General features: G+C 46.8%; 2 protein-coding genes and 1 non-coding gene across 5 annotated transcripts; 1 reads left to right on the forward strand and 2 right to left on the reverse strand.

Moving 5' to 3' along the window:
* Positions 1 to 3,346: 3,346 nt before the first annotated feature.
* On the reverse strand, positions 3,347 to 78,372 carry JPH2 (junctophilin 2). Its single transcript, XM_025001265.2, has 6 exons — positions 77,547 to 78,372; positions 52,101 to 52,881; positions 10,599 to 10,717; positions 7,961 to 8,688; positions 7,128 to 7,221; positions 3,347 to 5,132 (listed from the first exon to the last, which is right to left on the reverse strand). The coding sequence occupies exons 1-5, from the start codon at positions 77,923 to 77,925 to the stop codon at positions 7,141 to 7,143; spliced, it is 2,088 nt and encodes a 695-aa protein (XP_024857033.1). The 5' UTR covers positions 77,926 to 78,372; the 3' UTR covers positions 3,347 to 5,132; positions 7,128 to 7,140.
* TRNAG-CCC (transfer RNA glycine (anticodon CCC)) lies at positions 66,688 to 66,760 on the forward strand. The gene has a single exon. It is a non-coding gene; the product is annotated as a tRNA-Gly (tRNA).
* Positions 78,373 to 88,309: 9,937 nt separating the features above from the next.
* Positions 88,310 to 98,368, reverse strand: OSER1 (oxidative stress responsive serine rich 1). 3 transcript variants are annotated; one of them, XM_059892514.1, is made up of 5 exons: positions 97,050 to 98,357; positions 96,308 to 96,416; positions 94,474 to 94,590; positions 91,508 to 91,621; positions 88,703 to 89,529 (listed from the first exon to the last, which is right to left on the reverse strand). In XM_059892514.1, the coding sequence occupies exons 3-5, from the start codon at positions 94,548 to 94,550 to the stop codon at positions 88,845 to 88,847; spliced, it is 876 nt and encodes a 291-aa protein (XP_059748497.1). In that variant the 5' UTR covers positions 94,551 to 94,590; positions 96,308 to 96,416; positions 97,050 to 98,357; the 3' UTR covers positions 88,703 to 88,844.
* Positions 98,369 to 132,685: the final 34,317 nt, after the last annotated feature.

Below are 132,685 nucleotides of genomic sequence, written 5' to 3' on the forward strand. Positions count from 1 at the left end.
AGAAAAGATACCCTGTGGATACCTGAAATTTTTCTAGAGTAAAATATTCCTTTGGATAATGCATTGCTCCCTCCAGACTTCTCTTTTCAGGTGAAAACTCCCCTGGAAGGATAACTAATATCCTGTGTCAAATGCCCAGGTGAGGATGAATGAACCAGCTTCTTGCCTCCCAGACCAGAGGGGCCTGGGAGACACTTTGTGTGTCATTACCCCCTCCCGCTCGCTCCACACACACCCTCCACCCCACTTGCTCTTCTGCCTGGAGGGGGGACTTTCTTCCTTTTCAGAGTCCAGAGGCAAGGAGTGAAGCAGGAGGTAGATGCCCCTGCACACAGGGGAAGCAATTGGAGATTCATACCATGTGGACCGATACTTCAAGATGAGAATGGCAGGACAATTGAGCGAGGAGGCTGGGCCCTGCCCAGACAGAAGATAACAGATCACATATTTCTCATTCTCAATGTCAAGAGACCTCCCTGACTACACATGCACAGAAAGGGTTCTTAGAGGTCAAAAGGGGAGTAATGCTGATGCCAAGCTACCCACAGGGGCTTCTTCAGCAGAATCCATCTTGGCTAAGAGATGCATGTGCGCACATGAGAGGACCCTGAGATATACCAAATAGGAACCAGGCAAATCAAAATGATTAGCCAAAGGAAAACTGGAAGAAATGCTCCACGTAAGTGATTTAAACTGCCATGAGGGTGCAACTCTGCAACCGAGTCTGCCTGTGTGTCTATCCACACATACAGTGCTCTTTTTTTCCTTCTAATAAATACTTCACTTGTTTCACTATCTACCCCCCTCCACTCTCCACACCGCGCCCCCCGCCCTGCAGAGCCCGAGGCAAGGCCGGGGCTCAGACCACAGGGTCTCCCTGCTTCAGCCCCCTCTGAAACAGTTCCTCCCATGTCAGCCTTGCTTCTCTTCCCATATCCTGCTCATACCTATTACAAGGTCCTGGGCTCTTCTTCTGGCAAACAGAAGCCCTTTCCAACTGGAAAATGAGGAAGAGGAGCCTCCACTTGCTCCCTGGGCATGCTGCCCCACTGCCAAGTGGAGAACTAAGAATAGGGTAACAGCTCATATTGATGAAGCGACCTTGAAGGAAGTAATCTGCTCGCTTTCAGAGGAGGGGCCGTACGGCCAAGAAGCACTCATGAGGGAGAAGTTTCACCTCTAGAGACAGTCTTTTGGACAAAAGAAAAATGAGCTACCTGAATTTCAGCATACATGCAAGTTTTGTGTTTTAGTTTGGTATTGTGTTTATTTTGAGCTACACATTTGAGGGTGCACCACAGAACTTTTTCAGGCTTGAGGCCGCCAAAAGTCATCATCTGGGCCTTCATCTCTCCCAGCACAGTCAGATCCTTTGTTGGTTCATCAGAAATTATGAAAATTTTCATCTTGCCACAAATCCCTCATCTGGATCCCACAGCTCCCAGGTCCCCCATCTTTTTTTCTGCCTTGGAAGAGTCCTGCCAAGACTCCAAGGCAGTGGTAGTGATCACAGGCCCTGGTTAACATCCACGAGGTGGTTTTAAATTCCTCTATGGCACAAGACACCTTCAAAGGACCTTGGACCTGGCAGCGGAGGACAAACTTCCAGAGGTGTCAGTGGCCAAGGCTGAAAAGGGGACCAGCCAGGCTGTGTGCTGCGCTTCAGCCCCCAGGGGGCGCCGGACTCCAACCAACCTTACCTGACTCCTCGTTCCAGCCGGCTCTGGAATGAGCTTTCCCCCACCACCCCAAACCATTCAAGGGGATTAGAAGGCTGTCATCTGCCTGCCCCCTCACCTCACACTCCCACTTTACACACACACACATACACACAGGGCCAGTCTGCAAATCCCCCCAACTGGGCTGGCTGCCCACTCCCCCCTTCTCTTGGTGCACTTTATTCAAACCTCTGTAGAGTACAACTCCTCCCTCCTCACCCCCACCCCCTCCATCGCCCCTGCGGTCCTTCCAAACCCATCTTTTTTCTTTGGGACCCCTGGATTATTCCAGGGTTTTGACAACCTCTTTACCACTCATGAGCTACCTCATCGGATGCTCACAACCATGATACCTGTAAAGAAGGCAATGGGGCAGGGATGACGGTCTCCTTGGCAAAGAGGAAACTAAGGCCTACAAAGAGGGGGTCTCTGGCATGCAGTAAGTCAGGGATGACACTGGGCAGACAGCCAGGACTCCTGAGCACCAAAGAACTCTGGAACCTGCCTGAACTCAAGCCTACTGGTGAGGGACCCTCCCCTCCAATGCTCATGGGGGCTGTTGGCTTGACTTAGCCACTAAAATAAGTCAAGATAATTGCTTTCCCACCCCTGGCTTGTTGTGTGAACTTGGGCAAGTCTCTCCTCCCATCTAAGCCTCTGGAAGCTATGATGATGGCCTATAGGTCCTTCCTTTGACTGAGACGCTCTGTGACTTTCTGACAGGAGCCCGAATCACCTCCACCCACTCGAGGTTTCTGGGGTTTCAATTAAAATGCAAGAAGCTTGTGAGAGGGCTAATGACTGTACTTCAGGTCAACAGCAATAATGACCCCAAAATGGGAAGTCTGCACTTACTGCTCTCAATTACTGGGCTTTATATGAGCTTTAATGTTTAAAGTTATCCTCACTACAACCCCAGGAGGTAGTAGTATTTTCTCTGTTTTATAGATGAGAAATTGAGGCTCGGAGAAGTGAAGTAAGTATCCTAAGCAGGACTAGAGCCCAGGGAAGCCAATCTCAAAAGGCTGGCTCTTTTGGGACTTCCCTGGAGGTCCAGTGGTTAAGACTTTCAAAGCAGGGGGCACAGGTTCCATCCCTGACTGGGGAACTAAGATCCTGCGGGGTGGGTGGCCAAAGATTTTTTTCCAAAAGGCAGGCTCTTTCTTTTGCTATATGCTGCTCAGGGAATCTTTTAGAAGTTGGCTTTACAAACCCAAGGTCTTCCCTAGAAGGTCTGTGGCCCTGTCAGGACTGAAGCCTTTCAGCCACCCCTCAGGAGGTATTCCCAGGTGGTGCAATGGTAAAGAATCTGCCTGCTAATGCAGGAGCTGCAGGAGACATGGGTTCGATCCCTGGGTTGCGAAGATCCCCTGGAGGAGGAAATGGCAAACCACTCCAGTATTCCTGCCGAGCTGACCCCATGGACAGAGGAGGTTGGTGGGCTACAGTCCATGGGGTTGCAGAGAGTCAGACACGACTGAGCAAGTGCACACACAGGAGGTATTATGGAAACTGTAAGAGAGGCAGGGCCTGACCCAGCATGACCCAGGGTCCTCAGCTTCCCTCCTCCTCCTCAGACCAGTCCCCCATCCTGAGGCCACAAGCAGACCCCACAGCCCAGGCAGAGCCTGTGAGCAGATGCAAGTTTATTATTGCATAGACGGCAGCTTCCTGAACCTTCACCCCAAATACCAACCCCCAAACAAGACCCCACCCAGGAGCCCTGGTAGCCAGAGGCTTATCCCCAACCCTAAGCCAGACCAAAAACCCCAGACAGCGACCTCAGAGCCCAGGCCTGGAGCCTGTCTCCCCTGAGAAGCACCCCCGGCCCACCCTCCTCTTGCCCTACTTGTCCAGAAAAGCCCACACACGATGGCGGAGGCCCTGGAGGACAGCAGAACCCACAGGCTCCTCTCGGCAGAAATGCAATCCAACAAGCTCAAGGCCCCAGCAGTGCTTGAAACAGTAAGTGTGGAGTTGGAAGGAAGGTTCCCAAGTATTGAGGGAGGAAGGGAAAGCTGACCCCATCAGAAACAAACTTTAGGTCAAAGAGCAAGCCCGGGGGGAGGCCAGACTACCCCTGCCCCAGCCCCCAAGGAGCAGAGAAACAAAGACAGAAAAGCAGCTGCTCCCCTCCAACTCAGTTTAAATGTCCTGGTCACGTCCTTCCCCCCGCTCAAAGGGGCCTGGACCACTGGCCCTCCATCCTTCCCCAGCGCCGAGGCCACAGCCCCCACCCACTCCCAGCCAGCACCAGGGACAGGAGAAACCAGAATGGTACACAGCACATTGGAAAGGGGCTACATGCAAAGACCGGCTCCTGCCAAGCAAGCCGAGGAGCTTATCACAGATGGCAGGAACCCCACACCTGCTCCCCTCTCCCTGGGACACGCTGGCTGACAAGCAGCCTTCTTCAGCATCGGCCTGAGAGTCTGCCCCAGCGAAAGCTGCCTGGGCTTCCATGCTCAGCACCCCCCACCAATCAAGCCTGCGGTGGCCCCTGGGAGCGGAAGCGGACAAACCAGTTCACGGGCATCCCTGAGGCTTTATCTCACCGGCCCCACGGCTCCTGCAGGGTGACCTCTCCTCACCCTCAGCATCCTCGAAGCCCCCATGTGTAATGCCAGCCCCAGGCTCAGGCGCCCTCAGAAACAGGGCCATCCTAACTGCCCCTCAGCCCTTCTCCCCACACACCCCGCCCCCTGGCCACCTGGTCAGCGGCTTCCCAGCCAAAGGTCCCAAACCCTCACGTCTCCCCCTCGCCTGCTGGTCCAGAGGGAAGCTAACTGGACCGGTGGGAGGAGACAGAAGCACTGTATTCTGGGATATTCAAACAGAAGATGTCCATTTCCTCTGTTGTCATCCTGAGCATCTGGAAGCAAGGGACAGAGTATGGGAGGGGTCGGGACTGAGACAAGAAGGGCCGGTGGGCTGAGAGCATCACCCGCCATGACCCACCACAGGGATCTCGTCACTTCCTCCGCTTGCCTGGGAGGCCTCAGAAGTTTAAAATAAAGCCAGGGAGGGTAGGAAGGAGGGGGCTGGGATTTAACATCCTGGTTTGGTGACTTCTCCCAAAACACAAAAAGCCTGGGGAGGGGGTGACCTAGGGTAGTGGTGGAGGCGAGGGAGTGGATGGGGATGGGGGATGGAGCAGATTGGGAAGTTCAAGACCAGGGCTCTTCTTTCAGGGCTTTCCCTGCCACTGGGCAGAGAGCTCCCGGACGTTGCCCAGCACTTTTCTCTTCCTCTGGGCATTGCCTGTGTCTGGGCACAGATGCCACGGGAAGCCTCCTTCAATGTTTGTGGTGTGGATGCGAGTGGACCCCCAGCAACCGGGTCCAGTCCTCCTCAGCCGCCCTGCCTGGCACTGCAAAAGATGGGTCCATGCATCCTCAGCAGGAACTCCTGGCTCTGCAGAGAAGAAAAGAGGTCCAGGTGAGGGAAGGATGGAGGAGGGATGAAGGCAGGGGCCGGGGGTGGAGGTGAGGCTGAGCCAGGCTCCGGGCAGGGTTCAAGGAGCAGGCCTGATCCTCTCTGGGGCAAGATCTCTATCACCAGCACCATCCCTGCCTCTGCAAGCCCGCAAGCCTCAGCCTTGGGCTCTGACTCAGTGGGACCAGAGACAAGCCCCAGAGGCCCCTCCTTGGCCCATGCAAGGCCCTGCTGGAGGCTGCCTCTGCCTGTTCCCTTTGCCTGGTACATGCTGCCCTCCTCTCCTCCCCTCCCTCACTGCCATCTGGCTCGCCCCTCACCATCCTTCAGGTCAGGAAGTTGGCAGTCCCCGCTGCAACCATTCCCAGATCCCCTAGGAAACACGGACCCCGCTGGGGCCAGCATCTGCTCCCAGGGCAGCACCTACCAGGCTAATATTGTCACTGGCTATTTACCCTTCTCCTTCTCCTCTGGGACTGAGTAGGAACCCCCGGCCCATACTAAGCTAGAGTCAAGGGAGGCGATCTTTGAGGGGAGCAAGGCAAGAGGCAGCAAGTCTTGTTAGCAGCACCAAACACAGGATTCACAGTGTAAAGGCTGGTCCTAGTATGAGGAAGATTTGATTTGCCTTGTGGCTACTTTGGGTTCCCAGGTGGTGATGGTGGTAAAGAACCCGCCTGCCAGTGCAGGAGACCTAAGAGACTATGGGTTGGATCCCTGGGTCGGGAAGATCCCCTGGAGGAGGGCATGGTAACCCACTCCAGTATTCTTGCCTGGAGAATCCCATGGACAGAGGAGGCTGGCAGGCTTCGGTCCACAGGATCACAAAGAGTCGGACACAACTGAAGTGACTTAGCACGCATGCACGTGGCTACTTCACCCTGAGACCAGCGAGGGCCATTTTCCTTCACCCCAGCCCTGCCCACTTCCTTTTCACCGGACCTTACCCAGCTCCTGAGCTCCATCACGGGGAGAAAACCAACTGATGGAACCGACTGACTGACAGCAGGGTTCAGGAAGAGGACTGAGGGAGGCGGGTGGAGAGTGCGAGCAAGAGAGAACCAGAGGACAGGGAAAGAGGATCCGGCCATCCGGGCGACCTCAGTCTAGACTTCCGGGGCTCTGTGGGGAGGAGGTCAGGAACTATTCTGCTTAACGTTTAAACTGCAAGACTCTTACACAATGAGCCATAAGTTAAAGGTTTACTTTCACGTTCGCCTCATTTCTTGGGGCAGGAATGTGTCCCTGCTGTGTCCCTATTCCCAGCAGAGCAGGCGCTCAGTAAAGGGTGGTTAAATGGGCTTCCCTGGTGGTTCAGGGGTAAAGAATCCACCTGCCAGTGCAGGAGACACGGGTTCGATCCCTGGGTCAGGAAGATCCCCTGGAGAAGGAAATGGCAACCCACTTCAGTATTCTTGCCTGGAAAATCCCATGGACAGAGGAGCCTAGAGGGCTACAGTCTGTGGTGTCGCAAAAGAGTTGGACACGACTTAGGGACTAATCAACAACCACAACAAATGAATGGTGAGTTCGTGAATGAATGAAGCCCCCAGCGTTCACCTGACAGCCAGCCAGTGTTCTGTGCACGTTGGGCCAACGAGGGTGCGTGCATGTGTGTGTGCGCACTGGGGAGAGATGATCTCTCAAATCCACACTCTAGGTCCCTGCCCCTGCTGGGGGGTGGGCCTCAATTAACCACAAGAGACTAATCAACAACCACAACAAATGAATGGTGAGTTCGTGAATGAATGAAGCCCCCAGCGTTCACCTGACAGCCAGCCAGTGTTCTGTGCACGTTGGGCCAACGAGGGTGCGTGCATGTGTGTGTGCGCACTGGGGAGAGATGATCTCTCAAATCCACACTCTAGGTCCCTGCCCCTGCTGGGGGGTGGGCCTCAATTAACCACAAGACAGTGGCCCAGCAGGCCCTTACTCTCCTCCCCAGAGACTGCCGTGCTCTCCTCCCGGCCTCACCTGGGGGACGAGGTCAGGTCAGCAGGTGAACGAACAGGATGGCCAGGCCAATGTTCAGCAGGATCACCATGCAGATGAGGACGGTGTTGGGGACCTGGGAACAGCCGAGACAGGCTGCCTGAGTCCCCAGGAGAGCACACTCCCCCACCCCAACCCTCCGCAGTGTCCAGCACCTGGACAGACCATCCGAGCTGGAAGGATTCCTGGAGGAAATAATCAACCAAACTGCTCAGGGTCTAGAGAGGATCGAGAACGTATCCCAGGGCACACAGCGGGCAGAGCTGGGACTGGAATCCAAGTACATGGCCGTACCCACTGCTAATTCCTCTGGGGCTGCATCTCTCAGGCCCTCTGAGCCCAGCTTCAGTCTTTGGCACTGTAGCTTCCTGCTCCCCTAACAAGGCCAGAGGGCCAGGACTCACCCCCTTAATGAACCATTCCTCTATCCCCCCAAAGCCCTCCCTGCTACACCATGTAGTAGAGGCTATTGGAGCCCAGCCTAGATCCTTCATAAACAGGAGCAGCCCACAGCCTAGCTGCTTGGGACTCCTAGTCGCCTCCTCCAAAGGAGCGCCCAGACAACTGTACAGAGGCCAGCCCCTGCCCAAGGTGGGGGCACTCTGCCTGTAACCCTGGGTCAGGCTGCACCTAACTAAGCCCACATCCCGGCAGGGGTTCCCCCCTGCCCTGTCCTGTGCCATCACCCTGGTCCCCCGGTCATCTGCCCCCCGAATCCCACTTCCAGCTCCCCGCCCCCCCGCCCCCTCCCCCCCCTCCCGCCCCCTCCCCCCCCGCCCCCCCCCCTCCCCCGCCACTTCCACCAGCAGCCTCACCTCCTCCACCTCGACCTCTGTCGCCGCCGCGGCCTCCTTCCGAGCCTTCTTCTTGGCCCCAGCCTTGGTCAGCCCTCGGGCCTCCGTCTTGCGGGCCTTGACCTTGGGTTCGGCTTTGGGCACGATGGGCTTGGGTTCCAGCTTGGCGGGGCTCTCGGGCGCCGACGCGGGGCTTCGGGGCGGGGGCGCCGTCCCGGGCGCGGCGGCTGCGGCCGGGGAGGGGGGCACGGAGTCGGCGGCGGGGGGCTCGGGCTCGTCCTCGAAGGGCGGCGGCGCGGGCGGCGCGGTGCGCACGGCGTAGCTGTGGTAGCCCTGGTACAGCGCCACCTCCGGCTCCTCGGGCCGCGCGGGCGGCGCCTGCAGCGCCTCGATGGCCATGCGTTCGCTGGCCGGCCGGGCGGGGCTGCGGCGACCCGCGCCGTCGGACGGCGTGACCGGCCGGCTGCCCTCGCCGCCGCCGCCGCCGGGTTCACCGTTCCAGGCGCCTGGGCTCAGCAGGCCGTCTTTGGACGCCGCGGCCGGACGGGGCCGCTTGGGCTGCGGGGGCGTCCCGGCCGGCGACGGGGGGCCACCCTCGGGCGCCGGGGTCTCCCGCTCGTGCAGCTCCGGGCTCTCGCGGAGCCGCTCCGGGAGGCCCGCGGCGCCGGGGCCCCGGTCGGGGGAATCCAGCAGGCTCTCCGAGTTCTCCAGGATCTCCTGGAGCAGCCGGCGCTTTTGATACTCCGGACCTGCGGGGAGACCACAAGGGGAGGTGGGATTCGAAGCTGGGTCCCCGCACCGGCTGACCTTGGGCAAGCCGCTCCAACCCCGCTGAGTCTCGTCAACTTACTCAGCCAGCACTGACCTGCAGCCACCAGGTGCCAAGAACACTGTTTTTAAGCCATTCCCCAATACTAACTCATTTACTCCTTTGAATAACCCTATGCTGCTGCGTTGCTTCAGTCGTGTCCGACTCTGTGCAACCCCATAGACGGCAGCTCACCAGGCTCCCCAGTCCCTGGGATTCTCCAGGCAAGAACACTGGAGTGGGTTGCCATTTCCTTCTCCAATGCATGAAACTGAAAAGTGAAAGTGAAGTCGCTCAGTCATGTCCGACTCTTTGCTACCCCATGGACTGCAGCCTACCAGGCTCCTCCATCCATGGGATTTTCCAGGCAAGATTACTGGAGTGGGGTGCCATTGCCTTCTCCGGAATAACCCTATGAGGTGGATGCTATTATTTAGCCTCCACTGCACATAAGAACTCGGAGAAGGCAATGGCACCCCACTCCAATGTTCTAGCCTGGAGAATCCCAGGGACGGTGGAGCCTGGTGGGCTGCCGTCTATGGGGTCGCACAGAGTCGGACACGACTGAAGCAACTTAGCAGCACATAAGAATAAAAGGAGGCTCAGAGAGGTAAAATGCCTTGCCCAAAGTCACCCAGCTGACCAAGAGCGGAGCCGGGGCTGGCACACAGGCTGTCTGGCTCCAGAGTTTATGCTCTTTATGGTCACACCGGCCTCTTTCCATTCTCTTATCTGAAAAACAGGCCTAATGATATCTATTTCATAAATACTAACTGTAAGATTAATCGAGTGGGAAAAAAAAAATGCCTGTGAAATGCTGAGCGCAGAACCTAGCACGTGGTGACAGCTGTTGCTATGACTACCCAAGGCGGAGGCTGCCAGCCAGCGTCGCTCTTCCTGGGACCAGCAGGGGGCGCACTGTGATGGGACGCGCGACTCCTCTTGCCGGGCTGAGATCTGCACTCTGAGGTCTTGTATCTAGCCTCCTTTGCTGCTGCTGCTGCTGCTGCTGCTGCTGCTGCTGCTGCTGCTAAGTCGCTTCAGTCGTGTCCGACTCTGTGCGACCCCATAGACGGCAACCCACCAGGCTCCCTCATCCCTGGGATTCTCCAGGCAAGAATACTGGAGAGGGTTGCCATTTCCTTCTCCAATGCACGAAAGTGAAAAGTGAAAGGGAAGTCGCTCAGTCGTCTCCGACTCTTCGCGACCCCATGGACTGCAGCCTACCAGGCTCCTCCGTCCATGGGATTTTCCAGGCAAGAATACTGGAGTGGATTGCCATTTCCTTCTGCCTTGCTGCTGCTGCTGCTAAGTCGCTTCAGTCGTGTCAGACTCTGTGCAACCCCATAGACGGCAGCCCACTAGGCTCCTCTGTCCCTGGGATTTTCCAGGCAAGAATACTGGAGTGGGTTGCCATTTCCTTCTCCAATGCATGAAAGTGAAAAGTAAAAGTGAAGTCACTCAGTCGTGCCGGACTCTTAGCGACTCCAAAACCCTTCAACATGGAGAGCACCAGTCGCCCACTCTGATGGACTCCCACCACTGTATTCAAGGGCAAAGTCTGGATCAGAGCCAGGAGGTCCTCCTCACTCTGCAGCCTCATTCCCCAGGGAGAGGAGACAGGCTCCAGTTGGGGAAACCTCTTATTACCACCCCAATCTCAGCCTGAGTCCCCTTGACTCATCCCACCCCATGCCTGCACCACGCCCACAGATGCTCACAGGCATGTGTGGACCCAGTGGAGCATCTCAGCTTTCCACCAAGCAAAGAAAAAGGTGTCCACCTCCCCATCCCCACCCCACGGACTTTCCCCACCCCATCCTGGCCAGTCCCCTCCCTGGCTGGCCCTACCTGGCTGGTAGAAGTCTGGAGCCAGCTCCCTGGCCAAAGTGCGGGCAATGTTGGACTCTTGGTTAGCAGCCAGGGCAGCCTGTTCTGCTGCCTCAGCTTTGGCCTTGGCGTGGCTTGTCCTAAGGAGACGACACGGTGGAGTCTCAGGATCCCTCCAGAGAACCAACCCTCTCTGCCCTTCCTCCCCCACCCACAATGAGACACCGTGGACAACACTTTTGTTCACTTGGGCTGTCAATGAATATTTATTAAGCCCTGTGGTCCAGGCTGTTGTGCGTTCCCCCGACCATTTCCTCTTCTCTCAGGGCACACAGATGGACTCCATTTTCCAGCCTCCCTGGGGTTAGGTGTGGTCAGGTGACTGGCTAAAGCATTGTGGGAAGACAGGATGATGCCATTTCCAGGCATGGTCCACAAAAACCTGTCCTGTAATCCACAGTGTCCTCTCTCTTCTCCGCTGTTGCTGGTAAAATGCAGAAGCCAAGCCCCCAGAACAAGGGACTTAACCTCATTTGTGTCACAGCTCTTTTCAACCTGGTGACACCTCTGGACCCTTTCTCGGTATACTGTTTTAAAATGCATAAATTACACAGGATTACAAAGACATGCAATTACACTGACACACTGTTACCAGAATATTTAAAGGAACAAATCTGTAATACAAGAATGTATATTCTTCTTTATAAACACATGAAACAAAATATTCAGCAGGCCTATTGACCACCATAACTTAAAAGTATAGATTAGCATAAAGGATATTTCAAGGATACATGCAACAACAGGAATGTGGCATGAAAATATATGTGATTTCTATGAGTGACAAAGTCAGAGATACTGCTAATACTACTGTGATTTATTGCCGACTTCTGTAATTGAAGAAAATACTAAATTTCAGTTACACGTCAGTAAAAATAGAGATGTGGTTTTCCCTGTCCGGATCCCTTCACTGGGCAAATGCACCCACCCTTGGCTGCTGAATTGACTGCTGATGGCTCACTGCTGTCTCAGAGAATTGCAACCAATAAGAAGCTACCTTGTTCCAAAGGTCCATACCCCTCCCCAACCCAAGGAGCCTATAACCAATGACTACTGACACCAGCCAGCCCCTTTTTGCCCCAAGAGGAACCAACTCTTGAGGTACCGCTCAGGCTCCAGAGCCCCACCGTGGGATGAGGTTGAAGGACTCCAGAACACATCCCTGCTTAGCTACTTCTATGTCCCAGCCTGCCTCTCTCACTCTCCCTTGCTTCTGAGAGCACTTGCTCCATAAATCGGCAGTGCAAGAATCCTCATCTCAGACTCAGCTTCTAGGGAATCTAACCTAAGGCAGCATCCAGATTCACAGACTCGCTGAATTCTATCCACAGAACCCCCGTGGCCCCCAGGGTCAAGAAACATGGTGGAAGGAACTCGGGTCCACAGATGATTATTGCATGGAGCAAAGCCCACCTCCCCAACAGTTTCATATTAAACATGCAACATTTGAGCATTAAATTTAAACATTAAACTCAGCAAGCCTTAAATGTCTACTGCATTAAGCGCCTAAGATTTGGGGGATGTTTATTTCAGCTGTTAATCTAACCTAACTAGGAAAAGCACCTACAAAAATATTAACAGCCCCACTAACCAATGGACTTCAAGGTAAAGAAATTAAAGATTATCTCATGTAATCATCATGATGCCTTAGGAAGCTGGTGCTCTTATTATTGTCCCTATTTTACAGAAAAGGAAACTGAGGCACAGGCAGGGTAAGTAACTTGCCCAAGGTCACAGAGTCCCTAAGTGCAGCAACTGGGATTTTGAACCCAGGCAAGATGATTCCAGACCCTGTGCTGCTCTGAAGAGTGTGCCGTGGTTGGTCAGGAGCCAAGATTCCAGGGGCAAGACAAGCGCCTTTCAAAAGGAGGAGATGGGCTGGACGCAAGCAACCAAAATTATTTAATATAATGTAACCAAATAAAAGGGATTCCCTGGTAGTTCAGCTGGTAAAGAAACTGCATGCAATGCAAGAGATCCCTGTTCACTTCCTGGGTCATGAAGTTCCCCTGGAGAAAGGATGGGCCACCCACTGCAGTATTCTTGGGCTTCCGTAGTGGCTCAGACGGTAAAGAATCTGCCTGCAATGCTAGAGACCTAGGTTTGATCCCTGGGTTGAGAAGATGCCCTGAAGGAGGGCATGGCAACCCACTCCAATATTCTTGCCTAGAGAATCCCACCGACAGAGGAGCCTGCGGGGCTACAGTCCGTGGGGTCGCAAAGTCGGACATGACTGAGCGATTAAGCACAGCACAATTAAGTGCCATTGTGAGAAGTGCCATAAAGGAAGAGTATAGAATGTGATGAAAATGTCCAACAGGAAGGCTTGATGTAGATCAGTGGTGGAGGGGGGGATCAGGCAAGGTTTCCTCGAGGATGTGACAGTTGAGACCTGAAACTGATACATCCATTGATTGGCTCATCAGCACTGAGGCAGGAACAGTGAGCCAGGCAGAGGGAAGGGCATGTGCAAAGGTCCTGAGAGGGGGTACAAGCGTCATGTCTTTGGGGAACTGAAAGGTCCAATCAGTGTCCCCATGAGCAGATGAGTCACTTCCTTGGGGATTTGATCTGCGTGTATCTCCAGCACAAATTGAGCCCCATCTAGAGATGAAGTTTACTAAGCTCCCTCCAGGTGCCAAGCCTTTTGCCTACGTTACGCCTTACAATCCTCAAAACTGCCTGGGAGGTAGCTTTTATTGAATCTACTCCACAGGTGGGGAAACTGAGTCTCAGAGCAATACCTTGCTCAAGGATGCCAAGTAACAACTGACATTTACAAAGCATTTACAACATGCCAAGAGCTTTATAGAAATTAATCCATTTCATTTTCCCAAGTACTCTTTGTGGCCCATCATCCCTCTTTACAGAGGAGAAATCCAAGGCACAAGAAGGTTTAAGGAGCCCACCTACAACTCATCCAACCAGCAAGTGAAAGCAAGGTTTCAAACAAAGGCTTTCTTGGGCCTAGAGTCTGTGCCTTTTGTCACAGGTTTGTCCGTCCACTCAATAGTAAGTAGTGGGGGATTTCCCTGGTGGTCCAGTGATTAAGAATCTGCCTTCCAATGCAGGGGACATGGGTTCTATCCCTGGTCGGGGAACTAAGATTCCAATGCTGCTGGGCAACTCCACCCACACACAGGAACTACTGAGCCCTGCAGGCTCCAGATCTCTGGTCTACAAGAGAAGCCCCACTCACCTCAAGGCGAAGCCCGGGCACCACAACTAGAGGCCCAGCACAGCCAAAGTAATAATAAGTAGTGGAGCTCAAACCCAGAACTGTCTGGTTTCTAAGCCCCTCCACTGCCACAGAAATGTTTACTGAAGAAAATAAGATTATACTGAACGAAAGAATCCATAAAAGAATGCACGCATACATACATGTACACCTGCATGGGCAAGGGGCAGCATAGAGAATAAAGAGCAGGCTTTTGGAATCAGCAGCCCTGGATTCTAACTTTGGCTCGGCCATGGCTGGGGCTAGGGTGCAAATGATGCATTCACCTCGGGCTCAAAATTTAGGGGGCTGACCAAAAAAAATTAAAAACCTCAGTAATCCAGATAAACAATACTTGAATGCAATATTTTTTAAAGTCAAAATTAATGCAGCAATAATCCTTGATGAACAAGTTATGAAAAAAATGTCAATAAAGTCCAAATCCAGACCGTGCACTTCTACGACTCACCTCACTCGCCTCCCCCTAGTCCCAACCCTACAAGGACTCTAGGACCTTGGGTGAATGGCTTTGCCTCTCTGTGCCTCAGTTTCTGCGTCTGTAGGATGATAATTCTCCTCTCTTGGAGTTGATGTGAATGGCTGAGAAGCAACATAGGAAGGTGTTTAGCCCGGGATGGGGCTGAGGGATGGTGATGGTGGTGGTGGTGATGGTGGTGATGGTGATGGTGATGATGATGGTGTTGATGAGGGTGTTGGCAGCGGTAGAGAAGAAAGAGGAGGAGAAAAAGGAGGAGAAAGATAACACTTGTTACACCGAAACCAACTGTGGAACCAACAAGGGCCCACTGTATAGCACAGGAAACTACAGAAAGAATCTGAAAGAGTATACACACACACATATGTATAATCAAATCGCTGGGCTGCACGTCTGAAACTTGCATGATATTGCAAATCAACTATACAATTAAAAACTAAAAAAAGAGAAAAAATGTAGTGCATGCACAACCCCAGACACACGTTTGCCTGTACATGGGTATGTGTGATTCAAAGATCTAAATTTTCAGAGACACTTCCCTGGAAACCTGAAACCCCAGGTTGGGTGGGGGAGGAGGGGAAAGACTGGGCAAACCTTCAAACTGAGAAAATGTCCTTTTTTGGTGGTGTGAGCTGGATGAGGCTTGTTTCCTGGGAAGCTGTGTTGCAGGACGGACTCTTCAGGCCAGAATGGCAGTCTTCACACTGAGCCCTGGAAGGTTCTAGAGGATCAACAATGGACCCTCCAGGGCAACCAGAACAGGGGTCAGAGGGGGATGGCCACACAGCCCCCTCTGTAATAAAGGTAATAAAGGCTGCTGGGCTTGAAGGAGGCACCCTTGACTGATTGAATACCTTACCAGCCCCGCTCCAATGCCTCTGATCTCAGGAATGGCCCCTCAGCTCCCTAGCCCTCAAGCCAGGCATCCCAGTGTCTCCCACACCCTCCTTCCTCATCTTTCAATATTCACAAACAAGCACCACCAACTCCTGTCTCTCCTGCTCCCCCCGAGGCTCTTGATCTGCCTATTCTCCATCTTTCCATGGCTCCTCCTGCCAGGTTCCCCTCTGCCCTCTGTAACCTCCCTGCTTCCAGACTCACTCCCTACAACCGATCACACACAGCTTGCTTGCCTCACCTCTTGCTGACAGTCTCTGCAAGGCTTCCTATCTTGCAGAAAGTAAAGTCCAAAGTGCTTAGCACGGCCTTCAAGGCTACCCAGCCTTGAAGCGGCCCTGAAGCGCTGAAGCGGCCCTGATGGGGTGTATCTGGCAGCTTACCAGGTAAACGGCAGGCTGAAGTGCTGCGGTCCAGAGGCTATCTTCTAGTCCAGTGGCACTCACAGTGTGATCCATGCAGACCCCAACCCCTCATCACCTGGGCACTTGTTGCGAATGCAGATTGGGGGGGCTCCACCCCAGATCCACTGAATCAGAATTTCTCAGGAGGAGCCCAGGAATCTGTGTTTTATAAGCCTTCCAGCTGCTTCCACTGCTCATTAAAATTTGAGAAGCCTGTGCTGGACAGATAGAAACATCCAGCTCTCTCTTGGGCAGTTCCCAGCCTGCTCAACCATCCAGGAGCCTTGAGGGTCTCCCTTCAAGCACCAGGCTCCCTCCCTGAATCCAGGGCCTGCGAGGGAAATGCAGGCACCATTTCTTTTCCTATGACCACTTGGGGAGGGGCTTTTGGGGAGGGTCTCCCAGGAGGGCTCTGCCCCTTCTGTAGAGAAGGGAAGGAGCAGTAACTGGGGCAGGGGGTGGGGCAAGGATCAGTCACCCTTCTTGATTTCATCAGATTTTCTTTCGTCAGCAGGTTAAAAATAAGGCTGGTGGTGGCCCAGGGACAGGGCAGGGCCATAACCCAGTGGGAGCACTCCCGACAGTGTCGACCCTCACTCTTGTCTCCCTTCCCCACCCTGGACCCCTCACCACCCCGGAATAGCTGGCCTCGTTGCCCAGGCGTCTCCATCAAGCTCTGATGGCTTTACTGGGCCAAAGCAGGGGCACCCACAGGAGGCACCCCTGACTCCTCTGCTCTGGTTGTTCCCCCATCTGGAATGTTCCTTTCCCTCCTTCCACCTCCCAGCCTTAAAGGGCCAGCTTCAGACCCACTTTGACTTCCAGATTTATTCAGTTAATGCAACTTTATGGAATGCCTGCTATATGTTAGGAATTTTCTGGGTGCTGTGGCTATGATAGCAAGCCAAGTATCTAAAAATCCCTTGTAGGGGGACTTCCCTGGTGGTCCAGGGACTAAAACTCCATGCTCCCAATACAGGGGGCCCGGGTTTGATCCCTGGTCCGGGAACTAAGATGCTGCCTGCCACAACTAAGACCCGGCATAGCCAAAGTACATAAGTAATTAAGTGAAAGTCACTCAGTCGTGTCTGACCCTTTTCGACCCCATGGACTATACAGTCCATGGAATTCTTCAGGCCAGAATACTGGAATGGGTAGCCTTTCCCTTCTCCAGGGGATCTTCCCAACCCAGGGATTGAACCCAGGTCTCCCGCATTGCAGGCAGATTCTTTACCAACTGAGCCACCAGGGAAGTCCAAAGAACATAAATAAAGATTTTTTTAAAATCCCTTGTAGAACTCACATTCTGTTGTAGGGGTCAGCAAATTAGGGCAACAGGCCATATCCAGCCTGTTTCTCTATCACCTGTGAGCTAAGAATGTTTATTATACTTTTTAAAGCTGTGAAAAAAAACCCAAATAGTAATTTTATGACACATGAAAACTATACAGAATTTAAATGTGTGTCCATATAAATAAAGTTTTATTAGAACAGAGTCACATGTATTTGTTTACTATTGTCTAGAGCTAAGCGGTTGCCACAGGACTGGAAAAGGTCAGTTTTCATTCCAATCCAAAAGAAAGGCAATGTCAAAGAATGTTCAAACTACCGCACAATTGCACTCATCTCACACGCTAGTAAAGTAATGCTCAAAATTCTCCAAGCCAGGCTTCAGCAATACGTGAACCGTGAACTTCCAGATGTTCAAGCTGGTTTTAGAAAAGGCAGAGGAACCAGAGATCAAATTGCCAACATCCACTGAATCATCGAAAAAGCAAGAGAGTTCCAGAAAAACATCTATTTCTGCTTTATTGACTATGCCAAAGCCTTTAACTGTGTGGATCACAATAAACTGTGGAAAATTCTTCAAGAGATGGGAATACCAGACCACCTGACCTGCCTCTTGAGAAATCTATATGCAGGTCAGGAAGCAACAGTTAGAACTGGACATGGAACAACAGACTGGTTCCAAATAGGAAAAGGAGTACATCAAGGCTGTATATTGTCACCCTGCTTATTTAACTTATATGCAGAGTAGATCATGAGAAACGCTGGGCCGGAAGAAGCACAAGCTGGAATCAAAATTGCCGGGAGAAATCTCAATAACCTCAGATATTCAGATGACACCACCGTTATGGCAGAAAGTGAAGAGGAACTAAAAAGCCTCTTGATGAAAGTGAAAGAGAGTAAAAAGGTTGGCTTAAAGCTCCACATTCAGAAAACAAAGATCATGACATCTGGTCCCATCACTTCATGGCAAATAGATGGGGAAACAGTGGAAACTGTCAGACTTTATTTTTGGGGGCTCCAAAATCACTGCAGATGGGGATTGCAGCCATGAAATTAAAAGACGCTTACTCCTTGGAAGGAAAGTTATGACCAACCTAGATAGCATATTTAAAAGCAGAGACATTACTTTGCCAACAAAGGTCCGTCTAGTCAAGGCTGTGGTTTTTCCAGTGGTCATGTATGGATGTGAGAGCTGGACTGTGAAGAAAGCTGAGCGCCGAAGAATTGATGCTTTTGAACTGTGGTGTTGGAGAAGACTCTTGAGAGTCCCTTGGACTGTAAGGAGATCCAACCAGTCCATTCTGAAAGAGATCGGGCCTGGGTGTTCTTTGGAAGGAATGATGCTAAAGCTGAAACTCCAGTACTTTGGCCACCTCATGCAAAGAGTTGACTCATTGGAAAAGACTCTAATGCTGGGAGGGATTGGGGGCAGGAGGAGAAGGGGACGACAGAGGATGAGATGGCTGGATGGCATCACTGACTCGATGGACATGAGTTTGAGTGAACTCCGGGAGTTGGTGTTGGACAGGGAGGCCTGGCGTGCTTCGATTCATGGGGTTGCAAAGAGTCGGACATGACTGAGCGACTGAACTGAACTGAACTGAACTGAAACGGTTGCCACAGCAGTCCATGACCTGCAAGGCCAAAAACATTTACCATCTGGTGCTTTACAGGAAAAGTCTGCCCACCTCTGTTCTAATGCATCCACTCAACAATGGTCTCTCCTAATATTCTAATTAATAATATTAGTCTACTATTGGTTGAGCTCTTTGTGCCCAGTTCTGTGCTGTGATCACCTTTACACAAGTGACTTCAGAGAGGTGAAGTCACTTTCTCAAGGTCAAACAGCTAGAAAGTATACCTGCCCAAGCTCTTCCCCATTACACTGAGCTGGCACTTTCTTGGTACTAACTGGACCAGGTCCTCCACATGCTGGTACTAGGGATGGGGATAAATTAGATCCAGCAGGCATCTGAAGAGCTCCCAACCTAATGCAGCCCCTCCAAATCAACTGTGCAGCATCTCTGAAAATCAGCGGATGGCAGGGGCAGAGCAAAGTCGCTAAGCCACAGGGCAGGGCAGCTAAAAAGGGACAGCTCTGGTAGCCTTGGCTCTGCTCCTTATACTCTCAGGCAAGCCTGAGGCCCCTGAGCCCCAGTCTCCTCATCTGTACAATGGGGATAATAACAGCACCTATCCTGGAGAAATGGTATAAGGAGTATAAATGAATAAACATTCATCAGAAGGGTGAAGGGTACAAGCTCCAGTCCATCACATTCTGACTTTTGCTCCCTGGTCTCAGTTTCCTCAACTGTGAAATGGGGTTAATAACATTTACCTCAGAAAATTACTGGGAGTCTGAAATGAGATTGCACAAGAGTACTTAGCATAAACTGAGCACTTAACAAATATTAGCTATTATTATTGTTACAGTTTTGGTTATTATTATAACAATGTTTGGGGATCCCCAGGTGGCTCAGTGGTAAATAATTTGCCTGCCAATGCAGGATACACAGGAGACTCAGGTTTGATCCCTGGATTGGGAACATCTTCTGAAGGGAGGGCATGGCAACCCACTCCAATATTCTTGCCTGGAGAATCCCCATGGACAGAGGAGCCTGGTGGGCTACAGTCCACAAAGAATTGGAGACGACTGAAGTGACTGGGCACATAAGATAGTTTACCAGCAACTCCCTTCCAAAAGTCTAAGGACTGCCAACAAATTGGTATTTAAATAGATATTCTTGTAGCAGGATATGTCATGTAAACTTTATTTCAAAGTTCACCCAGTTTGTAGCATAGTATAGTACTTCATCCCTTTCCATTGCCAATAACGGTCCACTGTGTGTGTGGATAAACCAGATTTAGTTTATCTGTTCCTCAGCTGAAGGACATCTGGAATGTTTCCATCCTCTGGTTACTACGTATAATGCTACTATGGATATTCCTGTGCAAGTCTGGGGATGGATGTAGGTTTTCATTTCTCCTGGGTGTACACCTTAAGGCGTGGAATTGCTGGGTCATGTTGTAGCTCTTTTTAAACTTTTGAGGAACTTTCAGACTGGTTCTGAGTTGAGTGCACCATTGTACTTTCTTCTAGTAACATAAGGGTTCCGATATCTCTACACCCTTGTCTACACTTATTATTACCCACTTTTAAATTTTAGTCACATAATGGTTTGTGAGGCTCATTTCATTGTACTTTTGATCTGCACTTCCCTGGAGGCTAATGATGTTGAGTGTGTTTTTAAATGTTTAATGACCATTTATGTTATCTTCTTAGGAAAAAAAATGTTTATTTAGATTCTTTGCCTGTTTTCAATTTTTTTAAGTTGTAAAAGTTCTCAATATATTCTAGATACAAGTACCTTATCAAATATAGGATTTGCAAATATTTTTCCCATTCTATTGTCTTTTCAATTCCTTGATGGTGTTCTTTGAAGCACAGAAGTTCTTAAGCTTAATGATTTCCAATTTATCTATTTTTCCTTTTGTTACCTATACTGATGCTATCACATCTAAGAAGCTTTTGCTTAACTCAAGGTCACAAAAACTTACTACCATATTTTCTTCTCAGAGCTTTATAGTTCAGTTTTTACATTTACATCTAGGAAGACTACTTCTAATAAGGAAAAATGAGAAATAAACTAAGCGTTCATACTGCCCTAGGAGACAGGCACTACAACCATTTTACAGATGAAGAGACTGAGGCACAGTGGGGTTAAGTCACTTGGCCATTATTTTTATTGTGAACATTACGCCAGAAATGGCCCCTGCTCTGGAAGGATCTAGAGTTTGGTAGGAAAGATAAGACAAGGTGAAAAGTTTTGAGAACAAACATACACAAAAGGCTACAGGGCAGGAGGAAGCCCATGTGGTGAGCTACATGTTCATAATCTGCATTTTCTTATTTTCATATCATATATTATAAATATATAAAAGATGTACTAGAGGACTTCCCTGGTGGTCCAGTAGCTAAAACTCTGTGCTCCCAATCCAGGGGGCCTGGGGTTCTATCTCCAGTCAGGGAACTGGATCCCACATGCCCCAATGAAGACCTGGTGCGGCCAAATAAATAATTTTTTAAAACATGTAATATAATATGGCTTCATCAGCACAAAAGAATATGAAAAATAAACAGATTTTTTTTAATATTTTGGTATTTGAGGTGGTTAAGAGCAGTTTTTTCACAGTGGGTGACATAAATTCTCTGTACTTTGATTTTTTTTTTCCATCTGTAAAGTGGGGATATGAATAGCCCCTGCCTCACAGAGTTGTAGAATTATCGTACATAAAGTATTTAGAATAGAACCTGGCACATAGAAAGCTCTATGCAAGTATTTTAACATTTTAAAAAGTTGATTTGTTTTAGTTGAAGTGGAGGGGTATGCGTTTTGAGTCTGGGGGGCTGTGCCACCCCCTAAGAGCTTAAGCAGAACCTCCCCACCTTGGAAGCCCAGACTGAAATCCCCAGGCCGTGGAGGTGAACGCTTCCAGATTATGTTTTACAAAGACCTTTCTCCTCTTCTTGAAAAGGAATCACCAGCCCAGCTGGGAAATCTTCACCATGTGTGAGTGTGTATGTGACACCCCTTCCCATCCTCCAGTCTCTATGCAGGAGACAGAGTGACAAGCTGCTGTTTACTGAGTGCTAACTATGTGCCAGACACTTGACCTATGTGGTCAGCTGAATAATGGCCCCAGGGATATCCAGGTCCTAAATCCCTGGAACCAGTGAATGTTACCTTATACGGAAAAAGGAGCTTTGCAGATGTGATTAAATTGAAGATCCTGAGATGCAAGAATTATCCTGGGTTAGACAAACAGGCTCTAGATGTAACCACACATGTCCTTATAAGAGGGAGGCAGGAGCAGATGTGACCACAGGAGAGGAGAAGATGATGTGATGATGGAAACTGAGATGAGAGTGATGCCATTTGAAGATGCAGGATGGGACCACAAGCCAAGGAATGGCAGCGGCCAGTAAGAAGCTAAAAAATCAAGGAACTGGATTCTCCTCCCAGAACCCTCAAAAGGAACCAGCCCTGTCATCAACTTGTCTTTAGCCCACTGAGACCGATCTCAGACTTCTGACCTCCAGAACAGTAAGAGAGTAAGTCTGTGCTGTTTTAAGCCCCCACGTTGGTGGTCATTTGTTACAGAAGCAACAGGAAACTGCAGCAACCTGTGTGATCTCATGCCATCCTCAGGCAACTCACTGTGTAGAAGAAAGGAAAGATCAGGAAATTATTTGCCCATGGCTCATTGCCAGGTGACAGTTCAGTTCAGTTCAGTTCAGTCACTCAGTCGTGTCCGACTCTTTGTGACCCCATGAATCGCAGCACGCCAGGCCTCCCTGTCCATCACCATCTCCCAGAGTTCACTCAAACTCACATACATCGAGTCGGTGATGCCATCCAGCCATCTCATCCTCTGTCATTCTCTTTTCCTCCTGGCCCCAATCCCTCCCAGCATCAGTCTTTTCCAATAAGTCAACTCTTTGCATGAGGTGGCCAAAGTACTGGAGTTTCAGCTTTAGCATCATTCCTTCCAAAGAAATCCCACGGCTGATCTCCTTTAGGATGGGCTGGTTGGATCTCCTTGCAGGCCAAGGGACTCTCAAGAGTCTTCTCCAACACCACAGTTCAAAGGCATCAATTCTTCAGTGCTCATCTTTCTTCACAGTCCAACTCCCACATCCATACATGACCACTGGAAAAACTATAGCCTTGAGTAGACGGACCTTTCTTGGCAAAGTAATGTCTCTGCTTTTGAATATGCTATCTAGGTTGGCCATAACTTTCCTTCCAAGGAGTAAGCGTCTTTTAATTTCATGGCTGCAATCCCCATCTGCAGTGATTTTGGAGCCCCAAAATATAAAGTCTGACACTGTCTCCACTGTTTCCCCAACTATTTGCCATGAAGTGATGAGACCAGAGGCCATGATCTTCGTTTTCTGAATGTTGAGCTTTAAGCCAACTTTTTCACTCTCCTCTTTCACTTTCATCAAGAAGCTTTTTAATTCCTCTTCACTTTCTGCCATAAGGGTGGTGTCATCTGCATATTTGAGGTTATTGATGTTTCTCCCAGCAATCTTGATTCCAGCTTGTGCTTCTTCCAGCCCAGCATTTTTCATGATGTACTCTGCATATAAGTTAAATAAGCAGGGTGACAATATACAGCCTTGACAAACTCCTCTTCCTATTTGGAACCAGTCTGTTGTTCCATGTCCAGTTCTAACTGTTGCTTCCTGACCTGCATATAGGTTTCTCAAGAGGCAGGTCAGGTGGTCTGGTATTCCCATCTCTTTCAGAATTTCCCACAGTTTATTGTGATCCACACAATCAAAGGCTTTGGCATAGTCAATAAAGCAGAAATAGATGTTTTTCTGGAACTCTCTTGCTTTTTCCATGATTCAGTGGATGTTGGCAATTTGATCTCTGGTTCCTCTGCCTTTTCTAAAACCAGCTTGAACATCTGGAAGTTCACGGTTCACATATTGCTGAAGCCTGGCTTGGAGAATTTTGAGCATTACTTTACTAGCGTGTGAGATGAGTGCAATTGTGCGATAGTTAGAACATTCTTTGACATTGCCTTTCTTTTGGATTGGAATGAAAACTGACCTTTTCCAGTCCTGTGGCCACTGCTGAGTCTTCCAAATGTGCTGGCATACTGAGTGCAGCACATATTGAGGTGGCACTAGTGGTAAAGAACTGGCCTGCCAATGCAGATGTAAGAGACGTGGGTTCGATCCCTGGGTCAGGAAGATCCCCTGGAAGAGGGCATGGCAACCCACTCCAGTATTCTTGCCTGGAGAATCCCATGGACAGAGGAGCCTGGTGGGCTACAGTCCACAGGGTCCACAAAGAGTCAGACATGACTGAAGGGACCTAGCACAATCACTCACACATAGCTAGTGAGGTCCAGAGCCGGCTGGAACACGACTCCAGGTCTGTCTGGCACCAGACCCTTTGCTGACCCACGCATCTGCTGCACACTGCAGTTAAGCCAGAAGAGCCCAGCAGCTGGAACTGGCTACAACTATGCTATTTCCCCCAGGGGCCTGGGCATCCCTAGCATGCATCCTGCCTGCCTGAGAGTCCAGAGCTAATGGTTACCAGCAGGGACACCGTCAACTTCCCCAGTGAAAGGCTAGTCCATTGGAAACTGGGATCACCTGGATGACTACATATGACTGAGGTCTGGCTATACTATGGCAGCCAGTGAATGGACAGAGAGGGGACATGAGGCCTTGCTCCCCCTCCCCACATGGGACTGGGCTCTACAGTCCAATCTGAAGCCCAGCTCTCAGCAGTGAGGCCTTTTCTGCATGAGTTGGCTGTACAGAGAAGCTTCCTTTTTAAAAAATCTGTGCCAGGGACTTCCCTGGTGGTCCAGTGGCTAAGACCCTGCACTCCCAATGCAGGGGGCCCAGGTTAAATCCTGGTCAGGGAACTAGACCCCACATGCTGCAACTAAGTTCACATGCCACAACAAAGATCGAAAATCCCACGGGCCAGGACTATGACCCTGGGCAGCCAAATAAATAAACAAATATTTTAAAAAACAAAAAGCCTAAGCCAGATTTTAAAATCACATTTTGTGAATTATGAGAACAGTAATATCGAAGCAACAGCACTGTGAACCCACTGTGCTAAAACAAGGGCTATGTTAGCTTTTGAGCCTTCTTTTGAGCCTTTTATGAACAACTGTTAATTGTAAAGCCCAGAATTTAAGAGCATGGAATCTGAAATCACGCTACCCAAGTCTGAATCCCTGAGTTAGACATTAGCTGTGTGGCCTGAGCAAATCACTTAACCTCTCTGTGCATCCATTTCTTCTTCTGAAAAGTGAGCATGGCAAGAAGATTTTTCAGGTGGCTCCTGGTATTCACACCTTTATGGGATTCAGCCCCCACCCCCCGCCACTATGGAGTATGGGCTGAACTCAGTGACAGGCTTCTAACTAAAAGACCATGACAATGGTGATGTCACTTCCATGACTAGTTTACAAAAGACGGCAACTTTGCTTTTGATAACAGACTCTTGCTGGCCTTGATGAAGCAAGCTGCCATGCTGGGGAAGCTTTCATAACAAGGAACTGAAGACAGCCTCCCACCAACATCAGTGAGAAGCCAAGGGCCTCAGTTCAAATGCCCACAAGAAACTGCATCCTCCTACAAACAAGTGCATGAGGGTGGAGTGGATCCATCCCCAGTGGGGCCTTCAGATGGGACTACAGCCCCGACCAACAGCAGCCTCGTGGGAGACCCTGAGCCAAAGGGCCCAGCTGAGCTGTGTCCTGATACCAAATGGACAGAAACTGTGAGATAAGAAATGTGTGCTGTTTCGTGCTGCTATGTTTGAGCATAAGTTATTATCCAGTGATAGACAACTAATACAATTGGGATCATAATACTTCATAGGGTTGTTATGAAAATTAAAGGAATTAAGATACAGAAAGGGCTTAGAACAGTGCCTTGCATGCAGTGTATATACAGTAGTGTTATCCTATAGTAGTATGAAAGTGTTAGCTTTCACTATTATACATTTCTTACTTACATAATTTTTCGTGTTTCCACATATTCATGTTTATCATTTCAGACCCCCTAACCTTTCTTCTTTTGAAATTTAACATCTACCTATTTTTAAAATACGTATTTACTTATGCATTTGGCTGCACCGGGTCTTACTTGCAGCATGCAGGATCTAGTTCCCTGACCAGGTGTTGAACCTGATACCAATCTGCATTGGCAGCACAGAGCCTTAGCCGCTGGACCACCAGGGAAGTCCCAACATCCATGTATTTTTGTGCTAGTGCTTCCTCTTCTGGGAATCCGACCAACTGACATACTCAAACTGTGCAAAATGACACCCATACAAGGGTATTTACTGCAATCCTGTTTGTAAGAGCAAAACACTGGAAATGAAGCCAAAGCAAGAAGGGGGGACTAGTTGACTACATTATAGTATAATCAATACTTGTTGAGTACCTACTATGTGTCAACACTGTGCTTAGACGTTTGCATGTATTATTTCATTGTATCCTCACAATATTCTCTAAAGTAGACATCACTATCAATCCCCATTTTACAAGAAAACTAAGGCTGACAGGGTTAGGTAATCTGTCCCACTCACACGGTCAATAAAGGAGGAAAGCCGAGAATTCCAGTGTGTTTAACACCAAAATAAGACAAAGAAAGCATGTGTTAGTGTTGGAGTCAGACAACCTGGTTTCAAACCCCACCTCCTTCACGTCCAAATTGTACGACTTTTGCCAAGTCATGGAACCCCCTCCAAGTCTCAGTTTCGCCATCTGTAACTCAGGTTAATCACTTTGCCAACAAGAGTCTGTATAGTCAAAGCTATGGTTTTCCCAGTAATCATGTACAGATATGAGAGTTGGACCATAAAGAAGGCTGAGTGCCAAAGAATTGATGCTTTCGAACTGTGCTGCTAGAGAAGACTCTTGAGAGTCCCTTGGACTGTAAGGAGATAAATCAATCAATCCTAAAGGAAAACAACCCTGAATATTCATTGGAAGGACTGATGCTGAAGCTGAAGTTCCAACACTCTGGCCACCTCATGAGAAGAGCCAACTCACTGGAAAAGACCCCTGAGAAAGACTGAGGGCCATAGGAGAAGAGGGAGACAGAGGATGAGATGGAAAGATAGCATCACCGACTCAGTGGACAAGAATCTGAGCAAACTCTAGGAGACAGTGAAGGACAGGGAGCCTCGTGCGCTGCATGCAGTCCATGGGGTGGCAAAGAGTCAGACACAACTTAAGTGAACAACAACTCAGGTTAGTAATTGCACTTAGAACTGTACCGTGAGGATCAAGTGAACTGTGCCATGCGAAGTGTACATTCATTTGATCATGACAAGCATTTACTAAGCGCCTACTGCATGCCAAGTCCTGGGCTAGATCTAGGGGCACAACAATGAACAGAAGAAATCTACCTCCTAGAACTTACAGACTAGCCCAGCATGCGCATAGTGGAACCCCATAAATGGTAGCTGCTACTATTAGAGACTGATTCTTCTTCCCCAGGGTTGGTCTTCCCACCTGGGTCTACTGGTGACGTGGGTCTGGGTGTGTTCTGCTTCCCTCACTCGCCCCCCCCCCGCCTCGGCTCACCCCCACCACCCCCACCACCACCCCCATCCCCGGTGAGCCAGCCAGCAATGGCATCCCAGAAGACTCGAGTCAGCAGACATCTCCTGCCTAAATAAGGACAAGGCGTCCAGGAGAGCTTTCTGCGAGCCGGAGGAATGTGACAGCTGAGCCCGCCCGCCCAGCACCCTCCCCCGCCTCCGGCCCCTCCCCAGGTATGGCATTCCAGCTTTTCCCAGAGCAGCCCCCAAAGTCCCCAACACCCCCTCCCCCAGCCCAGGCCGCTCTGATAACTAACTGCTAAGGAGCCTTCCGGAGGAATTCCAGGCAGCTCCATCTGCTCCTGGGGCTGGCATCCCGGCTGCCACATGGAGAGGAAGAAACTGCAGGGAGGGGCCAACCCAGCCCCAACCCTGGAAAATTGCATCCCTTGGTTCGAAAAGCATTTCCAGAGATATTCTTTGGCCTCGGGCACTGTGTCAGGTGTGAGGGCCCCAGCGGAGATTCTGACCATGCTGCTGTCTCCCCGTCCCCACACCAGGCCCCAGCACTCACACCTGCTCCTGGTGGGGTGGGGGAAGGCAGACACAGCTAGTCCAGAGCATGGGGCCAGGGAAGACGTCTTCGAGAAGTTCTTGCTGAGGCAGGGGTTGAGCAGGGGAACTCTGGCACCAGATGACCGGAGTTCCCATCCTAGCCCTGCTTCTTCCTAGCTGTGTGACCTTGAATGAGTTACCTAACCACTCTGGGCTTTCATTTCCCCATCTGTGAAATGGGAGAATAACAGCACCCACCTCAGGGTCGGGAGGACTAAGTACACTGGTTTTGCAAAGTGCTCAGAGCAGCAAGGAGGAGGTCGCGTCCTCAGGATTTGTTCAGGGTGACCGACGGGAGAGCCTACCATTTAAACCAGGGTGCCTGAGGGTGAAAGCGGGAGCTGTTTATAAGTATACCCTGCACAATCCAAGGCAATCTCGGGCACACGAGGCCGCGTGGTCGTCCCAGACTTGACCACAACTAACGTGCCAACTGTCACCGCCAGCGACTACATATGTCATCTTTGTAAGCAAGCCCTGCAAGAGGTGAACAGCATATCCAGCACACTGATCTGGCCTTCAGATTTCCCAGGAGGAAGACACGTGAAACTGAAATTTGAGCTGGAGTCAAAGAAAAACATAAAGGATTTCAATGCATTAGTTAACACATATCTATTGAGCTTTTTATGTGGGTCCGTACCTGGGCCCTGGGGTGAAGGGGGAGGAGAAAGAAGTATCAGAAGAAGCAAAATAAAGAAGTAAAGGATTCCATTCCCGGTGACCAGCCATAGTTGGTCAGATAATAAGAGGGGATTTGGGGACAGGATTCAAGACAGAAAAGACACCATCAGGGAGGGGTCAGGTCAAAGGTGGACCCTAGGGATGTAACCATTGGCAGATCAAATGCAGAGCAAAGGCAGAGAGGTGGGCAGGAAGGGGACCTCAGGAACCAGATTTTGGACCAGAATTGAGGGTCCAAGTTTCATCTCCACCCCTAACGCGCTGGCTGACCCCTGGCAACTCACACAATCTACATCGCCTCACTTTCCACAGCAATAAAATGGAGCAAACAATACCTTCGCCCTTCAGGGTTGCCCGAATACCAAATGCGATGGAGCCTGTGAAATTCCGTTCAGTTCACAGGCAGGTCGCAAACGGAGAACACGTGCTCTACAAGGGGTTTTGTCCACTGATGAATCCCCAGCACCAAAAACAGGACCTGGCCCACAGTGGGTGCTTAATAAAAATTTGTTGAATGAATAAACAGCAGCCATTATAAATATTATTATCGTAAGTATTATAATACTTATAAGCCAGTAATAGGCCTGGCTGAGCTGGAGCAGAGGAAAACAAAGGAGCTTTTTTACAGGAAACAGGCTGAGACAGGTGAAAGGATTTGCCTGAAGTTACTCTCCTAGTAAGTCACAGAGCAGGGTCTGGATTCCCGGCCAGGATCTTCAACCCCACCTTCTCTGTCCTCCTGGCCTACCTATTTTTCGCCTGTCTTCTATAAGCATTCCCTAGGTGCCTACTAAGTGCAGGCATCTGACAACATAACAGGAATAAAAAGAAACTTAAAACCATAAATCTGGCCTTAAGGATCTTATAGACCTGTAAAGAAAATCTACAGGAAAATAATCTAGTTGAGAAAATTCAGGTTTGGTTTTTTTTGTTTTTTGTTTTTTTTTTAAAATATGGACTATTTTCTTTTAAGTCTTTATTGAATTGTTACATTATGGCTTTTGTTTCATGTTTGGTTTTCTGGCTGCCAGGCATGTAGGATCTTTAGCTCCCCAACCAGGGATGGAACCGGCACTCCCTGTATTCAAAGGCAAAGTCTTAAACACTGGACCACCAGGGAAGTCCCAAGTTCAGGCTTTTGAAAACAGGGAACCCAGAAGAGGAAGAAACATAGTAAACTTGCCTGCAGATGAGAGCTCTGAGCTACAGCCTGAAACAGAGAAGAGATGGAGAAATCAAGCCTGGTACTAAGCATGTACTGGAGGTGACCTAGGCAAGCTCTTGACAAGACACTGGTAGCTTGAGATCAGCCATAGCCATCTTTACACCATGGAAACTGGCAAACTCCAGGAAGCAGAGTTCAACTCCGTCCCCCACCCGCCAGCCCCTCCAAGAGCTACTTAATCAGCATACTACTTCTCAAAATAGACATGAACTAGAAAAAAGTTAACAGTCTCAGCAGACTCAAATTATGTCTTACCTCCTACCTGGACAATCCCCCACCCCGCCCCATCCCTTTGAAAAACACGTTATTAGCTCTCTTGACAAAAAGCACTTAAATTTGCCATCTCCAAGCACAAAATCTCCCCTCCCTATTTATCACAGGACACTTTCTGAGTGGGTCTCAGGTGGCGTCAGAGTATAAAACCTGCAATTTGCTCTGTGACTGAGCTGGGGAAGCGAAGGGGATCCCTCCAGGCTGTATATAGGCATCCTTTCTTTTCCCTGCGTGTAGTTCTGGGAAAATGACAAAGTCTTATTTTCAATTCTGACTCTTATTTCCATCTGAGCTGGTCAGATGGAAAAGAAAGAAGGGAAGAAAAGGTGGTAAAAATAGAGGGAAGGGCAGGAGTCAAGGCAAAGAAAGGTTGTTTAAAACACACACACAGTTTTCATGAAACTGAGAAAAATAACCTGGCAATGTCACTTCACCAAACTGCTTTCCTCTGCTTCGTGAACACAAGCCTGGACTATTTCCCAGCCTCCCTTGCAGGGAAGTGTGGCCATGGACCAGATGCTGGCCAATGGAATATGAGAAGACATGATGCGCCTTACTTCCTGGCCAATAAGAACTTCCACTTCCTCTTTCAATGCGTTTTTCCTTTTCATTGGCTGGACGCAGAAGAGCGTGATCATCTTGGAAGCCACATGTGGAAGACAGCAGAGCTACAAGACTGGAGGAGACCGGGTCTTTGAATCATTGCACGGAACAGAGCTGCCCACTGGTAAGAGAACCCATTTTGGATTTTACAAGAGTGAAACATAAACTTTGCTGGATGTGTTCTGTGTCTGTGTGTTTGCTGGTTTCTTACAAACGGAGGGACAGAAGCAGATGAGGAAAGACGACAAAGGGACTCCTGTGCATCTTCTCTCCAGCCTGGGGGAGAGGGGGCTTCTGTTCCAGGGCTCCCGCAGCGAGCCTCAGCCAGGAGGTCAACTATTCGCCACTGGAAGCCAGAGTGAGAGCAGGACACCTCCTCTTCTTGGACAAGATTCAGGAAGGCACCGTTAGTCTGAATGCCCATCCCTCTTTCAAAAGAGCCCCACAGGCTCATTAATGAGTCGGTCATTGCCGAGCATTTAATGAACGTCTACTGTGTATAATGCCTAAGCTTGGGCTCCTCCCATCCACAACTCCAGAGTCCAGTTGCCCTTCTAAAGACCGGCTTTCCCTCCCTTTCAGGCTCTGGAAAGAGGGAGAGGAGAAATCTTTCAGGCCAGTGACTCAAAAGCTTACTACTGACAGGACCAAAAATGATAGGTGGTACCAGGACATTCATCGGATAATACTGGCCCTTTAAAATTCAAAGTCAACCATTCTGATTTCTTCAAAAAGAAAGTCTCATTTCATGCTTATATATCTTTTTTTTTCCCTCTTGGCAAATATTTATTTATTTGGCAGCTCCAGATCTTATTTGCTGAATCTTCGATCTTTAGTTGTAGCATGCAGGATCTTTTTTTTAGTTACAGCATGTGCGATCAAGTTCCCTTACCAGGGATCAAATCCAGGTCCCCTGCATTGGGGGCATGGATTCTCAGCCACTGGACCACCAGGGAAGTCCCTTATATATTCTTAATGAGTCTTATATTCCATTTTTTAACAGAGAGAGACCAGAGCAGCAAGTAGCCTTGATCTGAGCTTTTAGTAGGCAACCCTAGGGGGGACAGTTGAATGATGTTTTGCTTCACTGTATTTTTTTCTTTTTCTTGTGTTGTGTGTTCTAGTGTTCTTGTGGTATTATTTCTTTTTGTTTTTTCCCACTAACTCCTCTTTATGTAACACTGGATTTCGACCTATGGTAATGATCTAAAGATCCTTTATAAAAATAAGTTTCGGACTTCCCTGGTGGTGCAGTGGATGAGAATCCGCCTGGCCATGCAGGGAGCACAGGTTCAATGCCTGGTCCGGAAAGATTGCACATGCCACCAAGCAACTGAGCCTGTGCTCTAGAGCCTTCGGGCCCCAACTACTGAGCCACACGATGCAATTACTGAAACCACACACTCTAGGGTCCATGAGCCACGACTAACAAGCCCCTGCACCGCAACTACTGAAGCCCATTCATCTAGAGCCTTGCTCCACAGCAAGAGAAGCCACCGAAATGAGAAGCCCACACACGACAGTGAAGAACAGTCCCCAGTCGTCACAACTAGAGAAAGCCCACGTGAGGCTGCGAAGATCTGGTGCAACCAAAGATAGATAAATAAATAAAGAAGTGTGTTCATGTCCAAAAAAATTAAAAATAAATAAATTTAGGCTTAGGAAGATTGTTGGTTTTTTTTTTTTAATAGTAAAGAAATAGTAACCCAAAGGGTATATATGGCCATGGTTCGGCTTGGGAAGGTACATCAGTGAACGACATTTGGGAAACTCCGGCTCACCCCCCAGGGTCACACCTCTGGGCCTTTGCTCATGCTGGTCCCGCTGCCTGCTCTTCCATGCAGACCTCACTAGGCTCCCGTGGCCTTAGTCCGGGCTGAAGTCATCTCCCAAAGAAGCCATGGTAACAATGTGCACGTGGTCGGGCATGGGGAAGGCCAAGACAAACAGGCAAATCTGGGCCGCTGTTTTTCCCCAAAACAAGGAAAGGACAGTTCAGCAACCTAGGACACAGAGACCAGTGGGGAGCAGGGACTTGCCCAGGGTCATTCAGCAGGTTGGGGCAGAGGCCGTCTCACCCTCACACCATATGGATGGGATGACAGAATACCACCACCACTATTGAGACTTTGGCCGGTAACTGTACTTGGAGAAATTTATTCTAGACATATACTGATCCACGGGTGAAATGATGAATGTACAGCTTTATCTCGCAGAGCAAAATTCTGGAAGTTACCTAAACAATCCCTGCAACAACAGGGGCTTGATTCAACAAACGATGATTCAGCTATACAATGAAATACTATGCGGGAGTTCAAGCAGAAAAGTTCTTTATTTAGAAAGATCAGGAAAGCTCTCTGATATATAAACATAGCAAAGAGAAAAAAGCAAGGTTCAGGGCTTTCCTGGTGGCTCAGTAGTAAAGACTCTACCTGCCAATGCGGGAGACACGGGTTCGACTCCCAATCCAGGAAGATCCCACGTGCCATGGAGCACAGGCCTGTGACCTGCAACCAACGAGCCTGTGCTCTAGAGCCCTGGGAACTGCAACTACTGAGCTCATGAGCTGCAGCTGCTGAAGCCCCACAGCCTGGAGCCTGTGCTCCGCAATGGAGAAGCCACCTCTATGAGGAGCCTGCACCCTGCAACCAGAGTGTAGCCTCCACTTGCCACAACTAGAGAAAAACCCGAGCGACATCGAGGACCGAGCACAACCAAAAATAAATAAATGAATAAGTAAATAAAATTAAACAGAAAAAAAGGTTCAGACAAGTATGTATAATATGCTGCCTTTGGAGGCAGAGAGAGCAAAACAGAAACCTACAGGTTTGCTTGTATTAGATGGCACGACAGGACACTGCCATTTTGCAGGTCAAATGAAGTTCCACCTTAATAGAGTAACTCTGGAAGGAAAAGAAAAAACGGCAAATAACAGTTGACCAGGGAGTGTGGAGCAAGCAACCAGAGGGCAACAAGGGAAGAAGAGAGACTTTACATTTTTGCCTAAAAGTGGGGTTTTGAACCACATGAATGTACAAGCAATTAAAAATATAAAAGAATGAATAATTGGGGCTCCAGGGCCAACTTTTCTGGCACGGAGTGCTTGTGTCTATAACCACACCAGTTGGGGCGCTCAGGGAAGAACTATGTACATCTGACACCCGGTGGGGGTGGGGGCTGTCCCGGGGGGCATCTGACAAATTCCCAGCTACAGGACTTGCTTGGTGACATTTCTGAGCCTACCTGCTGGGTCAGAGCTCAGGGGCCCCCAGCCTTGGCCAGGCTTCTGGCAAGGCTGCTGCCAGTCCTGTGGGGTCACGGGGTTGGCAGCAGGTTTCTGTGACCTTGGGGTGATACCCCTTCCCAGACAGGGTTGCATGGAGTGGGGACTGATGGGAAGAGCACTGGGGCAGTCATGCGATCGCCCTTACCAGGGATGCGGCTTGGCCAAAGGTGGCTTTAGAGAGATGGATCCCCAACGCAGCCCCTCCCCAGACTGTGGTCCCACTCCACACCCCTCCTGGAGACGGGAGGAGAACGGCTGTCCCCAGTCTGGGCTGCTCTCTGGTTCCTCATTCAACAACACCCGAAGGAATCACTGAAGAAGAAGCATGGTTATAATAATAATGACAAATGCCGCTACTGAGTGACACCTGTATGCCAGGCGCCGGGGCTACGGTGCACGCATGCTCAGTCGCTTCAGTCGTGTCCAGCTCTTTGCGACCCCACAGAGTGTAGCCCACCAGGCTCCTCCTCTGTCCATGAGGATTCCCCAGGCAAGAATACTGGAGTGGGTTGCCGTGCCCTCCTCCAGGGGATCTTCCCGATTCAGGGATCCAACCTGCATCTCTTATGTCTCCTGCACTGGCAGGCAGGTTCTTGACCACTAGCACCATTTGGGAAACCTGTGGCTAGTACTTGACATAAACCATCTCATTTTAGCCTCACAACACCCTCATTGGGAAGTTGCCACCATACTACAAGGCCAGGGAAACTGAAGCTCAAGAAGAGTGACCTGTTGAATGAAGCAGTGTCATCTGACCCCAAAATCCATGCTCCTGATCACTAAAGGATGTCTTGTGCCTCTGTTTCTCCACCTGGGAATGTGGAAAAAGCAACAAGGCTTGTAAACAGGGGCTGAGGAAAGGGGCTGGAGATGTTTAGACCAGAGAAGACTCTTGAAGGTGTTAAGATCATAATCTTTGCATCTCCCCAGGGACGTCCGGGGCAGGCACTGCTAGTCGCTCACCAAATATCCATTCTTCCCCTTCTTGCCTCCTAACAGAAGTGTAACCTTGCTCAGGGAAGCAATGTGTCCAGCTAAAAATATTCACCTTCCCAGATCCCTTGCATGCAGGGAAGGCCATGTGATCCACTCTGCAGAAGAAGATGTGAGTCCCCGGTGGGCTTCTTTCCCTATCAAGAGATGCCGGTGCATTCTGCCCCCGGATATGAAGGTGGAGCTAGGGGTGCCGTGGCCATGTCTGAGTACAAGGCCAGAAACCACCTTCTAAGGAGAGCAGAAAGGAAAGACAGAGGGAGGTAGGCCCCCAGGGCATCTTGGAGCTGCCACGTCAGCCTTGCACTGTCTTTCTGGTCTGGGAGAAGATAAGTCAAGTGCTTAAGACAAGTACTGCTACCCGCAGCTGAACACGTTTCTAACCCACACAGTCCCCAAGGGCAGGACTGGGACCAATGAACTGAAGTGACAGAGAAGCAGAGCATTCTCCTGGTTTGAGCCAATCTTAAAGCCAAGGCTGTCCAAAGTTGGTCTGGACCAGCTCAAGAGGAGTGAGTTTCCTCCACCTGGAGACACAGAGGCAGTGACCGAAGGGCCGTTTGGCAAGGATGATGGGCAAGGCATTCTGACATTGCCTGGGGCTGGACCAAATGGCCTTGCATGCTTTAATCATGCCCACTTTGAGAGGTGAAGAAAGGACCCCAGGATGTGTGCCCAGCCATGTGTGGGCCAGGTTGCTGCCCTGCGATGACCTGAAAGGCCCCACCCAGGCTGTGTCTACACGTTCAACAATAAGGGCAACAGTCCACATCTGTGCTGTCCTACCCGATAGCCAGGGGGCCCTTGACATGTGGCTACTGAGACTGAAGAATGGCACTTTCATTTCAGTGTATTGCCATTTGAATTGCCACACGTGCAAGAACAGAGACACAGACATAGAGAACGGGCTTGTGGACACAGCAGGGGGAGGATGCGGAGGACACACTGGGAGAGCAGCAGTGACATGCACACTGCCGTGCTTGGTGGCGTCTGACTCTGCGACCACGGTCTGCAGCCCGCCAGGCTCCTCTGTCCATGGGGTTCTCCAAGCAGGAATACTGGAGTGGGTTGCCATTTCTTTCTCCAGGGGATCTTCCCAACCCAGGGACCGAACCCAGGCATCCTGCATTGCAGTCAGATTCTTTACCCTCTGAGCCACCAGGGAAGCCCATATACTGCTGCCACTGCTGCTGCTAAGTCGCTTCAGTCGTGTCCAACTCTGTGCGACCCCATAGACGGCAGCCCACCAGGCTCCCCCGTTCCTGGGATTCTCCAGGCAACAACACTGGAGTGGGTTGCCATTTCCTTCTCCAATGCATGAAAGTGAAAAGTGAAAGTGAAGTCGCTCAGTCATGTCTGACTTTTAGTGACCCCATGGACTGCAGCCTACCAGGCTCCTCCATCCATGGGATTTTCCAGGCAAGAGTACTGGAGTGGGGTGCCATCGCCTTCTCCGATAGCATGTGTAAAATAGAGAGCTAGTGGGAAGTTGCTGTATAACACAGGGAGCTCAGCTTCGTGCTCTGTGATGACTTTGAGGGATGGAATGGGGGTGGTGGTGGAAGAGAGGCTCAAGAGGGAGCAGATGTGTGTGTGTGTGTGTGTGTGTGTGTTGTGTGAGGGAGGGCATGTATGTATACATGATCAGCATGCATGTATAGCTGATCCCTGGTAGCTCAGCTGGTAAAGAATCCACCTGCAACGCAGGAGACCCTGGTTCAATTCCTGGGTTGGGAAGATTCCCCTGGTGAAGGGATAGGCTACCCACTCCAGTATTCTTGGGCTTCCCTGGTGGCTCAGAGAGTAAAGAATTTGCCTGCAATGCGGGAAACCTGGGTTGGATCCCTGGTTTGGGAAGATCTCCTGAAGGACAGCATGGCAATCCACTCCAGTATTCTTGCCTGGAGAATCCCCGTGGACAGAGGAGCCTGGCGGGCTGCAGTCCATGGGGTCACAAAGAGTCAGACAGGACTGAGCAACTAAGCACAGCACTGCATAACTGATCCAAGGCTTCCCAGATGGTGCAAGTGGTAAAGAACCTGCCTGCCAATACAGGAGACATAAGAAACATGGGTTCGATCCCTGGGTCAAGAGGATCCCCTGGAGAAGGGAATGTCTACCCACTCCAGTATTCTTGCCTGGAGAATCCCATGGACAGAGGAGACTGGTGGGTCCACAGGGTCACAGAGTCAGACACAACTGGTGTGACTTAGCACACAGCTGATTCATGTGTTGCACAGCAGAAACTAACACAACACTGTAAAGCAATTACCCTCAAGTTAAAAATAAATGAATAAATTGCCACATGTGGCTAGCGGCCCCCACATTAGCAGAGTGACCTGTCCCCACCTCACCCCTGCACTCTCCCCAGCCTCTTATACTATGGTTTTCTCTCACTCCACATCAGTCACGCTGGTCTCCTTGCTGCTTTTAGAACATTCCAGGCACCTCCTAGCTCTGTCCTCTGCTGGGATGCTCTCCCCTCAGGTACTCCATTAGCTAATTGGTTCAACTCCTTCATGTCACATATTTAGAAAGGCAACTTGCCCCCTCCCACACGCTCTAAAATTTATTCATGTCTGCTGTGCTGTCTCCCCAGCTAGAATGCAACTCCATGTAGGCCAGGATCTTGAGGTTTTCCTCCCTAAGTATCTACATCACTCCCTAGCACACAGTAGGTTGTTGTCGTTCAGTCACTAAGTCATATCCGACTCTTTGAGACCCCATGGACTGCAGCACGCCAGGCTTCCCTGTCCTTCACCAACTCCCTGAGTTTGCTCAAACTCATGTCCATGGAGTCAGTGATACCATCCAACCATCTCATCCTCTGTCGCCCCTCAGTCTTTCTAGCATCAAGGTCTCTTCTGATGAGTCAGATCTTCGCATCAGGTGGCCAAAGTATTGGAGCTTCAGCTTCAGCATCAGTCCTTCCAATGAATATTCAGAACTGATTTCCTTTAGGATGGATTGGCTTGATCTCCTTGAAGTCCAAGGGACTCTCAAGAGTCTTCCTCAGCACCACAGTTAAAAAGCATCAATTCTTCAGTGCTCAGCCTTTTTTAAGGTCCTACTCTCACACCTGTACATGACTACTTGAAAAACCATATATAGCTTTGACTATACAGACCTTTGTCGGCAAAATGATGTCTCTGCTTTTCAATACATATTTGTTCAATTTGATTGAAAGCTTAACTGAGTCAAATGGAGGGTGCCTCCCCTTACGAGCTGTTGGAGACCTACCTATCAATCAGTCAACAAGGCTTCCTGAGCCTCACTAAGTGCTGGGTGTTGTGCCGTTTGCTGGGACCTGGCAGTGAACACAGCCAGTGAGGGTCCCCGTGCTCTGGAAATGGACAAAGCAGCAGGGAAGACAGAATGAGTCAGGACAATGGTGGGGGAGGCAGCTGAGGCTGGGGCGCACAGGAAACATGTAACAGGGAACCCAGACTAGGAAAGAGCTCAGGGCTCCCCTGAGGAAGAAACAATTGAGCTGGGTGAGGTCTGATACATGAGAAGGTGTTAGCAAGACCAAGAGTAAGGGAAAAGCATTTTAGGTACATGGAACAGAATGTGCAAAGGACCAAGGGCAGGAAAGAGCATGGCCCTTTGGAGGAACTGAGGCTGGAGGTGAGTGATGGGGAGAGTGGTGTGAGATGGGGCTGGTGGGGGTGAGCTTGAGCCAGACAAGAAGGGTCTTGGGGGCCGAAGCAAGGAATCTGGAATTTCTCCGAAGGGCAGACACCCATGATGCCCACATCACACCCCCTCAGTCTAACTCCCAGTTTCATCCATAGCTTTTCGGGACAGCTCCACTCACAGGAAGATGCCTCTGGCATGGCCAGGGTCCCATCCAGGCTTTCTGCCCAGAGCCTGCTCTTGATGCTGCAGGAGGGAGGCCCGTTCAACCCACCCCAAATGCAAGCGCACCCGAAAGGACAGGGGATTTATGCCCCAGAGAAACCTGCCGTGAGTGGAGACTGGAGCCAGAGGATACGGCTTTGCTCACTTTCCCTCCCCGCCATTCTACAGGGGCACAGTCTCAGGAGCGTTCTGTACTGAAGTCCCCATCCAACCCAGTTCCTATGGCTGCCACCATGCCTCCATGACACACATTTATATTTGCTTTTCCTTCTTCTCTGTCTCTCTCTACCCACACCCACTTCCTCTCACCTCCTCCTTCCTAGCATCACTTCCCAAATCCACTTCCTGCACCCAGATCCTCGTTTCAGGCTCTGCTTTCAGGGGAAACCAAACTGAAGACTCCATGAAAGTTTTGCTCGTAAGAGTGATACGTATGGTCAGGCTTACATTTTATTTATTTTTTTAATCTTTGGCTGCACCACAGTGCATGCCAGATCTTAGTTCCCCAAACAGGGATCGAACCTGTACCCCTTGCAGTGGCAGCCTGGAGTTTTTAACCACTGGACCACCAGGGAAGTCCCCAGGTCTACATTTTAAAATCTCACTCCAGCTACTGAGCAGAGTCTAGGGCAGGAAGAAAACTGAAGAGCTGATGAGGGGCCCTTACAGTGGCACAGTGAGAGGCGCTGGTGGCCAGTTTAAGGCTGTAGACTCCAAGGGGCCCTTGGCTGCCCCTCAGGCTGAGAAGCTCAGCAGCAAGGCAGGGTGATGGACAGTTGGCCCCAGCCTGCCTGTCTGTGAGAACCAGGCTCGCCAATTTCCATCCTGCAAGCCCGCCCTGGCTCTGGAGACCTGTGGCAAAAAGATGCTATTTTTAGAGAGCTGGGTGTTTACTTGAAGGATTTGAAGACTGGGCTTTATTTTTAACTGCTCTCCCAATGGCAGGGACCCACTGGTGTGGACTTAGGAAGTCAAGTGGAAGTTGGACTGGGCTTTGGAAACCCAGGGGAGTGAAACAGCCTGCGCTTGGGGAAGGATGAAGCTTGGAGGAAATGCCAGCCTGCCTCACTGAGTTCCACGTGCCTGACTCTCTGGTTAAGAAGAATGATGATAAAGCTGGCCAGGGCCTCTCCTTACCTAACACCGAGACTGCATAAAGTCCTCTACACACATCATCTCATTTAGCCCTCATCACGACGTGGGAGGCCAGGCTGTTAACTGTTTCCATTCTGCAGATGAGGAAAGTGAGGCTGAGGAAGGACAAAGGACATAATGTCTGCAAGAAACAGAGTGGGGGACTTCCCTGGTGGTCCAGTGGTTAAGAATCTGCCTCGCAATGCAGGGGACGCTGGTTCGATCCTTGGTGGGGGAACTAAGATCCCACATCGGGGAATTAAGAACCCACATGCTGCGGGGCAACTAAGCCCTGTGCCACAGTGAAGACCCAGCACAGCCAAAAAAGAGAGAGAGAGAAAGAGAGAGAGAGAAACAGAGCGGGATTTGAACCTCAATTTCTTCACCTCCCCAGGCTTTCAACTGCTCTGCCATACAAAAGGATGGCTGGCCAGGCACCAAGGTCAAGGCAGGGAATATCTGACTGGCAGGATAGTAACCTGAAATGTTAGCACTCAAAGACTTTTTCTTCCAACAGTGCTTAGGAGGGTAGAGCCCAGATCAGAAAATCTAAGCCTTGTTGTATCAGTTACTTGGGGACTTTGGGCTAGTTTCCTCACCTGTGAAATGGGTTACTATAATAAATAGCACTGCCCTCATGAGGATTTGGCTCCATTCCGGTGGCTCAGACAGTAAAGAATCTGCCTGCAATGCGGGAGACCCAGGTTCGATCCCTGGGTCGGGAAGATCTCCGGAGGAAGGAAATGGCAACCTACTCCAGTATTCTTGCCTAGAGAATTCCATTGGCAGAGGAGCCTGGGGGTGGGGGGGGGGGGGGGTTGGGCTACAGTCCATGGGGCCTGGGGGTGGGGGGGCTACAGTCCATGGGGCCACAAAGAGTCGGACACAACTGAGCAACTAACACTTTCATGAGGATTAAATGAAATGATGCGTATAAAAGGGAATTAGCACAGAGTCCGGTACCCAGTGGTCAGAACGTGGCCCTGACCTGTGCCTGGCCCCATCCTAAGGGCTCAATCCTCTCATGCGCCCAAGGCTGGTCCTCTCATGATCCCCATCTTAGAGATGAGGAAATGGAGGGACAGAGGGACTTCCCTGGTGGCCCAGGGGCTAAGACTCCACACTCCCAATGCAGGGGGCCTGGGCTCAATCCTTGGTCAGGGAACTAGATCCCACGTGCTGCAACTAAGATCTGCTGTGGCCAAATGAATAAAATAAACTATAATGGTAAAAATTAAAGAAAAACAGAAATGGAGAGACAAACTTTGGAGGGAAGTTACTTGCCCATAAGGCTATCAAGTGTCCAGGACTAGAACCCAGGCAGCCTGGCCCCGAGTCTGAGCCCTCAAGCACTTGGCCGTATGGCCACCACTATCATTCTCACCGTTACTGTTATTCTAACACCCGGTGTCCAGGCCCTTCCAGTGATGCCCCCCGAGTCCCTGGAGCTGCTGCACTGAGGCCCAGCTCAGCTGCCATGGTCAGGGCCACGCACTGGCTTCGCAGGGTTGGACCTTCTACTGGGACATGGGGAAACCCTGGCATTGCAACAAAAAGGTGATCTTTCTCCCCAAAGTGCAGGCTGTTGGCCTGTCTGTTCTCTGACTGCTATTTAGGCTGAAATATCAAGCTGGAAAGGTTCCAGAGCCAGACTGAACCACAGTTTATAGGGCCAGGCGGGGGGGAGATAAAATGCTCTTTTCCACCTCCCAGATCCCTGTCCTCTTCCTGGTTGATCTATTAAACGTGACCCAGAAACCAAGTGAGGTTTTGCAAGAGCCCCCCAACTCTGTCCTCTGGCCATGCTCCTCTCTCTGGGTCACTGCCCCTTTTGAGGCCTCAGTTTCTCCATCTGCTAAATGAACACGTTGGGTGGCATCCTCTGACTAGCTTTGTCTGAGGACTGATGGGAGTGATGCTGAGTGTTTTCTCTGCACCTCCACTCTCCGAGCTCCGAAGGCCTGGCTCCCCCAAACACTCTGCCCTACAGTCTGAACATCGCCCTGCTGCCAGGGACCCAGGCAATCTCTTCTCTCTCCCTAGACCACTGGGCTCAGAGGCCTTAGAGTCACAGCTGCCTCGTGTATATCATGAGAATCCAGCTCTGACAACTCAGGAAATTCCATTCATCCTGGGCTTCGGTCTCTGGGAGCAAGGGGATTTTGTCCATCTGGCACTTCTCAGAAGAGGGATAGGATGCGGGGGCAGGAATCCGGGGTTTGGGGCCCTTCCAACATGTTGAGGCCACCCCCTGGGCATTTAATCCTCCCTGATGGAACCCCATATCCAGGAATCTCTGGAGGTCAGCTGGAAATAGAACAAGGGAGAATTTCTGCTTTTGTGGGCCTGGACAAGTTAACAGGGACCACTGGGTTCATGGAACACCCGACTGTCCTCAAACAATTTGGCAAAGATGCAAAAGACTGATAATCATGGTGCTGATGATGGTGTGAGGAAAATACCCTCTTATACATTGTTGGGTTGGGTTATAAATTTGGTGCAACCATTTTTGGAGATGAACTGGGATTCTGATAATAATTAAAACACACATTCTTTTTGACTCAGCAATTCCACTTCTAGGAATTTAACCCATAAAAGTACATCTGTGCGAGCAAGGATGACAGGCAGAGACATGGGAGCATCCCAGCAGGCTAACAACTTGGCATGCCTTGCAATGATTACTCTTAAATACCTATTGAACATATATGGGGAGGGGGCAGTGGGACCTTAGATAGGGGTGTTTGTTTGTGTTAATCCACTCAAGGGTATCACAGATCTTTTCAGGGGAGAGACCACTGAATTTACATTTTGACCATGAATGTCAAGAGTCAGTCCCTTGCAAAGACCTGGGCTAATGGCCTTATATTTCCAATGCATTCAAATGATGCCTGAGTCGCCCTGAGAGGATAGGGTACCTGGCTGAGCCATCCCTTTAACCAGATCCATGAGCAAGAACATGGGTCCAAGGATGTTCAATGCAGCCTTGTTTGTAATTGTGACAACATGAAATGCTTTCAATCTCCGTCATGAGAGATCTGGTTAAATAAGCCAAGCCACATCCAAACTGTGGAATATTATGCAACTGTTAAAAAGACAAAGGCAATATGTACACACGATGACGAGATCTCAAAACAAAAGCAAAATGAAGTTTAAAAGCAAAATGAAGAACACTATGTAGGTAGTTCGGTTGTGGAAAATAAAAACAAAAAATCACAAACCAGAATAGGTAAACGGAATGATGCTATGCGTGAAGTGTTAACAGTGGCTACTTTAAAGGTACAATCAAAACGGAAGTAGAAAAGATGTTTTATTAGTTTTTATCTTCTATCATTCTGAATTTCCTTACATTTCAGCAAGTATGCTGTTCTGAACAACGTAAAAAAAAAAAAAAAGAAAAAGAGCAAAGAGAGAAATTACCTATCTGAAGTGGCAGAAACTGTCCCAGGTAAGATCACAGACTCTGGGGCCAGAATAATGGATCTACCTATGTGACTTGGAGTATGTTCTAACAGTCTCTATGTGCCACAGTTAGAATTAGATGAGTGGATTTAGCTAAGCATTTAGAACAGTGCCTGCTGCATAGTAAGTTCCAAACTCCTTTACCCGGCGTTCAAAGCCGTCCTCACCTGGCCCTAAGCTGCCTTCCCAGCCTCATCTCTAATCGTTTTCCCCACCCATGGCACCCCTGCCAATGACTCATGGCTCCCAAAATAAACCACACACATTCCTACCTCCATGGCTTTACCTGGAATGACCTTTCTCTCCCACTTCTCCACCTGGCAAACTCCTAAGCAGACTTACCCACAACCTGCAGGGAATCTCCCAGACCACCTCTGGGGCAAATAGTTACTCTTTGTTCCTCTAACACACCACTGATTGTGTCAGATTCCAGCCTGTCTTGTCCACTAGGCTGTGAGTCCCCAGAGGAGGCTAGCCATGCTGATCCTTTGGGTGCCCAGTGTCCCAGTACAAGCTTGGCCCAGAGTAAGTGCTAATCAACACTTCTGAAAGAAAACCAGCTAAAGGTTAGGTTATGGTTAAGGCCATTCTAGAACCAGATCTCTTGACTCTGGGGTCTCAACTTCCAGCTCTGCCATTACTGAGAGGAATGACCTTGATTGAGACACTCAATCTGTCTGTGCCTCAGTTTCCTCATCCGTAAAATGGGAATAATAGTACCTTCCTCATAGGGTTGTTCTGAGGATTAAGTTAATATAACTAAGGTACTTAGAATCCTTCTGGATCCTAAAAATAAGAACTATATAGATCCTTGTTAAACAAAAATTAAATAATCAGGCGCAAACATGGGAAAACTTAGCCCTAGTCCAAGGCCAGCCCCTCTTCCCAGGATGGTCTGCAAAACCTGGAGGGGCTGGAAATGAGTGCTGGCAGATGTGAAATCACAGCCTGAAACAGCGCCAGGACTTCCCTGGGGGTCCAGTGGTTAGGAATTCGCCGGCCAAGGCAGGGAACATGGATTTGATCCCTTGTCTGGGAAGACCCTACGTGCCACCAGACAACTAGGCCCGTTAGCTACAACTACCGAGCCCACACTCTGCAACAAGAGAAACCACCACATCAAGCCCACTCACTGCAACTAGAGAAAGCCTGTGAGCAGGAATGATGACCCGGTTCAGCCAAAACTAAATCAATAAATAAAAACTCTTCATAAAAAAAAAAGGGAAGAAATAGCACCAGACCCGTTCTTTTTGTTAGTCAAGGACCAACCCTGGTCAGGTGCTTACAGGTCTCTCACACCTGTCAATCTCTAGCCAATGTCTCTTTTCAGCAAAACGGGACCAGACTTCAGGCTTAGCATCTTTGGCCTTAAGGTTGACCTCAGGTTGACCTCAGACTTGAATAGCATTCTGTTTTCAGAACCTCCCGTGATATGGGTCTCTCATTTTTAACAGTGTTCCAAAGTCTTCCTTTTCAGTAAGTGTACATATGTTAAAGTAAGTTGATTTGAAGATAGAGATTAAATTGGAAAGGTCCATATAGTCAAAGCATGGTTTTTCCAATAGTCATGTATGGATATGAGAGTTGGACCATAAAGAAAGCTGAGAGTCGAAGAATTGATGCTTTTGAACTGTGGTGTTGGAGGAGACTCTTGAGAGTCCCTCCGACTGTAAGGTGATCAAACCAGTCAATCCTAAAGGAAATCAATTCTGAATATTCATTGGAAGGACTGATGCTGACGCAGAAGCTCCAATACTTTGACACCTGATACGAAGAGCTGACTCATTAGAAAAGACCCTGACGCTAGGAAAGATTGAAGACGGGAGGAGAAGGGGATGACAGAGGGTGAGATGGGTTGGATGGCATCACCGACTCAACGGACATGGGTTTGAGTGGACTCCAGGAGTTGGTGATGGATAGGGAGGCCTGGCGTGCTCTGGTTCATGGGGTCGCAGAGAGTCAGACACGACTGAGTGACTGAAATGACTGAGATTGGAAAACAGAGGTGATATGTGGATGTAGCAAAAATTGGGACTGTGGCCTGCAGAAATACAAGCCTGGGAAATTGTTTTTGGGACCGTGAGAGATGATAGGCTTCCCTCCAGCTGATATTAATATCATTCTCAAGGGAGACTCAGATCAGTACAGAATGACTCATTATAACACAATTCATTGTTAACAGTGTACACCTCCTTGGACGCTTTCGAAGCAAAGGCCCTTTACATGGGCTATCTCTTTTATCCTCTGCAACAATACTTTGAAAGAGAATGTGATTCCCAGTTGACTGAAATGGAAAGTGAGGCATAGAGAAGTGAGGTAACTTGCTTAAGGTCACACGGTTTGTAAGAAGCTGAACGCAGATTCAAACCTGGATCTGTCCAATGTCATAGCCAAGCTCTTGGCTCTAAGCTTGCCAAGCTCTTAGCTTCTGCTCATCTGAGAAATTCACCTCTCAGCAACTCACAACGCCAACTCTAACCCTGCATTCAACCTGGGAACTTCCAGGGTCAGTCAGGGAGTGGGTGGGAATCGGGGTGGGGACGTGGAGGAGCAGAGAACACATGTGTTCAGGGGACCCTATCTTCAGGGTCACACCGATGCCACCATGGTCCAGAACCTGAGATGTTGCAAACGTCACACCCCGGGGAGGCTGAGAACTCCTGCGGGCCAGCCCCTGCCTCTGCTGCTGTGGCACAATGACAGCAATAACAACAAGAATCCTAGACAATGACAACAGCAGCTAATATTTATTGAGTGCTTCCTACTTCTGGCCCTTGTCCTGAATGCTGCGTATATAGTATCTGGTTTAACTTTTGTGAAAACGTTTCGAGGTAAACATTCATTTCCTTTTAGACATAAGAGAATTGCAATCTGCAGAGAAGACAAGATATGGGCGGCAGCAGCAGAGGGCAAGCTCCCTGTGCTCAGAACCTCTCCCTGTGCTCCTTCCAGAAGGGAGCCGTTTATCAGGGTGTTGGCATGACAACCAGAAGGGCTGAGATGCCTCCTCAAACATCCCAGCTTCCTTCCACAGCCCAGCATCCATGACCTTAAAAGGCATTACAAAAAGCGAGAGTAGCCACAAAATCAGAAACCCTGAAGCTAATACCCCCTTGACCACCTAGTGGCTATGAGCCTTTCTTTGTCCCTTTCCGTACCTCAGTTTCCTTAACTGGTCAGTGAAGGAGCTGGACCATCTCCTTAGGGCCCTGAATGGGTCTAGGAGCAACACTGCCCAAGAAAAGTATAACATGAGACACACATGCAATTTTTTTTTTTTTTTTTTTTACTTTTCTAGTTGCCACATTCAAAAATGTTAAAAGAAACAAGTGAAATTTATTACAATAATATGCTTTCTCTAACCCATTATATCTAACATATAATCATTTCAGGACTTCGGCAGTCCAGAGATTAAGACATCGCCTTCTAACATAGGTGATTGCAGGTTCAACCCCTGGTTGGGGAGTTAAGATCCCACATGCCTCATGGCCAAAAAAAAACCAGAACATACACAACAGAAGCAATACTGTAAGTGGATTCAACAAAGCCTTTAAAAATGGTCCACATCCCCGCCCCCTCCCCCGCAAGAAATATAAACATTTCAACCTGTAATCAATATAAAAATTTATTACTAGGTTCCTTTACATATTTTTCTTATGAAGTCTTTGAAAGCCAGGGTCTGCTTCACACTTACAGTGCATCTCAATTTGTATCAGCCACACTTTAAGACCTCGACAGACACACAAGGCCAGGGGCTACCATATTGGACAGCGCAAAGCTAGAGTCGCCTTCAATCTAGAGCACATTTTAGGGAATGAGACATCTCAGCTCTCTCCCTTCTCCCTGGGAAAGCAGTCCTGGTCCTAGACTTTGAGCTGAGAAGTTCCTTTCAAGCCCAGAGCAGACAATCTGAGGCCACAATGGAGAGAAACCCCAGGCTGCCTGGGCCAAGGAGGTTGGGAGAAAGGCTCTCTGTTCTCTGCAGCCTGATTACTCAACAAAGCCCCCGGGAGCGAGGCTCCTCCTAACCCAAAGATTCCCTTAATTGGAAATTCAATCTGAGCTTAAAACCGAGTCAAGCAGCTACCCACACTCCCCACCCCCACCCCAGTGCCACCAGCTCTGTGGGCATCCAGGATAAGGAATCCTAACCTCCCCTCCCGGTGGCACCACATGGAGGAAGCTGGCACCACCTTCTCACTCCTGAGACTCAGTGCCCAGCCATGGGTCTGGCAGCCTTCTTGGAGGGAGCTCAGTGTCTTCATGTTCAAGGGCACAGCCTTAGCAGAAAGGACAGGGAGGGTAGGGAAAGCAAGGCGGGCGGAGAGGGGCAAGCTTTTGTCCCCAGCAGGGGAAGACCTTGGGGAAATCCCTCCTTCTCTGCAAGCTTCCATTTCATCACCTTTAAAATCGAACATGTTAAACGATGGTAAAGACTGCTTTGCTGTTGGCTGCTCTGTGCCAGGCATTTTTCAGGCATTATCTCATCTACTCCCCCAAACAAACCCAGGAAAGAAAGAAGAGCCAGGGTTCAGAGTGGTGAGGCGACTTGGGCAAGGTCACACAGCAATTCAATACAAGAGCCAGAATTCCAACTCATGGACTTCCAAATCAAGAGTTTAAGCTCTTACCTCATTTAAGCTCTTTGGAGCCCCAGGCTGGCACAGGACAGCCTTGGCTTATGCCTGTCGTAACTATATACACTTGGCATAATAACTTTAAATGTTCCTTTGGAGAGAAGAGACAAATCTTCCATACAGAAGAATTTCTAGTTACGTATATGGATACTTTACCCTCCAAAAAGGCAGAGGTTTAATTCCAGACCCTTCTGAGTGTGGGCTGAACTGGATGTCTGGGATCCAGAGATTAAATTAGGGGGAGGATAAAATGGTAATTTGACAGCAGAGAAACCCAGCAGACACCACCTGAAAGTCTGAAGTTTAGTTAACAGTAAGGTATGAATGTTGGCTTTGATGAATGTGTCACTGTAATGAAAGAAGTTGACATTAGAGGAATCTGGGTTAAGAGTATATGGGAACTCTCTGTACTACCTTTGCAGCTCTTCAGTAATCCTACAATGATTCCAACATCAAAGTACTATTTTTAAAAAGTGACCCCTTGGGACTTCACTGGTGATCCACTGGGTAAGACTCAGAGCTCCCAAGGCAAGGGGCCTGGGTTCAATTCCCAGTGAGGGAACTACATCCCACATGCTGTAAAGATTGAAGATCCCGTGTGCTGCAAACTAAGACTCTGTGCAGCCAAATAAATACTATAAAGTGCTCCTAAAAGCATCCAATAAATCATATGACTATCTGGCTCTGCCCCTGACCAAGAAATCTTAAGAAAATCACCCATACCTTCTTTCTGCCTTAATGACAGTAACTATTCACACATTCCTAGCAACTGAAAGTTTACAATGTTTAGAGTGGGCAAATGTGCCGGTTAAAGCTTTGGAACCAGAAATCCAGGAGCTGAAGCCCTGGTTCTCTCACTTGCTTGTCGGGTGGCCTGAAGTGCACTGTCTTCCTTCTCTGGGTCCCAGCTTCCACATCTGTAAAACGGATTCACGGAAGGTCATGATAACTTGCATCTGTGGAGCCCTTGGCTAGGTGTCCAGCACAGCGGTGGGTACTCTGATGTGCCACCCAGTTTCCCCTTCAAAACCCAGGATTTATTTCTCGCCTCCTCCTGCCCTCAAGCTGCTCAGAGTACAGCCTACTGTCAGTCCTGTCCAGGGACGGCCACTAGCTAGAGAGAGCCGACCAGCCCCAGGTCATGTGCCTTCTGGAGGTCAGCTTGGATTCAATGCAGAGGCTCCAAAGATCCAGCCCCCTCACTTCAACTCGGGAGAACTTTGAAGGTCCTCTCCACTGCAGGGCGCCCCTTGAGGTCTGCTGAGGCACTGTGGAGACTGCATTGCAGCCCAGCATGACCCTCTGCCCAGTCCTGCCTCCTTCCCTTCCCCAGATATTGCTCCTCAGAATGTGCCCGTAAACTCCTGCATATTCATCTCCATCTCAAAGTTGGCTTCTGAGAGAACTCGTCCCATGACAGAGCTGTGAACCACTGGACACGGACTATGTTTCTTAACCCTCAGACCCACCCATTTTTATAGATGAGACAACTGAGGTTGATTTAGCCAAGAACATACACGTAAGAAATGGTGGCATCGCAGACAGGGAACGGAAGTTCAGATGGGCAAACTGAGTTGCCCGTCTTTCAGGTCTGAGCTGAAGGATGAAAGAGCTAAGACTCAGCCCTGCTCCTGCTTAACCCTTAAGACTACAGTGTGAAAGCCTCCATCCCAGGCCATGTCGAGCCACCAGCAGGAGGGTTCTCGGCACGAGGACAGGCTGGTACCTCTCACGGCTGTCCTGCCACACCCTCTGTTGCCCCCGCAGTTCGTCAACACCTGCAAAACGGGATTAACAGCAGTGCCTACCTCCTCATGACCTTGTATAAATGAAATGAGTTACTATACATCCCTGGAAGGAAAGTTATGACCAACCTAGATAGCATATTCAAAAGAAGAGACATTACTTTGCCAACAAAGGTCTGTCTAGTCAAGGCTATGGTTTTTCCTGTGGTCATGTATGGATGTGAGAGTTGGACTGTGAAGAAGGCTGAGCGCCGAAGAATTGATGCTTTTGAACTGTGGTGCTGGAGAAGACTCTTGAGAGTCCTTTGGACTGCAAGGAGATCCGACCAGTCCATTCTGAAGGAGATGAGCCCTGGGATTTCTTTGGAAGGAATGATGCTAAAGCTGAAACTCCAGTACTTTGGCCACCTCATGTGAAGAGTTGACTCATTGGAAAAGACTCTGATGCTGGGAGGGATTGGGGGCAAGAGGAGAAGGGGACCGACAGAGGATGAGATGGCTGGATGGCATTACTGACTTGATGGACGTGAGTCTGAGTGAACTCCGGGATTTGGTAATGGACAGGGAGGCCTGGCGTGCTTCGATTCACGGGGTCGCAAAGAGTCGGACACGACTGAGCGACTGATCTAATCTGATCTGATCTGATACATCCCTGATGGCTTCCCTGGTGGCTCAGATGGTAAACAATCCGCCTGCAATGCAGGAGACCTGGGTCTGATCCCTGGGTTGGGAAGATCTCTTGGAGAAGGGACTGGCAACCCACTCCAGTATTCTTGCCTGGAGAATCCCATGAACAGAGGAGCCTGGTGAGCTACAGTCCATGGGGTCACAAAGAGTCAGACACGACTCAGCAACTAACACACATACGTGAAGACATCAGAATGGTGACTGGCTCACAGGAAGCCCATTATAAGAGTTAGAATATAAACAAATAATATAAGCAGCATAAAGTTGCAACTGTGAATGTTGTAAGAAGACATCTATGCAGCTGAGTGAGAGTCAGGCTGTGACAGGGGGTGAGGCTTCATCAGCTCTATATGGGGGTCAGACTTGACCCGATCTCTGGAGGAATAGAAATTAAGGGGCAGCAAGAGGAAGGAAGAGTAGTCCAGACAGAGGAATCAGCAGGAACAAAAGCCTTCGGACAGGTAGAACTAGAGAAGGATGATGAAAGGCCAGTATGACTAGTACAGAGCCAAAAATCCAGGTCCTAGGATACGATGGTAGAAACTGAGGCTGGATAGGAGGGCAGGAACCACTTACTACCTGGCCACTCACTACCTGGGTGATTTGCAACTTTATCTTTCAGAGCCTCATTTATATCATCTGTAAAATGGGGACAAAAATAGTACAAAGTCATGAAGGAGACTGAATGAGTAGATATTTGTAAACCACTTAAAATAATGCCATGCACACAGCAGGTATTATAAACTTTTGAAGGTAATATTGGAACTTTTTCTGAAGTACAGTGAGAAGACATAGAGGGGCTCGAATATGGATGAAAGCGTAGGTACTAAGCGGATGGAGAGTGGATGGACGAAGGGCTGGGGGATGGGTCAGTGGAGGTGGCTGAGAGAATGGACAGGTGGATGGGTTGCTGGGTCTGTTTGGGTGATGAAGGTGGTTGGATGGATGGATAATGAGTGGATGGCTGGATGACTGGGCAGGTGGTAGAAGCGGATGTTGTTTCAGTAGACAGAAGCATGACTGGGTAAAGGGGTGAGTGAATAAATGGAGGAAATCAGATGAATGAAGGTGGTCGGGGTAAATGGATGCATGGTTGGATGTTAGGATGGCTGGTGGTTCAGCAGACGGGAGAAGTTGAGTGAATGTGGGTGCTGGGGATGAACGGATGGATGGGTGGTTGAACGGGTGTCTGGGTGGTTGGAAGAATGGTTGTGGATGGATGGGGCGTGTGAGTGCTTGGTTGAGTGGGTGTAAAGATGGAAAGCTGAATGGATAGATGAAGAAATGGTTGGGTGGATAAGGTGGATGTTATACAGGGGCTGAGTGGATGGATGGATAGAGGAGTTGGGCGAATGGAGGGATTGCTAGGGTGAGTAGTAGAGAAGTTGGGTGAGCGAAGTGGGTGGATGAATGGATGAATGACAGGGTGGTTGGATGGGCGACTAGGTGGTTGAATAGGTTGTTGGGTGGTTGGATGGGTAACTGGGTGATAGAATGAGCAAACAGAAAATTAAGTGGCTGGGTGGGTGGGATGGACAGTTGGGTAGAGAGATGGTTGTTTAGGTCAATATTATAAAAGTTGGGTAAACGTAAGGTTTAAGTGAAGGGAGGGATTGGTGAAGTGTGTGAAGCTGTGGGTGGGAAGAATCGAGTGTATAAATGGATGGATGATGGATAGACAATGAATGGATGGGTGAACAGGTGACATGAGATCCCGAAGCACCGCCAATAAACCCGCTATATAAAGTCTTGGGGGGAAACCCCTGATGGTGAAGGAAGCAGGAACAGGGCCTCTGAGGTTGCGCTGGCCCGGGACCCTTCCCGGAGTGGGACGCTGCCCATCCACGCCCCGCCCGGGGGTCCTACCTGGAGGCGGCGATCTCGGCCTTCTGGCGCGCGATGGCGGCGGCGCGCTGGGCGCCCTCCACGCTGTGGTCCACCTTCTGGCGGACCTTGCTGCTCTTGAGCGGCAGCACGCGGCGCTTGGTGCCCTTGACCAGCACGTTGTGGCGGTACTTGCCCTCCTCGCGGCGGCCGTCGGGCAGCGTGGTGCAGCCGTAGCCGTGGCGCAGGTTGTCCAGCCACTCGCCCTCGTAGCGGAGGCCGCTGGAGCGCTCGCTCACGCCGAAGCCCGAGCGCTTGTCGTTCTTCCACTCGCCCATGTAGGTCTCGGTGGTGGTGGCGTCGATGTCGGCCTCGAAGGGCGCGGCCTCGTCGGCGCCCTCGCCCAGGCTGCCGGTGGACGCGGCGTCGCTGGCGCCCGAGCTGAGGTCGCTCTTGAGGAAGCTGACGCGGCTGCGCTGGCTGCCCAGGGACGTGCGCGACTCGGCGCGGCGCAGCTTCCCCAGCAGCGCGCCCCGCTGGAACAGGCCGCCGCCCTTGGCCGCCCGCGCCACCGCCTCGGCGTTGGCCAGGAGGCTGAGCGCGAAGCCGCCGCGCGGGATGGCCGGCCCGGGCAGCGCGGGGCCGTCGGCGGCCGGCGAGGCGGGCGAGTCCGGGGCCAGCGTGCCGTTGCTGTGCTCGCTGCGCAGGGACGAGAGCGACGTACGCAGCGGCGAGCGCACCACCACGGCCATCCCGTAGGGCACGCTCTGGCGCACGCCGTAGCCGTGGCGCATGCCGTTGGTGAACTGGCCTTGGTACGTCCCTGCGGGCGAGGAGAGGACGGTCAGTGGAGCTCCCAGGGCTGCCAGGGAGCCCGGCCGTGCCACGGCCAGGCCGTCGAGGGGCAGGGGATGTGGAGTGACCGGAGCCAGCGGGCCTCCGAGGGTTGAGATTGCCTGAGTGTGTGAGAACACATGCCTGAAAGCCAGGCGTTGATGCAGTGGTGTGAATAGTCCCATTGGTGGGAACGTGTCAAGGTCACGAGCATGCCAGATGGAGTGAGGTGGAATGGCGCAGGGCATCAGTGTGTGAAGCTGTGCCAGCAGGCGAGGTCCCTCGAGTGCATGGAGTTACACGAGTGTGCCAGGACATGAGCAGACAGTGTGTATATTTCTGCTGGTGGGAACACACTAGGGTCTTTAGTGTGCCAAACAGAGTGAGGTTGAGAGAGCCTTTTTAAGTGAAGAGTGAGCCAGGTGAGGCTCTGTGAGTGTGAAGTAAACTGAGCGTGCGTAGAAATGGAATCACACAAGAGAAATGAAAAGTGCCAGAGGGAGAGTGGGTAAGACAGTCAGTTTGTGAGGTAGTGTGAAAATTGCATTTGTGTGAGTGTGCAAGGTAGGGGAGCATGTGGAAGCATGAGTGTGCAAGGCAGTGTGTGCACAGAGGGTGACCAAGATCACACCAACGGGTCATCATGAGATGTATGTAAGGTTATGAGAGCATCTGTGGTCTTCAGTGTGCAAGGACAGGTAAAGTTGTAAAGGTGCAAGACTTAGAGGATCAAAAAGTGCAAACTTGTGAGCAGGCAAGGCTCTGTATGTAGGTTAAATGTTTGTGCATGGTTATCCTGGTGTTCAAGGTGAAGTGAAGGTCCAAGGTCATGAATGGCTAAGGCGGTGTTTTCATGGTGGTATGAATGTTGGAGGGCATGGGCAAGTGTGAATTTGTGCAAGGCCATGTGTAGAGAAGACGGTTGGGGGCATGAATATCAGTGTCTTTTGACTGTATAGGCTCATGTATGTCTGATGCCGTGTGTACACATGGCGTGAGTGCCTAGCGGAGGTGACATTACGGGTATGTGTGAGGTCTGAGTACACAAGGCCATATGAGTGCTGAAGTGCAACGTAATCTGAGATTGAGACACCCGATGCTGAGTGAGGGTGTGAGGTTGGGCGCATTAATGAAACTGAGACCATTGACACTACATGTACGCAGGATAGTGGCGTGTACAGGGAGCTATTAGCAGGAAGGCCTTGCGTGTCCATGAGTATGAACACATGAGCTCCTGGGAACTAGAATCTGTGCACGTGACTGTGACATGCATAGAGGGGCGGAAGAGAGTAGTGGTTAGAAGCACAGACTCCGGAGCCAGGCTGCTGGGTCTGAATCCTGCCTTGGCCCTTGCTAGCTGTGTAACTTTGGGCAAGTGACTTAACCTCTTTGTGTCTCAGCTGTCTCACCCGTTAGAACAGATTAACAGTTGCCTCTAACCTCATAGGGTTGTTGGAGGTTTAAATGAGTTAATATTGCTGATGAACTATGAAGGAAAAGATATGAGTGTGATTTTGTGATTCTGCAAAGTTGTGCTAGTGTGTGTGGTTACCTAGCTGCATGAACAAGCTGATACAAAGCTACAAAATAACTTCATATTCCACCCCCATCCTAAGAGGCTGTGCTCCCTGGGGCTCCATCCAAGACCTCCCTCCATCTAAGACCTCCCACGCCCTCCCCTGTCCTCCCTGGGGGATTGCATCATCTGGTGCTTTTATAACTGCCACCTATCTCTTGCTGGTTATCCTGACTATATCCCCAACCTCTTCCCCTCTGCAGCTCCACCTTGAAGACAGGTGCCCCCAGATGTGACACAGCATCTCCAACTTGTCACCTCCCCTCCCAGCTCCCCAACACCTGTTCTGCCTTCTGGATCTTCCTCCCCGCAGCAGCACCCCTGAAAGCCATTTCTCTGCCTCCATCTTTGTGCCTGGAGTACAGAACAGTGCCTGACACAGCATGTTCGCTGAAGTGAGGGGGCAATTCAGAGCCTGTGTTTTAAACACAAGCTGATATGCAGCCCTGATTAACCAAACAACCAAATGGCTTCCCAACAAATACCCAGGATGGCTGCTGCAGCTGCTAAGTTGCTTCAGTCGTGTCCGACTCTTCGCGACCCCATGGACTGCAGCCTACCAGGCTCCTCTGTCCGTGGGATTTTCCAGGCAAGAGTACTGGAGTGGGTTGCCATTGCCTTCTCCAGGATGGCTGCTAAGGGACCCCTAAGGTCAACCCAACAGGCATGCTCCCATTCATACCTTTGCATTGGCTGTTCCCTCTGCTTGGAACTCTTTTCCCTCCCAATGTCCTTGAAGTGTTTGCTCCCTGAGGCTTACCTGACCACCCTGTTTAAAATTACAATCTGCCTGGGACTTCACTGGTGGTCCAGTGGTTACGAATCCACCTTGCAATGCAGGGGACACAGGTTCGAGTCCTGGTCGGGGAACTAAAATCCCACATGCCGCAGAGCAACAAAGCCCGCGACCACAACTAGAGAGTCCCTGCGCCAAAACAAAAGATCCTGCACGACGCAACAAAGATCCACGTGCTGCAATCAAGACCCAATGCAACTAACTAAATAAATGTTTGTAAAAATAAGTAAAATGCTAACACCCACCCAAATTTCTTTCCCCTTCCTTCTTTGCTTTTTGTTCCTTCATAGCATATCTAATATTACATATATTTTGCTTTTTCTTTTGTTTTTTGACTATCTTCCCTGGGTTTCCTTGGTGGCTCAGTGGTAAAGAATCCACCTGCTGACACAGGAGATGGGAGTTTGATTCCTGGGTCGGGAATATTCCCTGGAGAAGGAAATGGCAACCCACTCCAGTATTCTTGCCTGAAAAATCCCATGGACAGGAGTCTGGCAGGCTACATGGGGTTGCAGAGAGTTGGACATGACTGAGCACACACACACACACACACACACATACACGGCACATCTCCCTAGTAGAATGTAAGTTCCATAAATGCAGGATTTCCATTCTTTTTTGTTCACTGTTGTATCCTTAGTACCTAAAATAATAATACTATTCAATAAATATTGTTGAATAACAATATTCAATAGATATTTGTTGAAGGAATGAGTGAGTAGCATGAATTTTATAACTATTTTCTCTTCTTTCTGCTCTAGCCAGCTGAAAATGGATCTGCAAAAATGACCAGAGAGATGTTTATAATGGCTCCCATAAGACTCACCCAACATGACACAGTTAATAAATGCAGAGTGATAAATGCAGAGTGTCACAACTCACATCCATATCTGACTGTGCTCCTTCCAAAAGTCTCAGAAGAAAAAAGAAAAAAAATGAGACAGAGAAGTGGACGAGACAGCACATTGTGGACAGACAATGAGACAAGAACAGGACAGAGAAGATAGTAAACTGGAGGAAAGAAAAAAGCTAATCTCTGGATTGAATAGCTTGTGAAATCAAATCAACCAATCTACCTTTAGCTTAAATTTGGCATGAGATGGGCTGACGTGGCCCCTTTAAGCCTAAGAAAAACTGAGATTGCAACAGGAGAGTGTCTCTTGGCCTCCAGTTGGGGAGGAAACGGCCAGGCTATATTAGGAAACTTACAAGCAAGTGACAAGAAGCGCAGACACCCAGGGGAGGTTGGGAGTGACAGGGCCCTGGGAAGGGGAAGAGCCAAGTGCTGGGGTCATTCCCTGCCTGACTCTCTCTAAGACAGGACAGTTCTCTCTGGGGACAGGAAGAATGCATCCAAAGAGGGAGAGGGGAACCCACCCAGAGCCATCTGGCTGAGAAGGGCCCTCTGTGTAAGGAAGTGCTTCCTCATACCCTTTGGGATGGCCCCTCACTTGAACTTGTAGACATTACAGGGCTTGCCTGCAGGGTAAGGACCAAGATTCTCAGCAGCCTGCAAGGCCTGACGTGGGCTGCCCCTGCCCACCTCTCCGGATTCATCCTGAATGGCTCTCCAGGAATACTCGCCTTCCTACCTCAGGGCCTTGACACATGCCTCCCCTCTTTTTCTTGGTGTGCTCTTCTCCTCTCTCCTCCCTTAGTCAACTTCTAGTGACATTTCAAGCTTCAGCTTAAATCTGACTTCACCTAGGATGATTTCTTGAGCCCTCCCCCACCCCCCACCAGATACTGCCACATGATGTCAGTACTTCTGGGCGTTGTGTGCAGTCACAGCCAACAATGTTTATCATCGTTTATTCACCTTAAGCCTTTCCTACCAGACTGTGGCTTCCAAGAAGGGATGGGATCCTATCTTGCTTATTTGCCATGATCTCATCATCTACACAGTACCCAGGCATAAGGAAGCCCTGAGTGAACATCTGGGGAACCTGGGAGCATCTCCTGAATGAACCTTACTGTTCTTTCATGGTCAGGAACTGTATCTTGTCTTTTCCCTCACAACTCAGCGTATAGTAAATTCTCAGTTGGGACTGGCAGTGGCTGCCGAGAATATTCACGACTAACTCTGGGAGTTACTGGGATATTTGTAAAAAACTGATGAAGGCTATAACCACAGTAAATGCCATCCTAATATACAGACCAGACTCCTCAGTTTAATAAAACCGAAATAGTGCCTTTTCCTTGCAATCCTTGTTCAGGTTTAGTATAGAATAACCTGGGTTGGGAAAGACTCTGCCTACCAGTGCAGGAGACACGGGTTTGATCCCTGATCAAGGAAGATCCCACAGGCCACGGGGCAACTAAGCCCATGTGCCACAACTATTGAGCCTGTGCTCTAGAGCCTGCTCACCACAACTACTGAAGCCCACGTGACCCAGAGCCCGTGCTCCGCAACAAGAGAAGCCACTGCAACGAGAAGCCTGAGAACTGCAACTAGAGAGTAGCCCCTACTCTCTAAAACTAGAGAAAAGCCTGCACAGCAGCGAAGACCCAGCCCAGCCAAAACTAAATAAATACATAAAATTATAGTAAAAAGAATAACCTGAGTTTTAATCATAACTCTTGACACTGGGTAGTTCTAAAACATGCATAAGTTATTGAAGCCAGTTAAGTCTCAGTTATGTCTATAACTATAACATGGAGGTAATGATACCTCCTTCCTGTGGCTTTTCACTCATTCCTTTGAATCAAGTGTTGGCAACGAACTGGCCTAGGTGCTGGGGATGCAGTGCAAATAAGTAGATGTGGTCCCTGCCCTCAAGGGGCTTGGAGTCTAGTGCCAGCGATAGATTTGATTTAATGGCACCCCACTCCAGTACTCTTGCCTGGAAAGTCGCATGGACGGAGGAGCCTGGTAGGCTGTAGTCCATGGGGTCACTAAGAGTCGGACACGACTGAGCGACTTCACTTTCACTTTTCACTTTCATGCATTGGAGAAGGAAATGGCAACCCACTCCAGTGTTCTTGCCTGGAGAATCCCAGGGACGGGGGAGCCTGGTGGGCTGCCGTCTATGGGGTCGCACAGAGTCAGACACAACTGAAGCGACTTAGCAGCAGCAGCACAGGAATAAACATTAGGCTGCCCCAGCAGTGTGATCCAGAGAGATGACCATCCAGTTCTTGGTTGGCAGTGGAATGGGGAGGGTTGGTTGACCAAAGATTAAGTGAACTCTATGTGAGGCAGCTAGCACACAGCAAGTGCTCAATAAAGGCTAGCTTTTTGGCAGGTCAAAGTCTTTGCTCAGAAAAGCTGGCCCAGAAAGGATTAACTGGGAAGATGAAGAGGAGCCAGGAAGGACAGAGAGAACTTAGAGGGAGAGAATGAGACCAGCTCTGGTTTTCTCCCTAGGTCTGCGTGCTTGTAAGAAAGCGGGCTTGTGTCCTGGGATGCCCAGCTTTTGCTGGTTTGGGGACACTTCTGAATCAGGGAGGCCTCAGAGCGTCTGTCCTTGGGAGGAAGAGCATTTGGGGGATCTGTTCATCAGTGAGACTTGGCCCCCTACACACAGAATGGAGGAGTTTCTGGAAACCATATCTATAGTATAAGATCCACCCCTCCGGGGCCAGAGTTTATGGCTTAATTGACCTGGATACTAGAAAGCATATCAGATGGTTGTAATATGCATTCTGTCAACGTTCTCCACTGACCTCAGCCAGCATGCTCTGTCCCTCTGTTGTAAAGCCTGCTAACTGAGGCCCTTAGCACCCTGATGCACCCATTGGCAGCTTGATCTCTAGCAGATCCATGCCCCTGTTCCCACATGTGGAGTTGTCTATTTAACTGTTCCTAAATGTATTCACTTCTGTTGTACGCATTATTTGTTTGTTTTAATTATCTTTGGCTATGCCAGATCTTTGTTGTTGTGTGCAGGCTTTCTCTAACTGTGGTGAGCAAGGGCTACTCTTTAGCTGTAGTGGGTGGGCTTCTCACTGAGGTGGCTTCTCTTACTGCGGAACACAGGCTCTGGGTGTGCAGGCTTCAGTAGTTGCGGTCCCCAGGCTTAGCTGCCCCAAGGCATGTGGAATCTTCCCAGCGCAGGGATCGAAACCACATCCCCTGCATTGCAAAGTAGCTTCTTAACCACCAATAGGGAAGCCCCGGACTCATTATTGAAATATTGTTATTTGTTAACATTTGTTCTCTAAACCAGTGTACTATGAGTATACAGAGAGAGAGTCTAACTTCTCCAAAAACAAGATGAATGTTTTTGGATGTTCATAAGGGAGAGAGTTCCTTAAAAATCGCTCTCAAACTTGCCATGAATGGGCTAACTATAAAAGAATGGGAAAAAAATATAAATTTTTAATTTATAAATTAAATTTAATTTCTTGCTCCATTTTAAAGAAACCAACAGAAACCAGAAATTGTAAATGATATGTTACAGGAACGGAAGGCAGACAATGAGAAACTCCACTGAATATCTACACGTTGTACCTAATGTGACAGGGCTTCCCCGGTAGCTCAGCTGGTGCAGAATCTGCCTGCAGTGCAGGAGACCCTGGTTCAAGTCCTGGGTCAGGAAGATCCCTGCAGAAGGGATAGGCTACCTACTCCAGTATTCTCAGGCTTCCCTTATGGCTCAGATGGTGAAGAATCTGCCTGCAATGCGGGAGACCTGGGTTGGATCCCTGGGTTGGCAACATCCTCTGGAGGGGGATCACAGTCCATGGGGTCACAGAATCAACACAGCACATACCTAAATGTGATATAAATTAAAATAAATATCACAAGAGACTTCCCCTGGCAGTACAATTGTTAAGACTTTGAGCTTCCAATGTAGGGTATATGGGTTCGATCCCTGGTCGGAGAACTGAAATCCGATGGCCACACAGTGCACTGAGAAAATAAATAAAAAATGAATATCTTAAGGTTTATGCTGCCAAGTCCCTTCAGTCGTGTCCGATTCTGTGCGACCCCATAGACGGCAGCCCCCCAGGCTCCTCTGTCCGTGGGATTTTACAGGCAAGAGTACTGGAGTGGGGTGCCATTGCCTTCTCCCCTTAAGGTTTATAAATCATTTAAAAATCTTTCTCTGCTCTCACTAACATTCAGTTAACCAAGTTGCATTTGGCATCAATGACATCAGATTAGAGGGCTTCTACTTCGATTTTAAACATCAGTGTGAGTACATCTGCTGTGACCAAGAGATGGGTCCATCTCAGGAAAGAAGATACCAGATGGGTAACTGAAACTAAGACAAGGAGAATAAAAGCCTGTGTATGCCAGTACCCTGATGTGTGACTTTCCCATAGGGTGTGAATCCAAGGTTTGGATGAGTTTATTTAGGGCAACACTGCACTTTTGTTTTTCTTTCTCAAGTAAAGGATGCTTCTGACCTGAGTCACTGGGGACTCTGTCTTCTACCTGGTCCGCTGGAATTCTCCCAATGTGGTAGGTGCAGGTCATTCTGTTCAGACCACAAGAGGCCAAACTAGAGATATATAGCCTAGAAGATTCTTCCAGCTATACAACCTAATGATCTATTAAGGCAGGCTCTCAAAAAATGTGTTTCTCAAAACTGGTGTTAATAGTTTATCATGAAAAAAAATTCTGAAGTCAAGACAATTTGAGGAGGTTAAATGAAATGAGTTTTTCTGACTGTGAGACTATGCCAGAAGAATTATTTTATATATTTTATATAAACTATTTTAAATATATTATATATATATATATATATATATATATATGTATATATATATGGCAGTGCTTGGGTCTCTGGGTCTTAATTGGGACATGTGGGATCCAGTGCCCTGACCAGGGATCAAACTGGGCCCCCTGCATTGGGAATGCAGAGTCTTAGCAACTGGACCACCAGGGAAGTCCCCAGAAGAATTATTCTTCAAGAATTTTTCTTAATTCTTCACTATTCCTCCCATGTGTCTCTGAGAAAGATTCTCAATCCAGGGGCAAATCCTGATTGCTCTAAGTCAAGCATTAAAGTCTCTCCAGCTTGCCAGTGATTGGATTAGTCGTGAGCGTGTGATGAAATCTGACCTTGAGACTTGAGGGTAAGTTGGCTAGTGGGGTGGGGCAAGGGAGACAAGAGAGGTTTCATAGCTCTTATAAAGAGATACATGGGGAGAAACATACCCTCTTTTTCTGCTGGATGTTGTTGAATGTGGACATGACTCCTGGAGCAGTGGCCAGAGGGTAACTAGCTGAGAGCAAAACCCACACTCTGTGGATGGCAGAGCAAAAAGATAGCAGGAGTCTGGGTTCTTGCTGGTGCTATTGCACCTTCAAATTAACTGATCCTGAGACTTCCCTACCTCTGGAGTGTTGTTATGTGCAATCAGAAATATTCTTATTAAAAAAGATCTGTGCTGCCCAATAATGGTAGCTACTAGCTGCATGTGGTTATTGAGCACTGGATTGAAAATATTTAGTACAGAAAAAAATGTAAACTATCTCACTAATAACTGTATATTGATTACATGTAGAAATGATACTTTTTGGGATAACAAGTTAAATAGAAGATGTGTAATTGTAAAGCAATTTTCCACCAATTTTTAAAAAATATGTGATTAAAATTGATTTCACATTTTAAAATGTGGCTACTAGAAAATTTTAAATTACATTTGGAGCCCACATTATATTTCTATTGGGAAGTGTTGGTTTTAGGTCATTTGGAAGTTAGCGCTTTCTATTACTTACAGACAGAAAAAAATATCCTAAGAGATACAGGTCTAATCATTCTAATTTTACAGCTGGGAAAATTGAAATAAAAAATGTAAATGACTTGCTCATGATCATACTAGTGTGGCAGTTGTTGGAGATCACAGCTGAGTAACCAGACCAGTGCCTCCTCAGCACCTCTAAGAACCTGAGAACACCCTTTACAAGGTAAAGGTTCAGAAGCCTTCACCCAAATCTCAGCCCTAAAGAAGTACAACTATTCAGAAACCCACAGGGATGTAAAGCAATTATCCTTCAATAAAAAATAAAATTTTTAAAAGTATATAAAGAAAATAAAAGTGTGATTAAAAAAAAGAGAGAGAAACCCTCGGGGAGTCTAGAAGACACAGAGTCCACTTTGAGACAGAAAAGAGATATGTGGATCAGACCATGAATTCTGCCTCCAAATACAGACTGCTGCTGCTGCTGCTGCTGCTAAGTCGCTTCAGTCATGTCCGACTCTGTGCGACCCCATGGACTGCAGCCCACCAGGATCCTCTGTCCATGGGATTTTCCAGGCAAGAGTACTGGAGTGGGGTGCCATTGCCTTCTCTGCCAAATACAGACTAGACACTGAGAAAACCATTCCCTCTGGCCAGTGACACCTGCCTATTTCTAGGAAACTGTCTGAGATCCAAATATCAGTGTCCCTAACGGACTGACGAGAGATGGAGAGGAAGGAATCAGGACAGGCTCCTCTCTGGGGGTCCCCACTGTCCATGAAAGTCCTCAACTGACAGTCCAGTGTGTCTGCATGACCTGGTCCCAGCTCACTTTCTCAGTTTTGTCTTCCAAATCCACTAAAGCCCATTTTCAAAGCCACCTGCTTCAGAAAACTACCCAGGCCACCTCCTTCCTCCAAACACTCATCACTTCATACCACTAAGAGCTGCTATCTTGTCAATATCTTGTCTGTTTTGTCCAACAGTGTTCCCTGATCCTTTTCCCCAGGTCCTCTATTTAGGAGTTAGCTCAAGATCTTTGGGCAGGACGGTGAAAGCCTCATCAACAGATTCAGATGGGTCAGACACGACTGAAGCAACCTGGCACACACACACCAAGTTCTTCTCAAGGCTCAAAGGAAGACAACTCTTGGAGCTTCCCAGGTGGCGTGAGTGGTAAAGAACCTGCCTGCCAATGCAGGAGACACAAGAGATGTGGGTTCAATCCCTGGGTCGCGAAGATCCCCTGGAGTAGGAAATGGCAACCCACTCCAGTATTTTTGCCTGGGAAATCCCATGGACAGAGGAGCCTGGGGGTCTACAGCCCCTAGGGTTGCAAAGAGTCAGACGCGACTAAAGCAACTTGGCATGCATATACATGACAGGTAGGGGAGTGAGGACCAGGAAGTCCAATGGTCATAGCTCTTGTCCAAGCACCCCCAAATCAGACCAGGCAAACCAGGTATGCACATTATGGTGAACACACATGCCCACACCATGGACACCCACATAGATGCTCTTGAGTAGAGGGGACCCATCCCAGCTTAGGTCTAACCCACCTTGGTAATGACTGTGGACCCTGTGTCCCAGCAAGAGCAAGTCAAGCAAGCCTGAGGCATCTCTAGGGGCAGCAAAGAATAATGGAAATTGCTTGGGCTTCAGAAACAAACCTGACTCTGAATCTCTCTTTAATACCCCAAAACACCCTTCTCTTCATCTCCATCCCATCCACCTAGTTCGGCTGCACCAGTTCTCCTGGAGAGACAACAGCATCTTCCCTAGTCTCTGCCTCCCGGGATACCCACTTCAATCCACCCTTCGCTGCCACCAGAGTCCTCTCCCTTCTAAGATGCAGATCTGATCACATAAAACCTGGTTTTTGATGGCTTCCCAGTGCCTTGAGGAAGGATTGTCCCCTAGGAAACAGATTCTGAGGCTGAGACTGCACGTGGGTGATTTTGGCGGGAGGGGGACTCTCAGGACAAACACCTGTAAGGGAGGAAGCAGGTTTCCATAAGTGGAAGAAGCTGAACAGATCCCATGGGGTCACTGGAGCTGGTATGACCTTCAGAGTAGTTTGAAATTGAAACAAGGAGGCTTTGTACTCGAGCATCAGCTCATTAACTATGGGTTAACCCCAGAGGGCGGTGCCTCCTTTTGTCAGAAGGCAGTGCCCAGCTATGAGCCATCAGCAGCCCACACTCCCGGCAAATAGGGGAATGAGGACCCTGGTCCTGAGGGATGTCTGATGGTGTCCCACAGCCTCCCCTGTAAGAATGAAATTCAAACTCCTCGTTGTGACCCAGGAAACCCTCATGGCCTGGGTCCTGCCAACCCTTGTCTCATATACGCCATTCTTCCTCTGAGTCTCTGTGCTCCCACTTTTCTCGAACACAAATGCTCTGCTCCCACCTCCAAGACTTTACACTCAATATTCCTTTTATTATAAAAACAGTATTTATTTTTGCTGTTGTGTGGGCTTTCTCTAGCTGTGACGGGGGCCGCTACTCTCCAGTTGCGGTGCGCAGGCTTCTCATTGCAATGGCTTCTCTCGTGGTGGAGCAGGGGCTCTAGGCACATGGGCTTTAGCAGTTGTAGCATGCAGGCTCTAGAGTGTGGGCCCTGGTAGTTTTGGCTCTTGGGCTTAGCTGCCCCAGGGCATGTGGAATCTTCTCAGACCAGGAGTCAAACCCGTGTCCCCTGCATTGCCAGGTGGATTCTTAACCGCTGGACCACCAGGGAAGTCCTCGATATTCCTTTTGCCTGGCACAAAAGTGTGGTCCTCCGGTCACCCATCCTTCAGATCTTAGCATCAAGGCTGATATCACTTCCTCCAGGAAGCCTTCTCTGATTACCCAACCAGATTAGGTTCACCCATCATCAGCTCATAAACCCTTCTAACTTATCCTTCAAATTACAAATACCATGTTGTAATTAAATAACTGTCTGATGCTGGTCTCTACTGTTATAATGTATGCTCTGAGGGCAGGGACCAAGACTGCCTTGCTCATCACAGCATCTCCAACCCTCAGTGTGATGACTGGCCCATAGAAGGCATTCAGCTGCTGCTGCTGCTGCTAAGTCACGTCAGTCATGTCCAACTCTGTGTGACCCCAGAGACGTCAGCCCACCAGGCTCCCCTGTCCCTGGGATTCTCCAGGCAAGAATACTAGAGTGGGTTGCCATTTCCTTCTCCAATGCATCAAAGTGAAAAGTGAAAGTGAAATCGCTCAGTCGTGTCCGACTCCTAGCAACCCCATGGACTGCAGCGCACCAGGCTCCTCCGTCCATGGGATTTTCCAGGCAAGAGTACTGGGGTGGGGTGCCATTGCCTTCTCCCCTAGGCATTCAGCAGATACTGTCAATTGAGTGCATGAGTACTTGGCCTTGGACAAGTTCTCTTTGAATGTATCTCCACCCAGCAAGGGCAGAGCCAGCTTCTTTTCAGGGTTGCTGTGAGTAAAGTATGAGTTATCTAGCAGAGACCTCAGACTCTCAACAGATGTTGGCTCCCTTCACTTCTTAGGAAAAGATTGCAGGGTGACCAGTCTTCCCCATTTGCCCGAGATCGAGGAGTTTCCCAAGAAACTTTACTACTTTCAGTACTAAAGCCAGGACAGGACAGTTCCCAGGCAGATCAGGAGGGTTGGTCACCTAAATCTGGGTGAGAAGGAGACAAGGGCATTTCATATTAATTAGTGCAGTGCTCATGGCATGCTGGTAAAACAGCTCCTTGGAAAAACAACTTTGATTCATGTGTGTGCATGCATGCCAAGTCACTTTAGTCATGTCCAACTCTTTGCAACACTATGGACTGTAGCCCACCAGGCTCCATCTTCCCAACCCAGGGATCGAACCTGCATCTTTTACATCTCCTGCACAGGCAGGCAGTTTCTTTACCGCTAGCGCCACCTGGGAAGCCCTACCCTCATTCACAGTGTTAACCAATTTCTGTCATCTAAATATTCCTCTCATGGCCAATCAAGCTACCAACAGTTAAACAGCCAGTTTGCAACATTCCTGAAAACTTAACAATGGGCTGTCATGCATCAGTAGGAGCTAGTGGCAGCCCTGTAGCCAATACTAACTGCATGTTCCTGCTATCTGCACATGCACCATGTGGTCATAGATGACCTCAGTGCAGGGGTAAGTGACGTTATTTCAGTTCCAAGAAGGGCACAGCTTGAAGAGCATCTAGTCCAAGGCAACAAGTCACCTATCATGTGGGCTACCTATTTCCCATCCATCCTGTGTCCACAGCAGACACTGCTAATCGATCATGATGCTGACTCCTAACATGGCCATGCTGTCTCCCTTCACTGCATCTCCAAGAAGCCACAGTCAAGTAGCTGATGTTGCACATAAGAGAAATTGACTTACCTCTAGGAGTAAGTGTGGTTCAGCCCCTCATTATGCAGGAGAGGAAATTCAGGCACAGAGAGGTAGAGGGACCTGCCCAAGGTCACACAGCCAGGCAGTGGCTCAGCTGGGACTAAAGAACAGATCACCTGCCTGGCTTGCCCTTTCACTCCTGCCTTGCCTTGAAGAGCAGCCTACCCCAGAGTGGGGTGGAACAAAGGGAAACTATCTAGGATCTGAGCCTAGATTCTGGGGGGCTCTGCTTAGAGCTCCCAAAGTCTTTTCGTACCTGAAGGCTTCTTAGCATAAGTGTTGTTCATCTGTTGAAGGGAAGGCACTTCTGAAAATATCACACAGTTGCACAGGTTGACTGCATAAAATTCAAACAATTGAGGAGTATTTAAACTAAAACATTTTGTACTGGGACTTTCCCGGTGGTCCAGTGGCTAAGACTCTGCACTCCCAATGTAGAGGGCCCAGGTTCGATTCCTGGTCAGGGAACTAGATCTCAAATGCTGCAACTAAGACTTGGCACAGCCAAATAGATAAATACATATTCTTTAATTATTAAAAAAAATTCTCTGTACTGTCTCCCCAGGAGTAATCACTGTTAACAATTTTGGTCCTTCCAGGATTTCTTCTGCTTATTTACAAGCCTATGCATAGCACAAGCGGACTAAAAGATTAGCTGTTCCCCACGCTACCACTCTCCCTCTCAATGAGAACACTGCCCCCCCCACAGTAGGCACTCAATAAATATTCGTCCAGTTGCTCTTGTTTGATTAAAATGCTTTAGATTCCTTTCTGTATAAATATAGGTGAATCTGTCTCTTTTTTCCTCCCCTCTCTCTCTTAAAAAAAAAAAAAAAGTTTTTATTGAAGTATAGTTTCACTTCTATTTTTTTCAGAGGGTTATACCACTTGGCATGTGGGATTATGTTCCCTGGACCAGGGATCCAACCCACACCCCTTGCAGTGGAAGCATGGAGTCTTAACCACTGGAACTCTGTCTTTTTAATGGTTTTAGTCCTTCCTGGCATGGTCTCATGGATTCACTGAACAGTCCCTTTGGGTGACTGTATAGACAACATTCCGTTTTTGCTGTAACCATCCCAAGGCCTTGCTCTTTGGCTCGCCTGCAAGGTGGCACCAATGTCTCTTCCCATGGCCTCCAAATGCTCCCTCCCATCAAAGCTCCACTGTCTTCCACTTTCCAAGATTACCACCAGGGGACCCAAAGTGGAGGGACTGTGAGCATGGGCGACCAGCTCCTGGGATCAGGATTGGTTTGCAGTGGGTGTATATAACAGGTCCCGGTAACCTGCAGGGTTCCACCACCCCCACACATAGAGGCTGCTCTCCTAGCTTGCACAGGAGTCAGGGGATTAATCAAGCCTGACACCGCCTGGATGCTGACAATCCTGGAGCCTGGAGGAAAGCAACTTTGCCAGGTCCTGGGTCAGTTCGGCCATGCTGAAGGCCTAGGAAGCCAGGAATAATTGAGGGTGGGGGACGCAAAGGGATCAAGGGGAGAGGGTCTGGGTTCAGACGCCCCACTGGTCGCTCCGAGGCCCCTGTCTGTGTGCAGGCCTGCGCACAACCCTTACATCCACGTGGCTTGTGTAACAGGCATCCCTCACCCTCAGTATCCAACACTGAGCTCCTGACCTTACCTCTTTGAATCCTCATCCCATCTCAGCTCAGGGCAATGCCATCCTTTGCAGCTCAGGCCTTGAAACCTTCCCTGACTCCTCTTTCTCTCCACACACCCTCTCTGCAACCCACGAGGCCAATCTATCAGTTCCACCTTCAAACTCTGTGGTTGACACAGAGTTCAACCACTTTTCCCCACCTCTGCTGCCCCAAGAGGCTGGTCCAAAGCATCATGGCATCTGAACTGTATCATTGCAATAAATGATTCTAATCGATCTCCATTCTTCTACCTTTCTGCACCGTCTCCTCCCCCAGTCTCCCAACACAAAGCAATCCCTTTAAACAAAAGCAGAGAAAGTCATTTTTGTTTTTGTTTTTTTGGTCATGAGGCATGCAGGAATCTTAGTTCCCTGATCAGAGATGGAATCAGTGCCCCCTGCAGTGGAATCAGAGTCCTAACCTTTAGACCACCAGGAAATTCCCTCATATTACTTAAAAAAATTTTTTTAACTTTTTATATTATATTGGAGTATAACCAATTAACCATGTTCTGATAGTTTTCAGTGGACAGCAGAAGGACTTGGCCATACATGTACATGTATCCCTTCTACCCCAAACTCTTCTCCCATCCAGGCTGCCACATAACACTAAGCAGAGTTCTCTCTGCTATACAGTGAGATCTTACTGGTTATCCATTTTAAATATACCAGTGTGTACCTGTCCATCCCAAACCATGTCACTTTTATAGCCCCCATTATTCTCAGGATCAAAGCCAGATTCTTACCATGGCCTCCTAGGCTCTGCATGAACAGCCCTCTCTCCACACTTGCCCCACAGGAATATTACACAAGGGAAGTGACAGCCTTCTCTGTACATCCCACCAAGGGGCCCTGTTGCCAGGTTGTCCTGTCATCAGCAATGTGAAATTTGATCACTTTGTTAAGATGATATACATAAAGGATTCAAGTTGTATTACAAATAAAAGAAAGAGAAATATCGTGCTTGAAACACAGAGCTGTGGGCCACCGTCAGGCCTTGGGGTGGCCCCCACTCCACACAGTTCAAACAGTGGTCAGCAGCACATCATATGCTTGAATGCTTCCAGGCACGAGGTGCTCACTCCTTGCCAGGGGGGAGGGGCTTCTGGAGTTCCTACTGTCCCTGGGTTGCCCTATGGATTCTGCCAGGCAGGTCTGGGCCATTAGACTCAGGAGTGACCACTATGCAGGAGTGAGTAGGGGAATCAGTCGTGACCAGACTTAACCCACCTACTCTGTGGCTCCAGCTTGGGAAGGGATAGGAGAGAACTAGGTCTAGGGCAGGAAGCAAGCCTGTCTCCCTCACCCCACACTCTGCCCTCAACCAGGGCCCTTAGAAAATGAGGCTGGACATTCCTCACAAAGGTGTGGCAGCCAGGGCTGGTCCAGGGAACAGCTGCTGGGGACACGGAATTAGCAGGCACTGGAAACATGCCAGCTCGATGAATGCCAAGGGCCTGGCCTTGGACAGGGGCACGTCTGGGGAGATTTGGCCAGCTGGACACATGCATCCGAGAGAACAAAGCTGCAGAGAGGAGGACTAACGACGTCCACTTCCCTGTCTTACTCAGGGTCCGCTCTGCTCCCCTGGAGGCCCAGATAAATGCCAAGAAGCTGCCATCACAGTAGCCCAGCTGCCTGTCACGCTGACCCCTGGCTGTGAACTGGGATGTGAGATTTTCAAGATGAGGTTCAATTATGCTGATTCTACATTCGCAGTGGAATCCACCTGACGTGGCTTCCACCTGCACTGGCAGGGCCCAGCGCAGAGCTAAGCAAGTCAAAGGCTTGGCTGCTTAAGTGCTCCAAAGTCAAAAGCTGGGTTTTGATATTTTCCCCAGAGGCAGCTGTGGTTCAGACCATCCTGAATTAGTTCGCCCTTTGGTCTGCGAAGGAAACTCGGAAAAGAAGGTGTACGTTTCAGCCCTTCCTCTGAGCCAGGCATCACGCTAAGCCCTTTTCATGGATTATCTCGTTTCATTGTTTCAGCCATATTTTGAGGGAGATTTTGACAGCCTTGGTGGAAAAAAAGGAAATGGAAGATAAAAGAGGCCATACGATATGCCCATGTGTGTAAAATGAAGAGGTGGCTCCACCTGGACTTGGACCCAGATCTGGCCACTTGAAGCCCCAAGTGCTTAAGTAACACATGCCTTTAGTCCCATCAGATTCTCTTAGGTCTTCTACACTTAAGCTTTAACAGCGATCAAGAATTTTTAAACTAAAAGACGTTCCTTTTAAATCTGAAGGAAAAAACCCCAAAAAATCCCACCAAAACTAAGAAATTAATTTAGTAATGTAAAAGGACTGAAGGCTAATGTACAAAAATAATTTTATGTCTATAACCTAGCAATGAACAATAGGAAAAAGGAAATTTTAAATGCCATTTATAATATCATAAGAAATAAAATACTTGTTAATTTTACTTTTTAAAAAAGTGCAAGACACTGAAAATGCTAAAACATTGTTGAGTGAAATTAAAGAAGACGTAAGTAAGAAAGGATATATACCATGTCCATGGATTGGAAGGCTCACTGCTGTTTAGATGTCCACTCCCTCCAAATTGATGTAAAAATCAAATGCATTTTTCTCTAACTATTTTACTCATAATCACTCTTGAGAGTCCCTTGGACTGCAAGGAGATCCAACCAGTCCACCCTAAAAGAGATCAGTCCTGGGTGTTCATTGGAAGGACTGATGTTGAAGCTGAAACTCCAATACTTTGGCCACCTGATTCGAAGAGCTGACTCATTTGAAAAGACCCTGATGCTGGGAAAGATTGAGGGCAGGAGGAGAAGGCCATGACAGAGGATGAGATGGTTGGATGGCATCACTGACTCAATGGACATGAGTTTGAGTAAACTCCAGGAGTTGGTGATGGACAGGGAGGCCTGGCGTGCTGCAGTCCATGGGGTCGCAAAGACTCAGACACGACTGAGGGAATAAACTGAACTGAACTGACAGAATAAAAGGGATGTAATGAATGCATCAGTATGAACAATGCATCCAATTGTCAGAAAACTAACTAGGATCCAAAAAATAGAAAAAAAGAATTTAAAAGCAACAAAAGACTTCCCTGGTGATCTAGTGGTTATCAGTCTGTCTGCCAATGCAGGGAACATGGGTTTGATCCCTGGTCCAGGAAGATCCCAGCTGCCTTGGAGTAACTAAGCCTGGGTGCCACAACTACGGAGCCAATGCTTTAGAGCTCACGAGCTGCAGCTACTGAAGCCCGCACGTCTAGAGCCCATGCTTCGCAACAAGAGAAGGCACCACAATGAGAAGCCCTGAGAATCCAGGCACTGCAACAAAGAGTAGCCCCCACTCGCCACAACTAGAGAAAGCCTATGCGCAGCAACGAAGACCCAGCATAGCCAAAAATAATAATTAAATAGTTTTTTAAAAAAAGCAACAAGATCAACAGTTTGCACAGATCTGTATGGATGAGTCTCTCAAATTCTCTAGTGAAAAGTTAACATAATAACTTCTTTACAAATTGCCTTTGGTTCTTGTGACGTTGTGCTGAATATACTTCCTCACGATCCATCAAATGTGTTTTTAATCAAATTTCCATCAGGCCTTTTTGGTAGAAATTGACAAGCTGATTTTATAATGTACGCAGAAATGGAAATAATCTAGAATAACCCGAAAAGTCTTGAACAAGAGAAGTCGGAGGATTTACTCTGATTGAAAAACTTGTTTTATGGGAGATTGGAATTGACACATATGCACTACTGAATACAAAACAGATAACTAAGAGAGGCTTACTGCATCGCACAGGGAACTCTGCTCAATACTCTATGCCTGTGTGGGAAGAGAATCTAGAAGAGAGTGGGTGTATAACAGATTCACTTTGCTGTACGCCTGAAACTAACACAACTTTGTCAATCAACTATACCCAAAAAAAAATTTACAACAAAAATAAATAAAAACTTATTTTAAAGTTCCAGTAACCATGCTATCATGATATCGGCACAAAGATAGACACCTAGATCAATAAAAATGATATTCCTTTGGGGAGCGAATATAGAAAGAAATATGAAAGTTAAGTTTCTTCAAGGAACACATGTCACAGACCCAGGTCATGTGACAGCAGATATTACTCAGGGCTCTGTGCTGTGCTTAGTCATTCAGCCGTGTCTGACTCTTTGCGACCCCATGGACTGTAACCCACCAGGCTCCTCTGTCCATGGGGATTCTCCAGGCAGGAATACTGGAGTGGGTTACCATGCCCTCCTCCAGGGGATCTTCTCCACCCAGAGATTGAAGCCAGGTCTCCTGCATTGCATCGGATTCTTTACCAGCTGAGCTGCTTAGGGCTCTAGCTTGGAAAGTTCATTTAGCTCCCGTGTTCACTTAGGCTAAAATGAGCTGAAGCCGTCAGCATTGGGAAAAACAAAGAAATCTGTACCCAGAGCATAGAAGGTTCCCTTTTTGACCCAGTTGTCACACTTACACATAAAAATATCATCACTTCAGCATGTAATAATCAAAGCACTAACCACAGGCCTAATTCTGTTCTAAGTATTTAATGTATAACAATGCATCATTTAATTCTCTCAAAAAGAGAAAATAACATTTCTATCAATTGAAAGTCACTCAGTCATGATGCCTCTTTGTGATCCCATGGACTATCCAGTCCATGGAATTCTCTAGGCCAGAATTACTGAAGTGGGTACCCTTTCTCTTCTCCAGGGGATCTTCCCAACCCAGGGATCAAACCCAGGTCTCCCACATTGCAGGTGGATTCTTTACCAGCTGAGCCACCAGGGAAGCCCAATTCTATCAATAAGATCACATACAAGAAAATAGCAAGTATAGCATACAGGGAGAGAAATATTACTTCATAATGACTTGTTTCAGTTTTACATTTTTATATGTATGCATTGAATTATAATAGAAAATACATATGTTAAAGTGGGTTATAATTATAAAAATTTGAAAGCCACTGAGAAGGCAATGGCACCCCACTCCAGTACTCTTGCCTGGAAAATCTCATGGACAGAGGAGCCTGGTGGGCTGCAGCCCATGGGGTCACTAAAAGTCAGACATGACTGAGTGACTTCACTTTCACTCTTCACTTTCCTGCATTGGAGAAGGAAATGGCAACCCACTCCAGTGTTGTTGCCTGGAGAATCCCAGGGACGGGGGAGCCTGGTGGGCTGCCGTCTATGGGGTCGCACCGAGTCGGACACAACTGAAGCGACTTAGCAGCAGCAGTGTAGTAGAAGAGAGAATTAAGAAGCCTCAATAATATAAGACATGTATGATTCTTAGCACATAGTCTGATAAAGACTAGTAAAGACTCCATAAATGGTAGAGATGGTTATTACTACTGTCACGGAGTCTGGTAAAAACTAATAGAGATTCGGGACTTCCCTGGTGGTCCAGTGGTTACGAATCCACCTCCCAATGCAGGAGACACAGGTTCTATCCCTGGTTGGGGAACTAAAACCCACAAGCCTTGGGGCAACTAAGCCCGAGTGCCACAACTAAGACCCAATGGAGCCAAAAAATAAAAACTGGTAAAGATTCAACAAATAGTGGAGAAGACAGTTGTTGCTACTTGGTCTTAATAAGGCCAACTTCATGGGCATTCAACCTGTACACTCACACAAGACTCTGAGCTCAGAAGGGCCCTGACCTTGGTTTAAGGCTCTGATGTCACCATCTTGAAATTCTTAATTTTGAAAAAGGGGCCCCGCATTTTTGTTGTGCACCGTGTCCCTAAACTATGTAGCCAGTCTTGATTATTTTGTGTAGTTGTTTATCATTTGTTAAAATGCTGATTTACAGTATAAAATATTTAATTGTCACTTATGATGATCAAATTCCATCTCGGCCTCTTATCAGTTAGAGGACTGTCGATCTCAGTGTCCTTGTCTATAAAATAGGGGTAATAATAATAATACTTCCCTGTAAGGGTTATAGTGAAAGTTTAAGTAACACAATGCTTGCCATGTGCCCAGATGAGGACCAAGCACATCGTTCATACTCCAAAAATGTTAACTATTATTAGCTTTAGGAGGAAAAAAATGTCAACCTTGGGCTTGTTTTTCCTGCTGCACATTTTGGGGAGGGGATTATTGAATTAGATCCATGGTCCTGGAATTTATTTGAGCACCAGATTACTTGTAGAATCTGATGGCTCTTGCAGGAAATATCTCCCAGAAAAACACAGAGAGTCCACGCACAGAGTCCTGCAGTTTCAGGCCATTCGTGGGCCTTGGAATCCTAGGCTCAGGCCCAGGTCAAGATCAGAGGAAAACCAAGATCACTAGTGGCCCTTCAAGTCCTAGAGTCTGTGGGTCTTGGGTGGGAACCGCCAGGCAGCCATGCAGCTGTGGATTACTACTTAAGGGCTGGGTGTGCTGGCTTTGGGCTTTAAGTCAGCAGCTATTTTTAGCTTTGCTATATATGGCCAGGGGAGGAATGTGGGGCTATAGATGGGGGAGGGGTGCCAGGAGGCTTAGGGCAGGGTTTGGAAGACTCCTCTGCCTGGACTACCTTCCCCTTCCTACCAGAGAATTGGAACTTCCAGCCAAAGCAACAAGCAGAGGGGCAGAGGGAAGGTCTGTGCGTTTAGGAATGACTGGGGCAGCCATGAAGATGTCAGGTCAAGTCACTTTACAAAAGTAATATTCCTATTTTTTGACTGTGATCTGCAACAAAAAATACATTTGAATCATGATATACATATAAACAGATGTTTCGATACACAAAATATAGATATATAATCTCCAACTGAACAAACATTTCAGGAATCAATACTTTAATCTCATTCTCTATGAAACACTCTGATATTTTCTATTCTGTTCTGTTCTATACTTTCCTTTCTTTTAAAATGCAGGTCATGACCCACTAAGTTGATTTGGCCAAATGGGTGGACAGCTCCAGTTTGGAAAGCTACTCTTTGGTTTGGAGCAGGCAGACACCTGTAACACCAGACCGCAAGGTAAGCCAGGGAATGGAGGAAAGCAGACGTGTTATCACTTGGATCAATGCTTCTCAAAACTGAGAATGAGACACAAATCTCAGCTTGATCTCCGCTGGACAGCAAGCTTTGGTCTTCAGTCTTTGTACAGTGTTCTCACCACCCGGAGCAAGCATCCTCACCACTGTCACCTGGCTGACTTTGTACTTCAGAGCCCCACTTGTCACCTCCTCCAGAAGGCCTCCCTGAGTGCCTCAGTCTCATTAGCCACCCGCTTCTTGCTCGCTTAGCCCCCAGCATGTCCCTGCTTGGCACCCAACACAATTTTTTGTTACATTCCCTGGAAGGCGGGGTGACCTCTCCCATCCTGTTCAGTTCTACACTCTCCCCATCCCCCGCCACCGCCCACCCAGTGCTGGCTTCCTAATAATCACTCAATAAATATTTACTGGATGAATTAGTGATAGTTAATAGTAATAATGGCAACTGCACATTCATCCCATGAGAAAGCTTAGGAGAGGTTAGCATAAATCCATCTTAGGGATGAGGAAACTGAAGCTCCAAGAGACAAGAGAATACGATAGGGGCAGGGTGGTGATCCAAGGCTGCCCGGCTCCCAGCCGTCCCTAATCCCAGGATCTTATTTGTCCACATTCCCCTCAGTGCTACCCAGGATGGGGCAAAGGGCAGGTCCTTAACAACCCCTGGGAAAACTGATGACAGGTTGATTAAAGAGATTTTCCGAAGCAGTGGCCACGTCTAATTTTGGAGGATTGTGCTTGGGGGAGAGGATCTCTGAGGTTTCCAGACCCCCTGGATGTGGGGCTGTCTCTTTCGAGAGGAGAATATGGGCTTCTGACAAACCAGAGGGGCAGACCTCCCGATGACCTAGCCTGGAGGGCTCCTGGACACACCTAGGCTAAAACCCAGGGCCCTGCAAACCTTCGTGCCCTGGCCCGCCCACATCTCCAGCAGCAGCCCCGGCAGCCCAGCCTGTGCCCCTCATTCACGCCTCTCCCACTGCCCCGGCGTTCTTGCTGTTCCTCGTACGTGCCAAGCCCAGTCCCGCCTCAGAGCCTCTTCAATCTCATTCCCTCTGCCTGGGGTTTTCCTTCCTTCTCCCGTCCTCCCTACCTTAGTACTCAGACACCCGCCCTCCAAAAAAAAAAATTACCCTCTTCCCTCTCTGCTAGTTTTTCCGTAACACAGGTAACTTTTGGAAATTGCATCTGTGTTTGTTTTCCTGTTTATTTCTGTTTTCTTCACTAGACAGGGAGCTTCCTGAGGACTTTGCTTGCTCACTGCCTCGGACCCTGGGACTTGCTGCGGGAGGGCGCCTGACACATCATTGGTACTCTATGAAGGAATGAATGGGTTTTCCCTATTTTAGACATACTGGGACATCAGCCTGTAGTTTCCCAGAAATATTGCTTGCCCCTGTGACTCATATCCATGCTCCCCACACACAAACACACACTGTGTGGGGAGGAGGAATAGGGTAGGGAAGGGGAGGAACTTTCTGCACATGCATATTTGCACCACTTTGCCTGGCTCATTGATGCCCAGCAAGCCTGCGGGGACCATCTCCACTTGGTAACTGGAACATGTGAGGTTTGCTCTCTGCTCACCCCCAGTGCTCTGTGCAGTGACCAGTATAAACACCTGAATCGCACTGAATTGCAGAGGTTCCGCAAACAGCTCAAGGTCACCAAATTAGGAAATGTGAAGCCAGATTTAGTCCAATTCCAGCCAGCCATTGTGCCACGAAAACTCTGTTAACAACCTATTAACATCCAGGTACATTGGAGGTTGAGCCCTCACCAGATAGCCAGCAGTAGGTAACCCAGTCAGGAGCCTGTCCTATACCTGAGACCACTGTCTACAAGCCTCACAAACACAATCTTCCCATCAAGATGCAGTTCCGATGTCACCTCCTCTAAAGCCTCCAATGACCTCCTCAGACCTAACTTCCCTTTACTGCCACGGCACACTATGAGTACTTGCATATAAGTGTTTGTCTGCAAGCATATCTTTGAACCCATGGACTCTACCCTACTTCTCTCTACCTCTAACCCTTTTTACAATGCCTGGTGAATGTGGTACTACAGAAATATTCACTGAACAAAAGTATGCTTGGGTGGATAGATGGATGGGTGGATGAGTAGATGGATGGATGGATGAATGGATGAGTGAATGGATGGATGGATGAGTGGATGGATGGCTGAGTGGGTGGATGGATGGATGGGTAAATGCATGAGTGGGTGCGGGGGTGGATTGATGAATGAATGAACGAACACTTCATGATCTACTGGCTGAAAATAATTTTCATAGCAAAATTGACATTAGACACCAGTTCTTCTGGAGCATATTCCAGAGCTCTTTGTACACCTAGCCTGCCACAGTCGCAGTGGTGTCTTATTGAATGTGTCTTGAATGTGTGTTTCTATGGCAGGCCTTGTACCAAGCATGTCTGCCAATTTTCTCGACAGCTCCATTATTAGCCTCACTTTTCCTGTCAATGAAATGGATGCAGAGAGAGGTGGAGCTGCTTGCCCAATGCCACACAGCAAATCATATCCTGGCTCCTCCTGCCCCACTCTGCGCCACCTTCCTCACCCCATCTGGCCCCTCCCCAGGTCTGCAGGCTGCAGGCCGGGCTCACCTCCATCCGCGTAGGTCTCGGTGCCATAGCCGTCCTGCAGGCCGTTGTTCCAAGTGCCCTCATACTTGGCACCGCTGCTGCTGCTCTGCCGGGTCCCGTAGCGGCCCTTGAAGCCGTGTGTCCACTCGCCCTTGTACAGCCAGCGTCCCTTGGTCTCTATGCCCAGCCCATGCCGTTTGCCCTGGCTCCAGTATCCCTCGAAGGTGTTTCCGCTGGGCCAGGTGTAGACACCCGCCACTTCAAAGCCAAAGTTCCAGGAGCCCGAGTATTCCCCCTGGCCCTTGGGGCCCGTGCACAGGCCGTGCCCGTGGGCCTTGCCCCCCTCCCAGCCCCCACAGTATGCCCCGCCATCATCAAAGTCAAAGCGACCCCCGCTCATCTCATCGTAGCCCCGGACCTCCTCACCGTTCTCCAGCTTTGGGGGAGAAGGTGATGGGGAGAGGGGGTGCCAGCAACTCTCTCCAAGCAGCTCAGGGCTGGGCGCCCCCCTGACTCACCGCGCCCCGGGAGGAGGGAAGCGAGATGCCACCCGAGGCTGCAGGAACCCAGGAGCCAAGTCAGCACTGGGTCGGGTGGTCAGTGCCATGCCTGGGAGGCCCCCACTCAGTCGGCCAGAGGAAGGCTGCCAGCCGAGGAGGAAGTGGAAAGGAAAGGTTTGAAGTCTCCACGGAGTGTCCCCAACCTGGCTCCCATGGAGTCAAAGGAAAAAGTGCTGTGATCTCTTTAAGAAGTGCAATGGGAAGGGTGGGGTGGAGGGGTCCCCAGTCTGTCTTCAAAAAGGAGAACTTTTCCTCTGTGACAGCCCCCAGCCCAGAGGCTGAATTCCCCGCAGCCGGCTGGCCCCCTTCTCCTCCACCCCCCTGGGTGTGCCGGGCTGTGATTCCGCGCCCTGCCCCGCCCCCCTCCAATCCTACCCTCCTCCTGGGATGGAAAGGTCAGTGTTGCCCTAACAAGGCCATTGGATCTCAGAGGCTGCTCCCAAAATAACCCCCCGGCCGGCCCAGCCTCCTTCAAAGCGGGAGGGGTGTTTCAAACTGGGCTGGCGCTTCAGACTCGGGGAGTGGCTGGAGGGATGAGGAAGGGAAGCTGAAACCAAGTGTGGGTAGCCGTGGAGGGCGGATCGGGCGGCTTTTCTTCTCTTGGGTAAAGAAGAGCTCCCTTCCACCTTCCCGGTCCCTTGAGTGTCCAGCAGGGAGGGGAGAGGAAGACCCAGTCCTGAAACACATTCAAATCCCCCTGAGTGTAGAAGCTGGCGAACCTCAGCCCCAGCGCCACTCACATGCCCCGACAGGACCCGGGGCTATCAGAGCATCGCTGCCAACCCCATAAAGGAATCTGGTGACCTAAAGAGAAAGGAACGGGCATGGGGTCACATATGCTTTTGAAAGCGGAGGAGGGAACTCGGGAAGAAAGGTGAAGTTCTGCAAACAGAGTGGGGTTAGATAAAGTGAATCTAAGTCTGACACAACCCAATTCCCGCCCTGCCCCCCGCACCCTGGGAAAACCCCTGGGAAGAGCCCCGTTCAAGAAGCATCATCTGGATCACTCCGTTTCTCTCCTCTCAAGGGCGAGGAGCCCACCCTCTGCTCTCTAGTTCCAAGACACAGCAGGACTGGTTGTATCGCCAGGAGATCGTCTTAGAAATACTCAACGATCGTGTTTTTGTTTTTTTTAATTCTCTTTCCAAGCTCTCTCTTGCTGTGCTCTCCTGAGAGCCTGGGAGGCCAGATTTCAGAAAGCTCCTAGGGCAAGGTCAACAGCAAAGGGACTGACCAGCCCTCAGGTTCCCACCGAACTCCAGGAAAAGGGACAAATAAATCTCCATGATGAGAGACAGTGGCCAAGACCTAGGGATGGAAATTTCAGATTTCCCTGGTGGTCCAGTGGTTAAGAATCCGCCTGCCAGCGCAGGAGACACAGGTTTGATCCCTGGTTCTGGAAGATCCCACATGCCCTGGAGCAACTAAGCCCATGCACCACAGCTACTGGGCCTGAGCGCCTAGAGCCCACGGTCCGCAACAAGAGAAGCCACCGCAATGAGAAGCCCGTTCACCGCAACTAGGGGAAAGCCCTCAAGCAGTGACAAAGACCCAGTGCAGCCAAAACTAATAAATAAATAACAGATTTAGGGTTTTATTTTTTAAAAATGGAAATCCCAGCTGAACCCAGGGTTAATAGGAGCACAGTAATTCTGTGAAAGAGAGGAGCCAGCAAGCACAGGAAGCTGTGCGTATGTGTGTCTGTGTGTGTGAGAGATGGGGGGGTGGGGGTGGCAGTGAGGAGGATAGAAATCACCAAAAAAAAAAGCCCAGAAGGCATTTGAGAACATTCAACTATTATTATCTGACTCCAAACTTATCTGTCATACTCTGAAACCCACGATGACTTAGGCCACTTCAGACCAGATCAGATCAGATCAGTCGCTCAGTCGTGTCCGACTCTTTGCGACCCCATGAATCGCAGCACGCCAGGCCTCCCTGTCCATCACCAAATCCCGGAGTTCACTCAGACTCACATCCATCAAGTCAGTAATGCCATCCAGCCATCTCATCCTCTGTCGTCCCCTTCTCCTCTTGCCCCCAATCCCTCCCAGCATCAGAGTCTTTTCCAGTGAGTCAACTCTTCACATGAGGTGGCCAAAATACTGGAGTTTCAGCTTTAGCATCATTCCTTCCAAAGAAATCCCAGGGCTGATCTCCTTCAGAATGGACTGGTTGGATCTCCTTGCAGGCCAAGGGACTCTCAAGAGTCTTCTCCAACACCACAGTTCAAAACCATCAATTCTTCGGCGCTCAGCCTTCTTCACGGTCCAACTCTCACATCCATACGTGACCATAGGAAAAACCATAGCCTTGACTAGACGAACCTTTGTTGGCAAAGTAATGTCTCTGCTTTTGAATATGCTATCTATGTTGGTCATAACTTTCCTTCCAAGGAGTAAGCGTCTCTTAATTTCATGGCTGCAGTCACCATCTGCAGTGATTTTAGAGCCCCCCCAAATAACGTCTGACACTGTTTCCACTGTTTCCCCATCTATTTCCCATGAAGTGATGGGACCAGATGCCATGATCTTTGTTTTCTGAATGTTGAGCTTTAAGCCAAACTTTTCACTCTCCACTTTCACTTTCATCAAAAGGCTTTTTATTTCCTCTTCACTTTCTGCCATAAGGGTGGTGTCATCTGCATATCTGAGGTTATTGAGATTTCTCCCAGCAATCTTGATTCCAGCTTGTGTTTCTTCCAGTCCAGCGTTTCTCATGATGTACTCTGCATATAAGTTAAATAAACAGGGTGACAATATACAGCCTTGATGAACTCCTTTTCCTATTTGGAACCAGTCTGTTGTTCCATGTCCAGTTCTAACTGTTGCTTCCTGACCTGCATACAAATTTCTCAAGAGGCAGTTCAGGTGGTCTGGTATTCCCATCTCTTGAAGAATTTCCCACAGTTTCTTGTGATCCACACAGTCAAAGGCTTTGGCATAGTCAATAAAGCAGAAATAGATGTTTTTCTGGAACTCTCTTGCTTTTTCCATGATCCAGCGGATGTTGGCAATTTGATCTCTGGTTCCTCTGCCTTTTCTAAAACCAGCTTGAACATCAGGAAGTTCACGGTTCACATATTGCTGAAGCCTGGCTTGGAGAATTTTGAGCATTACTTTACTAGCGTGTGAGATGAGTGCAATTGTGCGGTAGTTTGAGCATTCTTTGGCATTGCCTTTCTTTGGGATTGGAATGAAAACTGACCTTTTCGAGTCCTGTGGCCACTGCTGAGTTTTCCAAATTTGCTGGCATATTGAGTGCAGCACTTTCACAGCATCATCTTTCAGGATTTGGAATAGCTCAACTGGAATTCCATCACCTCCACTAGCTTTGTTCGTAGTGATGCTTTCCAAGGCCCACTTGACTTCACATTCCAGGATGTCTGGCTCTAGGTCAGTGATCACATCATCGTGATTATCTGGGTTGTGAAGACCAAGTCACCACCAAAGATGTGTCCTTGTTTAAGAAATGGATAGACAAGCCTCTCTCCCTTCACCCTTAGCTGATCCTGGTTCTTATTACCACTTGGTTCCTTCCTTCTTCACAGTCCCCTGCCTTAAAGAACCCTTCTCGGCCCACATTTTACCCCCGGATAGAAACACCCAGCCTCGGAGCTCTTTGCCAAGCAGACATGCAGCAAAAAGCAGCAGATAAAGACTGTCTCATCTGGGTTTTGACTCACCCCAGCCTCCTGCCCCGCAGGTTGCCTGACAGCCTGGTCTCCCAGTTCACTGCTGAGACCATCTCAATGCTGCCCCTGTAGAACTCTGCTGTTGCCACTTCTGACCAACCCTGGAAAACCGCGTGTTTCTTTCCACCTCCGCTCTCCAGGGGAGAGGAAAGAGCATCTCCAACTGGAAGCCAGAGGACTCTGAGTTCAAAACCCTTTGTAGTTTAAATGCCCAGCAAATCGGCATAATCCTGTTCTAAGGCTGGGCGGCTGGCTGCTGTGTCCTAGCAAGCTGTTCCAAGTGTAGCAACTGTTCATCCATACGCCTCCCTACAGTGGTTCCTCCCAAGGGCTGGTACACGTAAAAATCACTTGTGATACGTAAAAATGGGAACAGATTCCGGAATCCCACCCCCTCCCCAACCTACCAGATTGTCCTGGGAGGAGGCTCCAGCACTTGCATTCTTTTTAAAATCTCCTCGGACAAATCTGACTCTCATTCCCAGTAAAGAACCACTGTAGGTTTTCAAATTAAGAAACAGTTTCATAATAATGTACAGATCCATGCCTTCACTGTGTAGGGTAGATAGTTATGGAATTAGATTTGTGTTCAGATCCTAGGTCTGACCCTCACAAGCTGTGTGGCTTTGGACTATCTGTTAATTTCTCTAAGTCACAAATTCTTTGTCTGTAAAAGCACCTATCTCAAAGGATTCTCAGGGTTTTTTTCTAATTTATTTGTTTTTTAATTGAAGGATAATTGATTTACAGAATTTTGTTGTTTTCTGCCAAATATCAACATGGATCAGCCATAGGTATACATATGTCCCCTCCCTCTTGAATATCCCTCCCAAGGATTCTCAGTTTCAAGGATAATAGTATCTACCTTATATGGCTGGATGAGGATTAAGTGAGTTAATGGTGTAAAAAGACTTGTGCATGCATGCTAAGTCATTTCAGTCATGTCTGACTCTTTGTGACCCTATGGACCATAGCCCACCAGGCTCCTCTGTCCATGGGATTCTCCAGGCAAGAACACTGGAGCGGGTTGCCGTGTCCACCTCCAGGGGGTCTTCCCAACCCAGGGAAGTCTGCATTGGGTCTGTTACCTCTACGTGCATTGGCAAGCAGGTTCTTAACCACTAGCACCACCTGGGGAAGCCTGTAAAATGGCTCAGAAGACACTAAATACCTAACAAATGTTTGCTGTTATTAATATTATCCTCACAAGATAGGTTGCTTTTCACAACCTAAATGTCCATCGACAAATGAATGGATAAAGAAGATGTGGTACATATGCACAAGGAAATACTACTCAGCCATAAAAAGAATGAAATAATGTCATTTGAGGCAACATTGATGAAGCTAGAAATTATCACTCCGTAAGTGGCAGCTGGTCCCATCACTTCATAGGAAATAGATGGGGAAAGAGTAGAAACAGTGTCAAACTTTATTTTGGGGGGCTCTAAAATCACTGCAGATGGTGATTGCAGCCAGGAAATTAAAAGACGCTTACTTCTTGGAAGGAAAGTTACGACCAACCTAGATAGCATATTCAAAAGCAGAGATATTACTTTGCCAACAAAGGTTCATCTAGTCAAGGCTATGGTTTTTCCAGTGGTCATGTATGGATGTGAGAGTTGGACTGTGAAGAAAGCTGAGCGCCGAAGAATTGATGGTTTTGAACTGTGGTGTTGGAGAAGACTCTTGAGAGTCCCTTGGCCTGCAAGGAGATCCAACCAGTCCATTCTGAAGGAGATGAGCCCTGGGTGTTCTTTGGAAGGAATGATGCTAAAGCTGAAACTCCAATACTTTGGCCACCTCATGTGAAGACTTGACTCATTGGAAAAGACTCCTCTGATGCTGGGAGGGGTTGGGGGCAGGAGGAGAAGGGGATGACAGAGGATGAGATGGCTGGATGGCATCACTGACTCGATGGACTTGAGTCTGAGTGAACTCCGTGAGATGGTGATGGACAGAGAGGCCTGGCATGCTGCAATTTATGGGGTTGCAAAGAGTCGGACACAACTGAGTGACTGAACTGAACTGAACTGAACTGAAGTAAGTCAGAAAGAGAAAGACAAATACCATATGATATCACTTATGTGTGGAATCTAAAATATGACAAAAAATAAAGTTATCCATGAAACAGAAACAGACTCACAGACGTAGAGAATAAACTCACCGTTGTCAAGGCAGCAGGCAGGGTGAGGGAGGGATGTGGGGGGAGTTTGCGATTAGCAGATGCAAACTATTGTATATAGAGTGGATAAACAACAAGGTCCTACTGTGGCATAGGGAACTATATTCAATATTCTGTGATGGACCATAATGGAAAAGAATATGAAAAAGAATGCATGTGTACATATAACTGAATCACTGCGCTATATGGCAGAAATTAACACACTGTTGTAAATCAACTATACTTGAATAAAATAAATAAATTTTTAAAAAATAAGTTGCTTTTCACACTATCATGCTTAATAAAATTATTACCAAAGGGAAGAAAGTGAAAGTGAAGTCGCTCAGTCATGTCCAACTCTTTGTGACCCCATGGACTGTACCGCACCAGGCTCCTCCCTCCATGGGATTCTCCAAGCTAGAGTACTGAAGTGGGTTGCCATTTCCTTCTCCAGGGGATCTTCCCGACCCAGGGATCGAACCTGGGTCTCTCGCATTCCAGGCAGATGCGTTAACCTCTGAGCCACTAGCGAAGCTTAAGGGAAGATCACCCCTTAAATATTAAGTACCTTAACACTGAAGCACTCCTTACTTTTCCCAATGTGTATTTACTCAACATTACCCTGTGTGGTTTTCCCCTTTTCAAACTGATAAATTATATTATTGGCAAAGGGACACTGATTTCTCGACCGTTTAAGTGAGGCGTTCTCTGGCGGTCCAGTAAGAAAGCTGCGCTTCCAACGCAGGGGGCACGGGATCAATCCCTGGTTGGGAAACTAAGATCCCACAGGCCGTGCAGCACAGCCAGAAGTTTTGGTCAATTTTTTTCGGTCAATTTGGTACCGGCCTTACCTGACCAGCCATCACTTCTTTGCCTCTCCCTTTAAACCAGTGAGTTTCAGGGAAAGGGAGACCCCTTGTGGCCACATGTGCATTACAACAGATTTTTCTTAGAAAAACCAAGTTCTACATTTGAAACGTATATACTAAACTTGGAACGAATTTTAAATTGCTTTAAAAGGTAGCTATCCCATTCTCTCTTTTTCGCAGGCTTTTCTCACTCCACAGTGTTGTTCTTGGGTCAGAAGGTGCAGTCACTTGCTTCCCTTGTCTCCTCAATTTCTCTAGCGTGACTGCTTCCTAGGGAGGGAGGAGAGGAAGGGACTGAAAATCCAAAACAGAGAGGAATGCACACAGAAATCTACTCGGGTCTCACGTTCCTTCTCAGCACCGAAGACTTAGTTAAAGAAGCCTCACCTTCCCAGACAAGTTATCTGGCTGGGTTACATGCCTTCCGACACGCTGACTCCTTCCCCCACCTATGAGCTGTCTGAAGCAAAGATTATCTTCATTCCAAAAAAAAAGAAAAAAGAAAGAAGCCTGAATACCTCCTAAGTGCCTGCCTGGCACTCCAGCTCATCTTTTTGTGCCCAGCACCCTCACAAACTACGTGCCCTCATCTTTCCTTCTTATTTGGCAGCTGACAACCCCCTTCTTGAGATGCTTTTTCACTCTACTCCTAGGGCTTGTCTCTCGGTTCTGTCCTGCCTCATTGGCTGCTCCCACACAAGTCTTCTGCAGGTTCCTCCTCATTGCCCTGAGCTCTAGACTTTGGAAATGATCCAGAACTTGGTCCTCTTACTGAGAATCCACATTTACTCTCTAGGTGATCTCCTTTGCCAGCAGAGTTTTCAGTAACACCCACACCCTGATGGCTCCTAACTTTGGATCTCCAGCCTGTCCCACCCCTGATCTTCAGTTGCATATCCAACCACCGACTCAGCATCTCTACATGATATCAAAACCAAACTCCCAAAGTCTCCTCCCAAATCTGCTCCTCCAGCCAACTCCCACTGTATTAAACCTTGGGAATCATCCTTAATTTCAATCCTTCTCTCATACCTTATGTGCACACATGCTAAATTGCTTGTCGTGTCTGACTCTTTGAGACCCTATGGACTGAAGTCTGCCAGGCACTTCTGTCCATGGGATTCTCCAGACAAGAATACTGGAATGGGTTGCCATGCCCTCCTCCAGGGGATCTTCCTGACTTAGGGATCAAACCCATGTCTCTTATGTCTCCTGCATTGGCAGGTGAGTTCTTTACCGCTGAACTTCCCTGGTGGCTTAGATGGTAAAGGATCCGCCTGCAATGCGGGAGACCTGAGTTCGATTCTGGGTTGGGAAGATCCCCTGGAGAAGGGAACAGCAACCCACTCCAGTATTCTTGCCTGGAGAACCCCCATGGACAGAGGAGCCTCGGGGGCTACAGACAAGGGGGTTGCAAAGAGTCGGACATGACTGAGCGACTTTCACTCACTCTTTACCACGAGCACCCCCTGAGAAGCCCATATCCTTATATCCATCACTTATATCCATCAGTAAATCCCTTTAGCTCGACCTTCAAAATAATTCCAGAATAGGTCTTCTCTCCTGCACTGCCAAGGTCTGAGCCACTTGAAATCATTGTCTGATTCACTGCAGTAGCCTCCTGACTGCCTCCTTCCTTTCCTTTTCCTAGCTCCCCTCTTAGTCTACAGAGCAGCCAGTGGTCTTTATAAAAGACAAGTCTGATGTCTCTCCTGTCCTCCAGACCCCCTCAAAGGCTCCCTGTCTCCTCACAAACCAAAGCCTTTAAAACGACCCAAGAGGGTCTCCATGATCTGCCCATCACCCATGCTTCTGTGACCTCGCCTGCTTCAACGAATGCTGCCAGGAATGCTCTTCCCCCAAATATCCACATGGCTCACTCTCGTTATCTTCAGGTCTCAGCTCAGATGTCACCTCCTCACGGAAGCTTCTCTGACCACCCCAAATGAAACAGCAACTCCTCCCACTGCCCTAGCCCTTGCTCTCTCCTAATCCTCCTCTCCATAGCATTTTCTCCACCAAGGATTTGATGTCCTATTCCCAGCACCTGGTATAGCATGACTGTGTTGACAGCACTCAGTGAAGATATGTTCAATGAAGTTACACATCAGGATGCTACTTTCCAAAACATCAGAGTAAAAATCCCTCAAACCACAATTTGAATCTGTTTTCCAGGATGCATCTGACAAACAAACATTGGTCCCGTAAGTTGGACTCACAAATGGTCAACTGTCCCAATTAGGAACACATATTAAAGCTGGCCCAACTGGGTTTGAGTGATCTTGGACTTCCAAGATTCACGTTTAAAGGAAGATTCTGACTGAGATGTAAATCTTACACCTCATTCCTGCAAATCTGGAGTTCCCAAGTTTTTGTCCAAGTGTGGATTTCTCCAACAGGTTACTCAGCCATTGGAACTTGGTCCTTTTCAGTTATGACTCTCCTCCTATCAACTCTGAATAAAAAACGGGCCTCACTCACCCTTCTCGTGTGACTGTTCTGTTAATATACAGAATTAATAATTGGACTGCTGCTTTGAAAAGCAAACTAAAACCTTAAAAGACTTAACAGACTTAGAACTATTTTAGTTCAAGTAACATGTTCAGCTCAATTTACTCCACTTCTTTCTAGTAAAAAAGGTAAAGCAAAACACTAGCTGTGTTGGGGAGTGGGTGGGGGGAGGGGCCATAGGTGCCCTTATAACCAGAAGCCCTAATGGCCTAGATTCAGTTCACTTGCTCAGTCGTGTCCAACTCTCTGCAACCCTGTGGACTCCAGCACACCAGGCTTCCCTGTCCCATCACCAACTCCTGGAAGCTTGCTCAAACTCATGTCTATCAAGCCGGTGATGCCATCCAATCATCTCAACCTCTGTTGTCCCCTTCTCTCCTCCTGCCTTTGATCTTTCCCAGCATCAGGGTCTTTTCCAATAAGTCAGTTTTTTGTTATCAGGTGGCCAAAGTATTGGAGTTTCAGCTTCAGCATCAGTCCTTCCAATGAACATTGGAGTATATTCATTGGATATATTCAATCAGAGAAGAGAATGGCAAACTAGTACCCTTGCCTTATATGGCAGCATGTCACTTTGGAACCACCCAGAAAAGAGAGGGTTCTTCCTCCAGTGGAAACTGTGGACAGACTTTTGTTCGAAACTTTAGAGGGAGCTGTGGCCTGGTCGGCCTTTAATTACAGGACACGGCATGGATAAAATTCTCTTTGGGGCCTGCTGGGGTAGGAGGGCAGTACAAAGAGATATCCATCCAGAACATTTGAAACTGAGGTATGAGAGCTATACTGCAAGTGACTGAAACATGCCATATATACCAGAATGCGAGATGGAGCAGATACATGGCAGTGTCCAACATCACACCCCTCTCCCGCAAAGCAGCAGCCCACTCCAAGCTGCTTCTCACGGAAGAAACCTTATGTGACGTGTCTCAGGGCGAAGAGCACCAGCAGGGGTTTGCTTGGTGATGGTTAATGATTCTCTCAAACAATATAGGGCAGGCCAGCCAGTTTATTTATATTGAATCTAAACCTTAGATCTCTGGCTTAACAATAACATAGGAAACCTTTAAAGACACAATAAATCTTAGGTAAATCAGAGATAGTTTAAACCTGTCATGTACTTCTAATACCGCTGGGCTGGCAATTACAGCATGACAAATGTTCAGTCCAGTTACAAAACCACATTTCATTTTCCTTGGCACCCAAATCTTAACACACATCTGAAAAATGCACGGTTTTTTCAAAGGCTTTCACCATAAATATGCTGCTACCAGTCAAGCAATGACCGTTTGTTCACCCCCAGGGACATTTCTAAATGATCTGCTCACCTTGGTGGGTATGTAAGAACTCAGAAAGTTAAGTTTAAAGAACGAAGATTAACTGACTGAGATGCCAAGAAAAGTTTTTATTGCAAGCACAGTGAGCAGAAGGAGATGTCTTCTCACACAAAGTAGCTGCAAGGTCTGCTGTTAACTAACTCTCTGACAACCCTTCATTGGTTAAAGCACAGTAAGGAGCTTCTTGCTCTCAGGTGTACATCATTTCTGCCATGTGGGACATTTTCTTGGGGATATACAAGTAATATTCCATGTAGCCCGACAGGTCCTCAATGGTCACATCATCCACGTAGACACGAGCCTGCTCAGAACAGGAACGGGGAGAGCCAGACAGAGTTCTCGTGTGAAGCGACTGAGAGTAGTCCTCAAGTGTGGATCTTCGTTCTGGGGCCAAGGGGGGGACATTCTGCAGGCCTGAAAAGGAATATACCTCCATGTCATGCCACCTCTTACACTGGCACTCCTTGCCTATGCATACACATGGCTTGCCCAGGTTTAGCTTGGAAACCGATTGAAAGTCAGAGAGATCATTGGCCTGGAGACTTGCTTGGGAGACTTGGGGAGCATCAGAGGAATCTTCCTCCTTACTCTCTGATGGGAGCCTTGGAACCGAAGTTCTCAAAGGCTCAGCAACCGCCCCTGTGTGATTAGTATCGAGAGAAGATGAGCATTCTCCTGCATTGAACTCTTTAGGGGTTGAAATTCCCAGCCCACTGCTGCCATCAGGGGAGTCAGTCTGGCTTTTGTGCTTGAGCTGGCTGCTGGAAGAAGCTATTGTACTGCAATGTATGAACTTTGGAGGATGAAGGACAGGAGACTTGGAACGGCGGCGACGCTGGGTTCTCACTGCTCCTCGTGAAGACTTCCTTGTAGACCTAAGAGGAAAAAACACACAAGAGGATGTTGGGATACAGTGTTCTTCTAAAGAGATCTTTTAAGATGGTTGGGAAATTGCCACCTCTCTGGTGAATGAGTGAAAATAAGTTCTCCACAAAGACGTGTGCCCACCTCCATTGTCAAGCTGCCCGAGCCTGTGCATCTCAAAAACTCCAACACCCCCTTACTATAGGAGAGGTGAAGGGTAGTTTTAAGTCACGTTTCTCAGACCAAACATTTGGTGCAGAAGACCTGTCTGCCCTGTCCCAACCCTTGTCTTAGGAACCTCTGACCAGTGGTTTGGGGAAGCACTCTGCACAGACAACTTAGAAAAACCTCAATGCTGGGCTCCATGCTCTGAACAAGGCAGTTTCAGTACCACCACGGGGCGGGGCGGGGTGGGGGTGGGTAGCTAATGCTACAAATAATCACTCGTTCAACAGAATGACAGATTTAGAATTCATTTCTATCACTGGAAACAGCTGAACAACAGATTTAGACACTCTCAAGTTTTCAGATACTGGGAATTATCAGGCACATTATGTAATTTTTATAAAAAATATTTAATAAGAATTGTGCAAAGAGAAAAAAGTTCAAAATTGCCAAGCAAACTTGAAAGAGATAATGGCCGAGCAATTTTCTGAACTGATGCAAGAGAATACAAACACAAAAAGCACACAAGCAGGACAACTAATTGGAGAAAACCAAAAACAACAGGAACATCTTAAAACCAGCTAGAGACTAGATGGATTATTGCCAAAAGAAGAAAAATTAAGTCTGAAAGTAGGCTTTTCAACAACAACATGGAAGCCAGAAGACAACACCTTCAAGTGCTAAGAGAAAACAACTGCCACCTAGGACCACGATTTCAGGTTCACTAAAGCAGGGATAACTTTCAAGAAAAAGGATGAAATAAAGACATTTTCAGAGAAACATTCTATATGGACAACTAACAGAGAGCAAACACCCCCACTGCGCCTTTTTAACTAAATAACAGACTTCTTTAGGAAGAAAGTGACCCTATACGGAAGGTCTGATGCCACAATGGTGAGAGTAAAGGAAGTGTACATGAGATGAATCTAAACCAACACTCTCTAATTAAATACAATGAAGTAGGGTAAATAAAACTGAACTGGTGAGACAAAAATAATTGACAGAACTGAAGTACCAGGTTGGGAGGGGACTGGAGCAAAACAGTTCTGAGGAGGAGGGCTAAGAGAAACAAAGTATGTAGTTTCCAAACCAATGAAAGGAAAACTGGTATGGAGAAAAACAAACACATTTCAAACAATTTTTCAAATGGGGAGGACAGGGAAGGTGGGAACAAAAGAAATAAAAAAGAAAAAGCAGGACAAACAGCATAAAAGAGCAGAACAAATCCAAATATATCAATAATCAAAATAAATGTAAGTTTAACTCCAGACAAAACAGACTTTAAGACAAAAGCCATTATGGGGGATTAAGAAGGTCACTAAATACAGTAAAAGTCTCAATTCATCAGGAAGAAAACATTCTAAACTGGCATGAACCTAGGCTATAAACAAAACAGCTTCAAAACGATAAAGCAAAGATATAGAACTTACAGGGAAAATAAACGAATGTACTCCACTGGGGGAGACTTCAACAAGCCCCTCAATTATTAATAGGCCAAGCTAACAACACCAACAGAATTATTTGAAAAAAGATCCTATAAATAAGACATTTAAAAGCTTACTTTAATGGACATTTATAAAACCTAAAAATGATGAGAGGAGAGCCATTCTTCTCAAACACACATAGAACATTTATAAAAACTGACTATGAACCAGGCCAGACAGCAAGTCTCAGCAAATTCACAATGAGAAGAAAGACTCTTCTTTAATTGGTGCATCTTGGGTTCTGTATCATAAGACATTCTCTTTTGAATTTTCAGCAAAGAAAATCCAGTACCACGTTAAGGTGCTGGGATAAAAACCATGTGCAGTGAGAAGTTCTTACCCATGCCAACTGTCTTTAGACGCACATGCGGACTTAGGTTTGGCATCCTCTACTGCTGCTCTGACCGACGCTCTGACACTTGCGCCTTCTCCAACAGACAGAGATGCTATGGACCTGAAGACAAGAACAGAGTTTACTGCTTAGAAAACCACGCAAGAAGAACACACTGCTCTCACCAACCCAAATGAAACTTGTGTTAATACCTTTATTGCCTTTTCAGTTTGCTTTTCTCAAGAATTGCTCAGCTTTCACTGTAAACTGTCCTTCAAAACCAAATTTGGAGGATCCCTAAGAGCTCACAGTTGCAAAACTGTAAGCCAAAGAATGATTCTTAAGTATAACCAGCAGTGGGATATAAATAGACTGTTTATCTGGGGCAGATCGGCCGTATGTCCAGGGAGAATGCTAATGACACTGACCGCTTACTTTATGTGGGCAAACCAGAGCTGTGGAGACTAAGTTCAGGAGGATAAACTTTAGGAGACTCAATCTAACTCTGGGAGACTCAATCTAAATGAATCCTTTTTCAAATAGTATACGACTTATACAAAAATATTCTGATTTTTACAACCAATAAACCTGAAATATTATTCAGTTTAATCTCTACAGTTTAAAACTACACAAGTAACGTGGGTTCTCAGTAAAGAAGATGAAAAAATTTAAAAGAGAAAAGAATCAACTCTAATTTCACAATCCAGAAATCAACATTAACATTTAACATCAAATTATTCTGGACCTTTTCAATATACACACACACACAGGGCTCCTACTACACATACTGCAGCACTGTAGTATCCTATAGAAAGAGACAGTCTACTAAGTAACAAGATGCTCACTCACTGAAACATAATTTAAAAGCTGGCAATAACTAAATGTCTAATAACAGAAAATACCATACTATATAAAATTAGTGGTGTCTGGTACACAATGGGATATTAGGAATTTATTAAAAATTAAGCGTACAAAGAACTTTAATGACATGGGAGAATGCTTATAATATTAAGGGAAAACAGCATGGATGAATACCTGTACATATATTATGATTTCAACTGTGTAAAAACAGTGATATTACAGATGATTTAGATACTAACAGTGGTAATGGTAAGGTGTGATTTTTACTTTTTTATCCATTTTATGATTTAAATAAGCATGTATTATGCTAAAGATATATATATATACAGTCTGAAAAAAAGAACTATATTGTTTTGCAATTAAATATATAGAGTCTATCCTGATAAGACAAATACCATTAGGAACCAAAACCTGTTCAACAGGATCATGCTGAATTCCTTGGCAAGGCTTGGTTAGCCTATGAGTCAGTACCTCACATGTTCCATTTGTAAATCAGCAACAATTCCAAACAACCAACTAGAACTGCATGACACACTACACAAGTCTTATTCTGCCTAGTCACAGTAATGACTCACCCCTTGCACTCTTACTTGGTTTTCTGAAATGCTCTCCACTGCTCCTCCTCTTTATAATTTCACACACAGTAGACTGCAGGCTACAAATACACAGTATCGGACCGTAAACTGTACAGAGTATTTTAAAAGATTTTATGTTCCAAGTAATTTTTAGGGGCACAGAAATAGCTTAATTTTATGTTCCAATGAAAATACCAGGAAAGAAGTCTGTGTATCAAGAGTTAAGTAAATTTATACACTAAGGGATTTACATATACCTGTGCATTTGTAAGTATTTTCCTGATTAAAAAATTGCATAGATTTGCATAGTCTATACCAGAAATCACAGAAAATTACACTATGACTAGAGTCTGGAACTATGTGTTTCTCTGCTTTGTTTCTGCTTCCCAAAATAGCAAATACTAATCAATTCTAATGGCAAGATGATCATATTGGCAAAATCACTAGAAGATACTTGCTGTATCATGGAAACAATGTCAGCACCTGTAACAGCTGCTGTGCAAATCTATGAGTATAAATTTTCTCATTTGGTAGGTCAAAAACAGGATTAGCAATAGGCAGGCAGCTGTAACAACTAACATCTATTTAATTTTACTATGCACCAGGCACTGAATGTGTTTCTTCATGTTGTCTTCACAAAAATGGTTAAGAGCAGAGGTTCTGGAGAAAAATTATCTGGGTTCAAATTCTGGCTCTACCACGTCTTACCAATGTGACCTTTTATAAGACAATTCATCTGTAGCTCCTCTGTAAACTATACAGTATACTCTGTACTGTCTATCTTCTAAGTTGGTAGTGAGGATTAGATGATATGTACAGAGTACTTCAGTATTGAGGGCATAGTAAAATAAGTAATAAATTTTAAAGTCATTACTGCTCCTTGCTGAGTTGGGTTTCCGTTCATGAAATGAAATATTGTTATATCCATTAAAATTTAAGATATCTTCTGGCCTGGGGCAAAGAATGGGGATGAAAAGAGTCCTGCATAGAACATTTTGCAAAGGGTGAAAATATTAACATTCAGACAGCAGCTGGTCTGCAGGTGCTCTAATTAGTTTGACCAAAGGGTCCAAGACTATTGATCTCAGTGACAGAACCCTAATGAATAGAGGTTTCCATAGTGATAGGCTCAGCGATCAGAGCCCATGAAATTGACAATGTCTGCAGAGATTCCTATTGAACCAACTCACTTTCAGTGAAAAATACTGTGATTCCCTAGAGGTGTAGGAGGAACTCTCTGATGGGACACTGACTGCTAATGTGTGATTAAAAAGAGGCAGGGGGCAGGGAAAGCGGTACTCTACTAAAGTTAAGGATAATTCCCAACCTTGGAATACAAATGAGCAGCTACTTCTCAAAATTTAACAGAAGAGTTTCTTTTATAACAATGTTATACAGAATTTGGTAAAATATCACACTATTAACATTTATACTTCCTACAAATAAAAAGAAACTTTAGAAGAGAAAGAGCTCCCCTGAGGAAATGTCTACTTAAATCTAGTAAACAATTCCCCAATAATATACTTCATATTTAATTACCCTGATGCATCCACTCTTAGTTTCTTGAAAGCAGTTTGTAGACTCTCCTCCTCTCCATCCTTGGCTTCCGATTTCATTGTGAAAGTTTTTACACTATTATGGATGTTCCCGTTAATACTAAAAAAAAAAAGAAAAGAAAAATTAAATGAGCAAAGTGAAAACAGGTTAAAATCTGTATTCCTGATACTACCATTGCTTCTTAGTGGGATAGAGTGCAAATTTCTATTTCTAAAAGGAAGTTTCAATGATTAGGAAACTGCAGGTTTTATTTCTTAAGAGGAGACAAATGAAATGATACAGAAAACATGTGTTTATTATGATGGTATTTAAACTGTCCAAATACTTGAAGACAACATCTTGTTTCACAGTTTTGGAAATTAGATCACCATTACCTAAAATCTGTGTTTCTGTATACTTTTTAACAGGAAGGGAAATCCTTCCAGTTGTAGAAGTCTAGAAACCTACAGAAAAGATGATCATTGCATTGGAAATAAAAAGGGAAAAGCTTAGTCTACAAGATTCTGATCTTTAAAATGCTACTTAAAAAGTGTATATATGTATATGCAAACATTCACTTTCCTGTGTATTTGAAACTAATACAATATTATAAATCAACTATATATACTTCAACAAAAATTTTTGAACAACAAAAAAACCCACTACTGAGTATTTGTCTCATCTAACTCTAAACATTTCAGGTAAGAATAACTACATGACACATGACAGCATTTCTCTAAAGCAATCCTGATGCAGATATGAGTATTTATACTCATCCTAATAATCATACAGATAGATATCAAGTTGTTACCACTGTCAAGGCAGGATTACAAACTTGTTTCAATGATACTGACTACTCCACACACTATCTATAAGGTTGATACCTTTGCTTTCTTTAGCTTCTAATACTCTCTCACAAAAATAGATGAACTACACTTGTAACTCAAAATCTTAAAGGTAGCTGAAGAGACAGGAAATAAAGGAAAAAAACTAAAATTGTTCTACAGATATGCCTTTAAATGATCTCTACCTAATCAACTAGCTTGATTAACCAAAGTTCTCCATTTCCCCCACCCTGATTTTTATATTTAAACCAAAAAGGTGGGGGGGAGGGGCGGGGGGGCCCCAGACCAACCAAAACAACGAGATACAATAGAGAAGTTAATCAATTCATTGACTCTAATCTCTCCATTTTTTTTACTTTTAGGGTAAAAACTTTCCTGATACCAAATCCAGAATGAAAATGGTTTCTATAAACATATTACTGGAAATCAGAAAGAAAAAAGTAAAACAAAAAAATAAGAAAATGAGGAATTTTTTAAGCATTCACTTCACCTTCTCTATTTCTAACCTGCTACCCCATCCCCCCCACCCCCACCCCGCCCTGGGCACTCTCCCAGTGAATAGTGCCTGGATCCTTGGAGCCTCTTTGATTTTATATCTGCTCATTTCTCAGGGGTGGGTTTGATGTTATTGTGAGACCTCTAATATTCTAAAGGTCAGAGTGTCATAATATGTTTGTTAATGTAACCACACAGTACCAGAGACAGAATTAGGAAGCAAGTAATCAAGACTATTTGTTTTATTTATGTGTAGAAGGTATTTTAGGCAGACTTCTCTGAGAACACTGAAAACAGTCTCAAAAGAATTTATCTAGTTTTCACCTCAACTTCTTAAAATATTGAAATACACTCCCCACAGATATTTTTGCTGGTTTATTTAACCAGTACGTCACTGTGAAGAAACAATATCAATTCCGTATTTCACTGGCTACTAATTCAGTTCTAGATTTAGAGGAGGATCCTCTCCCAGATACACAATAACGTCTTCTATATACCTGGGGAGAGGGATGGCCAAAGATCAGATATTCTCTTATTTTTGAAGCTCCACAGCATCTAAAACGGTGCTGTCTGTAGGCTGTAAACAAATTCCTCCTGCTGGCAGAACTAAAATAAAGTTTTTATTAGTTTTCCTCAATTACTTTATGACCAAACGCTGGCCCTCACAGAGGAACATCATATGAGCCAGTCTCCCCACTCCTCTGGACCCCACACAATCCCTCTCCGGGCCTCTCTAGAAATCAGCACACATCACATCTACACATGCATTGCTGAATTCTACAGGCAGGAATCCATTCCTTCCGCAAATACTGACAGAATCCCTACGCTGTGCTTTTAGCACTAGTCCGGATGCTCAGGCATGTAGGTGTGAACTCAGGACTATGAACCCCACTCCTGCCCTAACACTGTGCTAAGATGTTTTGCACTCAGATATGGAACTTTTAATTATACAGGGCTAATTTATATACTGTAAGTGACCTCCAGATGTTAATACAAACTCCACTAACATTCTTACTGGCACACTAAAAGAGCCATCATTTACAAACCAAAACAGGCCAGAATAAGACTGGCTACCGACTAAAACTCTAGGAATGAAGTTCCATTTAAACTATTTTCAGACTTCGAGCATTTTGATTACTCATCTTTTCCCTCAGTTAAATTAACCCAGAGCAAAGGTGAATCTCAGGTATGACCTTAACAGCTAAACAGTAGCGTGTCTGTAACTTTAAAAGGCTTTACCATGCTCCTCCCTCTTCCCATTCACTCAAATCGAGAGCTGCACAACCAACTCCGGGGATCTTACACTTGATTTATCTTCATTAAGTTTATGGGAGGCGTTCTTGCCGATTTTTACTGCACTATCTTCTTGAAATTGAACAATCCCCGCAAAGGTCAAACTTTTAAAGTTACTTTAAGTCAAATCACACGGGGATTCGGAGTTTCCCTTAACCTTTCAAAAAACCAAAACAAAAACACAAAATCCTTCTAAGTTCATCCATCAAAAGGGCAAATTCCTGACTTTTCTCTGACTTCAAACGAAGAGTAAGTCTCACAATATTATTTATATCTTGCAATTTTAACCAAGCCCACCTAACAACCACAAGCCTAGGTCCAAATTTCCCGGACCCTGAAAAGACCTGAGAACGATCAATAAAGGATCCGCGCGTAAGCGTGTCATCACAATGTTAAATAAAGCTTTTAGAAAATTTCCCAGCCCAGCAGGAAGCATGGAGTCCGGGAAAAGAAAATCCTGTCCAGCAACTCTGGAAGACGCGAACAAGACGAAGTTGCAACAATCGGCCCCGGAGACAAAACACGTTCATGTCTCTCTGTACCCACTCAACTTCTACACCCTCGGTGTAGAAGAGCTTTGTGCTTTGCTAGAGCACAAAGTTAATTCTTTTCACCCAGAAACTGGGTCGGTCGAGGTTAAACAAGATGGGGTGGGGAAAGGTCAGGGCCTGGGGGGGCGGTTCGGAAAGTGGGGATCTGTCTGGCGCCCGAACCCGCCCGGGCTCTCCCGCTGCAAAGTTTCCCCTTGAGGATACTCCCCCGGCCAAGATGAGAGGCCTGCGTCGGGCCAAAGGGGTGAGGGATCCAGAAGGAGGCGGGAACAGAGCCGAAGAGGCAGCCAACGAGACTGGGGCTCGGGAACCAGCGAGAAAGGGCGGGAAGGGGCAAAGGGCGGCCGAGGAGGGCGAAAAGGGGAAACTATGGACCGGCGGGAGAGGGCGGAGGCACGGCGCGGGGGCCGCGGAGGCGGGAAGGGGAGAGAGAGAAGAGCCTCTGGCAGGGCCAGGCCGCAGTGGCCGAGGGGGCGCGGAGAGGCGCAGGCCCGGCCCGGACGGCCCGGCCCAGGCGGCCAGCGTCGGCGGGCGACGCGGCTCGACGTGCGGCGGGAGGGCCAAAGGAAGCCGCCCGTGGCCAGGCCGGGCCGGGAGGCCCAGACGCGGTGACGCGGCGCGTCCGCGTCACGTCAGGGTACTCACCTTCTCGCAGCAGGGGCGCTCCGGTAAGCCAGTCCGGTCAGTTTAGAACGTCTTTCCCAGATCGCGGCGCCTGACTGACCCGGATCCAAATCCGCGGAGGGACGACCAGCGCCTCCGAAGTCGCACTGCGCCTGCGTCACCCAGGCACGCGCCCCGCCCCCTTCTCTTTCTCCTCCCATCTCGGGGAATCGGCGACGGGGGAGGGCAGCGGCTGCGCAGGCGCGAGGTCGTGGCCGCGCGTCTCAAAAGCCTGGCGCCAGCCCCTCGTGAAACACGTGCGCCTGACGTCATTTCCTGTTATTCTCTTCCCTGGCTCCTCCCTCCGCGAAGGGTTCGCTGGGGATGGGATTTTGGGGCTTGCCCGCTTCTTCAGCTTGGTCAGGTGAGCGAGTGGGCGTGCTTCACCAGCCAGCCGCCTCCACTTCTGCGGGTCTCCTGGTGTTTGGTGCCTGGAATTGACAAGGCTGCGGGATTCCTCCGGGTGAGGCCATGATGGGGGAATCTTCACGGCAATGGACCCCGTCTGAGCGATTGGCGAGAGCCCCCTCTACGCCCGAATTGGACTTGCTGCGACATCTCCAGAGCTCCGACGAGAGCCCTCGCCTCCCAAGGATCTTCCAGGGCTGCAGAGAAATCAAGGAGGTATTCGACACGGTCAGAACCGTGAACGTGACACCGGAATCGGAACTGAAATGCCTTTACTATACCCCTGTTGTTTGACTTGAGGCAACTCACTTTTTTATCTCTGGGCCTCAGTGTCTCCATTCGGACTATTTCAGCGAATCTCTGTTTTTGTTTTTTTTTTTTTTTCCAGCCATGGACTCCTTTGAGAATCTGGGGAGAACTGTAGACCATTTCGACAGAGAGACGCACATGCATACTAAATTTTGCGAAAAGGTTTAGGCAGGTCACCTAAGTAGGTGATTTTTAGGTATCTTGTCTATTTGTATGACTCATGACAGGCTGAGAAGGTGTGGGCTTCCCTTCAGCTGCCACTCCCTCCATCAGGAGGAGTGGTTCTGCGGAGTTCGGAGTTCGGAGTTCGCTGTATGTCTCCTCACCGCACCCAAGCTCCCGTCTGCAGCTCTCGGAGCACCTATCAGCGCTGTATGGGAAAAGATGGCTTTCCTCAATAGAATGAGCTAAAGTTGGTCCTGGCCCAACCTTTATGTGAAGTTGTCACCAGAACCAAAACAGGACCCTCCCACTCCCCAATACCTTAGCTATAATCATCTAGCTAGATAGGCTGCTGAAAATATATATTTAACCTACCTACAGCTAGATCTTGGAAGGCCTGACCCATGTACAGGTCACTGGATAAGGTTGTTAAAGCATGCCATGGGCGCTGGGTAAAACATTCTAAATCTCCTTGTTAGTGGGAGAGGCTCAGTAACTGACAGCGGATGAAAAAAACCTGTTAATTGCGAACTTCCAACATCAAGCCTAATAATGCTAATAATGGCTGTCCTCCATTATGCAACAGCCATGCACATGTTTGCACATTTAATATTCCTGTGGTTTTTGCACATTTTACAGATGAGGATAACTGGGACTCAGATAACTTGTTCTGTCGCCCATTTTCCTGTGTCATACAGTGCTAGAAAGTGACAAAATAAGGATTGAAACAGTCTCAAAAGCCTGGCCATCCACTGCTGCCCATCTCTCAACATCTCTTAGAAAAGATTAAGAAACAGGAAAGTATCCCTGGTGGTCTAGTGGTTAGGATTTGGCACTTTCACTGCTATGGCTAGGGTTTAGTCCTTGGTCAGGAAACTGAAATCCCTCTAGTTGCCTCACATGGCCAAAATTATTAAAAAAAAAAAAAACAGGAAAATATGATGCATTTTTTTCCCCTCAGTGAATTTCCCGAGTGAATTTCATCATGACCAAAGATGTGTTCTTAAGCTGTTTGAAAATATTGCTTCAGATAAAACCACACATTCTTGAGGGCAAGGACTGTATCTAGATGAGTTGAATTCCCAAAGCTTAAGACAGATCCTGGAAGTTAGTAGGTGCTCCATACAGTTTTGATGAATTCTTCATTTTATCTTATTTATACCCATATGGCATTAAAATATTAAAACAAAAAGTGGTTTTAAATGCTTCATTTTAGGTAAGCATGTTTCCATCATAAAGTTGGATACTTTCTGAGGATGTGGCTCACTTCTCGGGGAGTATTTGGAAGGTGAGAGCCTCTACAAAAGTCTGTTAACTCGTACCTCAGTGATGTGGCCTGAAATTTCAAGTCATTAGATACAGGCCTGACTCACTGTGTGGTACCTCCTGACTTAGAATGACGGAGAAGCCACAAACCACGTGACCTGAGGGAACCAGAATCCCAGTCTGCCGCTTACATCAGCAACACAGGATCTTTCTAGCCATAGAAAAGGCCCTGAACTTACGTGGAGACTTTCTGTTCAGGAAATAGACTTGGTATTAAGGCACACAGTAATGCCATCTAATCAGAATCTATGAAATGAAAGTTATTTGCTCAGTCATGTCCAACTCTGCAACCCCGTGGACTGTGTAGCACGCCTGGCTCCTCTGTCCAGGGAATTCTCCAGGCAAGAGTGCTGGAGTGGGTAGCCGTTTCCTTCTCCAGGGCATCTTCTCAATCCAGGGATTGAACCCATGTCTCCTGCATTGTGGGCAGATTGTTCACTGTTTGAGCCACTAGGGAAGCCCATCAGAAAGCTAAGGTAGCTGTAAAATTTCATCAACAGTGTATTTCCTTCTTGTTACATGAATCTTATAAGTAATTGAATGCGTGCTCAGTTGCTCAGTGTGTCCAGCTCTTTGCAACCACATGGACTCTAGCCAACCAGGCTCCTCTGTCCATGGGGTTATCCTGGCACGTATACTAGAGTGGGTTGCCATTTCCTTTCCAGGAAAGTGATTGAATAGAGGAGACTTAACTCCATCAAATTATACTGCAGAAATAATTTATATAGGAAGATGACTTTTGATTGAAAATAAATTTATTTTAAAATCAAAGCTTTTGATTTTCAAAAAATCAGAAGTTGCATGTGAATAGTAGGGGCAGGGAGAGGAAGTCAACAATAACAATTTGCTTTCTAGTTTGAGCAACTGAATGGGTATTGTTGCCTATTTCTCTCTCTTCTTTTTTTTTTTTGGCCACACCACACAGCACAGAATATGGGATCTTAGTTCCTTGACCAGGGATCAAGTCCACATGCACTCATCTCTGCATTGGAAGTGTGATGTCTTTTTTTTTTTTTTTAGAAGTCTTATTTTTATTTCTAAAAATTTAAACTGAAGATTAGTTGGTATACAATATTGTATTAGTGTCAGGTGTACAACATAGCAATTAAGTATTTTTATAGATTAAGCTCCACTTAAAGTTATTGCAAAATAATGGTTATATTTCCCTGTGTTTTACATTATATCTGTGTTGCTTATTTATTTAATTTTAATTTTATTTTATTTTAAAATTTTACAATATTGTATTAGTTTTGCCAAACATCGAAATGAATCCGCCACAGGTATACCCATGCTCCCCGTCCTGAACCCTCCTCCCTCCTCCCTCCTCCCTCCTCCCTCCCCATACCCTCCCTCTGGGTCATCCCAGTGCACCAGCCCCAAGCATCCAGTATCGTGCATCGAACCTGGACTGGCGACTCGTTTCATACATGATATTATACATGTTTCAATGCCATTCTCCCAAATCTCCCTACCCTCTCCCTCTCCCACAGAGTCCATAAGACTGATCTATACATCAGTGTCTCTTTTGCTATCTCGTATACAGGGTTATTGTTACCATCTTTCTAAATTCCATATATATGTGTTAGCATACTGTATTGGTGTTTTTCTTTCTGGCTTAATTCACTCTGTATAATAGGTTCCAGTTTCATCCACCTCATTAGAACTGATTCAAATGTATTCTTTTTAATGGCTGAGTAATACTCCATTGTGTATATGTACCACAGCTTTCTTATCCACTCATCTGCTGATGGACATCTAGGTTGTTTCCATGTCCTGGCTATTATAAACAGTGCTGCAATGAACACTGGGGTACACGTGTCTCTTTCCCTTCTGGTTTCCTCAGTGTGTATGCCCAGCAGTGGGATTGCTGGATCATAAGGCAGTTCTGTTTCCAGTTTTTTAAGGAATCTCCACACTGTTCTCCATAGTGGCTGTACTAGTTTGCATTCCCACCAACAGTGTAAGAGGGTTCCCTTTTCTCCACACCCTCTCCAGCATTTATTGCTTGTAGACTTATGGATTGCAGCCATTCTGACTGGCGTGAAATGGTACCTCATAGTGGTTTTGATTTGCATTTCTCTGATAATGAGTGATGTTGAGCATCTTTTCATGTGTTTGTTAGCCATCTGTATGTCTTCTTTGGAGAAATGCCTATTTAGTTCTTTGGCCCATTTTTTGATTGGGTCATTTATTTTTCTGGAGTTGAGCTGTAGGAGTTGCTTGTATATTTTTGAGATTAGTTGTTTGTCAGTTGCTTCATTTGCTATTATTTTCTCCCATTCTGAAGGCTGCCTTTTCACCTTGCTAATAGTTTCCTTTGTTGTGCAGAAGCTTTTAAGGTTAATTAGGTCCCATTTGTTTATTTTTGCTTTTATTTCCAATATTCTGGGAGGTGGGTCATAGAGGATCCTGCTGTGATGTATGTCGGAGAGTGTTTTGCCTATGTTCTCCTCTAGGAGTTTTATAGTTTCTGGTCTTACATTGAGATCTTTAATCCATTTTGAGTTTATTTTTGTGTATGGTGTTAGAAAGTGTTCTAGTTTGATTCTTTTACAAGTCATTGACCAGTTTTCCCAGCACCACTTGTTAAAGAGATTGTCTTTAATCCATTGTATATTCTTGCCTCCTTTGTCAAAGATAAGGTGTCCATATGTGCGTGGATGTATCTCTGGGCTTTCTATTTTGTTCCATTGATCAATATTTCTGTCTTTGTGCCAGTACCATACTGTCTTGATAACCGTGGCTTTGTAATAGAGCCTGAAGTCAGGTAGGTTGATTCCTCCAGTTCCATTCTTCTTTCTCAAGATAGCTTTGGCTATTTGAGGTTTTTTGTATTTCCATACAAATTGTGAAATTATTTGTTCTAGCTCTGTGAAGAATACCGTTGATAGCTTGATAGGGATTGCATTGAATCTATAAATTGCTTTGGGTAGTATACTCATTTTCACTATATTGATTCTTCCAATCCATGAACATGGTATATTTCTCCATCTATTAGTGTCCTCTTTGATTTCTTTCACCAGTGTTTTATAGTTTTCTATATATAGGTCTTTAGTTTCTTTAGGTAGATATATTCCTAAGTATTTTATTCTTTCCATTGCAATGGTGAATGGAATTGTTTCCTTAATTTCTCTTTCAGTTTTCTCATTATTAGTGTATAGGAATGCAAGGGATTTCTGTGTGTTGATTTTATATCCTGCAACTTTACTATAATCATTGATTAGTTCTAGTAATTTTCTGGTGGAGTCTTTAGGGTTTTCTATGTAGAGGATCATGTCATCTGCAAATAGTGAGAGTTTTACTTCTTCTTTTCCAATTTGGATTCCTTTTATTTCTTTTTCTGCTCTGATTGCTGTGGCCAAAACTTCCAAAACTATGTTGAATAGTAATGGTGAAAGTGGGCACCCTTGTCTTGTTCCTGACTTTAGAGGAAATGCTTTCAGTTTTTCACCACTGAGGATAATGTTTGCTGTGGGTTTGTCATATATAGCTTTTATTATGTTGAGGTATGTTCCTTCTATTCCTGCTTTCTGGAGAGTTCTTATCATAAATGGATGTTGAATTTTGTCAAAGGCTTTTTCTGCATCTATTGAGATAATCATATGGTTTTTATTTTTCAATTTGTTAATGTGGTGTATTACATTGATTGATTTGCGGATATTGAAGAATCCTTGCATCCCTGGGATAAAGCCCACTTGGTCATGGTGTATGATCTTTTTAATGTGTTGTTGGATTCTGATTGCTAGAATTTTGTTAAAGATTTTTGCGTCTATGTTCATCAGTGATATTGGCCTGTAGTTTTCTATTTTTGTGGGATCTTTGTCAGGTTTTCGTATTAGGGTGATGGTGGCCTCATGGAATGAGTTCGGAAGTTTACCTTCCTCTGCAATTTTCTGGAAGAGTTTGAGCAGGATAGGTGTCAGCTCTTCTCTAAATTTTTGGTAGATTTCAGCTGTGAAGCCATCTGGACCTGGGCTTTTGTTTGCTGGAAGACTTTTGATTACAGTTTCAATTTCCGTGCTTGTGATGGGTCTGTTAAGATTTTCTATTTCTTCCTGGTCCAGTTTTGGAAAGTTGTACTTTTCTAAGAATTTGTCCATTTCTTCCACGTTGTCCATTTTATTGGCATATAATTGTTGATAGTAGTCTCTTATGATCCTTTGTATTTCTATGTTGTCTGTTGTGATCTCTCCATTTTCATTTCTAACTTTATTGATTTGATTTTTCTCCCTTTGTTTCTTGATGAGTCTGGCTAATGGTTTGTCAATTTTATTTATCCTTTCAAAGAACCAGCTTTTGGCTTTGTTGATTTTTGCTATGGTCTCTTTTGTTTCTTTTGCATTTATTTCTGCTCTAATTTTTAAGATTTCTTTCCTTCTACTAACCCTGGGGTTCTTCATTTCTTCCTTTTCTAGTTGCTTTAGGTGTAGGGTTAGGTTATTTATTTGACTTTTTTCTTGTTTCTTTAGGTATGCCTGTATTGCTATGAACTTTCCCCTTAGGACTGCTTTTAAAGTGTCCCACAGGTTTTGGGTTGTTGTGTTTTCATTTTCATTCGATTCTATGCAAATTTTTATTTCTTTTTTGATTTCTTCTGTGATATGTTGGTTATTCAGCAGCGTGTTGTTCAGCCTCCATATGCTGGAATTTTTAATAGTTTTTCTCCTGTAATTGAGATCTAATCTTACTGCATTGTGGTCAGAAAAGATGCTTGGAATGATTTCTATTTTTTTGAATTTACCAAGGCTAGATTTATGGCCCAGGATGTGATCTATTCTGGAGAAGGTTCCATGTGCGCTTGAGAAAAAGGTGAAATTCATTGTTTTGGGATGGAATGTCCTATAGATATCAATTAGGTCTAACTGGTCTATTGTATCATTTAACGTTTGTGTTTCCTTGTTAATTTTCTGTTTAGTTGATCTATCCATAGGTGTGAGTGGGGTATTAAAGTCTCCCACTATTATTGTGTTATTGTTAATTTCTCCTTTCATACTTGTTAGCATTTGTCTTACATATTGCGGTGCTCCCATGTTGGGTGCATATATATTTATAATTGTTATATCTTCTTGTTGGATTGATCCTTTGATCATTATGTAGTGACCATCTTTGTCTCTTTTCACAGCCTTTGTTTTAAAGTCTATTTTATCTGATATAAGTATTGCTACTCCTGCTTTCTTTTGGTCCCTATTTGCATGGAAAATCTTTTTCCAGCCCTTCACTTTCAGTCTGTATGTGTCCCCTGTTTTGAGGTGGGTCTCTTGTAGACAACATATGTAGGGGTCTTGTTTTTGTATCCATTCAGCCAGTCTTTGTCTTTTGGTTGGGGCATTCAACCCATTTACGTTTAAGGTAATTACTGATAAGTATGATCCCGTTGCCATTTACTTTATTGTTTTGGGTTCGAGTTTATACACCATTTTTGTGTTTCCTGTCTAGAGAATATCCTGTAGTATTTGTTGGAGAGCTGGTTTGGTGGTGCTGAATTCTCTCAGCTTTTGCTTGTCTGAGAACCTTTTGATTTCTCCTTCATATTTGAATGAGATCCTTGCTGGGTACAATAATCTGGGCTGTAGGTTATTTTCTTTCATCACTTTAAGTATGTCTTGCCATTGCCTCCTGGCTTGAAGAGTTTCTATTGAAAGATCAGCTGTTATCCTTATGGGAATTCCCTTGTGTGTTATTTGTTGTTTTTCCCTTGCTGCTTTTAATATTTGTTCTTTGTGTTTGATCTTTGTTAATTTGATTAATATGTGTCTTGGGGTGTTTTGCCTTGGGCTTATCCTATTTGGGACTCTCTGGGTTTCTTGGACTTGGGTGATTATTTCCTTCCCCATTTTAGGGAAGTTTTCAACTATTATCTCTTCAAGTATTTTCTCATGGTCTTTCTTTTTGTCTTCTTCTTCTGGGACCCCTATGATTCGAATGTTGTAGCGTTTAATATTGTCCTGGAGGTCTCTGAGATTGTCCTCATTTCTTTTAATTCGTTTTTCTTTTATCCTCTCTGATTCATTTATTTCTACCATTCTATCTTCTAATTCACTAATCCTATCTTCTGCCTCTATTATTCTACTATTTGTTGCCTCCAGAGTGTTTTTAATTTCATTTATTGCATTATTCATTATATATTGACTCTCTTTTATTTCTTCTAGGTCCTTGTTAAACCTTTCTTGCATCTTCTCAATCTTTGTCTCCAAGCTATTTATCTGTGATTCCATTTTGATTTCAAGATTTTGGATCAATTTCACTATCATTATTTGGAATTCTTTATCAGGTAGATTCCCTATCTCTTCCTCTTTCGTTTGGTTTGGTGGGCATTTATCCTGTTCCTTTATTTGCTGGGTATTCCTCTGTCTCTTCATCTTGTTTAAATTGCTGAGTTTGGGGTGTCCTTTCTGTATTCTGGCAGTTTGTGGAGTTCTCTTTATTGTGACGTTTCCTCGCTCTGTGTGGGTTTGTACAGGTGGCTTGTCAAGGTTTCTTGGTTAGGGAAGCTTGTGTTGGTGTTCTGGTGGGTGGAGCTGTATTTCTTCTCTCTGGAGTGCAATGAAATGTCCAGTAATGAGTTATGGGATGTCTATGGTTTTGGGGTGACTTTGGGCTGCCTGTATCTTGGAGCTCAGGGCTGTGTTCCTTGCTGCTGTAGAATTTGCTTGGTATGTCTTGCCCTGAAACTTGTTTCACCCAGAGAGGTTTACAGCGTTATATGGAGAAGAGAAGAGTGAGGAGGGAGTTAAAGGTGACCCAAATGAGATGAGGTGGAATCAATAGAGGAGAGAGTGGGCTATTCAGTAATCTCTTCCTTACGTGCATTCCACAACTGGACCGCTCAGAGTTGTTCACAGAGTTATATATAGAAGAGAAGAAGGAGGAAGGTGGCAGAGATGGCCAGGAGGATAAATGGGGGGAATGAAAAAGAGGAAGACAGATCCAGCCAGTAATCAGTTCCCTAAGTATTCTCCACCATCTGGAACACACAGAAATTCACAGAGTTGGGTAGAGTAGAGAGGGGTTAGGGAGGAGACACAGGCGACCTGGTGGAGAAAAAGGAGAGTCCAAAGGGAGAGAGAGCAGTTAAGCCAGTAATCTCGCTCCCTAGTGAAAAATGGGTACTGAAGATTGGGTTCTTAAAGGTACAAAATTGGTAACAAATACATAAAAGCAAAAATTAAAAATCTAGAGTAGAGTTTGGAATTTCAAAAATACGATGTTAAAGAAAAGAAGAAGGAAAAGAAAGAGAAAAAATGAACAAACACAAACAAGGTCGCAAAAATTATAAAGAAAATATAGGTACAAAATTGATAACTAATACCAAAAAGCAAAAGTTAAAAATCTAGAGTAGAGTTTGGAATTTCAAAAATACAATGTTAAAGAAAGAAGGAAAGAAAAAAAAGGGGGGGGAAGGTCAAAAAATTATAAAAAAATATATATATATATGAAGTTTGCTTTAAAAAAAGGGTCTTCTTTTTTTTTTTTTGCAAAGTAATCGGTTATAAAAGTGGAAATTAAAGGAATAATAGAGAACTTTAAAAATTTTTTTTAATTAAAATAATTGAAAAAAAAAAAAGAATGATCGTACAAATAGTAAAAATATATCTAGGACTTTCTCCGGTTTTGTTGTGAGTATTGTGGGTTCAGTTCATTTTTGGCTAGTTCCTTGGTCCGACTTATATTTCTCAAGATCTATAGGCCCCTTCCTATGTAGTTGGTAGTAACCACATGGTTTTAATCTATTGCCTGTAGCTTCCAATGCAGTTCCCTCTGTTATAGCTTCTTCTGTTTGCTGGTCTCTTCAGTGTCTGGTTTCTGCTCTGATACAAAGGGGATGGTGGAGGACACTTTTTTTTTTTTTTTTAGGCTCACTTGTTCAGTCGCGCTGAGGGGAGGTAGGGAGGGATGCTGCAAACAAATAACACTGGTGTGTGCTCGCAGCACCTCAGCCACACTGGGTCTGCCCCCGTTCACGGCGCCTGTAGTCTCTGCCCACGCTGCTCAGGCTCTAGGTTGCTCCGCCGGGAACCATCCGCGTCCGGCCCTGGGCTGCCTGTACTTCCCAGGTCCAAGCCGCTCAGGTTCAGGCACTCGGGTAGTCCTCAGAGGTGCAGACTCTCAGTTGGGCCTGCGTTTTGTGCCCTTCCCAGATCCGAGCAGCTCAGGTGATGAGGTGTTTGGCGCGCGCGATTGCTGCGACTTATCACCTCCCTGCTGCTCGGTTATCTAGGTGTGCACCGGCACACCTTCTCAGGCAGATGTTGACCGTCCAGACCCCCAAGAAGTTTTAGTTAGCAAAGAAGCCTGCTTACAGTTTTATAGATAATGTCTCTCTGGGGCTGCGATTGTCCCCTTCCGGCTCTGGCTGCCTATCACCGGAGGGGGATGGTCTGCCGCCGGCTATCTCTGTTCAGTCCTTTGTTCCGTGCGCGGGCCTGGCGATGTCATAGGTTAGGGCTGGCTTTTCGCGTGGTAGATATCCCACAATCTGGTTTGGTAGCCCAAATTATTTCGCTCAGATAGCACTCGGGGTATTTAGGCCAGATTCTTGCAATGCAGCCCGCGCCACGCCTCCCTGCCCAGCCCCCACTTGCTAATGGCGGGTGCAGGCGTCTGCGCTGCTTCTCTGCTGGGGGAGTTACCGTAGGGCTCGCAATGTGCTGGTTTTAATTGTTTATTTATTTTTCCTCCCTGTTATGTTGCCCTCTGTGCTTCCAAGGCTCAGCACAGATTCGGCAGTGAGAAGGTTTCCTGGTGTTTGGAAACTTCTCTCTTTTAAGACTCCCTTCCTGGGACGGAACTCCGTCCCTCCCACTTTTGTCCCTTTTTTTGTGTTTTATATTTTTTCCTACCTCCTTTCGAAGACTTGGGTTGCTTTTCTGGGTGCCTGATGTCCTCTGCCGGCATTCGAAAGTTGTTTTGCAGAATTTACTCGGCGTTCAAATGTTCTTTTGATGAGTTTGTGGGGGAGAAAGTGTTCTCCCTGTCCTACTCCTCCGCCATCTTAGCTCCTCCTGGAAGTGTGATGTCTTAACCACTGTACTTCCTGGGAAGTTTCTGTTGCCTGTTTCTAATGTCAGTGTCGAATCCAGTTGACAAAGGACAGACGAAGAACCACAATTAAGTGCAATATCACAACAAAAGCTAATACTTCTTTAGCTTATCCTATGCTTTTCCTTTAGCTTTTCAGAAGACTCATTTTAATTCTCACAATGGGCCCATGTGATTATCCTTCAGATCAGATCAGTCACTCAGTCGTGTCCGACTCTTTGCGACCCCGTGAATCGCAGCACGCCAGGCCTCCCTGTCCATCACCAACTCCCGGAGTTCACTCAGACTCATGTCCATCGAGTCGGTGATGCCATCCAGCCGTCTCACCCTCTGTCGTCCCCTTCTCCTCCTGCCCCCAATCCCTCCCAGCATCAGAGTCTTTTCCAATGAGTCAACTCTTTGCATGAGGTGGCCAAAGTACTGGAGTTTCAGCTTCAGCATCATTCCTTCCAAAGAAATCCCAGGGCTGATCTCCTTCAGAATGGACTGGTTGGATCTCCTTGCAGTCCAAGGGACTCCCAAGAGTCTTCTCCAACACCACAGTTCAAAAGCATCAATTCCTCGGCGCTCAGCCTTCACAGTCCACCTCTCACATCCATACATGACCATAGGAAAAACCATAGCCTTGACTAGAAGGACCTTTGCTGGCAAAGTAATGTCTCTGCTTTTGAATATGCTATCTAGGTTGGTCATAACTTTCCTTCCAAGGAGTAAGTGTCTTTTAATTTCATGGCTGCAGTCACCATCTGCAGTGATTTTGGAGCCCCCAAAAATAAAGTCTGACACTGTTTCCACTGTTTCCCCATCTATTTCCCATGAAGTGATGGGACCAGATGCCATGATCTTCATTTTCTGAATGTTGAGCTTTAAGCCAACTTTTTCACTCTCCACTTTCACTTTCATCAAGAGGCTTTTTAGTTCCTCTTCACTTTCTGCCATAAGGGTGGTGTCATCTGCATATCTGAGGTTGTTGATATTTCTCCTGGCAATCTTGATTCCAGCTTGTGTTTCTTCCAGTCCAGCGTTTTCTTATGATGTACTCTGCATATAAGTTAAATAAACAGGGTGACAATATACAGCCTTGACGTACTTCTTTTCCTATTTGGAACCAGTCTGTTGTTCCATGTCCAGTTCTAACTGTTGCTTCCTGACCTGCATATAGGTTTCTCAAGAGGCAGTTCAGGTGGTCTGGTATTCCCATCTCTTTCAGAATTTTCCACAGTTTCTTGTGATCCACACAGTCAAAGGCTTTGGCATAGTCAATAAAGCAGAAACAGATGTTTTTCTGAAACTCTCTTGCTTTTTCCATGATCCAGCAGATGTTGGCAATTTGATCTCTGGTTCCTCTGCCTTTTCTAACACCAGCTTGCACATCAGGAAGTTCACGGTTCACATATTGCTGAAGCCTGGCTTGGAGAATTTTGAGCATTACTTTACTAGCGTGTGAGATGAGTGCAATTGTGTGGTAGTTTGAGCATTCTTTGGCATTGGCCTTTCTTTGGGATTGGAATGAAAACTGACCTTTTCCAGTCCTGGGGCCACTGCTGAGTTTTCCAAATTTGCTGGCATATTGAGTGCAGCACTTTCACAGCATCATCTTTCAGGATTTGGAATAGCTCAACTGGAATTCCATCACCTCCACTAGCTTTGTTCATAGTGATGCTTTCTAAGGCCCACTTGACTTCACATTCCAGGATGTCTGGCTCTAGGTCAGTGATCACACCATCATGATTATCTGGGTCGTGAAGCTCTTTTTTGTACAGTTCTGTGTATTCTTGCCATCTCTTCTTAATATCTTCTGCTTCTGTTAGGTCCATACCATTTCTGTCCTTTATCGAGCCCATCTTTGCATGAAATGTTCCTTTGGTATCTCTGATTTTCTTGAAGAGATCTCTAGTCTTTCCCATTCTGTTGTTTTCCTCTATTTCTTTGCATTGATCACTGAAGAAGCCTTTCTTGTCTGTTCTTGCTATTCTTTGGAATGCTGCATTCAGATGCTTGTATCTTTCCTTTTGTCCTTTGCTTTTCGCTTCTCTCCTTTTCACAGCTATTTGTAAGGCCTCCCCAGACAGCCATTTTGCTTTTTTGCATTTCTTTTCCATGGGGATGGTTTTGATCCCTGTCTCCTGTACAGTGTCACGAACCTCATTCCATAGTTCATCAGGCACTCTATCAGATCTAGGCCCTTAAATCTATTTCTCACTTCCACTGTATAATCATAAGGGATTTGATTTAGGTCATACCTGAATGGTCTAGTGGTTTTCCCTGCTTTCTTCAATTTAAGTCTGAATTTGGCAATAAGGATCATCTTCATTTTCCAGATGAGGAAACTGAAGCCAAGAGAAGCTAAGTAACTTGTGTGCCTAAGGTCACACAGCTGCTGAGTGGTGGATTTGGAATTTGAACAGAGGTGCTCAGGCTAGAGTCTGCTCTCACATGGGCTGTACCTTCCTGTGATAGAATACTTCTAAATGATGAGCTCAGTTTAGACACATTGACCTTGAGAGATTCTGGGGGCAGCCACATGGAGGTGTCCAAGGATCAGGAAGAGACATGGGTCTGAAGTTCAAGTGAGAGATTTGGACTGGAAAGAGATTGTGGAGTCAGCACACAGGTGGCCGATGAAGCCATAGGGAGGGTAAGGCCCTCCCCCCTCCGCTGGAGAGGTGGGAACTATCAGGAGGAAAGAAACAAGTGGGGCTGGGGGTTACTTCCTTGGAGTTCCAGTAGCTAAGACTTCATGGTGGTGGTGGTTTAGACACTAAGTCGTGTCCTACTCTTGTGACCCATGGACTGCAGCCCACCAGGCTCCCCTGTCCACGGGATTCTCCAGGCAAGAACACTGGAGTGGGTTGCCATTCATATTTTGCCAAATATTTTTTTTAAAAGGTGGGGGGAACCCTGGGAGGCAAGCAGTAAGCATTCCAGTTGTGGGGAAGGTACCTTTCCTTTGTACATGAATAAACTGGCATCAGATCTCTAGGTCACCAGCCAATATTCATTGAGTCCATGTCCTTGAATTTGTTCAGATCTGGGGCCCCTGACACGGCAGAGTTCTTGGACCCACAGCCCTAAGGACATATCCTGGGTGGCGATGACCCTCCCAGCTCTTTCCTCCCTGAGATCCCACTTAGTGGCCTGATGGCTTCCTAGACATCTTTTTTTTTTTTTTCGATTCTTCACAGCAACTAAAGGGCTTCCAGCTCTTCTGTCTACCCCTTCTCAGCTTTGTCAGCCCAGGGCCCCTCTCCATCTCCAGGGCTCCAAAGTGAGGTGCCTGGAGTCCCAAGTGACATTTCTCAACTCCAGGCACCGCCTCAAGTTAGTTTTTTTTAGCCTTTTATTCATACATTTCTTGTGTCTCTAACTAGATTCTAAGCTTCCAGAGAGCAAGAAGCATATTTCTTCCAGCTTTCCCCCATTCCCGCCCCACCCCAACCTCTATTTCCCCTGCAGGGTTGAATGTCCCTATACCTGGTGCTCCCCTGGCCCTCACATTTCCCCATCGTCGGTGGCATTGCATCATGTGACCAGGGTACCTGGCACAGAGTATGCTACAGAATCTACTGCGTGAGTGAGAGCCCGCCAATTGATCAATCCATCATCTTGCTCAGTAAATAATTATTTGCCTGCTGGCTTTTGAGACCCATAACTTGGGCTGTTGGCTCCTTTGACAAGTTAATATTAGTCAGCAGGGCCCTTCACAACAGTCCCTTGTTTGGGGAAGAATAGGCAAGAGGTCATCCTGCTTATTTAACTTATATGTAGAGTACATCATGAGAAACGCTGGGCTGGAAGAAGCACAGGCTGGAATCAAGATTGCCGGGAGAAATATCAATAACCTCAGATATGCAGATGACACCACCCTTATGGCAGAAAGTGAAGAAGAACTATAAAGAGCCTCTTGATGAAAGTGAAAGAGGAGAGTGAAAAAGTTGGCTTAAAGCTCAACATTCAGAAAACTAAGATCATGGCATCCAGTCCCATCACTTCATGGCAGATAGATAGGGAAACAGTGGAAACAGTGTCAGACTTTATTTTGGGGGGCTCCAAAATCACTGAAGATGGTGACTGCAGCCATGAAATTAAAAGACGCTTGCTCCTTGAAAGTTATGACCAACCTAGATAGCATATTAAAAAGCAGAGATATTAACTTTGCCAACAAAGGTCAGTCTAGTCAAGGCTATGGTTTTTCCTGTGGTCATGTATGGATTTGAGAGTTGGACTATAAAGAAAGCTGAGCGCTAAAGAATTGATGCTTTTGAACTGTGGTGTTGGAGAAGACTCTTGAGAGTCCCTTGGACTGCAAGGAAATCCAACCAGTCCGTTCTAAAGGAGGTCGGTCCTGGGTGTTCATTGGAAGGACTTGATGTTGAAGCTGAAACTCCAATACTTTGGCCACCTGATGCAAAGAGCTGACTCATTGAAAAAGACCCTGATGCTGGGAAAGGTTGAGGGCAGGAGGAGAAGGGGGCGACAGAGGATGAGATGGTTGGATGGCATTATCGACTCAATGGACATGGGTTTGAGTGGACTCTGGAAGTTGGTGATGGACAGGGAGGCCTGGCATGCTACGATTTATGGGGTCACAAAGAGTCAGACACGACTGCGACTGAACTGAACTGAGGCAAGAGGTGGGGAAGCAAAGATTAACTGCACTTTCTTATCATTCTGTTCTTAGCCCCCAAAGCTGTTATGGTCCATTAGTTATCATTGCCTTTCTCAGATGTTGACTGAGGGAATGGGAAGGGAAAGGGGATTTCTGGTTGCCTTGCTAAGTGACCTCACTGTATCCCTCTGCTGACTTAAAAAATGCAGAACAGGAGAGCTGTGAGCTAAGTTTTATTTGGAGCAAAATGAGGACTACAGCCCAGGAGACAGCATTTCAGACAGCTCTGAGAAAGGGCTCAAAGAGGCAGGGGGAAGGTTAGTAAATATGTGATTTTGGTGTACATGCAATCGAGTACATACTTTTTGCAGAGTTTCTGCTAATCATGAGGAGTAGTTGTCACCATGAAGGATTTTAGTGCTTTTCTAGATTTGAAGAGATACAGGAATTGGGCTCATAAAGTGGGCTCCTCAAAGTGTCCAACTATCTGAAGACCTGTTCTGCCATTTTTTCCCAGAGCAGAGTGCCCCATTTCTGCTCTCCACCCTGAACTCCTTTCAGGGGGTGTTGAAAATCAGCAGCAGCAACAGCAGATGATTTAATCCTTGTAGAGGTAAGTGGCAATTTGTACTTGACACCCCTGTGCACTGGTTCACAGAAAGTCTACAGCGACTCGAGTCCCAAACTGCATCCTCAAGAGCCTGGAGAGGAGATGGGAGGCTTTTCCTGGTAACTACTGGTCACCAGCTGGATCATGGAAAAAGCAAGAGAGTTCCAGAAAAACATATATTTCTGCTTTATTGACTATGCCAAAGCCTTTGACTGTGTGGATCACAAGAAACTGTGGAAAATTCTGAAAGAGATGGGAATACCAGACCACCTGACCTGCCTCTTGAGAAACCTATTTGCAGGTCAGGAAGCAACAGTTAGAATTGGACATGGAACAACAGACTGGTTCCAAATAGGAAAAGGAGTACGTCAAGGCTGTATATTGTCACCCTGCTTATTTAACTTATATGCAGAGTAGATCATGGGAAACGCTGGACTGGAAGAAGCACAAGCTGGAATCAAGATTGCCAGGAGAAATATCAATAACCTCAGATATGCAGATGACACCACTCTTATGGCAGAAAGTGAAGAACTAAAAAGCTTCTTGATGAAAGTGAAAGTGGAGAGTGAAAAAGTTGGCTTAAAGCTCAACATTCAGAAAATGAAGATCATGACATCTGGTCCCATCACTTCATGGGAAATAGATGGGGAAACAATGGAAACAGTGTCAAACTTTATTTTGGGGGGCTCTAAAATCACTGCAGATGGTGATTGCAGCCATGAAATTAAAAATTTTAAATTTTAAAAATAAAATTACTCCTTGAAAGGGAAGTTATGAGCAACCTAGATAGCATATTAAAAAACAGAGCTATTACTTTGCCAACAAAGGTCCATCTAGTCAAGGCTATGCTTTTTCCAGTGGTCATGTATGGATGTGAGAGTTGGACTGTGAAGAAAGCTGAGTGCCGAAGAACTGATGCTTTTGAACTGTGGTGTTGGAGAAGACTCTTGAGAGTCCGTTGGACTGCAAGGAGATCAAACCAGTCCATTCTAAAAGGAGACCAGTCCTGGGTGTTCATTGGAAGGACTGATGCTGAGGCTGAAACTCCAATACTTTGGCCACCTCATGTGAAGAGTTGACTCACTGGAAAAGACCCTGATGCTGGCAGGGATTGGGGCAAGAGGAGAAGGGGACGACAGAGGATGAGATGGCTGGATGGCATCACCGACTTGATGCACATGAGTTTGGGTGAACTCCGGGAGTTGGTGGTGGACAGGGAGGCCTGGCATGCTGTGATTCATGGGGTCTCAAAGAGTCGGACACGACTGAGCGAATGAACTGAACTGAACTGAACTGGTCACCAGCAGGGGGAGCCCTAAGATCGTCCCTTCTGTAATTGTGATAAAACCCTTTTACAGAGTAGAGTGGGTTTTCAAAACTGTTGAAGACTGAGAGTTGTGAATCACTTGCCTTCTTGCTCAAGTTTCGTTCAGCTTTGTCATGGAAACTGAATGATGACATCAGGAAGGTATTAAGGTCAAGAAATAGAATCAAGCAATAAAACTACAGAAGAAAAGAGTCTGTAAATGGTGAGGACCAGAGGGATTATTTATTGAGGATTACTTATTTCCTGGCGTGCTGGTAATTCTGTTTCTTGATCTCATGTCGATTATAGGAGTGTGTTCAGTTTGTGAAGATTCATCAAGCTGTGACATAGTATAATTACATTTTTCTGTATATGTATTAAATTTCAATAAATGTTTTTAAAACTTAAAAAAAATCCTCTTATGTATAACACAAGATATGTATTGGATTAGGGTGATTGTTCTTTTTATCCCTTAGTTCTTAGCCTTATCTGAGTCACAAGACCCTCTGAAAAAAAACCCTGGTTAAGAACTTCTGCAGCAGCAAAACAGAGAAAAGGAGCCAAGGATGTAAACAGATAGTTCACAGAAAAAGAAATTCAAGTGACAAACATGAAATGATGCTCAGTTTTAATTTGCAAAAGATGAATGCTTATTAAAAGTGCACAGAGACACCAATTTTAACCTCTGGTTGGCAGCAATCCCAAAGTTTGACTGCACATCGGGTGGGGTTGGAGGTAGGCCATGGGGGCAGTAAGCAACTCAGATATTGCTGGAGGGATTGCATGATTACAGTATTAAAGTGACAAGTCTAGCAACCCCACCCTGCAGATGACATCTGTACGTCTATGCGATGACTTGTGTAAATGTTAGCTATTGCAGCATTGGTTGTAAGAGCAAAAGTATGGAAACAACCCAGGTGTCCATCTGTACAGACTAGACACCCAAACTGTGGTGCAGCTGGTAGGTAGCTGGAAATGGGAAGCTCTCCATGGACTTAGGAGAGCCCTCCGAGATACAGGCAGTAAAAAGAAAAAGGGAAAGGAAGGAAGGAAGGAAAGGAAAAAGAGAAATGGAGAAAGAGGGAGGAAGGAAGGGAAAAAGATGCAAGCTAAGAATATTTATTTGTGTTACTCATGTCTGAATAAAGAATGAAAATACGTGCAGGACAGCAAGAGAAGCAGGTCAGAGAAGGGTGGGGTGGGGGCAGCCAGACTTCTTTGCCTGGACCTTGTGTTCTGATTTTTGAATCCTGTCCCTGTCTTACCTACGCAAAACAAGAGCAGCAAATTTAAAAAGTCCTGCTCTGAAGCTGTTGAGCTAAAGCCTCGAGGCTCTCATACTTAGCTACCAACTTCACAAGGGCGGTTTTTTTTTTGTTTGTTTGTTTGTTTTTTTAATTTGAATGAAGCTGTGTCTTGATAAAGAGTCTTCAGCTTACTCTGTTGATACATTTGAGCTGCTGTGTCAAGGTTTCCTGGCTCAGCCTTGACTCCTGAGAATCCTTTCCTTGCCCCTGCCTGTGCTCTAACCCAGTCTGCCCTCTCAAGTGTTGACATTTACCTATAATTCATGAGCGTCTTATTCTGCTTGAGGGAAAAGGAAAAGGTTTCACACGAAAAACAAGTGCACCTTTTTTTTTATGTGTCCTCAGACGCCAATGGAGATCTTGTCCTTCGTCCTTTCGTCTTTGCCTGTCTCTGCAGCCATTCTCTTCCCCTTCCTCCTCCTCAGAGGGTCTTCCCTCCGAGACCAGCCCCCAGCATAGTGTCACTCTGGTGCCTGTCTCTCGTACCTTCTCGGGAAACTCACACTATTTTTTCTGTACGTGTAAACACACCATGTGTCTTCTCCCATATTAAAAAAAAAAAAAATGAAAACAAGAAACAACCCACAAAACCCAAACCCACAGAGCCCCCTTCTACCTGGATTTCCCTTAAACGCCTGTCCTTATCTCCCCTTTAGAACCACAGTCAATGTCTCTTCCCTTTGATTCTCATTCATCAACCAGACTTCCATCCGCACTGAAGTGCTTGTGGCCAAGGGCAGGAGAGGCTTCCTTGCTGCTGAATCCAGCAGCCCCTTTCTCAGTTCTTAACGTTGCTCGAGTTCTGTGCACCTTCCGACACTGGACGTGGCCTCCTTAACTCAGTCCCCTCCCAGTTTCTGTGGTCCCTGCATCCAGGGCCAACCTCGCTGCTTCTCCTGTTGTGTCTCCTCCCCAGGCTCCTATTCCGCCCTTCTGCCGTGCCGGGGCCTCCCGCACCACGCTTCTTACCTCCCCTTCACTGCCTTGGATGAACCTGTGTCAGAGCATACAGGAATCCACTCTGATTTGCTTGAGTGGAAAAGGAATTGACTGCAAGGCGGTCAGCTCACTCAACAGAAGAAAACGCTGAATCGGCCAGACCTCATCAGGCTGGGGACAGAGCCTTTCCCAGGTGCCAGGAGTTTGCAGGCAGCCTCTCTGGGGCACGGTCATCAGATGCCACGCATTTGCGACACCCTCACCCAGTGCCCCTCTGCACAGGATTCAGGTTCTGAGGAGAGAAGCCCTGGGAGGCTCTGTGGCCGTCGGCAGACTTTTTCCCCCAGTGCCGGTACCCGGGGATGACCCCCATCTGCATTTTGTCACAGTGTTGTGATGTGCCTAAGAGCCAGGCTGGCCCTGTTAGAAGTCTGACTTCACCACATCTACCCCTCTGTGTGGCCTTGGCATGCTGCCCAAGCCTGGTACCTCCATTTACTGCTCTGAAAAATGGGGCTAATGATAGCGGCTCTACCTCAGAGGACTTGGCAGAACTGAGTGAGTGATGTAAGAGGACATTGCCTGGTTCCTGGTGAGTGTCCAACAAATGTCAGCTGCTGTTATTATTATTATTATTAGTGTATCTATTTTAATTGCCGATAAACTTATATACAGTTTTATATTCTGCTTTTTTTCCTGTTAACTATTGGAAGCATCTTACAAGGCACAAAATATTCCCCAAAATGTTAATGACTTTATGACTTTAAGTTTAATGACTTTAATTTTAATTTTAATGACTGAATTCTAGTCCATTACTTAAATATAATTTCTTCTGTAGTTAACCATTGCTTTATTTTTCGGACAGTTGTGTGTGTGTGTGTGTGTGTGTGTGATGTATGTGTGTGAGTTTTCATAATAAAGAACTCTGAAAAAGAGCACATACCATTTATATTCCATTTATATAAAAAGCAAAAAATAGAACTAATCGATGCTCTTAAAAGTCAGAAAAAAGAAGTCAGGGTCAAGGTTACATGGTGGGGGTGGGGGGCAGAAGTGATTGGAAGAGTAGAGCAGAGGGGCTGTCTGGGATGCTCATAACATACAGTTTCTCGATCTGGGTGCTGGGTCCATGGGCCTTCCTAGTTATGAAAATTCATCAAACTGTACTCTTAGGACATGTGCATTTTTTTTGTATGTATATTATACTTCGATAAAAACAACAATAAAAATGAGAAGAACTCTGAGCTGAAAAACCCTTGTGTGTGTGCATATACACATAAAAGGCGGCTTCCCTGGTGACTCAGATGGTAAAGAGTCTGCCTGCAATGCAGGAGACCCAGGTTCAATCCCTGGTTTGGGAAGATCCCCTGGAGAAAGAAATGGCAACCCTCTCCAGTATTCTTGCCTGGAGAATTCCATGGACAGAGGAGCCTGGCGGGCTATAGTCCATGCAGTTGCAAAGAGTCGGATACGACTGAGCTACTAACACACACACACACACACACACACATCAAAGGGCTTCCCAGATGGCACTGCAGGAGACATAAGAGTCATGGGTTTAGTCCCTGTGTCGGGAAGATCCCCTGGATGAGGGCATGAGAATCCTATGGACAGAGGAGCCCAGTGGGCTACAGTCCACAGGATGGCACAGAGTTGGACACGACTGAAGAAACTTGGCACACACACATGCATACACATAAAAACGTGTGTGTGTGTATATGTATGTAAGAATGATTATTTGTTTAGAGTAGAATTTTATACCTGGGACACTTGAATGAGAAGGTATGAACTGTTTAAAGTCTCCGGTAACACACTGATAAGTTGCCTGAATGAAAGATTATCACCCATTTACACACTCAGGCCCACCTCCCTACACCCTCTCCATCAGTGAGATGAGTCTGTTGTGGCTGCCCTTCCTTTTATAAGGTCACTTTTATTTAACACATTTCTCTGAGTTGGTGGGAGATGGTTTCCTGCCCAAGGTGCTTCCGCATACATTACCTTTTATAAAGTTAATAAATTAACTGAGGTGTCCCACAAACCCTAGATGGGGTTTGTATGTCTGTGTTAACTTGCTTCCTGTCTGGTCCATTTTCCCATGGGTACAATTTTCTCAAATAAAAATATGGTCAATTAGATAAAGCTGGCTAAAACAAATGAGAAATTGAAAATAGAGTTTAGAACAGGTCCAGTGCCTATTGGTTAGTTTTTCTTATTCAAAAAGAATAGATGCTCAGAACAGAAAAGCTGCCAGTATTTCAGGTTCAAGTCCCCCATCCTCTGCCTTCAGAATTTCTTGATTGCTCTTCCAAAGCACCTTCTCCCAGCAGACACCCAGGCCCAGGAGCCACCTCCGAGAATCATTTTAGCCCAGAGACATGCCTCACCACAGACCAGGGCTCCAGGACAAAATGTATCCCCAGGCTGACCTTAGGGCCCCCGGAACACCTGCCATGCACTCATCTGCCCAGAAGCCAGGAAAAAAAAAAATCCTCAGGTGCCTTTCTCAGCTGTGAAACCTGAGATCCACTCACCCATGCATCTCCCAGGCAGCATGGTCAGCCTTTACTGGGCTTCTGCAGAGCCTGGGGCTGCTGGCATGGGCTCTGGAGCAGCAGGGACACTCTCACGTTCCCTCCACTGTCGTCGTTTTCCAGTTGCTAGGTAATATCCGACTATTTGTGATCCCGTGGACTGCAGCATACTAGGCTTCCCTGTCCTTCACTAACCAAGAGTTTGCTCAAACTCATGTCCATTGAATCAGTGATGCTATCTAACCATCTCATCCTCTGTCACCCCCTTTTCCTTTTGCCTTCAATCTTTCCCAGCATCAGGGTCTTTTCCAGTAAGTTAGCTCTTCACATCAGGTATTGGAACTTCTGCTTCAGCATCAGTCCTTCCAATGAATATTCAGGGTTGATCTCCTTTAGGGTTGACTGATTTGATCTCCTTATGGTCCTATTCTCTCATCCATGACTACTGGAAAAACCATAGCTTTGATTAGCTTTGACCTCCACTGGGCCTTATCCAAATGAAAAAAGGGCTACAGCCCCATCCCAAGCCCAACCCAAGCCCAACCCAAAATGCCAAGGAAGAAGAGCCCCATTCCTTTTACTTGGCTCAGAGCAAGCCACAGCCAGCCTAGAGGAAGTGCCTGTGGAGGATTTGTCAGTATTACCTGGATCCTCCCAGGTAACGTCCCAGGTGGCAGAAATACATAGGCCCTGCCTTCAGCCTTCGCAGAGCTCCCAAAGCAGACTTTAAATGTGGGCAGACAGGTGGTCCAGTGGTTAGGAATCTGGCTTCCCGTGCAGGGGCACCAGTTCCATCCCTGGTCTGGGAACTGAGATCCTGCATGCTGTGCACAGTGGCCAAAATAAACACATTTTAAAAAAGCTTTATGAAGTGGGCAGACAGCTCCTGTCCTAGGGCTAGATGGGTGGGCAGGACTTCCGTCAGCAGTTCGGTGCATTTGCTGTGCAGCCTGCTGTGGTTTTACAGGAAGTAATAGCAGATGAGTGCTTCCCCGGTAGCTCAGCTGATAAAGAGTCTGCCTGCAATGTAGGAAACCGGGTTCAGTTTCTGGGTATTGTACCCATTACAGTATTCTTGCCTAGAGAATCCCCATGGACAGAGGAGCCTGGCGGGCTACAGTCCATAGGGTCACAAAGAGTCGGACACGACTGAGAGACTAAGCACAGCACAGCACAGCAAAGGGCAGATGAAAGAGGCTGCCTGGGCTAAGGACTCTGTCTGGTCTCTGGAATCCACACAGACCCCACACAGCAGAATGGCCAGCCTGTGAAGCCATGGATGATGGATATCTGAAACACTTCTGAATTGTGACTTAATGAAATAGAGAGGGAGGAAGACAAGAAGAGAGAGAGCGCTGTCGGAGGCTCCCAGAGGGCAGGGAAAGGAGCGCGGTGAGGGAAAGAGTGCCCATCAGCAAGTCAGGGCCTGCATTCTCCCCCTGACCAGCTGCTTCTCTGGGACACAGAAAGCCTTTTACTTCTTTGGCTATCAGCTTCCTTGCTCATTGGTTATTGGTAACATTAACTTTTTTTTTCCAATGTGAAATTTTCACAAATAAAAACATTGTCAATTAGATCAGTTCAGTTCAGTCACTCGGTCATGTCTGACTCTTTGGGACCCCATGGACTGCATCATGCCAGGCTTCCACCTGCCTTAAATCTTTCCCAGCATCAGGGTCTTTTCAAATGAGTCAGTCCTTTGCATCACGTGGCCAAAGTATTGGAGTTTCAGCTTCCAATGAATATTCAGGACTGATTTCCTTTAGGATGGGCTGGTTGGATCTCCTTGCAGTCCAAGGGACTCTTAAGAGTGTTCTCCAACACCACAGTTCAAAAGCATCAGTTCTTCGGCGCTCAGCTTTCTTTATAGTCCAACTCACATCCATACATGACCACTGGAAAAAGCATAGCTTTGACTAGACGGACCTTTGTTGGCAAAGTAATGTCTCTGTTTTTTAATATGCTGTCTAGGTTGGTCATAGCTTTTCTCCCAAGGAGCAAGCATCTTTTAATTTCATGGCTGAAGTACCATCTGCAGTGATTTTGGAGTCCAAAAAATAAAGTCTGTCACTGTTTCCACTGTTTCCCCACCTATTTGCATGAAGTGATGGAACCAGATGCCATGATCTTAGCTTTCTGAATGTTGAGTTTTAAGCCAACTTTTTCACTCTCCTCTTTCACTTTCATCAAGAGGCTCTTTAGTTCTTGTTCGCTTCCTGCCATAAGAGTGGTTTCATCTGCATATCTGAGGTTATAGATCTTCCTCCAGCAATCTTGATTTCAGCTTGTGCTTCATCCAGTTCAGCATTTCTCATGATGTAGTCTGCATATAAGTTAAATAAGCAAGGTGACAATATACAGTCAATTAGATAAAGCTGGCTAAAATAAATGAGAGATTGAAAATCAAGTTTAGAACAGGTCCAGCTCCTGTTGGCTAGTTTTTCTTACTCAAAAGTAATAGATGCTCAGAACAGAAAAAGTCAGAAGATAGAGCCAAGCAAAAACTAGCATATAGAAAATTCCTGGAGAACACTCATACTACCATACACCCAGAGACCATGCTGTTGATGTCTTGTTGGGCTCCTTCCAGCTATGAAGTTTTTAATATATATTGGTGAATAGCCTTTGGGGGAAGAGAGTTCAGGAATAATTTTTTTTAATATTGCTGTGCTGGGTCTTAGTTGCAGCATGTGGGATCTTCAGTCTTCTTTGTAGCATGCCAGATATTTACTTTCGGTATGGGAGATCTAGTTCTCTGACCAGGGATCAAACCCAAGCCCCTCTGCATTAGCAGTGTGGAGTTTTAACCCTAGGATGGATAAGGAAGTTCCCTGCCCCCCACCAATGATTTAGCAAACTCCCTCTCATGGGCCATTTAGGATATTTCAGTTGTTTCTCCATTCCGGTGGCCTCTCTCACCATGTAGAGAGAGGCTAGATGAAAAAAAATTAGAACTTAATGAGAAAACAAGAAAAATTCAGTCTGAACACCTGACAAAAACCGCTTTAAAGGACACAAAAGGAGTGCACAAAAATTACCATTCACAGACAGAAAAGATTAAATCTTATTTTCAGCCATTTTAACATTTTCACTTTTCACTTTCAGCCACTTTACATTTACATCAACAAACATTTTCTGGGCAGATGCTCTCACATGCCAGACTCTATGTCAGGTGCTGTGGACCCCACCAGCGGCCCAGCCACTGATCTCACTGAGCTTTCAAACTAGTGGAGACGCACAGCGAAATTATTTCATGCACCAAAAAATAGTGTGTATTTAGCCAAATGGCCTTCACGATTGACGGGCACAGTGGAACCCTGAATTATCTTGGTCCTCTCACTTCCTGACCGAGCCTCCCTGCCTTCCGGGGAGGGAAGGCTGTATGTTTCAGCCTCAAGCAGGGGTCTCCCCCAAGCTCACATCCAATCCAGAGGTTGCATCCAGCTGCCTCTGAACGAAGGCCATTCAACTTCCAAGAACAAGAGGCTCCCTCTGCTTGACTCAGTCCCTTCCTGCTCGTTTGAAACTTTTCCTTCTATTTAACTGCAACCTCCATCCCTATGACTTCCTCTGATTGGCCCCAGAACCTCACAAAACAAGTCTGCCTTCTCCAACCTGCAGATCTAAAGAGATCGTCTTCCTCTTTCTAAAAAATATTTATTTAATTAATTTACACGCACCAGGTCTTAGTTTCAGCACTCAGGATCTTTAGCCGTGGCATATGAACTCTTAGTTTCGGCATGTGGGGTCTAGTTCCCTGACCAGGGATCGAACTTCAGGCTTCCTGCATTGGAAGTGTGGACTCTTAGCCCCTGGAAAACCAGGGGAGTCCATAAAAAGATCTTCCTGTGAAGCAACCACGATCTGGTCCTCAAGTCAATGTCTCACATCTGTGATGTCCTGCCCTGGGAGGAGGGATCTGCAAGCCCCCTGTTGAGTCATCAACCAGTGCGCATGCCCAGACCTTCTAACAAAGTGTCCAAGAGCAGATGCCCATGGTATGCGGGCAGCAAGGCCCAGACCTTTAAGAATAGTCTACCTTTTGAGGATAGACTATGCTGGTGACACTAGAAAAGGTTCTGCAGCCTCAAAAGGGGGTGAGTGGAGATGGGAGAGAAGCTGGACCGGCCCTGATTGAAGGACTAAACTGCTGTCCTCTCGACAAAAAGTTTGTGAGCCTGAGAGCAGTGCCTCTCCCATTCATGTATGTGCTCGTCTCCTCGGGGTCTTGTTGGATTGTGGGTTTAATTTAGCAGGTCGAGGGTAGGGCCTGAGAATCTGCACTTCTTACAAGTTCCCAGTGATGCACTGATACTTCAGCTCAGACTTTGAGTAGCAAAGCTCTAGAGCAGTGGAATCACAGTCTCCACTTTAAAAATAAGGAAAGTTTGGCTCACCCCAAACCTACTGAATCAGAATCTTCTGGTCCATTTATTCAGTAGGTCTCAACATGGATTGCATGTTAGAATCATTTGAAGAGTTTTTTTTAAATGCTGATTCTGGGACTTCCCTGGCGGTCCAGTGGTTAAGACTCGATGTTTCCACCTCAGAGGGTATGGGTTGGATCCCCTGTTTGGGGAACTAAGATCTCACATGTGGTGTGGCCAAAAGTTGTTGTTTTTTTTAATGCTGATTCTGAAGATTGAGAATCACGTGGTATCCCTCCCTTTCTTCCTCCCTCATTGCTTCCCTTCCTTCTTTCCTCTCTCTTGCTGCTTTAGTTTGTAAATCTCCCCCAGCCCCATTAGACTGGGGACCAGAGGCAGTGTTTCTGAGTCTTGGCTGCACATCAGAGTCACCTGAGAGCTTGACAACAGGTCCATGTCAGGGACCCTCCCTATGGACCAACTGAATCAGAGTTTCTAGGCGTTAGAACCCAGAGATTAGCATTTCACAAAGTTCCCCAGACAATTCCAGGGTGCATCCTGGGATTCTCAGTGAAAGTACAGGTTACCACATTCTCCCCCAAGACATTCAGTTCAGGGTCTGGGATGACGGCTAGGAATCTGTATATTAACAATCTGTATATGCTCACGAGATGGCAAGTTTGGGAAAGGTTAAGATAGAAAAATGATTCCTCGATTGGAAAGACAGTGCTCCTGGCTATGTGACTTCTCATGGGTCGATTTGCCTCTCTGGGATTTGGATCTCCACTGATAAACCAGAGATGATAATAACTGCCTGAGGCAGGGATGGATAAGATCTGTGGATGAGTCTACAGAATAGAGTTGTTGGAAAGTGGCTGCCACAGGCCAGGGACTTACATACCCAGCTCTGATCTGTGTTCAAGTGAGGTGGCCACAGCGTTCTGTCCAACAGTAGGTGGTCAGAGTAAGGAGTGCTCATCTGGTCTTCAGTTTTCTCTCTTCACCATCTGCCCGTTAGTGATCAATGCCCATTGGATGTCAATGCCTGGGTGATCTTTGAAGCCACAGAGGCAGATTGACTGCACTCCCTGCCTCTCTCCTCACCTTCTGCTAACTGGAACAATATGAGTGAAAAAATAAACCTCAACTGCATAAAGTCACTATGACTTGGCAGTTTAGCTGTTACAGTGGCTAGTGCTACATTAACTAACACACTGCCTCCAGGATTGTGGGAAAATTAAATTATCAAAAATAGAGGCTTCAAACTAACTGTATGAGAGTTTAACTCTGACTCACAAGTCGTTTTGTTATGCTTGTCCTGTGGCTTTTTTTTTGATCTACAAAAAAAAATTTTAATTGAACAATTTCCCACAAACCTCTGCATTTCCAAGTTCTTGAAAACCCAGAATAACTGGCAACTGGGGTTGCTTTCCCGTAAGGCAGTATAGGAAGCGTCTGGCCCCATAGGGTGGGACTTGTGGTCTATGACTTGCCACAGCCTCCACCCCGCCCTGTGGGTTCATACCTGGTTAACCTCATATTTACGGCATTTATGGCATTTCCCTGATCCCTGTAGCTTCCCGAGTCAGTGGCTCCTGATGTAATAAACGTAGCCATTAGGTGCATTTGCTGTTAGGATTTTCCCCAGTGAATTCCTTCAGGTGACTTCTATTAATAACTTTCAGGAGAACCATTCATCCTACCCAGAACTTGGAAGGAAAATCTCCTGACTGATGCTTACTGGCCGAAGGATGTCGGCCACCTCCACACCACCCATGTCTGTGACCATTTCAGCACCTGCTCCATGCAGACAGTGGTAGGAGGAGAAGAGAACTCAGGTGTATCTGGGGATCCGGTAGACCTGGAGCCCAGCATGAGCTCGGCTGGTCCCTACATAGTGATGTGAGATTAGGCATTTCATATTTGCTGAGCCTGTTTTACCATGTCAAGTGTGGACATTAGTACTCTTCTTGTGGGATTTCTGTAAAGGGCCTGGCTATAGGACACAGAGCAGCTTCCAGATGCCTCAGTGGTAAAGACTCCGACTGCCAATGCAGGAGATGCAGGAGATGCGAGTTCGATCCCTGGGTGGGGAGGATCCTCTGGAGTATGAAATGGCAACTCGTTCCAGTATTTTTGCCAGAAAAATCACATGGACAGAGGAGCCTGGCAGGCTACAGTCCATAGGGTTGCAGAGAGTCAGACACAAACCACGTTAATTCCTCCCTCTTTGAAGCCTGTAGTGTGGGAACCAAAACCAGCTTTGCTTCCAGGAGTAAAGGGAAATCCAGCAGTATCTTTTTTTTTAAATCAACTTTGAATTCTTTTGAAAATATTTAAATTATGCATTTCTGTTGTAGGTGTATTAATCTTGTTCTGGCTGCCTTAACAAAGCATCACAAATTGGTGGCTTAAAAAACAGAAATGTACTTTCTCACAGTTCTGGGAGCTGAAAGTCCAAGATCAAAGTCCTGCTACAGTTGGTTTCTGGGGAGATCTCTCTTGTGGCTTGTCGAAGGTCACCTCCTCACTATGTCCCCAGATGGCCTTTCTGTGGTGCTCGAAAAGGGAGAGAGAGAGAGAGATCTGGTGTTTCTTCCTCTTAAAAGACACCAGTCCTATTAGGTATCTTGATTATTTCCATAAACACCCCACCTCCAAATACAGTCACACTAGGGCTTAGGGCTTCAACATATGAATTTTTGTGGTGATGCAAAATTCAGACAATAATGGTAGGAAAACCAGCAAATCCAATTAAGAAGGAAAAAAATCACTCATCATTTCTTCTTACCTCTGTCTCCACCCACCTCAGTCTAACCACAGAACCACTTTTATTGACTATCCTTCCCTGATTCATATATTTTTAAAATTTAAATTGAATTCCACTTACTTTTTTGGTAACCTGCTTTTTATTTTCTTTTTACATTTATGGTAATCTAAGCTACATAGAAAATTTATAGTAACTTATATCATTGTAACTCATTTTTAACTGTAACCTTCCTCCTATAATGAATATAAATTGTCCCCTTGTAAGGATTTACTCATATATTTAACCCTCAATTGTCTAGACAATCATAATTCCATTTTCTATGGACTTGGGTGTTTGTTAGCTGCTGGCTTTGACCTAATAATGACTCCATCCACCTGAGCAGCAATTTCCTCATCTGTGTTATCAGAATGGTAAAAATGTCACCTCGACTGAGACAATGACTGTACGGAGCTTAGCACAGTGTCTGGCACGTGGGAAACCCTCAGAGCTGTTAGTACAAAACATATATTATACATTAAAATCTGCCAGTAGTGGGGCCAAGTGAAATGTTTCCCTAAGACTCTCCATCTCACTGTGCCCTGAGCTCACATTCAAGCCCAGTCCATCCCTACTTGTCATGGAAGAAGGACAGGAGTCCCATCACTAGTGAGGAAGGAACATCTAGCCTCCAATGTGAATTAGTCCATTGGCATGACAGTATGCACGTTTCTGGTACCTAAACTGATGTTACTTCCCTGCTTACAACTCTCCAGGTGGGCTTCCCTGGTGGTCCAGTGGTTAAGAATCCGCTTGCCAATGCAGGGGACACGGGTTCAGTCCCTGGTCTGGGAGGATCCCACATGCCATGAGGCAACTAAGCCCGTGCGCCGCAACTACTGAGCTGGGCTCTGGAGCCCACGTGCCGCAACTACGGAGGGTCTGCAGGTCCCAGAGCCTGTGCTCTGCCAACAAGCGAAATCACTGCAAGGAGAAGCCTGCGAACCGCAACTAGAGAGCAGCCCTGCTCTCTCCAACTAGAGGAAGCCTGTGTGCAGCAACAAAATCCCAGAGCAGCCAAAAATAAATTTAAAAACCAACTCTCCAGTGACTCCCCAGTGCCTACGGCATGACGGCATGACGTGACAAGTCCTAAAAGTGGCGAACAGGTCTGACTTGGCCTCACCTCTCACCTCTGCCCTCAGCCACATGAAAGTCCGTTGGTCCCTCAGGCTCACCTAACTCTCACCTCTGGGCTCTGGCACCTGCTGCTCTCTCTGCCTGGAGCACACATCCCGTTCCCCATCTTCTCTTCAACAGGCTCCTGTCTCCGCATCCTTTAAGTCTCTGCTTAGAGGTCCCTGCAGATGCCGGTGGTGCCCTAATGTCTTCACTTTTACCATTTTGGTGCATACTGGCTGACCCCAGCTAGCAGCACCCACATTTGTTGCCTAAGGGCTTTTGTGGTCACTAGAATCCACTCTGCCAACTTCAAGGCAGGCCTGAAATGCTGGGAAATTAACACTCCCCCAAGGACAAACGTTTAACCAATGACAAACTGGACTTGGTGTACAATTACAAGAGTTCTCTTCCTTTAGCAGATAATGCCAAGGTACTTTACAATGGTCTTAGAATTCACCCATGGAAACTAAGCTCTAGACATTCACAGTGCTAAGTTACTTGATAACACGCCTTCTTTGGCTGATTTCCTGTCTCATTTCCTGCCCTTGCCTCCAGGATTTCCTTCATTTCCCAAATCAATTGCTTCTCCTTCAATTCTTGTCTCAAGGTCTGCTTTGGAGGAACCCATACCAGGAGCCTCCATCTCCTGAGAGCCTTCCCTGGCATGTCCAGAATCTAGGTGGGGCAGATCCATGGTCCCTTCCCAGCTGTATCTGAACCCCATGTTCCTATCTTGGTCATAGCCTTCATCACGCTGTGCCATAATTGCCCAGGTCCCCATGGAAACACAGGTAATTCACTGGGAGAGAAATCTAAACGGCTTTTAAACATTTGAGAGAATGGTCAACTCCAGTCATAATTAATGAAATTCAAATGAAGAATGCCAGCTGAGAAATGCTACTGAAAGGACAAAATTAGAAAATCACGGTTCAACCTCCAATTATTGACTCAGTCAAGGACCATCCATGGATGAGAAACTGGATACTCCAGGTTCTGATGGAAGAAGAAAAATAGACATTTGGGGAGAGACATGATCACCACCTTACCCTTGAATCAGACTTGGCATCATTAATAATGGGACAGCAAGACATCATGGACCTCCTGGTGAGAGACAGGATAAAGCAAACAGCAACACCCATGATGTGTTGATTAAATTCTTGACGTCAAAAAGTTTAACCTCAATCTAATCTATCCTTTAGACCTAAGGACTAGTTTAAAGAAATACAGGGGGCAGGGCAAGTGGGGGCGCACCAAAAGTTAAAGAATTCTGCAATCAGGCAAATCCCAAAGTGGGACATTGTACAAGACAACCAGTCCAGTCTCTTCATGAGTCAATGTTGGAGGAGAGTGGTGAGAACCATTCTAGATTCAGAGACTTAAGAGATCTAACAGAATTAGAACAGAACTTGTTTTGCATGATCCTTGATTGAAAGCAGCTATAAAGACATGTGAGAGTTGGACTGTGAAGAAAGCTGAGCACCGAAGAATTGATGCTTTTGAACTGTGGTGCTGGAGAAGACTCTTAAGAGTCCCTTGGACTGCAAACAGATCCAACCAATCCATTCTGAAGGAGATCAGCCCTGGGATTTTTTGGAAGGAATGATGCTGAGGCTGAAACCCCAGTACTTTGGCCACCTCATGCGAAGAGTTGACTCATTGGAAAAGACTCTGATGCTGGGAGGGTTAGGGGGCAGGAGGAGAAGGGGACGACAGAGGATGAGATGGCTGGATGGCATCACTGACTCGATGGACGTGAGTCTGAGTGAATTCCGGGAGTTGGTAATGGACAGGGAGGCCTGGCGTGCTGGGATTCATGGGGTCGCAAAGAGTCGGACATGACTGAGCAACTGAACTGAACTGAATAAAGACATCCTGGTACAGCTGGAGAAATTCAAATACAGTGAGCCCCCTACATACGAACCTTCAAGCTGTGAACTTTCAAAGTTTATTCGAACATGCATTCACATGTCCAATCACGCTAGCTAGTTCATATGTCTGGTGTACACTGTCACACGTGTAAATCTTCTACAAGTGGTTGTGCTTTTGCGTACTCTACTGTACAGTATTGTAGAGTACAGTAGTACAATATCTTTATTTCAAACTACATTTGCAAGAGGACAGCTGCACTGAACCCCTTGCCGTGCACCAGGAGGAACTTACCAATCAAGACCTGATGGAATTGGAGGCCCAAAGAAAGGACGCAGAGAGACAAGAGGAAGAAGTCACTGAAGAGTCAAAGAGATCCACAATGCAGGAAATGGCAAGAGGATTTTCTTTATTCGAGGAGGCATTGTTAGTTTTTGAGATATAGGACCTGAATGTAGAATGGGACGTGAAGGTTGCAACTGCTGTTTACAATGCAGTCCGGTGCTACTGTGTCATCTCTGATGACAAAAAGAGAGCTCCTACCCAGACATCGCTGGATCCTTTTTTCAGAAAGGTAGGTAGAATTGAACCCAGCGAAGAACCAGAACCTGTGTCATTGACCTCAGGCCTGAGCGAAACTGCAGCTTGCCCTCTGTCTCCTATTGTTTTGATCCCTCAGTTCTACCATCTCCCACCTGCTTTCTTTCCTCTGGTCAGTAACGCTTCTTGACCATACACTTGATGCCAGCCCCAAATGCCAGATGCTGTACTGTACTACTGTACTACAGCCCGGTACTGTACTATGACTTTTCAAGGCACTGTACTGTAAGATTAAAAATGTTTTCTTCATTTTCTGTTTGTTTATGTGTTATTTATATGTGAAAGATACTATAAACCTGTTACAGTGTAGTAGTATATAGCCGATTGTGTTAATAGAGTACCTAGGCTAACTTTGTTAGACTTACAAACTGGATTTATGAACATGCTCTTGGAACGGAACTCATTCATATGTAAGGGACTTACTGTCTAAGCTAGATATTAGGATGTTATTTTTAACTTTTTAAATGTGAAAATGATGTTTAAAAATGACCTAGGTTAGATACAAAGTAATGCTAAAATATTTAATGAATGAAATATTATACAATTTATTTCAAAATATCATATAATTTATTTCAAAATACTTCAAGTCCTCACTGCACCAACCCACCCCCAATTAAACAAATCTTGTAAAATTTTAACAATGATTCTGTCTTGGTGATTGATTCATGGGTGTTCATTGAGCTATTTTCTTTGTTGTTTCATATGTTGGAATTTTTTATAATAAAAGTCAAAAAAGAAAAGCAAATAAAAACTACAAGATATCGTTTTCACCCATAGAAAATGAAAAAAAAGTTTAAAAGTATGCTTTGTTGTCAAGGGTGTAGAGAAATGGGCAGTTTCATAGATCATTGGTAGGGGAGTGTAAATTGGTATAGGCTTCCCTAGTGGCTCAAACAATAAAGAATCTGCCTGCAATGAAGTAGACAAGCGTTCCATTCCTGGGTTGGGAAGATCCCCTGGAGAGGGGAATGGCAGCCCACTCCAGTATTCTTGCCTGGAGAATCCCATGGACAGAGGAGCCTGGTGGGCTACAGTTCATGAGGTTGCAAAGAGACTGA

This window comes from Bos taurus, chromosome 13 (genome assembly GCF_002263795.3).
Source record: "Bos taurus isolate L1 Dominette 01449 registration number 42190680 breed Hereford chromosome 13, ARS-UCD2.0, whole genome shotgun sequence".
Taxonomy (NCBI): Eukaryota; Metazoa; Chordata; class Mammalia; order Artiodactyla; family Bovidae; genus Bos; species Bos taurus.

Bases quoted from the DNA above. Each gene is read 5' to 3' on its own strand.
- OSER1 (XM_059892514.1), bottom strand. From the start codon at position 94,550: ATGAAATCGGAAGCCAAGGATGGAGAGGAGGAGAGTCTACAAACTGCT. The intron at 91,622-94,473 runs GTAATTAAATAT...TCTTGTCTTCAG, and splicing joins CTAAGAGTGGATGCATCAGG to GTCCATAGCATCTCTGTCTG. The intron at 89,530-91,507 runs GTAAGAACTTCT...TTTTCCTCTTAG, and splicing joins TCTAAAGACAGTTGGCATGG to GTCTACAAGGAAGTCTTCAC.
- JPH2 (XM_025001265.2), bottom strand. From the start codon at position 77,925: ATGAGCGGGGGTCGCTTTGACTTTGATGATGGCGGGGCATACTGTGGG. The intron at 8,689-10,598 runs GTAGGGCCAGCC...GTCTCCCCGCAG, and splicing joins TCCAGACTTCTACCAGCCAG to GTCCGGAGTATCAAAAGCGC. The intron at 7,222-7,960 runs GTGAGGCTGCTG...GGCTGTTCCCAG, and splicing joins CAGAGGTCGAGGTGGAGGAG to GTCCCCAACACCGTCCTCAT.